The 127,785-nt window shown below is 48.0% G+C and overlaps 108 non-coding genes and 23 pseudogenes across 108 annotated transcripts; 28 read left to right on the top strand and 103 right to left on the bottom strand.

Annotated features, from left to right (window-relative positions):
* Positions 1–19,440: 19,440 nt before the first annotated feature.
* TRNAS-ACU (transfer RNA serine (anticodon ACU)) lies at positions 19,441–19,514 on the bottom strand. Its single transcript has one exon. It is a non-coding gene; the product is annotated as a tRNA-Ser (tRNA).
* A 1,751-nt stretch (positions 19,515–21,265) lies between these two features.
* On the bottom strand, positions 21,266–21,429 carry LOC134970547 (U1 spliceosomal RNA). The gene has a single exon (XR_010189849.1). It is a non-coding gene; the product is annotated as a U1 spliceosomal RNA (small nuclear RNA).
* Positions 21,430–22,121: 692 nt separating this feature from the next.
* Positions 22,122–22,263, bottom strand: LOC134970990 (U1 spliceosomal RNA; annotated as a pseudogene).
* A 152-nt stretch (positions 22,264–22,415) lies between these two features.
* Positions 22,416–22,579, bottom strand: LOC134970526 (U1 spliceosomal RNA). Its single transcript, XR_010189832.1, has one exon. It is a non-coding gene; the product is annotated as a U1 spliceosomal RNA (small nuclear RNA).
* Positions 22,580–23,271: 692 nt separating this feature from the next.
* LOC134970998 (U1 spliceosomal RNA) lies at positions 23,272–23,413 on the bottom strand (annotated as a pseudogene).
* Positions 23,414–23,565: 152 nt separating this feature from the next.
* On the bottom strand, positions 23,566–23,729 carry LOC134970527 (U1 spliceosomal RNA). The gene has a single exon (XR_010189833.1). It is a non-coding gene; the product is annotated as a U1 spliceosomal RNA (small nuclear RNA).
* A 671-nt stretch (positions 23,730–24,400) lies between these two features.
* On the bottom strand, positions 24,401–24,563 carry LOC134970791 (U1 spliceosomal RNA). Its single transcript, XR_010190050.1, has one exon. It is a non-coding gene; the product is annotated as a U1 spliceosomal RNA (small nuclear RNA).
* Positions 24,564–24,715: 152 nt separating this feature from the next.
* LOC134970675 (U1 spliceosomal RNA) lies at positions 24,716–24,879 on the bottom strand. The gene has a single exon (XR_010189956.1). It is a non-coding gene; the product is annotated as a U1 spliceosomal RNA (small nuclear RNA).
* A 671-nt stretch (positions 24,880–25,550) lies between these two features.
* Positions 25,551–25,713, bottom strand: LOC134970978 (U1 spliceosomal RNA). Its single transcript, XR_010190162.1, has one exon. It is a non-coding gene; the product is annotated as a U1 spliceosomal RNA (small nuclear RNA).
* Positions 25,714–25,865: 152 nt separating this feature from the next.
* On the bottom strand, positions 25,866–26,029 carry LOC134970643 (U1 spliceosomal RNA). Its single transcript, XR_010189929.1, has one exon. It is a non-coding gene; the product is annotated as a U1 spliceosomal RNA (small nuclear RNA).
* A 671-nt stretch (positions 26,030–26,700) lies between these two features.
* On the bottom strand, positions 26,701–26,863 carry LOC134970823 (U1 spliceosomal RNA). Its single transcript, XR_010190074.1, has one exon. It is a non-coding gene; the product is annotated as a U1 spliceosomal RNA (small nuclear RNA).
* A 152-nt stretch (positions 26,864–27,015) lies between these two features.
* On the bottom strand, positions 27,016–27,179 carry LOC134970621 (U1 spliceosomal RNA). The gene has a single exon (XR_010189910.1). It is a non-coding gene; the product is annotated as a U1 spliceosomal RNA (small nuclear RNA).
* A 671-nt stretch (positions 27,180–27,850) lies between these two features.
* Positions 27,851–28,013, bottom strand: LOC134970986 (U1 spliceosomal RNA). The gene has a single exon (XR_010190169.1). It is a non-coding gene; the product is annotated as a U1 spliceosomal RNA (small nuclear RNA).
* Positions 28,014–28,165: 152 nt separating this feature from the next.
* On the bottom strand, positions 28,166–28,329 carry LOC134970622 (U1 spliceosomal RNA). The gene has a single exon (XR_010189911.1). It is a non-coding gene; the product is annotated as a U1 spliceosomal RNA (small nuclear RNA).
* Positions 28,330–28,976: 647 nt separating this feature from the next.
* LOC134970925 (U1 spliceosomal RNA) lies at positions 28,977–29,139 on the bottom strand. The gene has a single exon (XR_010190144.1). It is a non-coding gene; the product is annotated as a U1 spliceosomal RNA (small nuclear RNA).
* A 152-nt stretch (positions 29,140–29,291) lies between these two features.
* On the bottom strand, positions 29,292–29,455 carry LOC134970624 (U1 spliceosomal RNA). Its single transcript, XR_010189912.1, has one exon. It is a non-coding gene; the product is annotated as a U1 spliceosomal RNA (small nuclear RNA).
* A 698-nt stretch (positions 29,456–30,153) lies between these two features.
* On the bottom strand, positions 30,154–30,289 carry LOC134970854 (U1 spliceosomal RNA; annotated as a pseudogene).
* Positions 30,290–30,441: 152 nt separating this feature from the next.
* Positions 30,442–30,605, bottom strand: LOC134970641 (U1 spliceosomal RNA). Its single transcript, XR_010189927.1, has one exon. It is a non-coding gene; the product is annotated as a U1 spliceosomal RNA (small nuclear RNA).
* Positions 30,606–31,276: 671 nt separating this feature from the next.
* Positions 31,277–31,439, bottom strand: LOC134970760 (U1 spliceosomal RNA). The gene has a single exon (XR_010190024.1). It is a non-coding gene; the product is annotated as a U1 spliceosomal RNA (small nuclear RNA).
* Positions 31,440–31,591: 152 nt separating this feature from the next.
* On the bottom strand, positions 31,592–31,755 carry LOC134970633 (U1 spliceosomal RNA). Its single transcript, XR_010189920.1, has one exon. It is a non-coding gene; the product is annotated as a U1 spliceosomal RNA (small nuclear RNA).
* A 671-nt stretch (positions 31,756–32,426) lies between these two features.
* LOC134970886 (U1 spliceosomal RNA) lies at positions 32,427–32,589 on the bottom strand. The gene has a single exon (XR_010190114.1). It is a non-coding gene; the product is annotated as a U1 spliceosomal RNA (small nuclear RNA).
* A 152-nt stretch (positions 32,590–32,741) lies between these two features.
* Positions 32,742–32,905, bottom strand: LOC134970673 (U1 spliceosomal RNA). The gene has a single exon (XR_010189954.1). It is a non-coding gene; the product is annotated as a U1 spliceosomal RNA (small nuclear RNA).
* A 665-nt stretch (positions 32,906–33,570) lies between these two features.
* On the bottom strand, positions 33,571–33,733 carry LOC134970869 (U1 spliceosomal RNA). Its single transcript, XR_010190101.1, has one exon. It is a non-coding gene; the product is annotated as a U1 spliceosomal RNA (small nuclear RNA).
* A 152-nt stretch (positions 33,734–33,885) lies between these two features.
* On the bottom strand, positions 33,886–34,049 carry LOC134970628 (U1 spliceosomal RNA). The gene has a single exon (XR_010189916.1). It is a non-coding gene; the product is annotated as a U1 spliceosomal RNA (small nuclear RNA).
* Positions 34,050–34,720: 671 nt separating this feature from the next.
* Positions 34,721–34,883, bottom strand: LOC134970888 (U1 spliceosomal RNA). The gene has a single exon (XR_010190116.1). It is a non-coding gene; the product is annotated as a U1 spliceosomal RNA (small nuclear RNA).
* Positions 34,884–35,035: 152 nt separating this feature from the next.
* LOC134970674 (U1 spliceosomal RNA) lies at positions 35,036–35,199 on the bottom strand. The gene has a single exon (XR_010189955.1). It is a non-coding gene; the product is annotated as a U1 spliceosomal RNA (small nuclear RNA).
* A 665-nt stretch (positions 35,200–35,864) lies between these two features.
* LOC134970870 (U1 spliceosomal RNA) lies at positions 35,865–36,027 on the bottom strand. Its single transcript, XR_010190102.1, has one exon. It is a non-coding gene; the product is annotated as a U1 spliceosomal RNA (small nuclear RNA).
* A 152-nt stretch (positions 36,028–36,179) lies between these two features.
* Positions 36,180–36,343, bottom strand: LOC134970528 (U1 spliceosomal RNA). Its single transcript, XR_010189834.1, has one exon. It is a non-coding gene; the product is annotated as a U1 spliceosomal RNA (small nuclear RNA).
* A 671-nt stretch (positions 36,344–37,014) lies between these two features.
* On the bottom strand, positions 37,015–37,177 carry LOC134970981 (U1 spliceosomal RNA). The gene has a single exon (XR_010190165.1). It is a non-coding gene; the product is annotated as a U1 spliceosomal RNA (small nuclear RNA).
* A 152-nt stretch (positions 37,178–37,329) lies between these two features.
* LOC134970649 (U1 spliceosomal RNA) lies at positions 37,330–37,493 on the bottom strand. The gene has a single exon (XR_010189933.1). It is a non-coding gene; the product is annotated as a U1 spliceosomal RNA (small nuclear RNA).
* Positions 37,494–38,139: 646 nt separating this feature from the next.
* On the bottom strand, positions 38,140–38,302 carry LOC134970846 (U1 spliceosomal RNA). Its single transcript, XR_010190093.1, has one exon. It is a non-coding gene; the product is annotated as a U1 spliceosomal RNA (small nuclear RNA).
* A 152-nt stretch (positions 38,303–38,454) lies between these two features.
* On the bottom strand, positions 38,455–38,618 carry LOC134970486 (U1 spliceosomal RNA). Its single transcript, XR_010189799.1, has one exon. It is a non-coding gene; the product is annotated as a U1 spliceosomal RNA (small nuclear RNA).
* A 671-nt stretch (positions 38,619–39,289) lies between these two features.
* Positions 39,290–39,452, bottom strand: LOC134970992 (U1 spliceosomal RNA). The gene has a single exon (XR_010190172.1). It is a non-coding gene; the product is annotated as a U1 spliceosomal RNA (small nuclear RNA).
* Positions 39,453–39,604: 152 nt separating this feature from the next.
* On the bottom strand, positions 39,605–39,780 carry LOC134970796 (U1 spliceosomal RNA; annotated as a pseudogene).
* A 683-nt stretch (positions 39,781–40,463) lies between these two features.
* LOC134970969 (U1 spliceosomal RNA) lies at positions 40,464–40,605 on the bottom strand (annotated as a pseudogene).
* Positions 40,606–40,757: 152 nt separating this feature from the next.
* LOC134970730 (U1 spliceosomal RNA) lies at positions 40,758–40,921 on the bottom strand. Its single transcript, XR_010190000.1, has one exon. It is a non-coding gene; the product is annotated as a U1 spliceosomal RNA (small nuclear RNA).
* Positions 40,922–41,592: 671 nt separating this feature from the next.
* On the bottom strand, positions 41,593–41,755 carry LOC134970824 (U1 spliceosomal RNA). Its single transcript, XR_010190075.1, has one exon. It is a non-coding gene; the product is annotated as a U1 spliceosomal RNA (small nuclear RNA).
* Positions 41,756–41,907: 152 nt separating this feature from the next.
* On the bottom strand, positions 41,908–42,071 carry LOC134970529 (U1 spliceosomal RNA). Its single transcript, XR_010189835.1, has one exon. It is a non-coding gene; the product is annotated as a U1 spliceosomal RNA (small nuclear RNA).
* A 672-nt stretch (positions 42,072–42,743) lies between these two features.
* Positions 42,744–42,904, bottom strand: LOC134970834 (U1 spliceosomal RNA). The gene has a single exon (XR_010190083.1). It is a non-coding gene; the product is annotated as a U1 spliceosomal RNA (small nuclear RNA).
* A 152-nt stretch (positions 42,905–43,056) lies between these two features.
* LOC134970625 (U1 spliceosomal RNA) lies at positions 43,057–43,220 on the bottom strand. The gene has a single exon (XR_010189913.1). It is a non-coding gene; the product is annotated as a U1 spliceosomal RNA (small nuclear RNA).
* Positions 43,221–43,891: 671 nt separating this feature from the next.
* On the bottom strand, positions 43,892–44,054 carry LOC134970935 (U1 spliceosomal RNA). Its single transcript, XR_010190151.1, has one exon. It is a non-coding gene; the product is annotated as a U1 spliceosomal RNA (small nuclear RNA).
* A 646-nt stretch (positions 44,055–44,700) lies between these two features.
* Positions 44,701–44,863, bottom strand: LOC134970926 (U1 spliceosomal RNA). The gene has a single exon (XR_010190145.1). It is a non-coding gene; the product is annotated as a U1 spliceosomal RNA (small nuclear RNA).
* A 152-nt stretch (positions 44,864–45,015) lies between these two features.
* On the bottom strand, positions 45,016–45,179 carry LOC134970725 (U1 spliceosomal RNA). Its single transcript, XR_010189995.1, has one exon. It is a non-coding gene; the product is annotated as a U1 spliceosomal RNA (small nuclear RNA).
* Positions 45,180–45,825: 646 nt separating this feature from the next.
* On the bottom strand, positions 45,826–45,988 carry LOC134970864 (U1 spliceosomal RNA). The gene has a single exon (XR_010190098.1). It is a non-coding gene; the product is annotated as a U1 spliceosomal RNA (small nuclear RNA).
* A 152-nt stretch (positions 45,989–46,140) lies between these two features.
* LOC134970530 (U1 spliceosomal RNA) lies at positions 46,141–46,304 on the bottom strand. The gene has a single exon (XR_010189836.1). It is a non-coding gene; the product is annotated as a U1 spliceosomal RNA (small nuclear RNA).
* A 698-nt stretch (positions 46,305–47,002) lies between these two features.
* Positions 47,003–47,138, bottom strand: LOC134970849 (U1 spliceosomal RNA; annotated as a pseudogene).
* A 152-nt stretch (positions 47,139–47,290) lies between these two features.
* On the bottom strand, positions 47,291–47,454 carry LOC134970701 (U1 spliceosomal RNA). The gene has a single exon (XR_010189976.1). It is a non-coding gene; the product is annotated as a U1 spliceosomal RNA (small nuclear RNA).
* A 646-nt stretch (positions 47,455–48,100) lies between these two features.
* On the bottom strand, positions 48,101–48,263 carry LOC134970991 (U1 spliceosomal RNA). The gene has a single exon (XR_010190171.1). It is a non-coding gene; the product is annotated as a U1 spliceosomal RNA (small nuclear RNA).
* Positions 48,264–48,909: 646 nt separating this feature from the next.
* Positions 48,910–49,072, bottom strand: LOC134970928 (U1 spliceosomal RNA). The gene has a single exon (XR_010190146.1). It is a non-coding gene; the product is annotated as a U1 spliceosomal RNA (small nuclear RNA).
* A 152-nt stretch (positions 49,073–49,224) lies between these two features.
* Positions 49,225–49,388, bottom strand: LOC134970702 (U1 spliceosomal RNA). Its single transcript, XR_010189977.1, has one exon. It is a non-coding gene; the product is annotated as a U1 spliceosomal RNA (small nuclear RNA).
* A 646-nt stretch (positions 49,389–50,034) lies between these two features.
* On the bottom strand, positions 50,035–50,197 carry LOC134970867 (U1 spliceosomal RNA). Its single transcript, XR_010190099.1, has one exon. It is a non-coding gene; the product is annotated as a U1 spliceosomal RNA (small nuclear RNA).
* A 152-nt stretch (positions 50,198–50,349) lies between these two features.
* Positions 50,350–50,513, bottom strand: LOC134970538 (U1 spliceosomal RNA). The gene has a single exon (XR_010189842.1). It is a non-coding gene; the product is annotated as a U1 spliceosomal RNA (small nuclear RNA).
* Positions 50,514–51,211: 698 nt separating this feature from the next.
* On the bottom strand, positions 51,212–51,347 carry LOC134970856 (U1 spliceosomal RNA; annotated as a pseudogene).
* A 152-nt stretch (positions 51,348–51,499) lies between these two features.
* Positions 51,500–51,663, bottom strand: LOC134970741 (U1 spliceosomal RNA). Its single transcript, XR_010190009.1, has one exon. It is a non-coding gene; the product is annotated as a U1 spliceosomal RNA (small nuclear RNA).
* Positions 51,664–52,309: 646 nt separating this feature from the next.
* LOC134970868 (U1 spliceosomal RNA) lies at positions 52,310–52,472 on the bottom strand. The gene has a single exon (XR_010190100.1). It is a non-coding gene; the product is annotated as a U1 spliceosomal RNA (small nuclear RNA).
* Positions 52,473–52,624: 152 nt separating this feature from the next.
* On the bottom strand, positions 52,625–52,788 carry LOC134970531 (U1 spliceosomal RNA). The gene has a single exon (XR_010189837.1). It is a non-coding gene; the product is annotated as a U1 spliceosomal RNA (small nuclear RNA).
* A 698-nt stretch (positions 52,789–53,486) lies between these two features.
* Positions 53,487–53,622, bottom strand: LOC134970857 (U1 spliceosomal RNA; annotated as a pseudogene).
* Positions 53,623–53,774: 152 nt separating this feature from the next.
* On the bottom strand, positions 53,775–53,938 carry LOC134970550 (U1 spliceosomal RNA). The gene has a single exon (XR_010189852.1). It is a non-coding gene; the product is annotated as a U1 spliceosomal RNA (small nuclear RNA).
* A 710-nt stretch (positions 53,939–54,648) lies between these two features.
* LOC134970884 (U1 spliceosomal RNA) lies at positions 54,649–54,790 on the bottom strand (annotated as a pseudogene).
* Positions 54,791–54,942: 152 nt separating this feature from the next.
* On the bottom strand, positions 54,943–55,106 carry LOC134970729 (U1 spliceosomal RNA). Its single transcript, XR_010189999.1, has one exon. It is a non-coding gene; the product is annotated as a U1 spliceosomal RNA (small nuclear RNA).
* A 698-nt stretch (positions 55,107–55,804) lies between these two features.
* Positions 55,805–55,940, bottom strand: LOC134970958 (U1 spliceosomal RNA; annotated as a pseudogene).
* A 152-nt stretch (positions 55,941–56,092) lies between these two features.
* Positions 56,093–56,256, bottom strand: LOC134970708 (U1 spliceosomal RNA). The gene has a single exon (XR_010189982.1). It is a non-coding gene; the product is annotated as a U1 spliceosomal RNA (small nuclear RNA).
* A 671-nt stretch (positions 56,257–56,927) lies between these two features.
* On the bottom strand, positions 56,928–57,090 carry LOC134970929 (U1 spliceosomal RNA). Its single transcript, XR_010190147.1, has one exon. It is a non-coding gene; the product is annotated as a U1 spliceosomal RNA (small nuclear RNA).
* Positions 57,091–57,242: 152 nt separating this feature from the next.
* LOC134970685 (U1 spliceosomal RNA) lies at positions 57,243–57,406 on the bottom strand. The gene has a single exon (XR_010189964.1). It is a non-coding gene; the product is annotated as a U1 spliceosomal RNA (small nuclear RNA).
* Positions 57,407–58,104: 698 nt separating this feature from the next.
* Positions 58,105–58,240, bottom strand: LOC134970858 (U1 spliceosomal RNA; annotated as a pseudogene).
* Positions 58,241–58,392: 152 nt separating this feature from the next.
* LOC134970703 (U1 spliceosomal RNA) lies at positions 58,393–58,556 on the bottom strand. The gene has a single exon (XR_010189978.1). It is a non-coding gene; the product is annotated as a U1 spliceosomal RNA (small nuclear RNA).
* A 710-nt stretch (positions 58,557–59,266) lies between these two features.
* On the bottom strand, positions 59,267–59,408 carry LOC134970956 (U1 spliceosomal RNA; annotated as a pseudogene).
* Positions 59,409–59,560: 152 nt separating this feature from the next.
* Positions 59,561–59,724, bottom strand: LOC134970739 (U1 spliceosomal RNA). Its single transcript, XR_010190007.1, has one exon. It is a non-coding gene; the product is annotated as a U1 spliceosomal RNA (small nuclear RNA).
* Positions 59,725–60,421: 697 nt separating this feature from the next.
* LOC134970859 (U1 spliceosomal RNA) lies at positions 60,422–60,557 on the bottom strand (annotated as a pseudogene).
* A 152-nt stretch (positions 60,558–60,709) lies between these two features.
* On the bottom strand, positions 60,710–60,873 carry LOC134970672 (U1 spliceosomal RNA). Its single transcript, XR_010189953.1, has one exon. It is a non-coding gene; the product is annotated as a U1 spliceosomal RNA (small nuclear RNA).
* A 689-nt stretch (positions 60,874–61,562) lies between these two features.
* LOC134970777 (U1 spliceosomal RNA) lies at positions 61,563–61,725 on the bottom strand. The gene has a single exon (XR_010190039.1). It is a non-coding gene; the product is annotated as a U1 spliceosomal RNA (small nuclear RNA).
* Positions 61,726–61,877: 152 nt separating this feature from the next.
* On the bottom strand, positions 61,878–62,041 carry LOC134970581 (U1 spliceosomal RNA). The gene has a single exon (XR_010189877.1). It is a non-coding gene; the product is annotated as a U1 spliceosomal RNA (small nuclear RNA).
* A 665-nt stretch (positions 62,042–62,706) lies between these two features.
* Positions 62,707–62,869, bottom strand: LOC134970779 (U1 spliceosomal RNA). The gene has a single exon (XR_010190040.1). It is a non-coding gene; the product is annotated as a U1 spliceosomal RNA (small nuclear RNA).
* Positions 62,870–63,021: 152 nt separating this feature from the next.
* On the bottom strand, positions 63,022–63,185 carry LOC134970737 (U1 spliceosomal RNA). The gene has a single exon (XR_010190005.1). It is a non-coding gene; the product is annotated as a U1 spliceosomal RNA (small nuclear RNA).
* Positions 63,186–63,883: 698 nt separating this feature from the next.
* LOC134970860 (U1 spliceosomal RNA) lies at positions 63,884–64,019 on the bottom strand (annotated as a pseudogene).
* A 152-nt stretch (positions 64,020–64,171) lies between these two features.
* On the bottom strand, positions 64,172–64,335 carry LOC134970542 (U1 spliceosomal RNA). The gene has a single exon (XR_010189846.1). It is a non-coding gene; the product is annotated as a U1 spliceosomal RNA (small nuclear RNA).
* Positions 64,336–65,045: 710 nt separating this feature from the next.
* LOC134970970 (U1 spliceosomal RNA) lies at positions 65,046–65,187 on the bottom strand (annotated as a pseudogene).
* Positions 65,188–65,339: 152 nt separating this feature from the next.
* LOC134970532 (U1 spliceosomal RNA) lies at positions 65,340–65,503 on the bottom strand. The gene has a single exon (XR_010189838.1). It is a non-coding gene; the product is annotated as a U1 spliceosomal RNA (small nuclear RNA).
* Positions 65,504–66,200: 697 nt separating this feature from the next.
* Positions 66,201–66,336, bottom strand: LOC134970959 (U1 spliceosomal RNA; annotated as a pseudogene).
* A 152-nt stretch (positions 66,337–66,488) lies between these two features.
* Positions 66,489–66,652, bottom strand: LOC134970646 (U1 spliceosomal RNA). The gene has a single exon (XR_010189930.1). It is a non-coding gene; the product is annotated as a U1 spliceosomal RNA (small nuclear RNA).
* A 671-nt stretch (positions 66,653–67,323) lies between these two features.
* Positions 67,324–67,486, bottom strand: LOC134970930 (U1 spliceosomal RNA). The gene has a single exon (XR_010190148.1). It is a non-coding gene; the product is annotated as a U1 spliceosomal RNA (small nuclear RNA).
* Positions 67,487–67,638: 152 nt separating this feature from the next.
* LOC134970686 (U1 spliceosomal RNA) lies at positions 67,639–67,802 on the bottom strand. The gene has a single exon (XR_010189965.1). It is a non-coding gene; the product is annotated as a U1 spliceosomal RNA (small nuclear RNA).
* A 698-nt stretch (positions 67,803–68,500) lies between these two features.
* LOC134970861 (U1 spliceosomal RNA) lies at positions 68,501–68,636 on the bottom strand (annotated as a pseudogene).
* A 152-nt stretch (positions 68,637–68,788) lies between these two features.
* LOC134970704 (U1 spliceosomal RNA) lies at positions 68,789–68,952 on the bottom strand. The gene has a single exon (XR_010189979.1). It is a non-coding gene; the product is annotated as a U1 spliceosomal RNA (small nuclear RNA).
* A 710-nt stretch (positions 68,953–69,662) lies between these two features.
* On the bottom strand, positions 69,663–69,804 carry LOC134970984 (U1 spliceosomal RNA; annotated as a pseudogene).
* Positions 69,805–69,956: 152 nt separating this feature from the next.
* LOC134970480 (U1 spliceosomal RNA) lies at positions 69,957–70,120 on the bottom strand. Its single transcript, XR_010189794.1, has one exon. It is a non-coding gene; the product is annotated as a U1 spliceosomal RNA (small nuclear RNA).
* A 671-nt stretch (positions 70,121–70,791) lies between these two features.
* LOC134970951 (U1 spliceosomal RNA) lies at positions 70,792–70,954 on the bottom strand. The gene has a single exon (XR_010190154.1). It is a non-coding gene; the product is annotated as a U1 spliceosomal RNA (small nuclear RNA).
* A 152-nt stretch (positions 70,955–71,106) lies between these two features.
* Positions 71,107–71,270, bottom strand: LOC134970626 (U1 spliceosomal RNA). The gene has a single exon (XR_010189914.1). It is a non-coding gene; the product is annotated as a U1 spliceosomal RNA (small nuclear RNA).
* Positions 71,271–71,941: 671 nt separating this feature from the next.
* LOC134970793 (U1 spliceosomal RNA) lies at positions 71,942–72,104 on the bottom strand. Its single transcript, XR_010190051.1, has one exon. It is a non-coding gene; the product is annotated as a U1 spliceosomal RNA (small nuclear RNA).
* A 152-nt stretch (positions 72,105–72,256) lies between these two features.
* On the bottom strand, positions 72,257–72,420 carry LOC134970481 (U1 spliceosomal RNA). Its single transcript, XR_010189795.1, has one exon. It is a non-coding gene; the product is annotated as a U1 spliceosomal RNA (small nuclear RNA).
* A 671-nt stretch (positions 72,421–73,091) lies between these two features.
* On the bottom strand, positions 73,092–73,254 carry LOC134970907 (U1 spliceosomal RNA). The gene has a single exon (XR_010190129.1). It is a non-coding gene; the product is annotated as a U1 spliceosomal RNA (small nuclear RNA).
* Positions 73,255–73,406: 152 nt separating this feature from the next.
* On the bottom strand, positions 73,407–73,570 carry LOC134970712 (U1 spliceosomal RNA). The gene has a single exon (XR_010189985.1). It is a non-coding gene; the product is annotated as a U1 spliceosomal RNA (small nuclear RNA).
* Positions 73,571–74,240: 670 nt separating this feature from the next.
* LOC134971002 (U1 spliceosomal RNA) lies at positions 74,241–74,403 on the bottom strand. Its single transcript, XR_010190176.1, has one exon. It is a non-coding gene; the product is annotated as a U1 spliceosomal RNA (small nuclear RNA).
* Positions 74,404–74,555: 152 nt separating this feature from the next.
* Positions 74,556–74,719, bottom strand: LOC134970671 (U1 spliceosomal RNA). The gene has a single exon (XR_010189952.1). It is a non-coding gene; the product is annotated as a U1 spliceosomal RNA (small nuclear RNA).
* A 671-nt stretch (positions 74,720–75,390) lies between these two features.
* Positions 75,391–75,553, bottom strand: LOC134970971 (U1 spliceosomal RNA). The gene has a single exon (XR_010190158.1). It is a non-coding gene; the product is annotated as a U1 spliceosomal RNA (small nuclear RNA).
* A 152-nt stretch (positions 75,554–75,705) lies between these two features.
* Positions 75,706–75,869, bottom strand: LOC134970709 (U1 spliceosomal RNA). Its single transcript, XR_010189983.1, has one exon. It is a non-coding gene; the product is annotated as a U1 spliceosomal RNA (small nuclear RNA).
* Positions 75,870–76,539: 670 nt separating this feature from the next.
* Positions 76,540–76,702, bottom strand: LOC134970932 (U1 spliceosomal RNA). The gene has a single exon (XR_010190150.1). It is a non-coding gene; the product is annotated as a U1 spliceosomal RNA (small nuclear RNA).
* Positions 76,703–76,854: 152 nt separating this feature from the next.
* On the bottom strand, positions 76,855–77,018 carry LOC134970588 (U1 spliceosomal RNA). The gene has a single exon (XR_010189883.1). It is a non-coding gene; the product is annotated as a U1 spliceosomal RNA (small nuclear RNA).
* Positions 77,019–77,716: 698 nt separating this feature from the next.
* Positions 77,717–77,852, bottom strand: LOC134970950 (U1 spliceosomal RNA; annotated as a pseudogene).
* Positions 77,853–78,004: 152 nt separating this feature from the next.
* LOC134970662 (U1 spliceosomal RNA) lies at positions 78,005–78,168 on the bottom strand. Its single transcript, XR_010189945.1, has one exon. It is a non-coding gene; the product is annotated as a U1 spliceosomal RNA (small nuclear RNA).
* A 671-nt stretch (positions 78,169–78,839) lies between these two features.
* Positions 78,840–79,002, bottom strand: LOC134970825 (U1 spliceosomal RNA). The gene has a single exon (XR_010190076.1). It is a non-coding gene; the product is annotated as a U1 spliceosomal RNA (small nuclear RNA).
* Positions 79,003–79,154: 152 nt separating this feature from the next.
* On the bottom strand, positions 79,155–79,318 carry LOC134970751 (U1 spliceosomal RNA). Its single transcript, XR_010190017.1, has one exon. It is a non-coding gene; the product is annotated as a U1 spliceosomal RNA (small nuclear RNA).
* A 694-nt stretch (positions 79,319–80,012) lies between these two features.
* On the bottom strand, positions 80,013–80,177 carry LOC134970474 (U1 spliceosomal RNA). Its single transcript, XR_010189789.1, has one exon. It is a non-coding gene; the product is annotated as a U1 spliceosomal RNA (small nuclear RNA).
* A 2,889-nt stretch (positions 80,178–83,066) lies between these two features.
* Positions 83,067–83,230, top strand: LOC134970543 (U1 spliceosomal RNA). The gene has a single exon (XR_010189847.1). It is a non-coding gene; the product is annotated as a U1 spliceosomal RNA (small nuclear RNA).
* Positions 83,231–83,382: 152 nt separating this feature from the next.
* On the top strand, positions 83,383–83,545 carry LOC134970972 (U1 spliceosomal RNA). The gene has a single exon (XR_010190159.1). It is a non-coding gene; the product is annotated as a U1 spliceosomal RNA (small nuclear RNA).
* Positions 83,546–84,216: 671 nt separating this feature from the next.
* Positions 84,217–84,380, top strand: LOC134970631 (U1 spliceosomal RNA). The gene has a single exon (XR_010189919.1). It is a non-coding gene; the product is annotated as a U1 spliceosomal RNA (small nuclear RNA).
* Positions 84,381–84,532: 152 nt separating this feature from the next.
* Positions 84,533–84,695, top strand: LOC134971014 (U1 spliceosomal RNA). The gene has a single exon (XR_010190184.1). It is a non-coding gene; the product is annotated as a U1 spliceosomal RNA (small nuclear RNA).
* Positions 84,696–85,367: 672 nt separating this feature from the next.
* LOC134970648 (U1 spliceosomal RNA) lies at positions 85,368–85,531 on the top strand. The gene has a single exon (XR_010189932.1). It is a non-coding gene; the product is annotated as a U1 spliceosomal RNA (small nuclear RNA).
* Positions 85,532–85,683: 152 nt separating this feature from the next.
* Positions 85,684–85,825, top strand: LOC134971017 (U1 spliceosomal RNA; annotated as a pseudogene).
* A 696-nt stretch (positions 85,826–86,521) lies between these two features.
* Positions 86,522–86,685, top strand: LOC134970665 (U1 spliceosomal RNA). The gene has a single exon (XR_010189948.1). It is a non-coding gene; the product is annotated as a U1 spliceosomal RNA (small nuclear RNA).
* A 152-nt stretch (positions 86,686–86,837) lies between these two features.
* On the top strand, positions 86,838–87,000 carry LOC134970758 (U1 spliceosomal RNA). Its single transcript, XR_010190022.1, has one exon. It is a non-coding gene; the product is annotated as a U1 spliceosomal RNA (small nuclear RNA).
* Positions 87,001–87,671: 671 nt separating this feature from the next.
* Positions 87,672–87,835, top strand: LOC134970537 (U1 spliceosomal RNA). Its single transcript, XR_010189841.1, has one exon. It is a non-coding gene; the product is annotated as a U1 spliceosomal RNA (small nuclear RNA).
* Positions 87,836–87,987: 152 nt separating this feature from the next.
* Positions 87,988–88,133, top strand: LOC134970973 (U1 spliceosomal RNA; annotated as a pseudogene).
* A 689-nt stretch (positions 88,134–88,822) lies between these two features.
* LOC134970560 (U1 spliceosomal RNA) lies at positions 88,823–88,986 on the top strand. The gene has a single exon (XR_010189859.1). It is a non-coding gene; the product is annotated as a U1 spliceosomal RNA (small nuclear RNA).
* Positions 88,987–89,138: 152 nt separating this feature from the next.
* Positions 89,139–89,301, top strand: LOC134970899 (U1 spliceosomal RNA). Its single transcript, XR_010190124.1, has one exon. It is a non-coding gene; the product is annotated as a U1 spliceosomal RNA (small nuclear RNA).
* A 671-nt stretch (positions 89,302–89,972) lies between these two features.
* Positions 89,973–90,136, top strand: LOC134970705 (U1 spliceosomal RNA). Its single transcript, XR_010189980.1, has one exon. It is a non-coding gene; the product is annotated as a U1 spliceosomal RNA (small nuclear RNA).
* A 152-nt stretch (positions 90,137–90,288) lies between these two features.
* LOC134970949 (U1 spliceosomal RNA) lies at positions 90,289–90,430 on the top strand (annotated as a pseudogene).
* A 692-nt stretch (positions 90,431–91,122) lies between these two features.
* On the top strand, positions 91,123–91,286 carry LOC134970535 (U1 spliceosomal RNA). The gene has a single exon (XR_010189839.1). It is a non-coding gene; the product is annotated as a U1 spliceosomal RNA (small nuclear RNA).
* A 152-nt stretch (positions 91,287–91,438) lies between these two features.
* On the top strand, positions 91,439–91,601 carry LOC134970774 (U1 spliceosomal RNA). The gene has a single exon (XR_010190036.1). It is a non-coding gene; the product is annotated as a U1 spliceosomal RNA (small nuclear RNA).
* Positions 91,602–92,272: 671 nt separating this feature from the next.
* On the top strand, positions 92,273–92,436 carry LOC134970748 (U1 spliceosomal RNA). Its single transcript, XR_010190014.1, has one exon. It is a non-coding gene; the product is annotated as a U1 spliceosomal RNA (small nuclear RNA).
* A 152-nt stretch (positions 92,437–92,588) lies between these two features.
* LOC134971003 (U1 spliceosomal RNA) lies at positions 92,589–92,751 on the top strand. The gene has a single exon (XR_010190177.1). It is a non-coding gene; the product is annotated as a U1 spliceosomal RNA (small nuclear RNA).
* Positions 92,752–93,422: 671 nt separating this feature from the next.
* Positions 93,423–93,586, top strand: LOC134970582 (U1 spliceosomal RNA). Its single transcript, XR_010189878.1, has one exon. It is a non-coding gene; the product is annotated as a U1 spliceosomal RNA (small nuclear RNA).
* Positions 93,587–93,738: 152 nt separating this feature from the next.
* LOC134970895 (U1 spliceosomal RNA) lies at positions 93,739–93,874 on the top strand (annotated as a pseudogene).
* Positions 93,875–94,572: 698 nt separating this feature from the next.
* On the top strand, positions 94,573–94,736 carry LOC134970589 (U1 spliceosomal RNA). Its single transcript, XR_010189884.1, has one exon. It is a non-coding gene; the product is annotated as a U1 spliceosomal RNA (small nuclear RNA).
* Positions 94,737–94,888: 152 nt separating this feature from the next.
* On the top strand, positions 94,889–95,051 carry LOC134970775 (U1 spliceosomal RNA). The gene has a single exon (XR_010190037.1). It is a non-coding gene; the product is annotated as a U1 spliceosomal RNA (small nuclear RNA).
* A 671-nt stretch (positions 95,052–95,722) lies between these two features.
* Positions 95,723–95,886, top strand: LOC134970747 (U1 spliceosomal RNA). Its single transcript, XR_010190013.1, has one exon. It is a non-coding gene; the product is annotated as a U1 spliceosomal RNA (small nuclear RNA).
* A 152-nt stretch (positions 95,887–96,038) lies between these two features.
* LOC134970974 (U1 spliceosomal RNA) lies at positions 96,039–96,201 on the top strand. Its single transcript, XR_010190160.1, has one exon. It is a non-coding gene; the product is annotated as a U1 spliceosomal RNA (small nuclear RNA).
* A 671-nt stretch (positions 96,202–96,872) lies between these two features.
* Positions 96,873–97,036, top strand: LOC134970714 (U1 spliceosomal RNA). The gene has a single exon (XR_010189987.1). It is a non-coding gene; the product is annotated as a U1 spliceosomal RNA (small nuclear RNA).
* A 152-nt stretch (positions 97,037–97,188) lies between these two features.
* Positions 97,189–97,351, top strand: LOC134970794 (U1 spliceosomal RNA). The gene has a single exon (XR_010190052.1). It is a non-coding gene; the product is annotated as a U1 spliceosomal RNA (small nuclear RNA).
* Positions 97,352–98,022: 671 nt separating this feature from the next.
* LOC134970487 (U1 spliceosomal RNA) lies at positions 98,023–98,186 on the top strand. The gene has a single exon (XR_010189800.1). It is a non-coding gene; the product is annotated as a U1 spliceosomal RNA (small nuclear RNA).
* Positions 98,187–98,338: 152 nt separating this feature from the next.
* Positions 98,339–98,501, top strand: LOC134970882 (U1 spliceosomal RNA). The gene has a single exon (XR_010190112.1). It is a non-coding gene; the product is annotated as a U1 spliceosomal RNA (small nuclear RNA).
* The last annotated feature ends 29,284 nt before the right edge of the window (positions 98,502–127,785 follow it).

The raw sequence follows: 127,785 nt of genomic DNA on the forward strand, positions 1-127,785 counted from the left end.
TGGAAAAAGCATTAACACGCTTATCCAAGAAGGTAGCCCTTCCGTCCCAGTATACGGCTACCCTCAAAGAGTCTGCTGACCGCAAACAGTAGATTACCCTGAAGTCCATTTATACACATTCAGGTACCTTACTCAGACCGGCAATTGCGTCGGCCTGGGTGTGTAGTGCTGTAGCGGCATGGACGGATACCTTATCTGAGGGGATGGATACCCTAGATAAGGATACTATTTTATTGACCCTGGGGCATATAAGAGATGCTGTCCTATATATGTGTGTATGCAAACTACAGGTGGTGCTGCAGGGCTCACACCCTTTTACTTGTCTTGTAGAGCAACTCTGGAGCTGTTTCTGGGTCCAGCTGCTGCAAGAAATCAGCTTGAATGCTTCAGGGGCTGGTGCATGGCCAACATGAGCCCACACTGATGGGGGGTGGGGGTGTATAAAGCGATTTAGGGGTCATCCAAGCGCAACCCCACAAAGGCCGCCATGCCCTGCGTGACCCTTTTCTCTTTTCATATGCAGACGAGGGTTGCAGCCAACTATGCCCACTGCTTGGATGACATCACTATATGCAAATCCATCTGCTGCAGGCCTTCCCCCAGGAATGCTTGCAGTAGTTGTTGCATTTGGTTTGTTGTTTGGGGGTGCTTGAGTATTAGGCAGCCTTCTGCCCTCCCACATTCGTCTGAAAATGTGTTCTCCCTGCAGTTGTTGTTCCCAGATGAGAGTTCCCTTGGGCTTCCTCAGTTGAATCTCCTTAACTTGACAGGAGTGTGCCCGAGCAGCCGCCCTCCACAGCCCTATCCCAACACATACTTATCTTGCGTATGAGATCTCTTGATCATGAAGATAGTTCTCACAGGGTGAGGTTCATCCATTACATTTTAAAGTAGGAAGGTACAAATTACATATTCAAATTACATATATGTGCTGGATTCAAATGTTTTTCCCCCTTCCTTTCTCAATTGTGCCCATCAGCAGCTATTCTAATGTTGCTGCCAATGGGTGTGACGCATTCATTTCTTCTGTGGGGTACACTGGACTCCACAAGGATTCACATTGTATATGTACACCAGAGTAGGATCTTGATCTGAGGCACCAACAGGCTCAAAGCTTTTGACTGTTCCCAAGATGCTCAGCGCCCCCTCCTCTATAACCTCGCTTCCATGAACAGGGAGCTCAGTTTGTAGTTGGTGCCTTCAGTAGCAGGCCACTTAACAGGGGGCTGCCTCAGGCAGCCTATTCTTAGCTATTAATTTTGGCAAGAAAAGAAGAACTTTTTTTATAAGAATCTACAAGGGCTGCAGCAGGCTAGGTCTAATAGACCTCTTTACTGCAGCTCCATCACTCCCAGTGGCAGTATACTCCCGTGCCCCGGTTGCTGGGTCACTGCAGCGGAGGCTCCGGTTTCTTCCTAAGGTCAGTCACACACACACCGCCCTCCGGGATCACGAGGCCGCTGATGGGGGCGGGCCGTGTGCGCACTGGCGTGGACACTGATTACTGGGCAGCCGCTCCACTAGCCACCAGGGACAGTTAAGGAGCACAGCTCTGGGGTTTTTTCTCCTATATTAACCCCATTTTGTACTACCCGCAGTGCATTGTGATAGGTAATGGGGCCTGATTCAGGTTGGATCGCAATCCAACTGCAAAAACTGCTAAGAGCATACGCATCCGCCTGCATTTTCTGCGGCACCCCGCAGATAATGCGATCACCTCTGCCTGTGAATCGGTGAAGGGGGGGGGGGGGAGGGGGGGTCAACAACACTCCATTTCCAAGTTGGAGATGGAGCGGTGCGGGGGCACGGTTTCAAAATGGGGTCGGCAACGGAGAAACAGGAGGCGTGGTCAGAGCAGCTACATGACATCACATGGGCCGGACTCTGCTAGTGGAGCCCCAGCGTCATGAGGTAGATTTTGTAGAGGCCGGGTAGGACTTCTGTTCCTGGGAACTAGCTGTGTTGTGCAGCTTTATTCCTCTGCCCCTACCTCTGGCAAGAAAGGACGCACCTCGCACTTTCTTGTTTCTTTGTGACCGAAAGGACTGCATTTGATAATGCGGAGCTTTCTTATGCTGTGAGGGAACATAAGGTAAAAAATTTGATTTTCCAACTGTAGCTGTGCGTGTTAATGCTTTGTCCATCCTACGTAACCTATCCGTTGATGGAAAAGGATACGCCATAAGAATCCTTTTGGAAATCTGCAGTCTTTTATCTGGAGATTCACAAGCTTTTTCACATAACTCGTTCAGCTCGTGTGACCCCCTCAAAGGTTACCTCAGGCTTCTTTCCCTTGTACATATGTACCCTCTTGTCAGGGACAGGGGGTTCCTCTGTGATGTGCAAAACATCTTTTATTGCCATAATCATATATCGAATGGATTTTGCCAATTTTGGCTGTAACTTTGCATCATCGTAATCGACACTGGAGTCAGAATCCGTGTCGGTATCTGTGTCAACAATCTGGGATAGTTGGCGCTTATGAGACCCTGACAGTCCCTGCAACATAGGATCAGGCATGGGTTGAGTCCCTGACTGTCCCAAAGCTTCAGCCTTGTCTAATCTTTTGTACAATAAGTTTACACTAGCATTTAAAACATTCCACATATCCATCCAATCAGGTGTCAGCGGAGACACCACATTCATTTGCTCCCACTCCTCTCTAATATAGCCTTCTTCCTCAGACATGTCGACACACGTGTACCGACACACCACACACACAGGGAATACTTTTTCTGAAGACAGTTTCCCCACAAGGCCCTTTGGAGAGACAGAGAGAGAGTATGCCAGCACACTCCCCAGCGCTATTTAACCCAGGAATAACACAGTAACTTAATGTTTGTCCAGTAGCGCTGCTGTATGTAATTTGCGCCGAATTATGTGCCCCCCCCCTCTCTTTTCAACCCTCTTCTCTACCGTGGTATAAGCAGGGGAGAGTCCGGGGAGCTTCCTCTCAGCGGTGCTGTGGAGAAAAAATGGCGCTGGTGAGTGCTGAGGGAGAAGCCCCGCCCCCTCGGCGGCGGGCTTCTGTCCCGCTTAAACTGTAAAATTGGCGGGGGCTCATACATATATACAGTGCCCAGCTGTATATATGTTATATTTTTGCCAAAAAGAGGTTTATATTGCTGCCCAGGGCGCCCCCCCTGCGCCCTGCACCCTTACAGTGACCGGAGTATGTGAGGTGTATGGGAGCAATGGCGCACAGCTGCAGTGCTGTGCGCTACCTCAGTGAAGATCATGAACTCTGTGGAGCCCGTCTATCCCCATGGTCCTTACGGAGTCCCCAGCATCCTCTAGGACGTTAGAGAAACTAGGATTTTAATACCTACCGGTAAATCCTTTTCTCTTAGTCTGTTGAGGATGCTGGGCACCCGTCCCAGTGTGTACTGTGTCTGCAGTTATTAAATGGCCCTTATCTCCAGAACATTTATGTGGAGACAACTTTCCTGACTTGACCATCTTCCTTGGACGTTTTCCCCCTGTGTGACTGCTCCCCAGCCTCGGAGGGTTGCATCTGTGGTCCCTAGGATCCAGTCCTGGATCCCGAACCATCGACCCTCTAGGAGGTGAGAACTGTGCAGCCACCAATGGAGTGAGATTCTGGTCTTGGAAGACAGGATTATCCTCCGGTGCATGTGTAGGTGGGATCCGGACCACTTGTCCAACAGGTCCCACTGGAACACTCTGGCATGGAACCTGCCAAACTGAATGGCCTCGTAGGCCACAACCATCTTCCCCAGCAACTGAATGCATTGATGGATTAACACTCTTGCTGGTTTCAGAATTTGTTTGACCAGACTCTGGATCTCCATAGCCTTTCCACTGGAAGAAAACCTCTTCTGTGTCCAGTATGTGTTATGATTCCAGCACTCTGGTCAGAGAAGATCTTATGGCAAGGACCGGAGCACTGGAACGGAATGCTGGGGAAGGGAGCAGGACAGGAAAATAGCCCCTGGCGCCCTAACTCTGTTGTCTCACCCGTGTTGTCAGAAATCCCCTGCGAGACTATGGTTTCTTGAGCCCTTGGCAGCCGCGTTTGAAGGGTGGATTATGTCTGCCCAACTTCGATGCCCCCCGGTCTTAATGAGAGACAAAGGGAAACCCGAGACAGGGTGATAACAAGAGGCCCTCTAACTAAACAACCAGGCCAGGGGCTAAGCAAACTCAAAACTATAATATGTGCGGAGAAACCGCCAGGAAAAAGGACAACCAAAATATCCACTTGTCCAATTCTCCTACCCGGCACCGCCGAGTACCAGAGAGGACTTGTGGAAGCGGAACCCTCCGCAAATGCTCCAAACACAAAATATAAAAGGTAAAGCGGCTGAGCCGCAACACACGGCTGAGCCGCAACTCACGAACACCACTGGATATAAAACGGTGATCAGTCAGGACTCCAGGGAACCAAACGACCTCTTGGGATGAGATGACAACTCCCGAATACCGGACTTCTGCGGACTGGAATGACCGGATACAGCAGGACTGGAAACAGACTCTCAGCAAACAAAGGCAGCATGCAGGAAGCTATTACCGGCGTCTGTGAGAAGCCCTGGGAGTGTATTTAACAAGGAGTCCTCCAATCAGCTGCTAATGGCTGATTAGAATAAATGCCGTGCAGCTGCCTTGCTGCACGGCCAGAGAGCAGGTGAATATCTTAATTTCCTAAAGCCTAGCAACGGGGAACGCGGTCCGCCAGTGGCGTCCCCGTTGCTAGGGTCCGTGCGGCTCAGCGCGCCCGGCGTCTAGCGTTGCTAGGGAGCCGGCGGCTGTACGTGCACGGCATCTCTAGTTGCTAGGCGCCGGGCCGCGCAGACCATCAAGCGGACCCCGGCGCCTAACAGTTCCCCCCCCCTTGAGGAGGGGTCAAGGAACCCCTAAAGCCAGGTTTCTGAGGAAATTCCCGAAAAAATGCCCTCTTGAGCCTCGGGGCATGAAGATCCTTATCCAGGACCCAAGACCTTTCCTCCGGACCATAGCCTTTCCAGTGAACCAGAAAATACAGCCGATCCCGGGACAATTTGGAATCGAGAACCTTCTCTACCAAGAACTCCTGTTGTCCCTGTACATCCACTGGAGATCTACCCTGAGAGATCTTCCGAGAAAATCTACTGGAAGAAACGTATTGTTTCAACAGGGAACAATGAAACGTATTTCCAATCCTGAGAGATCTTGGTAAACGTAACCGAAAGGCAACTGGGTTGACTCTTTTAATAATAAGAAATGGCCCAATAAATTTGGGTCCCAGTCTAGCCGAGGATTGTCGAAGCCTGATGTTGCGAGTCGACAACCACACCCTATCTCCCACCTGAAAAGTGCAAGGACGTCGGAGCCTGTCAGAAAATTTCTTCTCTCGAAAGGCCGCTTTTCTGAGAGCAAGGTGCACCTTTTTCCAAATGGCTCTGAGATGGGAGGTTAAGGTAAGCGAGGAGACTGAGGAATGATGAAAAAAAGAATTAGCTCTGGGGTGAAAACCAAATACTGAAAAGAATGGAGACTCTTTAGTGGAGGAATGACAAGAATTATTGTAAGCAAATTCAGCCAACGGAAGAAACTCGGACCAATCATTCTGGAGTTTGGCTGAATACAAGCGCAAATATTGTTTCAATGATTGGTTAACTCGTTCGGTTTGCCCGTTGGATTGTGGGTGGTAACCGGATGTTAACGACAATTTCATCTTCAATGAGGCACAAAAACATTTCCAGAATTGTGCGATGAATTGTGGACCCCGATCAGAAACAATATCAGTAGGCAACCCATGAAGCCTGAATACATGGCGGAGAAACAAAACTGCCAACCCTTGGGCAGAAGGCAATCGGGGAAGAGCAATAAAATGAGCCATTTTACTAAAACGGTCCACTACCACCCATATGACTCGGAATCCGGCTGAAAGGGGAAGGTCAACCACAAAATCCATGGAAATATGAGACCACGGCCTGAGAGGAACATTTAAGGGCATAAGTTGCCCGATGGGCAAGGAACGGGGAACCTTATGCTGTGCACAAACCTGACATGAATAAACAAATTCCTTGACGTCTTTAGAAAGACCAGGCCACCATACTGAGCGAGAGACTAACTCCAATGTCTTAGAGACTCCTGGATGCCCTGAAACTTTGTTATCATGGAATTCCGTTAAAACAGTAACTCTCAAAAACTCAGGGACGTAAAGACGACCAGCAGGAGTAATTCTAGGAGCTTGGTGTTGAAGCTGTTTTAACTGGGTAAATAAATCTTGTGTGAGGCCTGCCCAGATGACCGAAGATGGAAGTATGGGGGTAACAGGATTGTTATTGTGAACCGGAAGAAAGCTATGTGACAGGGCATCAGCCTTAGTATTCTTGGAACCAGGCCTGAAAGTGATTATAAATTTGAAACGCGTAAAAAATAATGCCCAACGTGCCTGCCGGGCATTAAGCCACTTAGCCGATTCAATGTATTGCAGGTTCTTATGGTCAGTCAATACCGAAATAGTATGTTTTGCTCCCTCCAGCCAATGCCTCCACTCCTCGAAAGCCCACTTTACCGCCAGTAACTCCCGATTACCAACGTCATAGTTGGATTCAGCGGAGGAGAATTTCCTGGACATAAAGGCACAAGGATGTAACTCCAGAGACTCCGGATCCTTTTGAGAAAGGATAGCCCCCACTCCAACCTCCGAGGCATCAACCTCCACCACAAAGGGCAATTCCGGATTAGGATGTCTGAGGACTGGAGCCGAGACAAAGGCTTGTTTCAAGGCCCGGAAGGACAACTCAGCTTCACGCGACCAGTTGGTAGGATCCGCTCCTTTCTTTGTCAGAGCTACAATGGGAGCAACCAGGTCAGAAAAAGAATGAATGAACCTCCTATAATAATTTGCAAACCCTAAAAAACGCTGAATTGCTTTTAAATTGGTGGGTTGCGCCCAACTAAGGATGGCCTGGAGTTTCTTTGGTTCCATGGAAAATCCCTGAGGGGAAATTATGTACCCTAAAAAAGATACTTCCGTGACATGAAACTCACACTTCTCCAGCTTGGCATATAAATGATTCTCACATAACTTTTGAAGAACCAGACGCACCTGGGTAACATGTTGTTCCATTGATTTAGAAAAAATCAGGATGTCGTCTAAGTAAACGACCACGAATTTCCCTAGGAAGTCACGGAGCACATCGTTAATGAGGTCTTGAAAAACTGCCGGAGCATTGGACAGGCCGAACGGCATCACCAGGTATTCGTAGTTACCCGACTGAGTACTGAAGGCCGTTTTCCACTCATCTCCAGATTTAATTCGGATGAGGTTGTACGCTCCTCTAAGGTCAATTTTAGAAAAAATCACAGCAGAACGTAACTGATCAAAGAGTACAGAAATCAACGGCAAAGGATAGGTGTTTTTAACTGAGACCTTATTCAGGGCTCTAAAATCAATGCAAGGTCTAAGCGAGCCATCCTTTTTCTCCACAAAGAAGAAGCCTGCACTTAAAGGAGATTTTGATGGTCTAATAAATCCTTTCTCAAGGCTCTCCTTTACATAATCATTCATAGCCGCAGTTTCTGGCCCGGATAATGCATATAATCTTCCCTTTGGCAATGCGGCACCAGGAATTAACTCAATAGCACAATCATAAGGCCGATGGGGAGGCAGAATGCCTTTGGAGAAAACATCAGCAAACTCCTGGTATTCCACCGGAATGAGTTCTGGAATGATAGCTGCTACTCTGACTGGAAACGTGATACATTCCTTATCACAAAAAGTACCCCAATGTGAAATCTCCCCCGACCGCCAATCAATGGTGGGATTATGAAAGGCCAGCCAAGGGTGACCCAGAACAACTGGAACTGCTGGGCAATGTGTAAGAAAGAACTCGATTTTCTCGGAATGTAGAGCTCCTACTGTAAGTAGTACAGGGGGTGTACGGAGAGAAATAATCCCATTAGACAGCGGACTCCCATCTAAGCCATGCATGGTGACACACCTACCCAAAGGTAACTGAGGAATGCCTAAGGCCTTAGCCCAAGTTAAATCCATAAAGTTTCCTGCAGCTCCACTGTCAACAAAAGCCGACACCGAAGAACTGAGGCTGCCAAAGGAAACTTTAACTGGGACTAAAAGGGAGTTATTCGAGGAGATAAGCTGCAGACCTAGGTGAACCCCCTCACAATTCACCTGGTCAAAGCGTTTCCCGACTTGTTCGGACAATTCCGAGCAAAATGTCCCTTACCCCCACAGTACAGACAAAGACCAGAATTTTGCCTTCTGGCTCTTTCCTCAGGAGACAGCCGGGAGAGACCCATCTGCATGGTCTCCTCTACGTCTTCAGGAATGGAATATACACACGGACTTGACCTTACAGGTGCTCCTTTTTCAGCCCTCCGCTCTCTGAGATGACGATCAATCTTAATAGAAAGCTCCATGAGTTTATCGAGAGTCTCAGGAGCGGGGTACTGAAGGAGACTGTCTTTTATAGACTCTGATAAGCCGAGGCGAAACTTACTGCGCAGGGCTGGGTCATTCCAGCCACAGTCGTTCGACCAACGGCGAAACTCCGTACAATAAGCCTCTGCAGGATTTCTACCCTGTCTGAGAGCGCGCAACTGACTTTCAGCGGACGCCTCTCTATCAGGGTCATCATACAAGAGCCCTAAAGACTCAAAAAAAGCGTCAACTGACAAAAATGCCGGATCATCTGCTCTTAAACCAAATGCCCAGGTCTGAGGATCCCCCTGGAGCAAAGAAATTATAAACCCGACCCGCTGAGATTCAGTACCCGAGGAAGTCGGTCTTACACGAAAATAAAGTTTACAGGATTCTTTAAAATTAAAAAACTCTTTTCTATCACCAGAAAAACGGTCAGGCAAATGCATCTTTGGTTCAGGGACTACCCTTGGGGAAGCTCGCAAAAGATCTTCCTGCGACTTCACCCGAAGAGAAAGATCCTGAACCATCTGATTAAGTTCTTGAATCTGGCTGACTAAGAGCTGACCAGGATTTGGCCCTAAACCTGTTGGATTCATGAGGCCGATAAACTCTCACAAAACTGAATGAGAAAAAATTAAACCCCGTTTAATTTTAAGTTTTGGTATGGCCGGTAATAATGTTATGATTCCAGCACTCTGGTCAGAGAAGATCTTATGGCAAGGACCGGAGCACTGGAACGGAATGCTGGGGAAGGGAGTAGGACAGGAAAATAGCCCCATGCGCCCTAACTCTGTTGTCTCACCCGTGTTGTCAGAAATCCCCTGCGAGACTATGGTTTCTTGAGCCCTTGGCAGCCGCGTTTGAAGGGCGGATTATGTCTGCCCAACTTCGATGCCCCCCGGTCTTAATGAGAGACAAAGGGAAACCCGAGACAGGGTGATAACAAGAGGCCCTCTAACTAAACAACCAGGCCAGGGGCTAAGCAAACTCAAAACTATAATATGTGCGGAGAAACCGCCAGGAAAAAGGACAACCAAAATATCCACTTGTCCAATTCTCCTACCCGGCACCGCCGAGTACCAGAGAGGACTTGTGGAAGCGGAACCCTCCGCAAATGCTCCAAACACAAAATATAAAAGGTAAAGCGGCTGAGCCGCAACACACGGCAGAGCCGCAACTCACGAACACCACTGGATATAAAACGGTGATCAGTCAGGACTCCAGGGAACCAAACGACCTCTTGGGATGAGATGACAACTCCCGAATACCGGACTTCTGCGGACTGGAATGACCGGATACAGCAGGACTGGAAACAGACTCTCAGCAAACAAAGGCAGCATGCAGGAAGCTATTACCGGCGTCTGTGAGAAGCCCTGGGAGTGTATTTAACAAGGAGTCCTCCAATCAGCTGCTAAAGGCTGATTAGAATAAATGCCGTGCAGCTGCCTTGCTGCACGGCCAGAGAGCAGGTGAATATCTTAATTTCCTAAAGCCTAGCAACGGGGAACGCGGTCCGCCAGTGGCGTCCCCGTTGCTAGGGTCCGTGCGGCTCAGCGCGCCCAGCGTCTAGCGTTGCTAGGGAGCCGGCGGCTATACGTGCACGGCGTCTCTAGTTGCTAGGCGCCGGGCCGCGCAGACCATCAAGCGGACCCCGGCGCCTAACAGTATGACTCCCAAAAACAACAACCGCGTCATTGGGACCAACTGCGATTTTGGCAAGTTTAGGAGCCAACCATGTTGTTGAAGAACTGTCAGGGAGAGTGCAATGTTTTGCACCAACTGGTCCCTGGATCTCGCCTTTATCAGGAGATCATCCAAGTACGGGATAATTGTGACTCCTTGCTTGCGAAGGAGAACCATAATTTCCGCCATCACCCTGGTGAAAATCCTCGGAGCCGTGGACAGACCAAACGGCAATGTCTGAAATTGGTAATGACAAACCTGAATTGCAAACCTTAGGTAGCTTGATGCAGTGGCTAAATGGGAACATGTAAGTAGGCATCCTTTATGTCTACCAAAACCATGAAATCTCCGTCCTCCGGACTGGAGATCACTGCCCTGAGAGATTCCATCTTGAAATTGAATTTCTTTAGGAAGAAATTGAGGGATTTCAGATTTAAGATTGGTCTGACTGAGCCGTCCGGCTTCGGGACCACGAAGAGGATTGAATAAAAACCTTCTCCCTGCTGACTAAGGCCAATTTGAACAATCGGTGAGGGGGAACGTCTTGAAACCCCAGTTTGTACCCTTGGGACACTATTTGTAAAACCCACGAGTCCAGGTCCGAATGAATCCAGAACTGAAGAGTTTTAGACGTGCCCCCCCTGGTGTGGGCTCCTGCAAGAAAGCCCCAGCGTCATGCAGTGGATTTGGCAGAAGCAGAGGACAATCTCTGCTCCTGCGATCTTGAAGAGGCTACAGACCTCTTCCTTCTCCTTCCTCTACCTGCAAAGAAAGGGGAATCTTAACTTCTTGCATATCTATTGGGCCAAAATGACTGCGGTAGATAATGATGCGTCTTCATCCGTTGAGAGGGAACATAGGGCAAGAAGGTTGACTTACCTGCGAGAGCTGCCGAGATCAAATTAACTAGGCCGTCGCCAAACAAGGCTTCACCTTCATAGGGAAGAGACTCCCTTTCTTCTTGGAGTCAGCATCAGCATTCCCTTGGTGAATCCACAATGCCCTCCTATCCGAGACTGCCATGAAATTGGCCCGTGAACTCAAGAGTCCTATATCCGTTGCAGTCGTAAGTATGCTGCAGTGTCAACAGGCCAACTAAACCCTCCCCCCTCCTTTTAACCCATTACTTTGTCCAGTACCTGTGGTCCATACTGTATTGCCATTATTATGCATGTTGCTGTGCTGGCCCTTTTCTGAATGTCCCTGCCACCGCCACCGAAGAGCTGGAAAGCCCAGTATGAAAACCACCTGCCGGCCTCACTGACGGTCCGAGTCAAAGGCTCAATTTTTTTTTTAAAGATCCCTCTACCAAGTTAAGGGGGGGGGTTAAGGGGGCCCCAGAGATATCAGTGTACTGGGGCCCAAGATTTCTGTTGCTGGCCCTGACCCTCAGGGGCGTATCTACCCCTTTGCCAGGATGTCACTTGCCAGGGGCACCATCCAGGTTTCAGTTGGGGGATTAGAGTTCATACAGTAATTAAATGTTTTCATATTGAGAACTACATCTCCCAGCATATACAGTGTGCTGGGGATGCTAACAAGCTTTATTTAAAAGTTTAAAAAACATTGCTTTTATAATTGCAATGGTTAAAAAGGGAGAGCTATAAATCAATTTATCAGTGAATGATCGCAGTTTGAGCCGTTACATTTTACTGAACGACCTATCCCTCCACACTCACTACCTGTCCTCAGGATACATTTACCATCCCGGCAGACGGTATACCGGCGGTCATTTGACCGATGATGGAATCCTGACACCACTTGGGAGACTGGTGCCGGCACACAGACAGCCAACATCCCGAAGGCGAGTATTGGAGGGAGGGTTAGGAGTTGGACCAGGTGAGGTGGTGTAAGGGAAGGCACTAGGAGGGGGGGTAGCCCTAGCTGCCACCCCCTGAGGGTTAGCCCTATCCGCCACCCCCCCAGATGGTTAGTATTAGGATTGGGGATCATGTGACCGCTGGAATCCCGAGCGCCGGATGCCATACCCAACCCCCTTAACTTTTTCAGGCATTTCTATCTCTCCTCTCTCTATGGTGTTCCAATTGCCCACTTTCCCTTGTGCTTTACTCTCTCTCTCTCTCCTTTGTTTAGAGCATCAGTTTCTGTAGTCCATTTATACCCTTATTTTTTCCAGTGTTTCACTATCTCTCTGATGTAATGAGGATGTATGGTCTAGAGGGATCAGTAATGCATTATACTGTATAGAGGCGTCAGGGATGTAGCGTAGGGAATAGAGGCGTCAGGGATGTAGCGTAGGGAATAGAGGTGTCAGGGATGTGGCGTAGGGAATAGAGGCATCAGGGATGTGGTGTAGGGAATAGAGGCGTCAGGGATGTGGCGTAGAGAATAGAGGCGTCAGGGATGTGGCGTAGGGAATAGAGGCGTCAGGGATGTGGCGTAGGGAATAGAGGCGTCAGGGATGTGGCGTAGGGAATAGAGGCGTCAGGGATGTGGCATAGGGAATAGAGGCATAAGGGATGTGGCGTAGGGAATAGAGGTGTCAGGGATGTAGCGTAGGGAATATAGGCATCAGGGATGTACTAGCAGGTATATAGAGGTCAGTGTACTGTAAAGAGGGGTCAGTAATGCAGTGATGGTTATAGAAAGGTCAGTGATGTAGTGTAGGGTATAGAGGGGTCAGTTATGTAGTGTGGGGTAAAGAGGGGTCAGTAAAGATACTAAGCTGAAGTACTTAGAACACTTCTTGAATTAAGACACAACCTGCAAGAAAAAGTATGCAATATGGGTGAAAAGGCAAATGTCAGAGGTCTGATACAAGTAACCAGCTCCATACCTTGCACCACATAGCGTTATGTTAAACTGGGATATGTTCTTTTTTGGTGTGTGTGTGTGTGTGTGTGTGTGTGTGTGTGTGTGTGTGTGTGTGGGTGCCAAAGGCTGCCTGCCTGATTGCTCCTCCCCCATCCGGCTCCCAAGCACCTCTGCTGCCCAGTGATCCAGGAGCCTGCTGCTAGGAAGAAGTGGCCGAGCTTCAGCAAGCGAGTCTGGAAACTGGCGGAGGAAGTCATGATAACCAGATAATGGGGAGTGGAGAGCCAGTTCCAAGGTAATACTTTATACAGCTGGTTGAGATCCTGGTCGGTGGATATGGATTTCAAGAAAACCCTGGAGGTGCTTCCTTTCAAGGGAGACACTCTCTTTGGAGAAGACCTCAATAAGATTGTAGCTGATCTGGCTACTGCTAAAACAACTTGCCTACCTAGTATAACTCCTACCACGCAGAAGGCTAAAAGTACTTTCCCTTGGCCCTTTCATCCTCCAGGTAAAGCGTACCCATGGTCAGGCATACCCAAAGCAAGCTCATGCTTCCAGACCTGCCAAGCCCAGACTGAAGCAAGCCTGGGCTGCCCGTCAGCCTGCTTCCAAAATGGACAAGCCTGCCGCATGATGGGGCGGGCCTCCCTCTGGGGGATCCCAGGGTGGGGGGCCCGACTTCTAGGTTTGGCATAGAAAGGTATAATTCTAAGATAGAGAATTCTATTTGGAGCTCACCTTGTACTTTGTGAAGAAATAATCAGCATTGTGGCTGAGCAGATACATGTAGTGTGTGGCTGCAAACTGCATGGATCTGCTGCGTTGCAATGCTGATACTTTTTTTTTTCAAAGTACCAATAGCTTCATATAATGTTCACAATTTTTATGCAGGATCAAATAGCTCAATGGGTAGGGTGTTTGATTAAAATTCAACAGGTTATAGGTTTGAATCCTGGGTATTGTAGTTTGAGATGTGTTATTTAATAAAGCATGTTATTCTGACTGCCGGCATCCTATCACCTGGGATATCATACTAAATAAATGGAGTTGATCAATTTTTTTTTATTTTTTATTAAACTAGGGACAATTTCCAGATACTTTTCTTTATAACTGAGATTGCCCCCTGGAACTTCACATCAGTTGACAACTATGCATGAGTGGGCAGTGCTTGCCCTGGATCTGCCCACCCATTTGTGTGCCATCATAAAAGAAAGCATAACTGACAGTTATCCTGGGCGTACACTACACAATTATCTGTCAGGCTATCTATCCAGTCTGGATGGATGGAATAAAAATCTGGTAATGTATAGGAGCAAATGTCAATTAACCATTTGCTCCCAAACACTAGAACAGTGGTCAAAAATGGTCATTACACAAATTGGTTAAACCCCAAATTTAACCAATTTGTTTAGGGGACCATTTTTGTCCATTTTCTAGTGTTTGAGAGTAAATCGTTGATGGTCATTTGCTCACATAGATAACCGGATTTCTATGCCAACCAGCCAGTGTTGGAGAGATGGTCTGCCAGATTACATAATGCATACCAGAGCCATAACTAGACTTTTTGGTGCCCTGTGACAGAGAATTATATGCCCCCCCCCACACTATTTTTGCAATATGGACAAAAGGCGCATGCCTCGTGGGGAAGGGGCATAACAAGATTGGTCTCAGAGAAAGCACATGAGATATGATGATATATCTAGTATACTTGACACTCAATGGTTTGTGGTATTGCCGGGGTGCCCTCCTTAAATGCATATACAGTCACACATGGCTTGCTTGTGCAAATGGCATATCAGCAGTCAGCACTAACTGGTGACATGCCATTTGTGAAAACGCAAAACTTATCCTGCACCAGACTTAATATAATTAATTAACTAAATACTGATAACCAACTAGAAAAAAAGGAGATTTTGGCCCCCATGGGCAACTATTCTAACGTTGGAGGTGCTCCTCGGAATAATGTACCAAATACATATAAATTTGGTGGATGTGGAAGAACCCACAACTCACCAAAAGAAAAGAAATTCCTTTGTTAGGAGCACTCTTTTGAAAAATATATGTGAATTTTTGAAAAATGTGTTCGTATTAAAACTTAACTTTTATTAATCCTTACTTGACTAAAAAATTATAAAGGGGGTATGCTATAATTGATGAGTCCCCTTTTTAAACAGTGGTAAAAATCTGTGAGTAAGGACAATTACAATCGTTTATTATATAATGATGTAATTGTCCACAAATTGAAGAATACAGTGATAGTAATCTATCAAAATAATCAGGTAAGCAGCAGTGGTGATATTACTTACTCTCATATGCTCAAAAAATTTAATACCTCTTGGGTATTTAATATCACAAAATAGATTTTTCAGACCAGTTGTATGTGTCTGGATTCGATCAAGCGGTATAGATAGTACTCGAAAATTTATTTAGATCAGATAAATAAATTTTCGAGTACTATCTATACCGCTTGATCGAATCCAGACACATACAACTGGTCTGAAAAATCTATTTTGTGATATTAAATACCCAAGAGGTATTACATTTTTTGAGCATATGAGAGTAAGTAATATCACCACTGCTGCTTACCTGATTATTTTGATAGATTACTATCACTGTATTCTTCAATTTGTGGACAATTACATCATTATATAATAAACGATTGTAATTGTCCTTACTCACAGATTTTTACCACTGTTTAAAAAGGGGACTCATCAATTATAGCATACCCCCTTTATAATTTTTTAGTCAAGTAAGGATTAATAAAAGTTAAGTTTTAATACGAACACATTTTTCAAAAATTCACATATATTTTTCAAAAGAGTGCTCCTAACAAAGGAATTTCTTTTCTTTTGGTGAGTTGTGCGTTCTTCCACATCCACCAAATTTATATGGACATGCCATTTGTACAAGTAAGCCATGTGTGACTAATATATAAACACACTTTATTAAATAACACCTCAAACTACCATACCCAGGATTCAAACCTATAACCTGTTGAATTCTAATCAAACACCCTACCCATTGAGCTACTTGATCCTGCATAAAAATTGTGAAGCACAGGGGTCAGCATACCCAGAATGCAATTCTCTGCAAGTCTCTGATTAACCTTTTGGTTAATAGCCGAACACACTAACCGATTGCGCCACAGAGACACTTTGCAAAAAGTACATACTGACAAAGGCTAATAAGCATTCATCTAGAACGTTTCCTAGAAAAACTTTAAAAAGTCAATAATCTGGAGAGTTTTTGTAAGATGTTTCTTAAATCAACCAACGAAAAAACACATTGGTACTTTCCCATGATGAGTGAGTGCTTCAGGATCTCTTGCACTTACATGTGCAGCAGAGTACTGCAATGGAAGCATGCTGGGCCCATAACCCAGAGGTAGGCAGATTGAAACTATCCTCTGCTATATGCATTTTTTTTTTGTTAATTAAAGTAATCCAAAACTGGGATTGATATTTTAGCTCTTTTATTTTTACTTAAAGTACAATAACTTTTACCATTTTAATTTGTTTTAATAGTATATTGACAGTATTGTTTTCTTTCAAAAATCCACTTAATTTTCTTTACCCTATTATTAAAATGGTAATTGACAAAAACAAACTACATTGTCACCAGAAGAGCAATACAAAATGTACAAGTGATGTATTAAAATCATCTTTCCAGCTTGAATTTCAATGATGCATTGGGGCAACGATTTTGTGAGAAACATCTTCACCCTTAAATATTTTCTTAATTCCTTACCTGTGTGCTAATTAGATATCACCTTATTTTCACATTAAACAGACTTCCACATGAGAAAGCAGCAAGGATGCAGTGGCGTTAATGTTTCCTGGTGTCAACCATTATTATTTCAGTAGACATTGAAATGAGGATGCATCTTGCTGCCTTTCCAATTAAGCAAGTTTAATTTAGTAATAGGTGAAAAACCATCCCTACAAAGGTGTTAATCAGAGACTTGGCTTTGTGGACACTTTTCAGAGAACAAATTTGTTAGCATAAAAATAAAGCCAGAAAATGAAGAGCTGTTTAATCACTCAATTGGATTTTTCTGCCAGCATTTTTCTTTTTCTCTGCAACCCACTGCTAAATTGTACTTCCTATCTGCTTTTTTATAAGATCACTTAATCAAATCTAACTCTGATTACATCAGAGAAGGCCAGGTACCCTACACCATAAGAGGGGGTTTGAAACTTTGACTTGTCTACTTAAAGATCACCAAAATCTGATAACAAGGTCAATTACGTCCCTGGGTGGGATTGAACCACCAACCTTTTGGTTAATAGCCGAACACACTAACCGATTGCGCCACAGAGACACTTTGCAAAAAGCACATACTGACAAAGGCTAATAAGCATTCATCTAGAACGTTTCCTAGAAAAACTTTAAAAAGTCAATAATCTGGAGAGTTTTTGTAAGATGTTTCTTAAATCAACCAACGAAGAAACATATTGGTACTTTCCCATGATGAGTGAGTGCTTCAGGATCTCTTGCACTTACATGTGCAGCAGAGTACTGCAATGGAAGCATGCTGGGCCTATAACCCAGAGGTAGGCAGATTGAAACTATCCTCTGCTATATGCATTTTTTTTGTTAATTAAAGTAATCCAAAACTGGGATTGATATTTTAGCTCTTTTATTTTTACTTAAAGTACAATAACTTTTACCATTTTAATTTGTTTTAATAGTATATTGACAGTATTGTTTTCTTTCAAAAACCCACCTAATTTTCTTTACCCTATTATTAAAATGGTAATTGACAAAAACAAACTACATTGTCACCAGGAGAGCAATACAAAATGTACAAGTGATATATTAAAATCATCTTTCCAGCTTGAATTTCAATGATGCATTGGGGCAACGATTTTGTGAGAAACATCTTCACCCTTAAATATTTTCTTAATTCCTTACCTGTGTGCTAATTAGATATCACCTTGTTTTCACATTAAACAGACTTCCACATGAGAAAGCAGCAAGGATGCAGTGGCGTTAATGTTTCCTGGTGTCAACCTGTATTATTTCAGTAGACATTGAAATGAGGATGCATCTTGCTGCCTTTCCAATGAAGCAAGTTTAATTTAGTAATAGGTGAAAAACCATCCCTACAAAGGTGTTAATCAGAGACTTGGCTTTGTGGACACTTTTCAGAGAACAAATTTGTTAGCATAAAAATAAAGCCAGAAAATGAAGAGCTGTTTAATCACTCAATAGGATTTTTCTGCCAGCATTTTTCTTTTTCTCTGCAACCCACTGCTAAATTGTACTTCCTATCTGTTTTTTTATAAAATCACTTAATCAAATCTAACTCTGATTACATCAGAGAAGGCCAGGTACCCTACACCATAAGAGGGGGTTTGAAATTTTGACTTGTCTACTTAAAGATCACCAAAATCTGATAACAAGGTCAATTACGTCCCTGGGTGGGATTAAACCACCAACCTTTTGGTTAATAGCCGAACACACTAACCGATTGCGCCACAGAGACACTTTGCAAAAAGTACATACTGACAAAGGCTAATAAGCATTCATCTAAAACGTTTCCTAGAAAAACTTTAAAAAGTCAATAATCTGGAGAGTTTTTGTAAGAATTTTCTTAAATCAACCAACGAAGAAACACATTGGTACTTTCCCATGATGAGTGAGTGCTTTAGGATCTCTAGCACTTACATGTGCAGCAGAGTACTGCAATGGAAGCATGCTGGGCCCATAACCCAGAGGTAGGCAGATTGAAACTATCCTCTGCTATATGCATTTTTTTTGTTAATTAAAGTAATCCAAAATTGGGATTGATATTTTAGCTCTTTTATTTTTACTTAAAGTACAATAACTTTTACCATTTTAATTTGTTTTAATAGTATATTGACAGTATTGTTTTCTTTCAAAAATCCACTTAATTTTCTTTACCCTATTATTAAAATGGTAATTGACAAAAACAAACTACATTGTCACCAGAAGAGCAATACAAAATGTACAAGTGATATATTAAAATCATCTTTCCAGCTTGAATTTCAATGATGCATTGGGGCAACGATTTTGTGAGAAACATCTTCACCCTTAAATAAAGATTTTCTTAATTCCTTACCTGTGTGCTAATTAGATATCACCTTGTTTTCACATTAAACAGACTTCCACATGAGAAAGCAGCAAGGATGCATTGGCGTTAATGTTTCCTGGTGTCAACCCGTATTATTTCAGTAGACATTGAAATGAGGATGCATCTTGCTGCCTTTCCAATGAAGCAAGTTTAATTTAGTAATAGGTGAAAAACCATCCCTACAAAGGTGTTAATCAGAGACTTGGCTTTGTGGACACTCTTCAGAGAACAAATTTGTTAGCATAAAAATAAAGCCAGAAAATGAAGAGCTGTTTAATCACTCAATTGGATTTTTCTGCCAGCATATTTTTTTTTCTCTGCAACCCACTGCTAAATTGTGCTTCCTAGCTGTTTTTTATAAAACCACTTAATCAAATCTAACTCTGATTACATCAGAGAAGGCCAGGTAACCTACATCATAAGAGGGAGGTTGAAATTTTGACTTGTCTACTTAAAGATCACCAAAACCTGATCACAAGGTCAATTACGTCCCTGGGTGGGATTGAACCACCAACCTTTTGGTTAGTAGCCAAACACACTAACTGATTGCGCCACAGAGACACTTTGCAAAAATGCATACTGACAAAGGCTAATAAGCATTCATCTAGAACGTTTCCTAGAAAAACTTTAAAAAGTCAATAATCTGGAGAGTTTTTGTAAGATGTTTCTTAGATCAACCAACGAAGAAACACCTTGGTACTTTCCCATGATGAGTGAGTGCTTCAGGATCTCTTGCACTTACATGTGCAGCAGAGTACTGCAATGGAAGCATGCTGGGCCCATAACCCAGAGGTAGGCAGATTGCAACTATCCTCTGCTATATGCATTTTTTTTTTAATTAAAGTAATCCAAAACTGGGATTGATATTTTAGCTCTTTTATTTTTACTTAAAGTACAATAACTTTTACCATTTTAATTTGTTTTAATAGTATATTGACAGTATTGTTTTCTTTCAAAAATCCACTTAATTTTCTTTACCCTATTATTAAAATGGTAATTGACAAAAACAAACTACATTGTCACCAGGAGAGCAATACAACATGTACAAGTGATATATTAAAATCATCTTTCCAGCTTGAATTTCAATGATGCATTGGGGCAACGATTTTGTGAGAAACATCTTCACCCTTAAATATTTTCTTAATTCCTTACCTGTGTGCTAATTAGATATCACCTTGTTTTCACATTAAACAGACTTCCACATGAGAAAGCAGCAAGGATGCAGTGGCGTTAATGTTTCCTGGTGTCAACCTGTATTATTTCAGTAGACATTGAAATGAGGATGCATCTTGCTGCCTTTCCAATGAAGCAAGTTTAATTTAGTAATAGGTGAAAAACCATCCCTACAAAGGTGTTAATCAGAGACTTGGCTTTGTGGACCCTTTTCAGAGAACAAATTTGTTAGCATAAAAATAAAGCCAGAAAATGAAGAGCTGTTTATTCACTCAATTGGATTTTTCTGCCAGCATTTTTCTTTTTCTCTGCAACCCACTGCTAAATTGTACTTCCTATCTGTTTTTTTATAAAATCACTTAATCAAATCTAACTCTGATTACATCAGAGAAGGCCAGGTACCCTACACCATAAGAGGGGGTTTGAAATTTTGACTTGTCTACTTAAAGATCACCAAAATCTGATAACAAGGTCAATTACGTCCCTGCTTGGGATTGAACCACCAACCTTTTGGTTAATAGCCGAACACACTAACCGATTGCGCCACAGAGACACTTTGCAAAATGTACATACTGACAAAGGCTAATAAGCATTCATCTAGAATGTTTCCTAGAAAAACTTTAAAAAGTCAATAATCTGGAGAGTTTTTGTAAGAATTTTCTTAAATCAACCAATGAAGAAACACATTGGTACTTTCCCATGATGAGTGAGTGCTTCAGGATCTCTTGCACTTACATGTGCAGCAGAGTACTGCAATGGAAGCATGCTGGGCCTATAACCCAGAGGTAGGCAGATTGAAACTATCCTCTGCTATATGCATTTTTTTTGTTAATTAAAGTAATCCAAAACTGGGATTGATATTTTAGCTCTTTTATTTTTACTTAAAGTACAATAACTTTTACCATTTTAATTTGTTTTAATAGTATATTGACAGTATTGTTTTCTTTCAAAAATCCACTTAATAGTATCTCACCTGGCAGGTAAGTAGGAGTTGGGCTAGAGCTGGGGAGGGTCGCTGCTCGGGCACCCCCTGTCAAGTGAAGGAGATCCAACTGAGGCAGCACAAAGGAACTCTTGAAAGAAGAACAAGGCTAGAGGAAGATCTGAGACAAAGAAATCTGACTTTTACCAGAGCTGACCAGAGGAAAGCACAAACACAGTCCCCCACTACCACAAATAATGCAGTCGAGTTTCCCACATTTGGGGAAATCACAGGGGTCAGCATACCCAGAATGCAATGAATGAACCTCACCCTGGGAGAACAATCTTCATGACCATGGTATCTCCTGTGCAAAATAAGTATGATTTGGGATAGGGCTGGGGAGGGCCGCTGCTGAGGCACATCTCTGTCAAGTAAAGGAGATTCAACTGAGGCAGCACAAGGGAACTCTCATCTGGGGACAACAACTGCAGGGAGAACACATATTTTCAGATGAACATGGGAGGGCAGAAGGCTGCCTAATACTGAAGCACCCCCAAACAACAAACCAAATGCAACAACTAGTGCAAGCATTCCTGGGGGAAGGCCTACAGCAGATGGATTTGCATATGGTGATGTCATCCAAGCAGTGGGTCAAAGTTGGCTTCAACCCTCGTCTGCATATGAAAAGAGAAAAGGGGCGTGCAGGGCATGGCGGCCTTTTGCGGCGCTTGGATGACCCCTAGTTCGCATTAAACACCTCCACCCTCCTTCGGTGTGGGGCTCATGTTGGCTATGCCCCAGCCCCTGAAGCATTCAAGCTGATTTCTTGCAGCAGTTGGGCACTGTAACAGCTCCAGAGCTGCTCTGAAAGGCAAGTAAAAAGGTGTGGGCCCTGCAGCACTACCTGTAGTTTGCATTGTGCGTTGGAAGGCACAAAGTAAGCAGACGGGAGAAGTCAGGATAGTGCGCAAGGGCATAGAAGGGAGCGGCTCAAGAAAAGAGAAGTGGAAACAGACAGCAAACTAGGCTGGAGATAGACCTGAGACAAAGAGATCTCAATTATACGAGAGCCGACCAGGGGAAACACAAATTATGCAGTCAAGTTTCCCACATTTGGGGAAATCGCAGGAGCAGCACACCCAGAGTGCAATGGGTGAGCCTTGCCCTGGGAGAAGCACCTTCCTGATCATAGTATATCACCTGGCAGGTAAGCAGGACTTGGGCTAGAGCTGGGGAGGGTCGCTGCTCGGGCACCCACCTGTCAAGTGAAGGAGATCCAACTGAGGCAGCACAAGGGAACTCTCGAAAGAAGAACAAGGCTAGAGGAAGATCTGAGACAAAGAAATCTGACTTTTACCAGAGCTGACCAGAGGAAAGCACAAACACAGTCCCCCACTACCACAAATAATGCAGTCGAGTTTCCCACATTTGGGGAAATCACAGGGGTCAGCATACCCAGAATGCAATGAATGAACCTCACCCTGGGAGAACAATCTTCATGACCATGGTATCTCCTATGCAAAATAAGTATGATTTGGGATAGGGCTGGGGAGGGCCGCTGCTCAGGCACATCTCTGTCAAGTAAAGGAGATTCAACTGAGGCAGCACAAGGGAACTCTCATCTGGGGACAACAACTGCAGGGAGAACACATATTTTCAGATGAACATGGGAGGGCAGAAGGCTGCCTAATACTGAAGCACCCCCAAACAACAAACCAAATGCAACAACTAGTACAAGCATTCCTGGGGGAAGGTCTGCAGAAGACGGATTTGCATACGGTGATGTCATCCAAGCAGTGGGCCAAAGTTGGCTGGAACCCTCGTCTGCATATGAAAAGAGAAAAGGGGTATGCAGGGCATGGCGGCCATTTGCGGCGCTTGGATGACCCCTAGTTCGCATTAAACACCTCCACCCTCCTTCGGTGTGGGGCTCATGTTGGCTATGCCCCAGCCCCTGAAGCATTCAAGCTGATTTCTTGCAGCAGCTTGGCACTGTAACAGCTCCAGAGCTGCTCTGTAAGGCAAGTAAAAGGGTGTGGGCCCTGCAGCACTACCTGTAGTTCGCATTGTGCGTTGCAAGGCACAAATTAAGCATACGGGAGAAGTCAGGATAGTGCGCAAGGGCATAGAAGGGAGCGGCTCAAGAAAAGAGAAGTGGAAACAGACAGCAAACTAGGCTGGAGAGAGACCTGAGACAAAGAGATCTCAATTATACGAGAGCCGACCAGGGGAAACACAAATTATGCAGTCAAGTTTCCCACATTTGGGGAAATCGCAGGAGCAGCACACCCAGAGTGCAATGGGTGAGCCTTGCCCTGGGAGAAGCAACTTCATGATCATAGTATCTCACCTGGCATTTAAGTAGGAGTTGGGCTAGAGCTGGGGAGGGTCGCTGCTCGGGCACCCCCCTGTCAAGTGAAGGAGATCCAACTGAGGCAGCACAAGGGAACTCTCGAAAGAAGAACAAGGCTAGAGGAAAATCTGAGACAAAGAAATCTGACTTTTACCAGAGCTGACCAGAGGAAAGCACAAACACAGTCCCCCACTACCACAAATAATGCAGTCGAGTTTCCCACATTTGGGGAAATCACAGGGGTCAGCATACCCAGAATGCAATGAATGAACCTCACCCTGGGAGAACAATCTTCATGACCATGGTATCTCCTATGCAAAATAAGTATGATTTGGGATAGGGCTGGGGAGGGCCGCTGCTCAGGCACATCTCTGTCAAGTAAAGGAGATTCAACTGAGGCAACACAAGGGAACTCTCATCTGGGGACAACAACTCCAGGGAGAACACATATTTTCAGATGAACATGGGAGGGCAGAAGGCTGCCTAATACTGAAGCACCCCCAAACAACAAACCAAATGCAACAACTAGTGCAAGCATTCCTGGGGGAAGGCCTGCAACAGATGGATTTGCATATTGTGATGTCATCCAAGCAGTGGGTCAAAGTTGGCTTCAACCCTCGTCTGCATATGAAAAGAGTAAAGGGGCGTGCAGGGCATGGCGGCCTTTTGTGGCGCTTGGATGACCCCTAGTTCGCATTAAACACCTCCACCCTCCTTCGGTGTGGGGCTCATGTTGGCTATGCCCCAGCCCCTGAAGCATTCAAGCTGATTTATTGCAGCAGCTGGGCACTGTAACAGCTCCAGAGCTGCTCTGTAAGGCGAGTAAAAGGGTGTGGGCCCTGCAGCACTACCTGTAGTTCGCATTGTGCGTTGGAAGGCACAAATTAAGCAGACGGGAGAAGTCAGGATAGTGCGCAAGGGCATAGAAGGGAGCGGCTCAAGAAAAGAGAAGTGGAAACAGACAGCAAACTAGTCTGGAGAGAGACCTGAGACAAAGAGATCTGAATTATACGAGAGCCGACCAGGGGAAACACAAATTATGCAGTCAAGTTTCCCACATTTGGGGAAATCGCAGGAGCAGCACACCCAGAGTGCAATGGGTGAGCCTTGCCCTGGGAGAAGCACCTTCATGATCATAGTATCTCACCTGGCAGGTAAGTAGGAGTTGGGCTAGAGCTGGGGAGGGTCGCTGCTTCGGCATCCCCCTGTCAAGTGAAGGAGATCCAACTGAGGCTGCACAAGAGAACTCTCGAAAGAAGAACAAGGCTAGAGGAAGATCTGAGACAAAGAAATCTGGCTTTTACCAGAGCTGACCAGAGGAAAGCACAAACACAGTCCCCCACTACCACAAATAATGCAGTCGAGTTTCCCACATTTGGGGAAATCACAGGGGTCAGCATTCCCAGAATGCAATGAATGAACCTCACCCTGGGAGAGCAATCTTCATGACCATGGTATCTCCTATGCAAAATAAGTATGTTTTTGGATAGGGCTGGGGAGGGCCGCTGCTCAGGCACATATCAGTCAAGTAAAGGAGATTCAATTGAGGCAGCACAAGGGAACTCTCATCTGGGGACAACAACTGCAGGGAGAACACATATTTTCAGATGAACATGGGAGGGCAGAAGGCTGCCTAATACTGAAGCACCCCCAAACAACAAACCAAAAGCAACAACTAGTACAAGCATTCCTGGGGGAAGGTCTGCAGAAGACGGATTTGCATACGGTGATGTCATCCAAGCAGTGGGCCAAAATTGGCTGGAACCCTCATCTGCATATGAAAAGAGAAAAGGGGTATGCAGGGCATGGCGGCCTTTTGCGGCGCTTGGATGATCCCTAGTTCGCATTAAACACCTCCACCCTCCTTCGGTGTGGGGCTCATGTTGGCTATGCCCCAGCCCCTGAAGCATTCAAGCTGATTTCTTGCAGCAGCTGGGCACTGTAACAGCTCCAGAGCTGCTCTGTAAGGCAAGTAAAAGGGTGTGGGCCCTGCAGCACTACCTGTAGTTTGCATTGTGCGTTGGAAGGCACAAATTAAGCAGACGGGAGAAGTCAGGATAGTGCGCAAGGGCATAGAAGGGAGCGGCTCAAGAAAAGAGAAGTGGAAACAGACAGCAAACTAGGCTGGAGAGAGACCTGAGACAAAGAGATCTGAATTATACGAGAGCCGACCAGGGGAAACACAAATTATGCAGTCAAGTTTCCCACATTTGGGGAAATCGCAGGAGCAGCACACCCAGAGTGAAATGGGTGAGCCTTGCCCTGGGAGAAGCACCTTCATGATCATAGTATCTCACCTAGCAGGTAAGTAGGAGTTGGGCTAGAGCTGGGGAGGGTCGCTGCTCGGGCACATCCCTGTCAAGTGAAGGAGATACAACTGAGGCAGCACAAGGAAACTCTCGAAAGAAGAACAAGGCTAGAGGAAGATCTGAGACAAATAAATCTGACTTTTACCAGAGCTGACCAGAGGAAAGAACAAACACAGTCCCCCACTACCACAAATAATGCAGTCGAGTTTCCCACATTTGGGGAAATCATAGGGGTCAGCATACCCAGAATGCAATGAATGAACCTCACCCTGGGAGAACAATCTTCATGACCATGGTATCTCCTATGCAAAATAAGTATGATTTGGGATAGGGCTGGGGAGGGCCGCTGCTCAGGCACATCTCTGTCAAGTAAAGGAGATTCAACTGAGGCAGCACAAGGGAACTCTCATCTGGGGACAACAACTGCAGGGAGAACACATATTTTCAGATGAACATGGGAGGGCAGAAGGCTGCCTAATACTGAAGCACCCCCAAACAACAAACCAAATGCAACAACTAGTGCAAGCATTCCTGGGGGAAGGCCTGCAGCAGATGGATTTGCATATGGTGATGTCATCCAAGCAGTGGGTCAAAGTTGGCTTAAACCCTCGTCTGCATATGAAAAGAGAAAAGGGGCGTGCAGGGCATGGCGGCCTTTTGCGGTGCTTGGATGACCCCTAGTTCACATTAAACACCTCCACCTTCCTTCGGTGTGGGGCTCATGTTGGCTATGCCCCAGCCCCTGAAGCATTCAAGCTGATTTCTTGCAGAAGCTGGGCTCTGTAACAGCTCCAGAGCTGCTCTGTAAGGCAAATAAAAGGTTGTGGGACCTGCAGCACTACCTGTAGTTCGCATTGTGCGTTGCAAGGCACAAAGTAAGCAGACGGGAGAAGTCAGGATAGTGCGCAAGGGCATAGAAGGGAGCTGCTCAAGAAAAGAGAAGTGGAAACAGACAGCAAACTAGGCTGGAGAGAGACATGAGACAAAGAGATCTGAATTATACGAGAGCCGACCAGAGGAAACACAAATTATGCAGTCAAGTGTCCCACATTTGGGGAAATCGCAGGAGCAGCACACCCAGAGTGCAATGGGTGAGCCTTGCCCTGGGAGAAGCACCTTCCTGATCATAGTATCTCACCTGGCAGGTAAGTAGGAGTTGGGCTAGAGCTGGGGAGGGTCGCTGCTCGGGCACCCCCCTGTCAAGTGAAGGAGATCCAACTGAGGCAGCACAAGGGAACTCTCGAAAGAAGAACAAGGCTAGAGGAAGATCTGAGACAAAGAAATCTGACTTTTACCAGAGTTGACCAGAAGAAAGCACAAACACAGTCCCCCACTACCACAAATAATGCAGTCGAGTTTCCCACATTTGGGGAAATCACAGGGGTCAGCATACCCAGAATGCAATGAATGAACCTCACCCTGGGAGAACAATCTTCATGACCATGGTATCTCCTATGCAAAATAAGTATGATTTGGGATAGGGCTGGGGAGGGCCGCTGCTCAGGCACATCTCTGTCAAGTAAAGGAGATTCAACTGAGGCAGCACAAGGGAACTCTCATCTGGGGACAACAACTGCAGGGAGAACACATATTTTCAGATGAACATGGGAGGGCAGAAGGCTGCCTAATACTGAAGCACCCCCAAACAACAAACCAAATTCAACAACTAGTGCAAGCATTCCTGGGGGAAGGCCTGCAGCAGATGGATTTGCATATGGTGATGTCATCCAAGCAGTGGGTCAAAGTTGGCTTCAACCCTCGTTTGCATATGAAAAGAAAAAAGGGATGTGCAGGGCATGGCGTCCTTTTGTGGCGCTTGGATTACCCTTAATTCGCATTAAACATCTCCACCCTCCTTCGGTGTGGGGCTCATGTTGGCTATGCCCCAGCCCCTGAAGCATTCAAGATGATTTCTTGCAGCAGCTGGGCACTGTAACAGCTCCAGAGCTGCTCTGTGAGGCAAGTAAAAGGGTGTGGGCCCTGCAGCACTACCTGTAGTTTGCATTGTGTGTTGGAAGGCACAAAGTAAGCAGACGGGAGAAGTCAGGATAGTGCGCAAGGGCATAGAAGGGAGCGGCTCAAGAAAAGAGAAGTGGAAACAGACAGCGAACTAGGCTGGAGAGAGACCTGAGACAAAGAGATCTGAATTATACGAGAGACGACCAGAGGAAACACAAATTATGCAGTCAAGTGTCCCACATTTGGGGAAATCACAGGGGCAGCACACCCAGAGTGCAATGGGTGAGCCTTGCCCTGGGAGAAGCACCTACACGATCATAGTATCTCACCTGGCAGGTAAGTAGGAGTTGGGCTAGAGCTGGGGAGGGTCGCTGCTCGGGTACCCCCCTGTCAAGTGAAGGAGATCCAACTGAGGCAGCACAAGGGAACTCTCGAAAGAGGAACATGGCTAGAGGAAGATCTGAGACAAAGAAATCTGATTTTTACCAGAGTTGACCAGAAGAAAGCACAAACACAGTCCCCCACTACCACAAATAATGCAGTCGAGTTTCCCACATTTGGGGAAATCACAGGGGTCAGCATACCCAGAATGCAATGAATGAACCTCACCCTGGGAGAACAATCTTCATGACCATGGTATCTCCTATGCAAAATAAGTATGATTTGGGATAGGGCTGGGGAGGGCCGCTGCTCAGGCACATCTCTGTCAAGTAAAGGAGATTCAAATGAGGCAGCACAAGGGAACTCTCATCTGGGGACAAACAACTGCAGGGAGAACACATATTTTCAGATGAACATGGGAGGGCAGAAGGCTGCCTAATACTGAAGCACCCCCAAACAACAAACCAAATGCAACAACTAGTGCAAGCATTCCTGGGGGAAGGCCTGCAGCAGATGGATTTGCATATGGTGATGTGATCCAAGCAGTGGGTCAAAGTTGGCTTCAACCCTCGTCTGCATATGAAAAGAAAAAAGGGATGTGCAGGGCATGGCGTCCTTTTGTGGCGCTTGGATGAACCCTCCTTCGGTGTGGGGCTCATGTTGGCTATGCCCAAGCCCCTGAAGCATTCAAGATGATTTCTTGCAGCAGCTGGGCACTGTAACAGCTCCAGAGTTGCTCTGTAAAGCATGTAAAAGGGTGTGGGCCCTGCAGCACTACCTGTAGTATGCATTGTGCGTTGGAAGGCACAAAGTAAGCAGACGGGAGAGGTCAGGATAGTGCGCAAGGGCATAGAAGGGAGCGGCTCAAGAAAAGAGAAGTGGAAACAGATAGCAAACTAGGCTGGAGAAAGACCTGAGACAAAGAGATCTGAATTATACGAGAGACGACCAGGGGAAACACAAATTATGCAGTCAAGTTTCCCACATTTGGGGAAATCACAGGGGCAGCACACCCAGAGTGCAATGGGTGAGCCTTGCCCTGGGAGAAGCACCTACATGATCATAGTATCTCACCTGGCAGGTAAGTAGGAGTTGGGCTAGAGCTGGGGAGGGTCGCTGCTCGGGTACCCCCCTGTCAAGTGAAGGAGATCCAACTGAGGCAGCACAAGGGAACTCTCGAAAGAGGAACAAGGCTAGAGGAAGATCTGAGACAAAGAAATCTGATTTTTACCAGAGTTGACCAGAAGAAAGCACAAACACAGTCCCCCACTACCACAAATAATGCAGTCGAGTTTCCCACATTTGGGGAAATCACAGGGGTCAGCATACCCAGAATGCAATGAATGAACCTCACCCTGGGAGAACAATCTTCATGACCATGGTATCTCCTATGCAAAATAAGTATGATTTGGGATAGGGCTGGGGAGGGCCGCTGCTCAGGCACATCTCTGTCAAGTAAAGGAGATTCAACTAAGGCAGCACAAGGGAACTCTCATCTGGGGACAACAACTGCAGGGAGAACACATATTTTCAGATGAACATGGGAGGGCAGAAGGCTGCCTAATACTGAAGCACCCCCAAACAACAAACCAAATGCAACAACTAGTGCAAGCATTCCTGGGGGAAGGCCTGCAGCAGATGGATTTGCATATGGTGATGTGATCCAAGCAGTGGGTCAAAGTTGGCTTCAACCCTCGTCTGCATATGAAAAGAAAAAAGGGATGTGCAGGGCATGGCGTCCTTTTGTGGCGCTTGGATGACCCCTAATTCGCATTAAACACCTCCACCCTCCTTCGGTGTGGGGCTCATGTTGGCTATGCCCCAGCCCCTGAAGCATTCAAGCTGATTTCTTGCAGCAGCTGGGCACTGTAACAGCTCCAGAGCTGCTCTGTAAGGCAAGTAAAAGGGTGTGGGCCCTGCAGCACTACCTGTAGTTTGCATTGTGCATTGGAAGGCACAAAGTAAGCAGACGGAAGAAGTCAGGATAGTGCGCAAGGGCATAGAAGGGAGCGGCTCAAGAAAAGAGAAGTGGAAACAGACAGCAAACTAGGCTGGAGAGAGACCTGAGACAAAGAGATCTGAATTATACGAGAGCCGACAAGGGGAAACACAAATTATGCAGTCAAGTGTCCCACATTTGGGGAAATTGCAGGAGCAGCACACCCAGAGTGCAATGGGTGAGCCTTGCCCTGGGAGAAGCACCTTCATGATCATAGTATCTCACCTGGCAGGTAAGTAGGAGTTGGGCTAGAGCTGGGGAGGGTCGCTGCTCGGGCACCCCCCTGTCAAGTGAAGGAGATCCAACTGAGGCAGCACAAGGGAACTCTCGAAAGAGGAACAAGGCTAGAGGAAGATCTGAGACAAAGAAATCTGACTTTTACCATAGCTGACCAGAGGAAAGCACAAACACAGTCCCCCTCTACCACAAATAATGCAGTCGAGTTTCCCACATTTGGGGAAATCACAGGGGTCAGCATACCCAGAATGCATTGAATGAACCTCACCCTGGGAGAACAATCTTCATGACCATGGTATCTCCTATGCAAAATAAGTATGATTTGGGATAGGGCTGGGGAGGGCCGCTGCTCAGGCACATCTCTGTCAAGTAAAGGAGATTCAACTGAGGCAGCACAAGGGAACTCTCATCTGGGGACAACAACTGCAGGGAGAACACATATTTTCAAATGAACATGGGAGGGCAGAAGGCTGCCTAATACTGAAGCACCCCCAAACAACAAACCAAATGCAACAACTAGTACAAGCATTCCTGGGGGAAGGTCTGCAGAAGACGGATTTGCATACAGTGATGTCATCCAAGCAGTGGGCCAAGGTTGGCTGGAACCCTCATCTGCATATGAAAAGAGAAAAGGGGTATGCAGGGCATGGCGGCCTTTTGCGGCGCTTGGATGACCCTTAGTTCGCATTAAACACCCCCACACTCCTTCGGTGTGGGGCTCATGTTTGCAATGCCCCAGCCCCTGAAGCATTCCAGCTGATTTCTTGCAGCAGCTGGGCACTGTAACAGCTCCAGAGCTGCTCTGTAAGGCAACTAAAAGGGTGTGGGCCCTGCAGCACTACCTGTAGTTCGCATTGTGCGTTGGAAGGCACAAAGTAAGCAGACGGGAGAAGTCAGGATAGTGCGCAAGGGCATAGAAGGGAGCGGCTCAAGAAAAGAGAAGTGGAAACAGACAGCAAACTAGGCTGGAGAGAGACCTGAGACAAAGAGATCTGAATTATACGAGAGCCGATCAGAGGAAACACAAATTATGCAGTCAAGTGTCCCACATTTGGGGAAATCGCAGGAGCAGCACACCCAGAGTGCAATGGGTGAGCCTTGCCCTGGGAGAAGCACCTTCATGATCATAGTATCTCACCTGGCAGGTAAGTAGGAGTTGGGCTAGAGCTGGGGAGGGTCGCTGCTCTGGCACCCCCCTGTCAAGTGAAGGATATCCAACTGAGGCAGCACAAGGGAACTCTCGAAACAAGAACAAGGCTAGAGGAAGATCTGAGACAAAGAAATCTGACTATTACCAGAGCTGACCAGAGGAAAGCACAAACACAGTCCCCCACTACCACAAATAATGCAGTCGATTTTCCCACATATGGGGAAATCACAGGGGTCAGCATACCCAGAATGCAATGAATGAACCTCACCCTGGGAGAACAATCTTCATGACCATGGTATCTCCTATGCAAAATAAGTATGATTTGAGATAGGGCTGGGGAGGGCCGCTGCTCAGGCACATCTCTGTCAAGTAAAGGAGATTCAACTGAGGCAACACAAGGGAACTCTCATCTGGGGACAACAACTGCAGGGAGAACACATATTTTCAGATGAACATGGGAGGGCAGAAGGCTGCCTAATACTGAAGCACCCCCAAACAACAAACCAAATGCAACAACTAGTGCAAGCATTCCTGGGGGAAGGCCTGCAGCAGATGGATTTGCATATGGTGTTGTCATCCAAGCAGTGGGTCAAAGTTGGCTTCAACCCTCGTCTGCATATGAAAAGAGAAAAGGGGCGTGCAGGGCATGGCGGCCTTTTGCGGCGCTTGGATGACCCCTAGTTCGCATTAAACACCTCCACCCTCCTTCGGTGTGGGGCTCATGTTGGCTATGCCCCAGCCCCTGAAGTATTCAAGCTGATTTCTTGCAGCAGCTGGGCACTGTAACAGCTCCAGAGCTGCTCTGTAAGGCAAGTAAAAGGGTGTGGGCCCTGCAGCACTACCTGTAGTTCGCATTGTGCGTTGGAAGGCACAAAGTAAGCAGACGGGAGAAGTCAGGATAGTGCGCAAGGGCATAGAAGGGAGCGGCTCAAAAAAAGAGAAGTGGAAACAGACAGCAAACTAGGCTGGAGAGAGACCTGAGACAAAGAGATCTGAATTATACGAGAGACGATCAGAGGAAACACAAATTATGCAGTCAAGTGTCCCACATTTGGGGAAATCGCAGGAGCAGCACACCCAGAGTCCAATGGGTGAGCCTTGCCCTGGGAGAAGCACCTTCCTGATCATAGTATCTCACCTGGCAGGTAAGTAGGAGTTGGGCTAGAGCTGGGGAGGGTCGCTGCTCGGGCACCCCCCTGTCAAGTGAAGGAAATCCAACTGAGGCAGCACAAGGGAACTCTCAAAAGAAGAACAAGGCTAGAGGAAGATCTGAGACAAAGAAATCTGACTTTTACCAGAGCTGACCAGAGGAAAGCACAAACACAGTCCCCCACTACCACAAATAATGCAGTCGAGTTTCCCACATTTGGGGAAATCACAGGGGTCAGCATACCCAGAATGCAATGAATGAACCTCACCCTGGGAGAACAATCTTCATGACCATGGTATCTCCTATGTAAAATAAGTATGATTTGGGATAGGGCTGGGGAGGGCCGCTGCTCAGGCATATCTCTGTCAAGTAAAGGAGATTCAACTGAGGCAGCACAAGGGAACTCTCATCTGGGGACAACAACTGCAGGGAGAACACATATTTTCAAATGAACATGGGAGGGCAGAAGGCTGCCTAATACTGAAGCACCCCCAAACAACAAACCAAATGCAACAACTAGTACAAGCATTCCTGGGGGAAGGTCTGCAGAAGACGGATTTGCATACAGTGATGTCATCCAAGCAGTGGGCCAAAGTTGGCTGGAACCCTCATCTGCATATGAAAAGAGAAAAGGGGTATGCAGGGCATGGCGGCCTTTTGCGGCGCTTGGATGACCCTTAGTTCGCATTAAACACCCCCACCCTCCTTCGGTGTGGGGCTCATGTTGGCAATGCCCCAGCATTCAAGCTGATTTCTTGCAGCAGCTTGGCACTGTAACAGCTCCAGAGCTGCTCTGTAAGGCAAGTAAAAGGTTGTGGGCCCTGCAGCACTACCTGTAGTTTGCATTGTGCATTGGAAGGCACAAAGTAAGCAGACAGGAGGAGAAGTCAGGATAGTGCACAAGGGTATAGAAGGGAGGGGCTCAAAAAAAAAGAAGTGGAAACAGACAGCAAACTAGGCTGGAGAGAGACCTTAGACAAAGAGATCTGAATTATATGAAAGCCGACCAGTGGAAACACAAATTATGCAGTCAAATTTCCCACATTTGGGGAAATCACAGGGGCAGCACACCCAGAGTGCAATGGGTGAGCCTTGCCCTGGGAGAAGCACCTTCATGATCATAGTATCTCACCTGGCAGGTAAGTAGGAGTTGGGCTAGAGCTGGGGAGGGTCGCTGCTCTGGCACCCCCCTGTCAAGTGAAGAAGATCCAACTGAGGCAGCACAAGGGAACTCTCGAAAGAAGAACAAGGCTAGAGGAAGATCTGAGACAAAGAAATCTGACTTTTACCAGAGCTGACCAGAGGAAAGCACAAACACAGTCCCCCACTACCACAAGTAATGCAGTCGAGTTTCCCACATTTGGGGAAATCACAGGGGTCAGCATACCCAGAATGCAATGAATGAACCTCACCCTGGGAGAACAATCTTCATGACCATGGTATCTCCTATGCAAAATAAGTATGATTTGAGATAGGGCTGGGGAGGGCCGCTGCTCAGGCACATCTCTGTCAAGTAAAGGAGATTCAACTGAGGCAGCACAAGGGAACTCTCATCTGGGGACAACAACTGCAGGGAGAACACATATTTTCAGATGAACATGGGAGGGCAGAAGGCTGCCTAATACTGAAGCACCCCCAAACAACAAATCAAATGCAACAACTAGTGCAAACATTCCTGGGGGAAGGCCTGCAGCAGATGGATTTGCATATGGTGATGTCATCCAAGCAGTGGGTCAAAGTTGGCTTCAACCCTCGTCTGCATATGAAAAGAGAAAAGGGGCGTGCAGGGCATGGCGGCCTTTTGCGGCGCTTGGATGACCCCTAGTTCGCATTAAACACCTCCACCCTCCTTCGGTGTGGGGCTCATGTTGGCTATGCCCCAGCCCCTGAAGCATTCAAGCTGATTTCTTGCAGCAGCTGGGCACTGTAACAGCTCCAGAGCTGCTCTGTAAGGCAAGTAAAAGGGTGTGGGCCCTGCAGCACTACCTGTAGTTCGCATTGTGCGTTGGAAGGCACAAAGTAAGCAGACGGGAGAAGTCAGGATAGTGCGCAAGGGCATAGAAGGGAGCGGCTCAAAAAAAGAGAAGTGGAAACAGACAGCAAACTAGGCTGGAGAGAGACCTGAGACAAAGAGATCTGAATTATACGAGAGCCGACCAGAGGAAACACAAATTATGCAGTCAAGTGTCCCACATTTGGGGAAATCGCAGGAGCAGCACACCCAGAGTCCAATGGGTGAGCCTTGCCCTGGGAGAAGCACCTTCCTGATCATAGTATCTCACCTGGCAGGTAAGTAGGAGTTGGGCTAGAGCTGGGGAGGGTCGCTGCTCGGGCACCCCCCTGTCAAGTGAAGGAAATCCAACTGAGGCAGCACAAGGGAACTCTCGAAAGAAGAACAAGGCTAGAGGAAGATCTGAGACAAAGAAATCTGACTTTTACCAGAGCTGACCAGAGGAAAGCACAAACACAGTCCCCCACTACCACAAATAATGCAGTCGAGTTTCCCACATTTGGGGAAATCACAGGGGTCAGCATACCCAGAATGCAATGAATGAACCTCACCCTGGGAGAACAATCTTCATGACCATGGTATCTCCTATGTAAAATAAGTATGATTTGGGATAGGGCTGGGGAGGGCCGCTGCTCAGGCATATCTCTGTCAAGTAAAGGAGATTCAACTGAGGCAGCACAAGGGAACTCTCATCTGGGGACAACAACTGCAGGGAGAACACATATTTTCAAATGAACATGGGAGGGCAGAAGGCTGCCTAATACTGAAGCACCCCCAAACAACAAACCAAATGCAACAACTAGTACAAGCATTCCTGGGGGAAGGTCTGCAGAAGACGGATTTGCATACAGTGATGTCATCCAAGCAGTGGGCCAAAGTTGGCTGGAACCCTCATCTGCATATGAAAAGAGAAAAGGGGTATGCAGGGCATGGCGGCCTTTTGCGGCGCTTGGATGACCCTTAGTTCGCATTAAACACCCCCACCCTCCTTCGGTGTGGGGCTCATGTTGGCAATGCCCCAGCATTCAAGCTGATTTCTTGCAGCAGCTTGGCACTGTAACAGCTCCAGAGCTGCTCTGTAAGGCAAGTAAAAGGTTGTGGGCCCTGCAGCACTACCTGTAGTTTGCATTGTGCATTGGAAGGCACAAAGTAAGCAGACAGGAGGAGAAGTCAGGATAGTGCACAAGGGTATAGAAGGGAGGGGCTCAAAAAAAAAGAAGTGGAAACAGACAGCAAACTAGGCTGGAGAGCGACCTTAGACAAAGAGATCTGAATTATATGAAAGCCGACCAGTGGAAACACAAATTATGCAGTCAAATTTCCCACATTTGGGGAAATCACAGGGGCAGCACACCCAGAGTGCAATGGGTGAGCCTTGCCCTGGGAGAAGCACCTTCATGATCATAGTATCTCACCTGGCAGGTAAGTAGGAGTTGGGCTAGAGCTGGGGAGGGTCGCTGCTCTGGCACCCCCCTGTCAAGTGAAGAAGATCCAACTGAGGCAGCACAAGGGAACTCTCGAAAGAAGAACAAGGCTAGAGGAAGATCTGAGACAAAGAAATCTGACTTTTACCAGAGCTGACCAGAGGAAAGCACAAACACAGTCCCCCACTACCACAAATAATGCAGTCGAGTTTCCCACATTTGGGGAAATCACAGGGGTCAGCATACCCAGAATGCAATGAATGAACCTCACCCTGGGAGAACAATCTTCATGACCATGGTATCTCCTATGCAAAATAAGTATGATTTGAGATAGGGCTGGGGAGGGCCGCTGCTCAGGCACATCTCTGTCAAGTAAAGGAGATTCAACTGAGGCAGCACAAGGGAACTCTCATCTGGGGACAACAACTGCAGGGAGAACACATATTTTCAGATGAACATGGGAGGGCAGAAGGCTGCCTAATACTGAAGCACCCCCAAACAACAAACCAAATGCAACAACTAGTGCAAGCATTCCTGGGGGAAGGCCTGCAGCAGATGGATTTGCATATGGTGATGTCATCCAAGCAGTTGGTCAAAGTTGGCTTCAACCCTCGTCTGCATATGAAAAGAGAAAAGGGGTGTGCAGGGCATGGCGGCCTTTTGCGGTGCTTGGATGACCCCTAGTTCGCATTAAACACCTCCACCCTCCTTCGGTGTGGGGCTCATGTTGGCTATGCCCCAGCCCCTGAAGCATTCAAGCTGATTTCTTGCAGCAGCTGGGCACTGTAACACCTCCAGAGCTGCTCTGTAAGGCAAGTAAAAGGGTGTGGGCCCTGAAGCACTACCTGTAGTTCGCATTGTGCGTTGGAAGGCACAAAGTAAGCAGACGGGAGAAGTCAGGATAGTGCGCAAGGGCATAGAAGGGAGCGGCTCAAGAAAAGAGAAGTGGAAACAGACAGCAAACTAGGCTGGAGAGAGACCTGAGACAAAGAGATCTGAATTATACGAGAGCCGACCAGAGGAAACACAAATTATGCAGTCAAGTGTCCCACATTTGGGGAATTCGCAGGAGCAGCACACCCAGAGTCCAATGGGTGAGCCTTGCCCTGGGAGAAGCACCTTCCTGATCATAGTATCTCACCTGGCAGGTAAGTAGGAGTTGGGCTAGAGCTGGGGAGGGTCGCTGCTCGGGCACCCCCCTGTCAAGTGAAGGAGATCCAACTGAGGCAGCACAAGGGAACTCTCGAAAGAAGAACAAGGCTAGAGGAAGATCTGAGACAAAGAAATCTGACTTTTACCAGAGCTGACCAGAGGAAAGCACAAACACAGTCCTGCACTACCACAAATAATGCAGTCGAGTTTCCCACATTTGGGGAAATCACAGGGGTCAGCATACCCAGAATGCAATGAATGAACCTCACCCTGGGAGAACAATCTTCATGACCATGGTATCTCCTATGCAAAATAAGTATGATTTGAGATAGGGCTGGGGAGGGCCGCTGCTCAGGCACATCTCTGTCAAGTAAAGGAGATTCAACTGAGGCAGCACAAGGGAACTCTCATCTGGGGACAACAACTGCAGGGAGAACACATATTTTCAGATGAACATGGGAGGGCAGAAGGCTGCCTAATACTGAAGCACCCCCAAACAACAAACCAAATGCAACAACTAGTGCAAGCATTCCTGGGGGAAGGCCTGCAGCAGATGGATTTGCATATGGTGATGTGATCCAAGCAGTGGGTCAAAGTTGGCTTCAACCCTCATCTGCATATGAAAAGAAAAAAGGGATGTGCAGGGCATGGCGTCCTTTTGTGGCGCTTGGATGAACCCTCATTCGGTGTGGGGCTCATGTTTGCTATGCCACAGCCCCTGAAGCATTCAAGATGATTTCTTGCAGCAGCTGGGCACTGTAACAGCTCCAGAGTTGCTCTGTAAAGCATGTAAAAGGGTGTGGGCCCTGCAGCACTACCTGTAGTATGCATTGTGCGTTGGAAGGCACAAAGTAAGCAGACGGGAGAGGTCAGGATAGTGCGCAAGGGCATAGAAGGGAGCGGCTCAAGAAAAGAGAAGTGGAAACAGGCAGCAAACTAGGCTGGAGAAAGACCTGAGACAAAGAGATCTGAATTATATGAGAGCCGACCAGAGGAAACACAAATTATGCAGTCAAGTGTCCCACATTTGGGGAAATCGCAGGAGCAGCACACCCAGAGTGCAATGGGTGAGCCTTGCCCTGGGAGAAGCACCTTCCTGATCATAGTATCTCACCTGGCAGGTAAGTAGGAGTTGGGCTAGAGCTGGGGAGGGTCGCTGCTCGTGCACCCCCCTGTCAAGTGAAGGAGATCCAACTGAGGCAGCACAAGGGAACTCTCGAAAGAAGAACAAGGCTAGAGGAAGATCTGAGACAAAGAAATCTGACTTTTACCAGAGCTGACCAGAGGAAAGCACAAACACAGTCCTCCACTACCACAAATAATGCAGTCGAGTTTCCCACATTTGGGGAAATCACAGGGGTCAGCATACCCAGAATGCAATGAATGAACCTCACCCTGGGAGAACAATCTTCATGACCATGGTATCTCCTATGCAAAATAAGTATGATTTGAGATAGGGCTGGGGAGGGCCGCTGCTCAGGCACATCTCTGTCAAGTAAAGGAGATTCAACTGAGGCAGCACAAGGGAACTCTCATCTGGGGACAACAACTGCAGGGAGAACACATATTTTCAGATGAACATGGGAGGGCAGAAGGCTGCCTAATACTGAAGCACCCCCAAACAACAAACCAAATGCAACAACTAGTGCAAGCATTCCTGGGGGAAGGCCTGCAGCAGATGGATTTGCATATGGTGATGTCATCCAAGCAGTGGGTCAAAGTTGGCTTCAACCCTCGTCTGCATATGAAAAGAAAAAAGGGATGTGCAGGGCATGGCGTCCTTTTGTGGCGCTTGGATGACCACTAATTCGCATTAAACATCTCCACCCTCCTTCGGTGTGGGGCTCATGTTGGCTATGCCCCAGCCCCTGTAGCATTCAAGATGATTTCTTGCAGCAGCTGGGCACTGTAACAGCTCCAGAGCTGCTCTGTAAAGCATGTAAAAGGGTGTGGGCCCTGCAGCACTACCTGTAGTATGCATTGTGCGTTGGAAGGCACAAAGTAAGCAGACGGGAGAGGTCAGGATAGTGCGCAAGGGCATAGAAGGGAGCGGCTCAAGAAAAGAGAAGTGGAAACAGACAGCAAACTAGGCTGGAGAAAGACCTGAGACAAAGAGATCTGAATTATATGAGAGCCGACCAGAGGAAACACAAATTATGCAGTCAAGTGTCCCACATTTGGGGAAATCGCAGGAGCAGCACACCCAGAGTGCAATGGGTGAGCCTTGCCCTGGGAGAAGCAATTTCCTGATCATAGTATCTCACCTGGCAGGTAAATAGGAGTTGGGCTAGAGCTGGGGAGGGTCGCTGCTCGTGCACCCCCCTGTCAAGTGAAGGAGATCCAACTGAGGCAGCACAAGGGAACTCTCGAAAGAAGAACAAGGCTAGAGGAAGATCTGAGACAAAGAAATCTGACTTTTACCAGAGCTGACCAGAGGAAAGCACAAACACAGTCCCCCACTACCACAAATAATGCAGTTGAGTTTCCCACATTTGGGGAAATCACATTTGGGGAAATCACATTTGGCATACCCAGAATGCAATGAATGAACCTCACCCTGGGAGAACAATCTTCATGACCATGGTATCTCCTATGCAAAATAAGTATGATTTGGGATAGGGCTGGGGAGGGCCGCTGCTCAGGCACATCTCTGTCAAGTAAAGGAGATTCAACTGAGGCAGCACAAGGGAACTCTCATCTGGGGACAACAACTGCAGGGAGAATACATATTTTCAGATGAACATGGGAGGGCAGAAGGCTGCCTAATACTGAAGCACCCCCAAACAACAAACCAAATGCAACAACTAGTGCAAGCATTCCTGGGGGAAGGCCTGCAGCAGATTGATTTGCATATGGTAATGCCATCCAAGCAGTGGGTCAAAGTTGGCTTCAACCCTCGTCTGCATATGAAAAGAGAAAAGGGGCGTGGCAGCCTTTTGCGGCGCTTGGATGACCCCTAGTTCGCATTAAACACCTCCACCCTCCTTCGGTGTGGGGCTCATGTTGGCTATGCCCCAGCCCCTGAAGCATTCAAGCTGATTTCTTGCAGCAGCTGGGCACTGTAACAGCTCCAGAGCTGCTCTGTAAGGCAAGTAAAAGGGTGTGGGCCCTGCAGCACTACCTATAGTTTGCATTGTGCATTGGAAGGCACAAAGTAAGCAGACGGGAGAAGTCAGGATAGTGCGCAAGGGCATAGAAGGGAGCGGCTCAAGAAAAGAGAAGTGGAAACAGACAGCAAACTAGGCTGGAGAGAGACCTGAGACAAAGAGATCTGAATTATATGAGAGCCGACCAGGGGAAACACAAATTATGCAGTCAAGTTTCCCACATTTGGGGAAATCAAAGGGGCAGCACACCCAGAGTGCAATGGGTGAGCCTTGCCCTGGGAGAAGCACCTACATGATCATAGTATCTCACCTGGCAGGTAAGTAGGAGTTGGGCTAGAGCTGGGGAGGGTCGCTGCTCGGGCACCCCCCTGTCAAGTGAAGGAGATCCAACTGAGGCAGCACAAGGGAACTCTCGAAAGAAGAACAAGGCTAGAGGAAGATCTGAGACAAAGAAATCTGACTTTTACCAGAGCTGACCAGAGGAAAGCACAAACACAGTCCCCCACTACCACAAATAATGCAGTCGAGTTTCCCACATTTGGGGAAATCACAGGGGTCATCATACCCAGAATGCAATGAATGAACCTCACCCTGGGAGAGCAATCTTCATGACCATGATATCTCCTATGCAAAATAAGTATGATTTGGGATAGGGCTGGGGAGGGCCGCTGCTCAGGCACATCTCTGTCAAGTAAAGGCGATTCAACTAAGGCAGCACAAGGGAACTCTCATCTGGGGACAACAACTGCAGGGAGAACACATATTTTCAGATGAACATGGGAGGGCAGAAGGCTGCCTAATACTGAAGCACCCCCAAACAACAAACCAAATGCAACAACTAGTGCAAGCATTCCTGGGGGAAGGCCTGCAGCAGATGGATTTGCATATGGTGATGTCATCCAAGCAGTGGGTCAAAGTTGGCTTAAACCCTCGTCTGCATATGAAAAGAAAAAAGGGATGTGCAGGGCATGGCGGCCTTTTGCGGCGCTTGCATGACCCCTAATTCGCATTAAACACCTCCACCCTCCTTCGGTGTGGGGCTCATGTTGGCTATGCCCCAGCACCTGAAGCATTCAAGCTGATTTCTTGCAGCAGCTGGGCACTGTAACAGCTCCAGAGCTGCTCTGTAAGGCAACTAAAAGGGTGTGGGCCCTGCAGCACTACCTGTAGTTCGCATTGTGCGTTGGAAGGCACAAAGTAAGCAGACGGGAGAAGTCAGGATAGTGCGCAAGGGCATAGAAGGGAGCGGCTCAAGAAAAGAGAAGTGGAAACAGACAGCAAACTAGGCTGGAGAGAGACCTGAGACAAAGAGATCTGAATTATACGAGAGCCGACCAGAGGAAACACAAATTATGCAGTCAAGTGTCCCACATTTGGGGAAATCGCAGGAGCAGCACACCCAGAGTGCAATGGGTGAGCCTTGCCCTGGGAGAAGCACCTTCCTGATCATAGTATCTCACCTGGCAGGTAAGTAGGAGTTGGGCTAGAGCTGGGGAGGGTCGCTGCTCGGGCACCCCCCTGTCAAGTGAAGAAGATTAAACTGAGGCAGCACAAGGGAACTCTCGAAAGAAGAACAAGGCTAGAGGAAGATCTGAGACAAAGAAATCTGACTTTTACCAGAGCTGACCAGAGGAAAGCACAAACACAGTCCCCCACTACCACAAATAATGCAGTCGAGTTTCCCACATTTGGGGAAATCACAGGGGTCAGCATACCCAGAATGCAATGAATGAACCTCACCCTGGGAGAACAATCTTCATGACCATGGTATCTCCTATGCAAAATAAGTATGATTTGGGATAGGGCTGGGGAGGGCCGCTGCTCAGGCACATCTCTGTCAAGTTAAGGAGATTCAACTGAGGCAGCACAAGGGAACTCTCATCTGGGGACAACAACTGCAGGGAGAACACATATTTTCAGATGAACATGGGAGGGCAGAAGGCTGCCTAATACTGAAGCACCCCCAAACAACAAACCAAATGCAACAACTAGTGCAAGCATTCCTGGGGGAAGGCCTGCAGCAGATGGATTTGCATATGGTGATGTCATCCAAGCAGTGGGTCAAAGTTGGCTTCAACCCTCGTCTGCATATGAAAAGAAAAAAGGGATGTGCAGGGCATGGCGGCCTTTTGCGGCGCTTGCATGACCCCTAATTCGCATTAAACACCTCCACCCTCCTTAGGTGTGGGGCTCATGTTGGCTATGCCCCAGCACCTGAAGCATTCAAGCTGATTTCTTGCAGCAGCTGGGCACTGTAACAGCTCCAGAGCTGCTCTGTAAGGCAAATAAAAGGGTGTGGGCCCTGCAGCACTACCTGTAGTTCGCATTGTGCGTTGGAAGGCACAAAGTAAGCAGACGGGAGAAGTCAGGATAGTGCGCAAGGGCATAGAAGGGAGCGGCTCAAGAAAAGAGAAGTGGAAACAGACAGCAAACTAGGCTGGAGAGAGACCTGAGACAAAGAGATCTGAATTATACGAGAGACGACCAGAGAAACACAAATTATGCAGTCAAGTGTCCCACATTTGGGGAAATCGCAGGAGCAGCACACCCAGAGTGCAATGGGTGAGCCTTGCCCTGGGAGAAGCACCTTCCTGATCATAGTATCTCACCTGGCAGGTAAGTAGGAGTTGGGCTAGAGCTGGGGAGGGTCGCTGCTCGGGCACCCCCCTGTCAAGTGAAGGAGATCCAACTGAGGCAGCACAAGGGAACTCTCGAAAGAAGAACAAGGCTAGAGGAAGATCTGAGACAAAGAAATCTGACTTTTACCAGAGTTGACCAGAAGAAAGCACAAACACAGTCCCCCACTACCACAAATAATGCAGTCGAGTTTCCCACATTTGGGGAAATCACAGGGGTCAGCATACCCAGAATGCAATGAATGAACCTCACCCTGGGAGAACAATCTTCATGACCATGGTATCTCCTATGCAAAATAAGTATGATTTGGGATAGGGCTGGGGAGGTCCGCTGCTCAGGCACATCTCTGTCAAGTAAAGGAGATTCAACTGAGGCAGCACAAGGGAACTCTCATCTGGGGACAACAACTGCAGGGAGAACACATATTTTCAGATGAACATGGGAGGGCAGAAGGCTGCCTAATACTGAAGCACCCCCAAACAACAAACCAAATGCAACAACTAGTGCAAGCATTCCTGGGGGAAGGCCTGCAGCAGATGGATTTGCATATGGTGATGTCATCCAAGCAGTGGGTCAAAGTTGGCTTCAACCCTCGTCTGCATATGAAAAGAAAAAAGGGATGTGCAGGGCATGGCGTCCTTTTGTGGCGCTTGGATGACCCTTAATTCGCATTAAACATCTCCACCCTCCTTCGGTGTGGGGCTCATGTTGGCTATGCCCCAGCCCCTGAAGCATTTAAGATGATTTCTTGCAGCAGCTGGGCACTGTAACAGCTCCAGAGCTGCTCTGTGAGGCAAGTAAAAGGGTGTGGGCCCTGCAGCACTACCTGTAGTTTGCATTGTGTGTTGGAAGGCACAAAGTAAGCAGACGGGAGAAGTCAGGATAGTGCGCAAGGGCATAGAAGGGAGCGGCTCAAGAAAAGAGAAGTGGAAACAGACAGCAAACTAGGCTGGAGAGAGACCTGAGACAAAGAGATCTGAATTATACGAGAGACGACCAGGGGAAACACAAATTATGCAGTCAAGTTTCCCACATTTGGGGAAATCACAGGGGCAGCACACCCAGAGTGCAATGGGTGAGCCTTGCCCTGGGAGAAAAATCTTCATGACCATGGTATCTCCTATGCAAAATAAGTATGATTTGGGATAGGGCTGGGGAGGGCCGCTGCTCAGGCACATCTCTGTCAAGTAAAGGAGATTCAACTGAGGCAGCACAAGGGAACTCTCATCTGGGGACAACAACTGCAGGGAGAACACATATTTTCAGATGAACATGGGAGGGCAGAAGGCTGCCTAATACTGAAGCACCCCCAAACAACAAACCAAATGCAACAACTAGTGCAAGCATTCCTGGGGGAAGGCCTGCAGCAGATGGATTTGCATATGGTGATATGATCCAAGCAGTGGGTCAAAGTTGGCTTCAACCCTCGTCTGCATATGAAAAGAAAAAAGGGATGTGCAGGGCATGGCGTCCTTTTGTGGCGCTTGGATGAACCCTCCTTCGGTGTGGGGCTCATGTTGGCTATGCCCCAGCCCCTGAAGCATTCAAGATGATTTCTTGCAGCAGCTTGGCACTGTAACAGCTCCAGAGTTGCTCTGTAAAGCATGTAAAAGGGTGTGGGCCCTGCAGCACTACCTGTAGTATGCATTGTGCGTTGGAAGGCACAAAGTAAGCAGACGGGAGAGGTCAGGATAGTGCGCAAGGGCATAGAAGGGAGCGGCTCAAGAAAAGAGAAGTGGAAACAGACAGCAAACTAGGCTGGAGAAAGACCTGAGACAAAGAGATCTGAATTATACGAGAGACGACCAGGGGAAACACAAATTATGCAGTCAAGTTTCCCACATTTGGGGAAATCACAGGGGCAGCACACCCAGAGTGCAATGGGTGAGCCTTGCCCTGGGAGAAGCACCTACATGATCATAGTATCTCACCTGGCAGGTAAGTAGGAGTTGGGCTAGAGCTTGGGAGGGTCGCTGCTCGGGTACCCCCCTGTCAAGTGAAGGAGATCCAACTGAGGCAGCACAAGGGAACTCTCGAAAGAGGAACAAGGCTAGAGGAAGATCTGAGACAAAGAAATCTGATTTTTACCAGAGTTGACCAGAAGAAAGCACAAACACAGTCCCCCACTACCACAAATAATGCAGTCGAGTTTCCCACATTTGGGGAAATCATAGGGGTCAGCATACCCAGAATGCAATGAATGAACGTCACCCTGGGAGAACAATCTTCATGACCATGGTATCTCCTATGCAAAATAAGTATGATTTGGGATAGGGCTGGGGAGGGTCGCTGCTCAGGCACATCTCTGTCAAGTAAAGGAGATTCAACTGAGGCAGCACAAGGGAACTCTCATCTGGGGACAACAACTGCAGGGAGAACACATATTTTCAGATGAACATGGGAGGGCAGAAGGCTGCCTAATACTGAAGCACCCCCAAACAACAAACCAAATGCAACAACTAGTGCAAGCATTCCTGGGGGAAGGCCTGCAGCAGATGGATTTGCATATGGTGATGTGATCCAAGCAGTGGGTCAAAGTTGGCTTCAACCCTCGTCTGCATATGAAAAGAAAAAAGGGATGTGCAGGGCATGGCGTCCTTTTGTGGTGCTTGGATGAACCCTCCTTCGGTGTGGGGCTCATGTTGGCTATGCCCCAGCCCCTGAAGCATTCAAGATGATTTCTTGCAGCAGCTGGGCACTGTAACAGCTCCAGAGTTGCTCTGTAAAGCATGTAAAAGGGTGTGGGCCCTGCAGCACTACCTGTAGTATGCATTGTGCGTTGGAAGGCACAAAGTAAGCAGACGGGAGAGATCAGGATAGTGCGCAAGGGCATAGAAGGGAGCGGCTCAAGAAAAGAGAAGTGGAAACAGACAGCAAACTAGGCTGGAGAAAGACCTGAGACAAAGAGATCTGAATTATATGAGAGCCGACCAGAGGAAACACAAATTATGCAGTCAAGTGTCCCACATTTGGGGAAATCGCAGGAGCAGCACACCCAGAGTGCAATGGGTGAGCCTTGCCCTGGGAGAAGCACCTTCCTGATCATATTATCTCACCTGGCAGGTAAATAGGAGTTGGGCTAGAGCTGGGGAGGGTCGCTGCTCGTGCACCCCCCTGTCAAGTGAAGGAGATCCAACTGAGGCAGCACAAGGGAACTCTCGAAAGAAGAACAAGGCTAGAGGAAGATCTGAGACAAAGAAATCTGACTTTTACCAGAGCTGACCAGAGGAAAGCACAAACACAGTCCCCCACTACCACAAATAATGCAGTCGAGTTTCCCACATTTGGGGAAATCACAGGGGTCAGCATACCCAGAATGCAATGAATGAACCTCACCCTGGGAGAACAATCTTCATGACCATGGTATCTCCTATGCAAAATAAGTATGATTTGGGATAGGGCTGGGGAGGGCCGCTGCTCAGGCACATCTCTGTCAAGTAAAGGAGATTCAACTGAGGCAGCACAAGGGAACTCTCATCTGGGGACAACAACTGCAGGGAGAACACATATTTTCAGATGAACATGGGAGGGCAGAAGGCTGCCTAATACTGAAGCACCCCCAAACAACAAACCAAATGCAACAACTAGTGCAAGCATTCCTGGGGGAAGGCCTGCAGCAGATTGATTTGCATATGGTAATGCCATCCAAGCAGTGGGTCAAAGTTGGCTTCAACCCTCGTCTGCATATGAAAAGAGAAAAGGGGCGTGCAGGGCATGGCGGCCTTTTGCGGCGCTTGGATGACCCCTAGTTCGCATTAAACACCTCCACCCTCCTTCGGTGTGGGGCTCATGTTGGCTATGCCCCAGCCCCTGAAGCATTCAAGCTGATTTCTTGCAGCAGCTGGGCACTGTAACAGCTCCAGAGCTGCTCTGTAAGGCAAGTAAAAGGGTGTGGGCCCTGCAGCACTACCTGTAGTTTGCATTGTGCATTGGAAGGCACAAAGTAAGCAGACGGGAGAAGTCAGGATAGTGCGCAAGGGCATAGAAGGGAGCGGCTCAAGAAAAGAGAAGTGGAAACAGACAGCAAACTAGGCTGGAGAGAGACCTGAGACAAAGAGATCTGAATTATACGAGACCCGACAAGGGGAAACACAAATTATGCAGTCAAGTGTCCCACATTTGGGGAAATTGCAGGAGCAGCACACCCAGAGTGCAATGGGTGAGCCTTGCCCTGGGAGAAGCACCTTCATGATCATAGTATCTCACCTGGCAGGTAAGTAGGAGTTGGGCTAGAGCTGGGGAGGGTCGCTGCTCGGGCACCCCCCTGTCAAGTGAAGGAGATCCAACTGAGGTAGCACAAGGGAACTCTCGAAAGAGGATCAAGGCTAGAGGAAGATCTGAGACAAAGAAATCTGATTTTTACCAGAGTTGACCAGAAGAAAGCACAAACACAGTCCCCCACTACCACAAATAATGCAGTCGAGTTTCCCACATTTGGGGAAATCACAGGGGTCAGCATACCCAGAATGCAATGAATGAACGTCACCCTGGGAGAACAATCTTCATGACCATGGTATCTCCTATGCAAAATAAGTATGATTTGGGATAGGGCTGGGGAGGGTCGCTGCTCAGGCACATCTCTGTCAAGTAAAGGAGATTCAACTGAGGCAGCACAAGGGAACTCTCATCTGGGGACAACAACTGCAGGGAGAACACATATTTTCAGATGAACATGGGAGGGCAGAAGGCTGCCTAATACTGAAGCACCCCCAAACAACAAACCAAATGCAACAACTAGTGCAAGCATTCCTGGGGGAAGGCCTGCAGCAGATGGATTTGCATATGGTGATGTGATCCAAGCAGTGGGTCAAAGTTGGCTTCAACCCTCGTCTGCATATGAAAAGAAAAAAGGGATGTGCAGGGCATGGCGTCCTTTTGTGGTGCTTGGATGAACCCTCCTTCGGTGTGGGGCTCATGTTGGCTATGCCCCAGCCCCTGAAGCATTCAAGATGATTTCTTGCAGCAGCTGGGCACTGTAACAGCTCCAGAGCTGCTCTGTGAGGCAAGTAAAAGGGTGTGGGCCCTGCAGCACTACCTGTAGTTTGCATTGTGTGTTGGAAGGCACAAAGTAAGCAGACGGGAGAAGTCAGGATAGTGCGCAAGGGCATAGAAGGGAGCGGCTCAAGAAAAGAGAAGTGGAAACAGACAGCAAACTAGGCTGGAGAGAGACCTGAGACAAAGAGATCTGAATTATACGAGAGACGACCAGGGAAAACACAAATTATGCAGTCAAGTTTCCCACATTTGGGGAAATCACAGGGGCAGCACACTCAGAGTGCAATGGGTGAGCCTTGCCCTGGGAGAAAAATCTTCATGACCATGGTATCTCCTATGCAAAATAAGTATGATTTGGGATAGGGCTGGGGAGGGCCGCTGCTCAGGCACATCTCTGTCAAGTAAAGGAGATTCAACTGAGGCAGCACAAGGGAACTCTCATCTGGGGACAACAACTGCAGGGAGAACACATATTTTCAGATGAACATGGGAGGGCAGAAGGCTGCCTAATACTGAAGCACCCCCAAACAACAAACCAAATGCAACAACTAGTGCAAGCATTCCTGGGGGAAGGCCTGCAGCAGATGGATTTGCATATGGTGATGTGATCCAAGCAGTGGGTCAAAGTTGGCTTCAACCCTCGTCTGCATATGAAAAGAAAAAAGGGATGTGCAGGGCATGGCGTCCTTTTGTGGCGCTTGGATGAACCCTCCTTCGGTGTGGGGCTCATGTTGGCTATGCCCCAGCCCCTGAAGCATTCAAGATGATTTCTTGCAGCAGCTTGGCACTGTAACAGCTCCAGAGTTGCTCTGTAAAGCATGTAAAAGGGTGTGGGCCCTGCAGCACTACCTGTAGTATGCATTGTGCGTTGGAAGGCACAAAGTAAGCAGACGGGAGAGGTCAGGATAGTGCGCAAGGGCATAGAAGGGAGCGGCTCAAGAAAAGAGAAGTGGAAACAGACAGCAAACTAGGCTGGAGAAAGACCTGAGACAAAGAGATCTGAATTATACGAGAGACGACCAGGGGAAACACAAATTATGCAGTCAAGTTTCCCACATTTGGGGAAATCACAGGGGCAGCACACCCAGAGTGCAATGGGTGAGCCTTGCCCTGGGAGAAGCACCTACATGATCATAGTATCTCACCTGGCAGGTAAGTAGGAGTTGGGCTAGAGCTTGGGAGGGTCGCTGCTCGGGTACCCCCCTGTCAAGTGAAGGAGATCCAACTGAGGCAGCACAAGGGAACTCTCGAAAGAGGAACAAGGCTAGAGGAAGATCTGAGACAAAGAAATCTGTTTTTTACCAGAGTTGACCAGAAGAAAGCACAAACACAGTCCCCCACTACCACAAATAATGCAGTCGAGTTTCCCACATTTGGGGAAATCACAGGGGTCAGCATACCCAGAATGCAATGAATGAACGTCACCCTGGGAGAACAATCTTCATGACCATGGTATCTCCTATGCAAAATAAGTATGATTTGGGATAGGGCTGGGGAGGGTCGCTGCTCAGGCACATCTCTGTCAAGTAAAGGAGATTCAACTGAGGCAGCACAAGGGAACTCTCATCTGGGGACAACAACTGCAGGGAGAACACATATTTTCAGATGAACATGGGAGGGCAGAAGGCTGCCTAATACTGAAGCACCCCCAAACAACAAACCAAATGCAACAACTAGTGCAAGCATTCCTGGGGGAAGGCCTGCAGCAGATGGATTTGCATATGGTGATGTGATCCAAGCAGTGGGTCAAAGTTGGCTTCAACCCTCGTCTGCATATGAAAAGAAAAAAGGGATGTGCAGGGCATGGCGTCCTTTTGTGGTGCTTGGATGAACCCTCCTTCGGTGTGGGGCTCATGTTGGCTATGCCCCAGCCCCTGAAGCATTCAAGATGATTTCTTGCAGCAGCTGGGCACTGTAACAGCTCCAGAGTTGCTCTGTAAAGCATGTAAAAGGGTGTGGGCCCTGCAGCACTACCTGTAGTATGCATTGTGCGTTGGAAGGCACAAAGTAAGCAGACGGGAGAGATCAGGATAGTGCGCAAGGGCATAGAAGGGAGCGGCTCAAGAAAAGAGAAGTGGAAACAGACAGCAAACTAGGCTGGAGAAAGACCTGAGACAAAGAGATCTGAATTATATGAGAGCCGACCAGAGGAAACACAAATTATGCAGTCAAGTGTCCCACATTTGGGGAAATCGCAGGAGCAGCACACCCAGAGTGCAATGGGTGAGCCTTGCCCTGGGAGAAGCACCTTCCTGATCATATTATCTCACCTGGCAGGTAAATAGGAGTTGGGCTAGAGCTGGGGAGGGTCGCTGCTCGTGCACCCCCCTGTCAAGTGAAGGAGATCCAACTGAGGCAGCACAAGGGAACTCTCGAAAGAAGAACAAGGCTAGAGGAAGATCTGAGACAAAGAAATCTGACTTTTACCAGAGCTGACCAGAGGAAAGCACAAACACAGTCCCCCACTACCACAAATAATGCAGTCGAGTTTCCCACATTTGGGGAAATCACAGGGGTCAGCAAACCCAGAATGCAATGAATGAACCTCACCCTGGGAGAACAATCTTCATGACCATGGTATCTCCTATGCAAAATAAGTATGATTTGGGATAGGGCTGGGGAGGGCCGCTGCTCAGGCACATCTCTGTCAAGTAAAGGAGATTCAACTGAGGCAGCACAAGGGAACTCTCATCTGGGGACAACAACTGCAGGGAGAACACATATTTTCAGATGAACATGGGAGGGCAGAAGGCTGCCTAATACTGAAGCACCCCCAAACAACAAACCAAATGCAACAACTAGTGCAAGCATTCCTGGGGGAAGGCCTGCAGCAGATTGATTTGCATATGGTAATGCCATCCAAGCAGTGGGTCAAAGTTGGCTTCAACCCTCGTCTGCATATGAAAAGAGAAAAGGGGCGTGCAGGGCATGGCGGCCTTTTGCGGCGCTTGGATGACCCCTAGTTCGCATTAAACACCTCCACCCTCCTTCGGTGTGGGGCTCATGTTGGCTATGCCCCAGCCCCTGAAGCATTCAAGCTGATTTCTTGCAGCAGCTGGGCACTGTAACAGCTCCAGAGCTGCTCTGTAAGGCAAGTAAAAGGGTGTGGGCCCTGCAGCACTACCTGTAGTTTGCATTGTGCATTGGAAGGCACAAAGTAAGCAGACGGGAGAAGTCAGGATAGTGCGCAAGGGCATAGAAGGGAGCGGCTCAAGAAAAGAGAAGTGGAAACAGACAGCAAACTAGGCTGGAGAGAGACCTGAGACAAAGAGATCTGAATTATACGAGAGCCGACAAGGGGAAACACAAATTATGCAGTCAAGTGTCCCACATTTGGGGAAATTGCAGGAGCAGCACACCCAGAGTGCAATGGGTGAGCCTTGCCCTGGGAGAAGCACCTTCATGATCATAGTATCTCACCTGGCAGGTAAGTAGGAGTTGGGCTAGAGCTGGGGAGGGTCGCTGCTCGGGCACCCCCCTGTCAAGTGAAGGAGATCCAACTGAGGTAGCACAAGGGAACTCTCGAAAGAGGAACAAGGCTAGAGGAAGATCTGAGACAAAGAAATCTGATTTTTACCAGAGTTGACCAGAAGAAAGCACAAACACAGTCCCCCACTACCACAAATAATGCAGTCGAGTTTCCCACATTTGGCGAAATCACAGGGGTCAGCATACCCAGAATGCAATGAATGAACGTCACCCTGGGAGAACAATCTTCATGACCATGGTATCTCCTATGCAAAATAAGTATGATTTGGGATAGGGCTGGGGAGGGTCGCTGCTCAGGCACATCTCTGTCAAGTAAAGGAGATTCAACTGAGGCAGCACAAGGGAACTCTCATCTGGGGACAACAACTGCAGGGAGAACACATATTTTCAGATGAACATGGGAGGGCAGAAGGCTGCCTAATACTGAAGCACCCCCAAACAACAAACCAAATGCAACAACTAGTGCAAGCATTCCTGGGGGAAGGCCTGCAGCAGATGGATTTGCATATGGTGATGTGATCCAAGCAGTGGGTCAAAGTTGGCTTCAACCCTCGTCTGCATATGAAAAGAAAAAAGGGATGTGCAGGGCATGGCGTCCTTTTGTGGTGCTTGGATGAACCCTCCTTCGGTGTGGGGCTCATGTTGGCTATGCCCCAGCCCCTGAAGCATTCAAGATGATTTCTTGCAGCAGCTGGGCACTGTAACAGCTCCAGAGTTGCTCTGTAAAGCATGTAAAAGGGTGTGGGCCCTGCAGCACTACCTGTAGTATGCATTGTGCGTTGGAAGGCACAAAGTAAGCAGACAGGAGAGGTCAGGATAGTGCGCAAGGGCATAGAAGGGAGCGGCTCAAGAAAAGAGAAGTGGAAACAGACAGCAAACTAGGCTGGAGAAAGACCTGAGACAAAGAGATCTGAATTATATGAGAGCCGACCAGAGGAAACACAAATTATGCAGTCAAGTGTCCCACATTTGGGGAAATCGCAGGAGCAGCACACCCAGAGTGCAATGGGTGAGCCTTGCCCTGGGAGAAGCACCTTCCTGATCATATTATCTCACCTGGCAGGTAAATAGGAGTTGGGCTAGAGCTGGGGAGGGTTGCTGCTCGTGCACCCCCCTGTCAAGTGAAGGAGATCCAACTGAGGCAGCACAAGGGAACTCTCGAAAGAAGAACAAGGCTAGAGGAAGATCTGAGACAAAGAAATCTGACTTTTACCAGAGCTGACCAGAGGAAAGCACAAACACAGTCCCCCACTACCACAAATAATGCAGTCGAGTTTCCCACATTTGGGGAAATCACAGGGGTCAGCATACCCAGAATGCAATGAATGAACCTCACCCTGGGAGAACAATCTTCATGACCATGGTATCTCCTATGCAAAATAAGTATGATTTGGGATAGGGCTGGGGAGGGCCGCTGCTCAGGCACATCTCTGTCAAGTAAAGGAGATTCAACTGAGGCAGCACAAGGGAACTCTCATCTGGGGACAACAACTGCAGGGAGAACACATATTTTCAGATGAACATGGGAGGGCAGAAGGCTGCCTAATACTGAAGCACCCCCAAACAACAAACCAAATGCAACAACTAGTGCAAGCATTCCTGGGGGAAGGCCTGCAGCAGATTGATTTGCATATGGTAATGCCATCCAAGCAGTGGGTCAAAGTTGGCTTCAACCCTCGTCTGCATATGAAAAGAGAAAAGGGGCGTGCAGGGCATGGCGGCCTTTTGCGGCGCTTGGATGACCCCTAGTTCGCATTAAACACCTCCACCCTCCTTCGGTGTGGGGCTCATGTTGGCTATGCCCCAGCCCCTGAAGCATTCAAGCTGATTTCTTGCAGCAGCTGGGCACTGTAACAGCTCCAGAGCTGCTCTGTAAGGCAAGTAAAAGGGTGTGGGCCCTGCAGCACTACCTGTAGTTTGCATTGTGCATTGGAAGGCACAAAGTAAGCAGACGGGAGAAGTCAGGATAGTGCGCAATGGCATAGAAGGGAGCGGCTCAAGAAAAGAGAAGTGGAAACAGACAGCAAACTAGGCTGGAGAGAGACCTGAGACAAAGAGATCTGAATTATACGAGAGCCGACAAGGGGAAACACAAATTATGCAGTCAAGTGTCCCACATTTGGGGAAATTGCAGGAGCAGCACACCCAGAGTGCAATGGGTGAGCCTTGCCCTGGGAGAAGCACCTTCATGATCATAGTATCTCACCTGGCAGGTAAGTAGGAGTTGGGCTAGAGCTGGGGAGGGTCGCTGCTCGGGCACCCCCCTGTCAAGTGAAGAAGATCCAACTGAGGCAGCACAAGGGAACTCTCGAAAGAGGAACAAGGCTAGAGGAAAATCTGAGACAAAGAAATCTGACTTTTACGAGAGCTGACCAGAGGAAAGCACAAACACAGTCCCCCTCTACCACAAATAATGCAGTCGAGTTTCCCACATTTGGGGAAATCACAGGGGTCAGCATACCCAGAATGCAATGAATGAACTTCACCCTGGGAGAACAATCTTCATGACCATGGTATCTCCTATGCAAAATAAGTATGATTTGGGATAGGGCTGGGGAGGGCCGCTGCTCAGGCACATCTCTGTCAAGTAAAGGAGATTCAACTGAGGCAGCACAAGGGAACTCTCATCTGGGGACAACAACTGCAGGGAGAACAACAAATGCAGTGAGAACACATATTTTCAGATGAACATGGGAGGGCAGAAGGCTGCCTAATACTGAAGCACCCCCAAACAACAAACCAAATGCAACTACTAGTACAAGCATTCCTGGGGGAAGGCCTGCAGCAGATGGATTTGCATATGGTGATGTCATCCAAGCAGTGGGTCAAAGTTGGCTTCAACCCTCATCTGCATATGAAAAGAGAAAAGGGGCGTGCAGGGCATGGCGGCCTTTTGCGGCGCTTGGATGACCCCTAGTTCGCATTAAACACCTCCACCCTCCTTCGGTGTGGGGCTCATGTTGGCTATGCCCCAGCCCCTGAAGCATTCAAGCTGATTTCTTGCAGCAGCTGGGCACTGTAACAGCTCCAGAGCTGCTCTGTAAGGCAAGTAAAAGGGTGTGGGCCCTGCAGCACTACCTGTAGTTCGCATTGTGCGTTGGAAGGCACAAAGTAAGCAGATGGGAGAAGTCAGGATAGTGCGCAAGGGCATAGAAGGGAGCGGCTCAAGAAAAGAGAAGTGGAAACAGACAGCAAACTAGGCTGAAGAGAGACCTGAGACAAAGAGATCTGAATTATATGAGAGCCGACCAGGGGAAACACAAATTATGCAGTCAAGTTTCCCACATTTGGGGAAATCAAAGGGGCAGCACACCCAGAGTGCAATGGGTGAGCCTCGCCCTGGGAGAAGCACCTACATGATCATAGTATCTCACCTGGCAGGTAAGTAGGAGTTGGGCTAGAGCTGGGGAGGGTCGCTGCTCGGGCAGCCCCCTGTCAAGTGAAGGAGATCCAACTGAGGCAGCACAAGGGAACTCTCGAAAGAAGAACAAGGCTAGAGGAAGATCTGAGACAAAGAAATCTGACTTTTACCAGAGCTGACCAGAGGAAAGCACAAACACAGTACCCCACTACCACAAATAATGCAGTCGAGTTTCCCACATTTGGGGAAATCACAGGGGTCATCATACCCAGAATGCAATGAATGAACCTCACCCTGGGAGAACAATCTTCATGACCATGATATCTCCTATGCAAAATAAGTATGATTTGGGATAGGGCTGGGGAGGGCCGCTGCTCAGGCACATCTCTGTCAAGTAAAGGCGATTCAACTGAGGCAGCACAAGGGACCTCTCATCTGGGGACAACAACTGCAGGGAGAACACATATTTTCAGATGAACATGGGAGGGCAGAAGGCTGCCTAATACTGAAGCACCCCCAAACAACAAACCAAATGCAACAACTAGTGCAAGCATTCCTGGGGGAAGGCCTGCAGCAGATGGATTTGCATATGGTGATGTCATCCAAGCAGTGGGTCAAAGTTGGCTTCAACCCTCGTCTGCATATGAAAAGAAAAAAGGGATGTGCAGGGCATGGCGGCCTTTTGCGGCGCTTGGATGACCCCTAATTCGCATTAAACACCTCCACCCTCCTTCGGTGTGGGGCTCATGTTGGCTATGCCCCAGCACCTGAAGCATTCAAGCTGATTTCTTGCAGCAGCTGGGCACTGTAACAGCTCCAGAGCTGCTCTGTAAGGCAAGTAAAAGGGTATGGGCCCTGCAGCACTACCTGTAGTTCGCATTGTGCGTTGGAAGGCACAAAGTAAGCAGACAAGAGAAGTCAGGATAGTGCGCAAGGGCATAGAAGGGAGCGGCTCAAGAAAAGAGAAGTGGAAACAGACAGCAAACTAGGCTGGAGAGAGACCTGAGACAAAGAGATCTGAATTATACGAGAGCTGACAAGGGGAAACACAAATTATGCAGTCAAGTGTCCCACATTTGGGGAAATTGCAGGAGCAGCAAACCCAGAGTGCAATGGGTGAGCCTTGCCCTGGGAGAAGCACCTTCATGATCATAGTATCTCACCTGGCAGGTAAGTAGGAGTTGGGCTTGAGCTGGGGAGGGTCGCTGCTCGGGCACCCCCCTGTCAAGTGAAGGAGATCCAACTGAGGCAGCACAAGGGAACTCTCGAAAGAGGAACAAGGCTAGAGGAAGATCTGAGACAAAGAAATCTGACTTTTACCAGAGCTGACCAGAGGAAAGCACAAACACAGTCCCCCACTACCACAAATAATGCAGTCGAGTTTCCCACATTTGGGGAAATCACGGGGGTCAGCATACCCAGAATGCAATGAATGAACGTCACCCTGGGAGAACAATCTTCATGACCATGGTATCTCCTATGCAAAATAAGTATGATTTGGGATAGGGCTGGGGAGGGTCGCTGCTCAGGCACATCTCTGTCAAGTAAAGGAGATTCAACTGAGGCAGCACAAGGGAACTCTCATCTGGGGACAACAACTGCAGGGAGAACACATATTTTCAGATGAACATGGGAGGGCAGAAGGCTGCCTAATACTGAAGCACCCCCAAACAACAAACCAAATGCAACAACTAGTGCAAGCATTCCTGGGGGAAGGCCTGCAGCAGATGGATTTGCATATGGTGATGTGATCCAAGCAGTGGGTCAAAGTTGGCTTCAACCCTCGTCTGCATATGAAAAGAAAAAAGGGATGTGCAGGGCATGGCGTCCTTTTGTGGCGCTTGGATGACCCCTAATTCGCATTAAACACCTCCACCCTCCTTCGGTGTGGGGCTCATGTTGGCTATGCCCCAGCCCCTGAAGCATTCAAGATGATTTCTTGCAGCAGCTGGGCACTGTAACAGCTCCAGAGTTGCTCTGTAAAGCATGTAAAAGTGTGTGGGCCCTGCAGCACTACCTGTAGTATGCATTGTGCGTTGGAAGGCACAAAGTAAGCAGACGGGAGAGGTCAGGATAGTGCGCAAGGGCATAGAAGGGAGCGGCTCAAGAAAAGAGAAGTGGAAACAGACAGCAAACTAGGCTGGAGAAAGACCTGAGACAAAGAGATCTGAATTATACGAGAGACGACCAGGGGAAACACAAATTATGCAGTCAAGTTTCCCACATTTGGGGAAATCACAGGGGCAGCACACCCAGAGTGCAATGGGTGAGCCTTGCCCTGGGAGAAGCACCTACATGATCATAGTATCTCACCTGGCAGGTAAGTAGGAGTTGGGCTAGAGCTGGGGAGGGTCGCTGCTCGTGCACCCCCCTGTCAAGTGAAGGAGATCCAACTGAGGCAGCACAAGGGAACTCTCGAAAGAAGAACAAGGCTAGAGGAAGATCTGAGACAAAGAAATCTGACTTTTACCAGAGCTGACCAGAGGAAAGCACAAACACAGTCCCCCACTACCACAAATAATGCAGTCTAGTTTCCCACATTTGGGGAAATCACAGGGGTCAGCATACCCAGAATGCAATGAATGAACCTCACCCTGGGAGAACAATCTTCATGACCATGGTATCTCCTATGCAAAATAAGTATGATTTGGGATAGGGCTGGGGAGGGCCGCTGCTCAGGCACATCTCTGTCAAGTAAAGGAGATTCAACTGAGGCAGCACAAGGGAACTCTCATCTGGGGACAACAACTGCAGGGAGAACACATATTTTCAGATGAACATGGGAGGGCAGAAGGCTGCCTAATACTGAAGCACCCCCAAACAACAAACCAAATGCAACAACTAGTGCAAGCATTCCTGGGGGAAGGCCTGCAGCAGATTGATTTGCATATGGTAATGCCATCCAAGCAGTGGGTCAAAGTTGGCTTCAACCCTCGTCTGCATATGAAAAGAGAAAAGGGGCGTGCAGGGCATGGCGGCCTTTTGCGGCGCTTGGATGACCCCTAGTTCGCATTAAACACCTCCACCCTCCTTCGGTGTGGGGCTCATGTTGGCTATGCCCCAGCCCCTGAAGCATTCAAGCTGATTTCTTGCAGCAGCTGGGCACTGTAACAGCTCCAGAGCTGCTCTGTAAGGCAAGTAAAAGGGTGTGGGCCCTGCAGCACTACCTGTAGTTTGCATTGTGCATTGGAAGGCACAGAGTAAGCAGACGGGAGAAGTCAGGATAGTGCGCAAGGGCATAGAAGGGAGCGGCTCAAGAAAAGAGAAGTGGAAACAGACAGCAAACTAGGCTGGAGAGAGACCAGAGACAAAGAGATCTGAATTATACGAGAGCCGACAAGGGGAAACACAAATTATGCAGTCAAGTGTCCCACATTTGGGGAAATTGCAGGAGCAGCACACCCAGAGTGCAATGGGTGAGCCTTGCCCTGGGAGAAGCACCTTCATGATCATAGTATCTCACCTGGCAGGTAAGTAGGAGTTGGGCTAGAGCTGGGGAGGGTCGCTGCTTGGGCACCCCCCTGTCAAGTGAAGGAGATCCAACTGAGGCAGCACAAGGGAACTCTCGAAAAAGGAACAAGGCTAGAGGAAGATCTGAGACAAAGAAATCTGACTTTTACCAGAGCTGACCAGAGGAAAGCACAAACACAGTCCCTCTCTACCACAAATAATGCAGTCTAGTTTCCCACATTTGGGGAAATCACAGGGGTCAGCATACCCAGAATGCAATGAATGAACCTCACCCTGGGAGAACAATCTTCATGACCATGGTATCTCCTATGCAAAATAAGTATGATTTGGGATAGGGCTGGGGAGGGCCGCTGCTCAGGCACATCTCTGTCAAGTAAAGGAGATTCAATTGAGGCAGCACAAGGGAACTCTCATCTGGGGACAACAACTGCAGGGAGAACAACAAATGCAGGGAGAACACATATTTTCAGATGAACATGGGAGGGCAGAAGGCTGCCTAATACTGAAGCACCCCCAAACAACAAACCAAATGCAACTACTAGTACAAGCATTCCTGGGGGAAGGCCTGCAGCAGATGGATTTGCATATGGTGATGTCATCCAAGCAGTGGGTCAAAGTTGGCTTCAACCCTCATCTGCATATGAAAAGAGAAAAGGGGCGTGCAGGGCATGGCGGCCTTTTGCGGCGCTTGGATGACCCCTAGTTCGCATTAAACACCTCCACCCTCCTTCGGTGTGGGGCTCATGTTGGCTATGCCCCAGCCCCTGAAGCATTCAAGCTGATTTCTTGCAGCAGCTGGGCAATGTAACAGCTCCAGAGCTGCTCTGTAAGGCAAGTAAAAGGGTGTGGGCCCTGCAGCACTACCTGTAGTTCGCATTGTGCGTTGGAAGGCACAAAGTAAGCAGATGGGAGAAGTCAGGATAGTGCGCAAGGGCATAGAAGGGAGCGGCTCAAGAAAAGAGAAGTGGAAACAGACAGCAAACTAGGCTGAAGAGAGACCTGAGACAAAGAGATCTGAATTATATGAGAGCCGACCAGGGGAAACACAAATTATGCAGTCAAGTTTCCCACATTTGGGGAAATCAAAGGGGCAGCACACCCAGAGTGCAATGGGTGAGCCTTGCCCTGGGAGAAGCACCTACATGATCATAGTTTCTCACCTGGCAGGTAAGTAGGAGTTGGGCTAGAGCTGGGGAGGGTCGCTGCTCGGGCAGCCCCCTGTCAAGTGAAGGAGATCCAACTGAGGCAGCACAAGGGAACTCTCGAAAGAAGAACAAGGCTAGAGGAAGATCTGAGACAAAGAAATCTGACTTTTACCAGAGCTGACCAGAGGAAAGCACAAACACAATCCCCCACTACCACAAATAATGCAGTCGAGTTTCCCACATATGGGGAAGTCACAGGGGTCATCATATCCAGAATGCAATGAATGAACCTCACCCTGGGAGAACAATCTTCATGACCATGATATCTCCTATGCAAAATAAGTATGATTTGGGATAGGGCTGGGGAGGGCCGCTGCTCAGGCACATCTCTGTCAAGTAAAGGCGATTCAACTGAGGCAGCACAAGGGAACTCTCATCTGGGGACAACAACTGCAGGGAGAACACATATTTTCAGATGAACATGGGAGAGCAGAAGGCTGCCTAATACTGAAGCACCCCAAACAACAAACCAAATGCAACAACTAGTGCAAGCATTCCTGGGGGAAGGCCTGCAGCAGATGGATTTGCATATGGTGATGTCATCCAAGCAGTGGGTCAAAGTTGGCTTCAACCCTCGTCTGCATATGAAAAGAAAAAAGGGATGTGCAGGGCATGGCGGCCTTTTGCGGCGCTTGGATGACCCAAAATTCGCATTAAACACCTCCACCCTCCTTCGGTGTGGGGCTCATGTTGGCTATGCCCCAGCACCTGAAGCATTCAAGCTGATTTCTTGCAGCAGCTGGGCACTGTAACAGCTCCAGAGCTGCTCTGTAAGGCAAGTAAAAGGGTGTGGGCCCTGCAGCACTACCTGTAGTTCGCATTGTGCGTTGGAAGGCACAAAGTAAGCAGACAGGAGAAGTCAGGATAGTGCGCAAGGGCATAGAAGGGAGCGGCTCAAGAAAAGAGAAGTGGAAACAGACAGCAAACTAGGCTGGAGAGAGACCTGAGACAAAGAGATCTGAATTATACGAGAGCCGACAAGGGGAAACACAAATTATGCAGTCAAGTGTCCCACATTTGGGGAAATTGCAGGAGCAGCACACCCAGAGTGCAATGGGTGAGCCTTGCCCTGGGAGAAGCACCTTCATGATCATAGTATCTCACCTGGCAGGTAAGTAGGAGTTGGGCTAGAGCTGGGGAGGGTCGCTGCTCGGGCACCCCCCTGTCAAGTGAAGGAGATCCAACTGAGGCAGCACAAGGGAACTCTCGAAAGAGGAACAAGGCTAGAGGAAGATCTGAGACAAAGAAATCTGACTTTTACCAGAGCTGACCAGAGGAAAGCACAAACACAGTCCCCCTCTACCACAAATAATGCAGTCGAGTTTCCAACATTTGGGGAAATCACAGGGGTCAGCATACCCAGAATGCAATGAATGAACCTCACCCTGGGAGAACAATCTTCATGACCATGGTATCTCCTATGCAAAATAAGTATGATTTGGGATAGGGCTGGGGAGGGCCGCTGCTCAGGCACATCTCTGTCAAGTAAAGGAGATTCAACTGAGGCAGCACAAGGGAACTCTCATCTGGGGACAACAACTGCAGGGAGAACAACAACTGCAGGGAGAACACATATTTTCAGATGAACATGGGAGGGCAGAAGGCTGCCTAATACTGAAGCACCCCCAAATAACAAACCAAATGCAACTACTAGTACAAGCATTCCTGGGGGAAGGTCTGCAGAAGACGGATTTGCATACAGTGATGTCATCCAAGCAGTGGGCCAAAGTTGGCTGGAACCCTCATCTGCATATGAAAAGAGAAAAGGGGTATGCAGGGCATGGCGGCCTTTTGCGGCGCTTGGATGACCCTTAGTTCGCATTAAACACCCCCACCCTCCTTCGGTGTGGGGCTCATGTTGGCAATGCCCCAGCCCCTGAAGCATTCCAGCTGATTTCTTGCAGCAGCTGGGCACTGTAACAGCTCCAGAGCTGCTCTGTAAGGCAACTAAAAGGGTGTGGGCCCTGCAGCACTACCTGTAGTTCGCATTGTGCGTTGGAAGGCACAAAGTAAGCAGACGGGAGAAGTCAGGATAGTGCGCAAGGGCATAGAAGGGAGCGGCTCAAGAAAAGAGAAGTGGAAACAGACAGCAAACTAGGCTGGAGAGAGACCTGAGACAAAGAGATCTGAATTATACGAGAGCCGACCAGAGAAAACACAAATTATGCAGTCAAGTGTCCCACATTTGGGGAAATCGCAGGAGCAGCACACCCAGAGTGCAATGGGTGAGCCTTGCCCTGGGAGAAGCACCTTCCTGATCATAGTATCTCACCTGGCAGGTAAGTAGGAGTTGGGCTAGAGCTGGGGAAGGTCGCTGCTCGGGCACCCCCCTGTCAAGTGAAGGAGATCCAACTGAGGCAGCACAAGGGAACTCTCGAAAGAAGAACAAGGCTAGAGGAAGATCTGAGACAAAGAAATCTGACTTTTACCAGAGCTGACCAGAGGAAAGCACAAACACAGTCCCCCACTACCACAAATAATGCAGTCGAGTTTCCCACATTTGGGGAAATCACAGGGGTCAGCATACCCAGAATGCAATGAATGAACCTCACCCTGGGAGAACAATCTTCATGACCATGGTAACTCCTATGCAAAATAAGTATGATTTGGGATAGGGCTGGGGAGGGCCGCTGCTCAGGCATATCTCTGTCAAGTAAAGGAGATTCAACTGAGGCAGCACAAGGGAACTCTCATCTGGGGACAACAACTGCAGGGAGAACACATATTTTGAAATCAACATGGGAGGGCAGAAGGCTGCCTAATACTGAAGCACCCCCAAACAACAAACCAAATGCAACAACTAGTACAAGCATTCCTGGGGGAAGGTCTGCAGAAGACGGATTTGCATACAGTGATGTCATCCAAGCAGTGGGCCAAAGTTGGCTGGAACCCTCATCTGCATATGAAAAGAGAAAAGGGGTATGCAGGGCATGGCGGCCTTTTGCGGCGCTTGGATGACCCTTAGTTCGCATTAAACACCCCCACCCTCCTTCGGTGTGGGGCTCATGTTGGCAATGCCCCAGCATTCAAGCTGATTTCTTGCAGCAGCTTGGCACTGTAACAGCTCCAGAGCTGCTCTGTAAGGCAAGTAAAAGGTTGTGGGCCCTGCAGCACTACCTGTAGTTTGCATTGTGCATTGGAAGGCACAAAGTAAGCAGACAGGAGGAGAAGTCAGGATAGTGTTCAAGGGTATAGAAGGGAGGGGCTCAAAAAAAAAGAAGTGGAAACAGACAGCAAACTAGGCTGGAGAGAGACCTGAGACAAAGAGATCTGAATTATACGAGAGCCGACCAGAGAAAACACAAATTATGCAGTCAAGTGTCCCACATTTGGGGAAATCGCAGGAGCAGCACACCCAGAGTGCAATGGGTGAGCCTTGCCCTGGGAGAAGCACCTTCCTGATCATAGTATCTCACCTGGCAGGTAAGTAGGAGTTGGGCTAGAGCTGGGGAGGGTCGCTGCTCGGGCACCCCCCTGTCAAGTGAAGGAGATCCAACTGAGGCAGCACAAGGGAACTCTCGAAAGAAGAACAAGGCTAGAGGAAGATCTGAGACAAAGAAATCTGACTTTTACCAGAGCTGACCAGAGGAAAGCACAAACACAGTCCCCCACTACCACAAATAATGCAGTCGAGTTTCCCACATATGGGGAAGTCACAGGGGTCATCATATCCAGAATGCAATGAATGAACCTCACCCTGGGAGAACAATCTTCATGACCATGATATCTCCTATGCAAAATAAGTATGATTTGGGATAGGGCTGGGGAGGGCCGCTGCTCAGGCACATCTCTGTCAAGTAAAGGCGATTCAACTGAGGCAGCACAAGGGAACTCTCATCTGGGGACAACAACTGCAGGGAGAACACATATTTTCAGATGAACATGGGAGGGCAGAAGGCTGCCTAATACTGAAGCACCCCCAAACAACAAACCAAATGCAACAACTAGTGCAAGCATTCCTGGGGGAAGGCCTGCAGCAGATGGATTTGCATATGGTGATGTCATCCAAGCAGTGGGTCAAAGTTGGCTTAAACCCTCGTCTGCATATGAAAAGAGAAAAGGGGCGTGCAGGGCATGGCGGCCTTTTGCGGCGCTTGGATGACCCCTAGTTCGCATTAAACACCTCCACCCTCCTTCGGTGTGGGGCTCATGTTGGCTATGCCCCAGCCCCTGAAGCATTCAAGCTGATTTCTTGCAGCAGCTGGGCACTGTAACAGCTCCAGAGCTGCTCTGTAAGGCAAGTAAAAGGGTGTGGGCCCTGCAGCACTACCTGTAGTTTGCATTGTGCATTGGAAGGCACAAAGTAAGCAGACGGGAGAAGTCAGGATAGTGCGCAAGGGCATAGAAGGGAGCGGCTCAAGAAAAGAGAAGTGGAAACAGACAGCAAACTAGGCTGGAGAGAGACCTGAGACAAAGAGATCTGAATTATACGAGAGCCGACAAGGGGAAACACAAATTATGCAGTCAAGTGTCCCACATTTGGGGAAATTGCAGGAGCAGCACACCCAGAGTGCAATGGGTGAGCCTTGCCCTGGGAGAAGCACCTTCATGATCATAGTATCTCACCTGGCAGGTAAGTAGGAGTTGGGCTAGAGCTGGGGAGGGTCGCTGCTCGGGCACCCCCCTGTCAAGTGAAGGAGATCCAACTGAGGCAGCACAAGGGAACTCTCGAAAGAGGAACAAGGCTAGAGGAAAATCTGAGACAAAGAAATCTGACTTTTACCAGAGCTGACCAGAGGAAAGCACAAACACAGTCCCCCTCTACCACAAATAATGCAGTCGAGTTTCCCACATTTGGGGAAATCACAGGGGTCAGCATACCCAGAATGCAATGAATGAACCTCACCCTGGGAGAACAATCTTCATGACCATGGTATCTCCTATGCAAAATAAGTATGATTTGGGATAGGGCTGGGGAGGGCCGCTGCTCAGGCACATCTCTGTCAAGTAAAGGAGATTCAACTGAGGCAGCACAAGGGAACTCTCATCTGGGGACAACAACTGCAGGGAGAACAACAAATGCAGTGAGAACACATATTTTCAGATGAACATGGGAGGGCAGAAGGCTGCCTAATACTGAAGCACCCCCAAACAACAAACCAAATGCAACTACTAGTACAAGCATTCCTGGGGGAAGGCCTGCAGCAGATGGATTTGCATATGGTGATGTCATCCAAGCAGTGGGTCAAAGTTGGCTTCAACCCTCATCTGCATATGAAAAGAGAAAAGGGGCGTGCAGGGCATGGCGGCCTTTTGCGGCGCTTGGATGACCCCTAGTTCGCATTAAACACCTCCACCCTCCTTCGGTGTGGGGCTCATGTTGGCTATGCCCCAGCCCCTGAAGCATTCAAGCTGATTTCTTGCAGCAGCTGGGCACTGTAACAGCTCCAGAGCTGCTCTGTAAGGCAAGTAAAAGGGTGTGGGCCCTGCAGCACTACCTGTAGTTCGCATTGTGCGTTGGAAGGCACAAAGTAAGCAGATGGGAGAAGTCAGGATATTGCGCAAGGGCATAGAAGGGAGCGGCTCAAGAAAAGAGAAGTGGAAACAGACAGCAAACTAGGCTGAAGAGAGACCTGAGACAAAGAGATCTGAATTATATGAGAGCCGACCAGGGGAAACACAAATTATGCAGTCAAGTTTCCCACATTTGGGGAAATCAAAGGGGCAGCACACCCAGAGTGCAATGGGTGAGCCTTGCCCTGGGAGAAGCACCTACATGATCATAGTATCTCACCTGGCAGGTAAGTAGGAGTTGGGCTAGAGCTGGGGAGGGTCGCTGCTCGGGCAGCCCCCTGTCAAGTGAAGGAGATCCAACTGAGGCAGCACAAGGGAACTCTCGAAAGAAGAACAAGGCTAGAGGAAGATCTGAGACAAAGAAATCTGACTTTTACCAGAGCTGACCAGAGGAAAGCACAAACACAGTCCCCCACTACCACAAATAATGCAGTCGAGTTTCCCACATTTGGGGAAATCACAGGGGTCAGCATACCCAGAATGCAATGAATGAACCTCACCCTGGGAGAACAATCTTCATGACCATGGTATCTCCTATGCAAAATAAGTATGATTTGGGATAGGGCTGGGGAGGGCCGCTGCTCAGGCACATCTCTGTCAAGTAAAGGAGATTCAACTGAGGCAGCACAAGGGAACTCTCATCTGGGGACAACAACTGCAGGGAGAACACATATTTTCAGATGAACATGGGAGGGCAGAAGGCTGCCTAATACTGAAGCACCCCCAAACAACAAACCAAATGCAACAACTAGTGCAAGCATTCCTGGGGAAGGCCTGCAGCAGATGGATTTGCATATGGTGATGTCATCCAAGCAGTGGGTCAAAGTTGGCTTCAACCCTCGTCTGCATATGAAAAGAAAAAAGGGATGTGCAGGGCATGGCGGCCTTTTGCGGCGCTTGGATGACCCCTAATTCGCATTAAACACCTCCACCCTCCTTCGGTGTGGGGCTCATGTTGGCTATGCCCCAGCACCTGAAGCATTCAAGCTGATTTCTTGCAGCAGCTGGGCACTGTAACAGCTCCAGAGCTGCTCTGTAAGGCAAGTAAAAGGGTATGGGCCCTGCAGCACTACCTGTAGTTCGCATTGTGCGTTGGAAGGCACAAAGTAAGCAAACAAGAGAAGTCAGGATAGTGCGCAAGGGCATAGAAGGGAGCGGCTCAAGAAAAGAGAAGTGGAAACAGACAGCAAACTAGGCTGGAGAGAGACCTGAGACAAAGAGATCTGAATTATACGAGAGCCGACAAGGGGAAACACAAATTATGCAGTCAAGTGTCCCACATTTGGGGAAATTGCAGGAGCAGCAAACCCAGAGTGCAATGGGTGAGCCTTGCCCTGGGAGAAGCACCTTCATGATCATAGTATCTCACCTGGCAGGTAAGTAGGAGTTGGGCTAGAGCTGGGGAGGGTCGCTGCTCGGGCACCCCCCTGTCAAATGAAGGAGATCCAACTGAGGCAGCACAAGGGAACTCTCGAAAGAGGAACAAGGCTAGAGGAAGATCTGAGACAAAGAAATCTGACTTTTACCAGAGCTGACCAGAGGAAAGCACAAACACAGTCCCCCACTACCACAAATAATGCAGTCGAGTTTCCCACATTTGGGGAAATCACAGGGGTCAGCATACCCAGAATGCAATGAATGAACGTCACCCTGGGAGAACAATCTTCATGACCATGGTATCTCCTATGCAAAATAAGTATGATTTGGGATAGGGCTGGGGAGGGTCGCTGCTCAGGCACATCTCTGTCAAGTAAAGGAGATTCAACTGAGGCAGCACAAGGGAACTCTCATCTGGGGACAACAACTGCAGGGAGAACACATATTTTCAGATGAACATGGGAGGGCAGAAGGCTGCCTAATACTGAAGCACCCCCAAACAACAAACCAAATGCAACAACTAGTGCAAGCATTCCTGGGGGAAGGCCTGCAGCAGATGGATTTGCATATGGTGATGTGATCCAAGCAGTGGGTCAAAGTTGGCTTCAACCCTCGTCTGCATATGAAAAGAAAAAAGGGATGTGCAGGGCATGGCGTCCTTTTGTGGCGCTTGGATGACCCCTAATTCGCATTAAACACCTCCACCCTCCTTCGGTGTGGGGCTCATGTTGGCTATGCCCCAGCCCCTGAAGCATTCAAGATGATTTCTTGCAGCAGCTGGGCACTGTAACAGCTCCAGAGTTGCTCTGTAAAGCATGTAAAAGGGTGTGGGCCCTGCAGCACTACCTGTAGTATGCATTGTGCGTTGGAAGGCACAAAGTAAGCAGACGGGAGAGGTCAGGATAGTGCGCAAGGGCATAGAAGGGAGCGGCTCAAGAAAAGAGAAGTGGAAACAGACAGCAAACTAGGCTGGAGAAAGACCTGAGACAAAGAGATCTGAATTATACGAGAGACGACCAGGGGAAACACAAATTATGCAGTCAAGTTTCCCACATTTGGGGAAATCACAGGGGCAGCACACCCAGAGTGCAATGGGTGAGCCTTGCCCTGGGAGAAGCACCTACATGATCATAGTATCTCACCTGGCAGGTAAGTAGGAGTTGGGCTAGAGCTGGGGAGGGTCGCTGCTCGTGCACCCCCCTGCCAAGTGAAGGAGATCCAACTGAGGCAGCACAAGGGAACTCTCGAAAGAAGAACAAGGCTAGAGGAAGATCTGAGACAAAGAAATCTGACTTTTACCAGAGCTGACCAGAGGAAAGCACAAACACAGTCCCCCACTACCACAAATAATGCAGTCTAGTTTCCCACATTTGGGGAAATCACAGGGGTCAGCATACCCAGAATGCAATGAATGAACCTCACCCTGGGAGAACAATCTTCATGACCATGGTATCTCCTATGCAAAATAAGTATGATTTGGGATAGGGCTGGGGAGGGCCGCTGCTCAGGCACATCTCTGTCAAGTAAAGGAGATTCAACTGAGGCAGCACAAGGGAACTCTCATCTGGGGACAACAACTGCAGGGAGAACACATATTTTCAGATGAACATGGGAGGGCAGAAGGCTGCCTAATACTGAAGCACCCCCAAACAACAAACCAAATGCAACAACTAGTGCAAGCATTCCTGGGGGAAGGCCTGCAGCAGATTGATTTGCATATGGTAATGCCATCCAAGCAGTGGGTCAAAGTTGGCTTCAACCCTCGTCTGCATATGAAAAGAGAAAAGGGGCGTGCAGGGCATGGCGGCCTTTTGCGGCGCTTGGATGACCCCTAGTTCGCATTAAACACCTCCACCCTCCTTCGGTGTGGGGCTCATGTTGGCTATGCCCCAGCCCCTGAAGCATTCAAGCTGATTTCTTGCAGCAGCTGGGCACTGTAACAGCTCCAGAGCTGCTCTGTAAGGCAAGTAAAAGGGTGTGGGCCCTGCAGCACTACCTGTAGTTTGCATTGTGCATTGGAAGGCACAGAGTAAGCAGACGGGAGAAGTCAGGATAGTGCGCAAGGGCATAGAAGGGAGCGGCTCAAGAAAAGAGAAGTGGAAACAGACAGCAAACTAGGCTGGAGAGAGACCAGAGACAAAGAGATCTGAATTATACGAGAGCCGACAAGGGGAAACACAAATTATGCAGTCAAGTGTCCCACATTTGGGGAAATTGCAGGAGCAGCACACCCAGAGTGCAATGGGTGAGCCTTGCCCTGGGAGAAGCACCTTCATGATCATAGTATCTCACCTGGCAGGTAAGTAGGAGTTGGGCTAGAGCTGGGGAGGGTCGCTGCTTGGGCACCCCCCTGCCAAGTGAAGGAGATCCAACTGAGGCAGCACAAGGGAACTCTCGAAAAAGGAACAAGGCTAGAGGAAGATCTGAGACAAAGAAATCTGACTTTTACCAGAGCTGACCAGAGGAAAGCACAAACACAGTCCCTCTCTACCACAAATAATGCAGTCTAGTTTCCCACATTTGGGGAAATCACAGGGGTCAGCATACCCAGAATGCAATGAATGAACCTCACCCTGGGAGAACAATCTTCATGACCATGGTATCTCCTATGCAAAATAAGTATGATTTGGGATAGGGCTGGGGAGGGCCGTTGCTCAGGCACATCTCTGTCAAGTAAAGGAGATTCAATTGAGGCAGCACAAGGGAACTCTCATCTGGGGACAACAACTGCAGAGAGAACAACAAATGCAGGGAGAACACATATTTTCAGATGAACATGGGAGGGCAGAAGGCTGCCTAATACTGAAGCACCCCCAAACAACAAACCAAATGCAACTACTAGTACAAGCATTCCTGGGGGAAGGCCTGCAGCAGATGGATTTGCATATGGTGATGTCATCCAAGCAGTTGGTCAAAGTTGGCTTCAACCCTCATCTGCATATGAAAAGAGAAAAGGGGCGTGCAGGGCATGGCGGCCTTTTGCGGCGCTTGGATGACCCCTAGTTCGCATTAAACACCTCCACCCTCCTTCGGTGTGGGGCTCATGTTGGCTATGCCCCAGCCCCTGAAGCATTCAAGCTGATTTCTTGCAGCAGCTGGGCACTGTAACAGCTCCAGAGCTGCTCTGTAAGGCAAGTAAAAGGGTGTGGGCCCTGCAGCACTACCTGTAGTTCGCATTGTGCGTTGGAAGGCACAAAGTAAGCAGATGGGAGAAGTCAGGATAGTGCGCAAGGGCATAGAAGGGAGCGGCTCAAGAAAAGAGAAGTGGAAACAGACAGCAAACTAGGCTGAAGAGAGACCTGAGACAAAGAGATCTGAATTATATGAGAGCCGACCAGGGGAAACACAAATTATGCAGTCAAGTTTCCTACATTTGGGGAAATCACAGGGGCAGCACACCCAGAGTGCAATGGGTGAGCCTTGCCCTGGGAGAAGCACCTTCATGATCATAGTATCTCACCTGGCAGGTAAGTAGGAGTTGGACTAGAGCTGGGGAGGGTCGCTGCTCTGGCACCCCCCTGTCAAGTGAAGGAGATCCAACTGAGGCAGCACAAGGGAACTCTCGAAAGAAGAACAAGGCTAGAGGAAGATCTGAGACAAAGAAATCTGACTTTTACCAGAGCTGACCAGAGGAAAGCACAAACACAGTCCCCCACTACCACAAATTATGCAGTCGAGTTTCCCACATTTGGGGAAATCATAGGGGTCAGCATACCCAGAATGCAATGAATGAACCTCACCCTGGGAGAACAATCTTCATGACCATGGTATCTCCTATGCAAAATAAGTATGATTTGGGATAGAGCTGGGGAGGGCCGCTGCTCAGGCACATCTCTGTCAAGTAAAGGAGATTCAACTGAGGCAGCACAAGGGAACTCTCATCTGGGGACAACAACTGCAGGGAGAACACATATTTTCAGATGAACATGGGAGGGCAGAAGGCTGCCTAATACTGAAGCACCCCCAAACAACAAACCAAATGCAACAACCAGTGCAAGCCTTCCTTGGGGAAGGCCTGCAGCAGATGGATTTGCATATGGTGATGTCATCCAAGCAGTGGGTCAAAGTTGGCTTCAACCCTCGTCTGCATATGAAAAGAGAAAAGGGGCGTGCAGGGCATGGCGGCCTTTTGCGGCGCTTGGATGACCCCTAGTTCGCATTAAACACCTCCACCCTCCTTCGGTGTGGGGCTCATGTTGGCTATGCCCCAGCCCCTTAAGCATTCAAGCTGATTTCTTTCAGCAGCTGGGCACTGTAACAGCTCCAGAGCTGCTCTGCAAGGCAAGTAAAAGGGTGTGGGCCCTGCAGCACTACCTGTAGTTCGCATTGTGCGTTGGAAAGCACAAAGTAAGCAGACGGGAGAAGTCAGGATAGTGCGCAAGGGCATAGAAGGGAGCGGCTCAAGAAAAGAGAAGTGGAAACAGACAGCAAACTAGGCTGGAGAGAGACCTGAGACAAAGAGATCTGAATTATACGAGAGCCGACCAGGGGAAACACAAATTATGCAGTCAAGTTTTCCACATTTGGGGAAATCACAGGGGCAGCACACCCAGAGTGCAATGGGTGAGCCTTGCCCTGGGAGAAGCACCAACATGATCATAGTATCTCACCTGGCAGGTAAGTAGGAGTTGGGCTAGAGCTGGGGAGGGTCGCTGCTCGGGTACCCCCCTGTCAAGTGAAGGAGATCCAACTGAGGCAGCACAAGTGAACTCTCGAAAGAGGAACAAGGCTAGAGGAAGATCTGAGACAAAGAAATCTGACTTTTACCAGAGTTGACCAGAAGAAAGCACAAACACAGTCCCCCACTACCACAAATAATGCAGTCGAGTTTCCCACATTTGGGGAAATCACAGGGGTCAGCATACCCAGAATGCAATGAATGAACCTCACCCTGGGAGAACAATCTTCATGACCATGGTATCTCCTATGCAAAATAAGTATGATTTGGGATAGGGCTGGGGAGGGCCGCTGCTCAGGCACATCTCTGTCAAGTAAAGGAGATTCAACTGAGGCAGCACAAGGGAACTCTCATCTGGGGACAACAACTGCAGGGAGAACACATATTTTCAGATGAACATGGGAGGGCAGAAGGCTGCCTAATACTGAAGCACCCCCAAACAACAAACCAAATGCAACAACTAGTGCAAGCATTCCTGGGGGAAGGCCTGCAGCAGATTGATTTGCATATGGTAATGCCATCCAAGCAGTGGGTCAAAGTTGGCTTCAACCCTCGTCTGCATATGAAAAGAGAAAAGGGGCGTGCAGGGCATGGCGGCCTTTTGCGGCGCTTGGATGACCCCTAGTTCGCATTAAACACCTCCACCCTCCTTCGGTGTGGGGCTCATGTTGGCTATGCCCCAGCCCATGAAGCATTCAAGCTGATTTCTTGCAGCAGCTGGGCACTGTAACAGCCCCAGAGCTGCTCTGTAAGGCAAGTAAAAGGGTGTGGGCCCTGCAGTACTACCTGTAGTTCGCATTGTGCTTTGGAAAGCACAAAGTAAGCAGACGGGAGAAGTCAGGATAGTGCGCAAGGGCATAGAAGGGAGCGGCTCAAGAAAAGAGAAGTGGAAACAGACAGCAAACTAGGCTGGAGAGAGACCTGAGACAAAGAGATCTGAATTATACGAGAGCCGACCAGGGGAAACACAAATTATGCAGTCAAGTTTCCCACATTTGGGGAAATCGCAGGAGCAGCACACCCAGAGTGCAATGGGTGAGCCTTGCCCTGGGAGAAGCACCTTCATGATCATAGTATCTCACCTGGCAGGTAAGTAGGAGTTGGGCTAGAGCTGGGGAGGGTTGCTGCTCGGGTACCCCCCTGTCAAGTGAAGGAGATCCAACTGAGGCAGCGCAAGGGTACTCTAGAAAAAAGAACAAGGCTAGAGGAAGATCTGAGACAAAGAAATCTGACTTTTACCAGAGCTGACCAGAGGAAAGCACAAACACAGTCCCCCACTACCACAAATTATGCAGTCGAGTTTCCCACATTTGGGGAAATCATAGGGGTCAGCATACCCAGAATGCAATGAATGAACCTCACCCTGGGAGAACAATCTTCATGACCATGGTATCTCCTATGCAAAATAAGTATGATTTGGGATAGAGCTGGGGAGGGCCGCTGCTCAGGCACATCTCTGTCAAGTAAAGGAGATTCAACTGAGGCAGCACAAGGGAACTCTCATCTGGGGACAACAACTGCAGGGAGAACACATATTTTCAGATGAACATGGGAGGGCAGAAGGCTGCCTAATACTGAAGCACCCCCAAACAACAAACCAAATGCAACAACCAGTGCAAGCATTCCTGGGGGAAGGCCTGCAGCAGATGGATTTGCATATGGTGATGTCATCCAAGCAGTGGGTCAAAGTTGGCTTCAACCCTCGTCTGCATATGAAAAGAGAAAAGGGGCGTGCAGGGCATGGCGGCCTTTTGCGGCGCTTGGATGACCCCTAGTTCGCATTAAGCACCTCCACCCTCCTTCGGTGTGGGGCTCATGTTGGCTATGCCCCAGCCCCTTAAGCATTCAAGCTGATTTCTTGCAGTAGCTGGGCACTGTAACAGCTCCAGAGCTGCTCTGTAAGGCAAGTAAAAGGGTGTGGGCCCTGCAGCACTACCTGTAGTTCGCATTGTGCGTTGGAAGGCACAAAGTAAGCAGACGGGAGAAGTCAGGATAGTGCGCAAGGGCATAGAAGGGAGCGGCTCAAGAAAAGAGAAGTGGAAACAGACAGCAAACTAGGCTGGAGAGAGACCTGAGACAAAGAGATCTGAATTATACGAGAGCCGACCAGGGGAAACACAAATTATGCAGTCAAATTTTCCACATTTGGGGAAATCACAGGGGCAGCACACCCAGAGTGCAATGGGTGAGCCTTGCCCTGGGAGAAGCACCTACATGATCATAGTATCTCACCTGGCAGGTAAGTAGGAGTTGGGCTAGAGCTGGGGAGGGTCGCTGCTCGGGTACCCCCCTGTCAAGTGAAGGAGATCCAACTGAGGCAGCACAAGTGAACTCTCGAAAGAGGAACAAAGCTAGAGGAAGATCTGAGACAAAGAAATCTGACTTTTACCAGAGTTGACCAGAAGAAAGCACAAACAGAGTCCCCCACTACCACAAATAATGCAGTCGAGTTTCCCACATTTGGGGAAATCACAGGGGTCAGCATACCCAGAATGCAATGAATGAACCTCACCCTGGGAGAACAATCTTCATGACCATGGTATCTCCTATGCAAAATAAGTATGATTTGGGATAGGGCTGGGGAGGGCCGCTGCTCAGGCACATCTCTGTCAAGTAAAGGAGATTCAACTGAGGCAGCACAAGGGAACTCTCATCTGGGGACAACAACTGCAGGGAGAACACATATTTTCAGATGAACATGGGAGGGCAGAAGGCTGCCTAATACTGAAGCACCCCCAAACAACAAACCAAATGCAACAACTAGTGCAAGCATTCCTGGGGGAAGGCCTGCAGCAGATTGATTTGCATATGGTAATGCCATCCAAGCAGTGGGTCAAAGTTGGCTTCAACCCTCGTCTGCATATGAAAAGAGAAAAGGGGCGTGCAGGGCATGGCGGCCTTTTGCGGCGCTTGGGTGACCCCTAGTTCGCATTAAACACCTCCACCCTCCTTTGGTGTGGGCTCATGTTGGCTATGCCCCAGCCCCTGAAGCATTCAAGCTGATTTCTTGCAGCAGCTGGGCACTGTAACAGCTCCAGAGCTGCTCTGTAAGACAAGTAAAAGGGTGTGGGCCCTGCAGCACTACCTGTAGTTTGCATTGTGCATTGGAAGGCACAAAGTAAGCAGACGGGAGAAGTCAGGATAGTGCGCAAGGGCATAGAAGGGAGCGGCTCAAGAAAAGAGAAGTGGAAACAGACAGCAAATTAGGCTGGAGAGAGACCTGAGACAAAGAGATCTGAATTATACGAGAGCCGACCAGGGGAACCACAAATTATGCAGTCAAGTGTCCCACATTTGGGGAAATCACAGGGGCAGCACACCCAGAGTGCAATGGGTGAGCCTTGCCCTGGGAGAAGCACCTACATGATCAGAGTATCTCACCTGGCAGGTAAGTAGGAGTTGGGCTAGAGCTGGGGAGGGTCGCTGCTCGGGCACCCCCCTGTCAAGTGAAGGAGATCCAACTGAGGCAGCACAAGGGAACTCTCAAAAGAGGAACAATGCTAGAGGAAGATCTGAGACAAAGAAATCTGACTTTTACCAAAGCTGACCAGAGGAAAGCACAAACACAGTCCCCCTCTACCACAAATAATGCAGTCGAGTTTCCCACATTTGGGGAAATCACAGGGGTCAGCATACCCAGAATGCAATGAATGAACCTCACTCTGGGAGAACAATCTTCATGACCATGGTATCTCCTATGCAAAATAAGTATGATTTGGGATAGGGCTGGGGAGGGCCGCTGCTCAGGCACATCTCTGTCAAGTAAAGGAGATTCAACTGAGGCAGCACAAGGGAACTCTCATCTGGGGACAACAACTGCAGGGAGAACACATATTTTCAGATGAACATGGGAGGGCAGAAGGCTGCCTAATACTGAAGCACCCCCAAACAACAAACCAAATGCAACAACCAGTGCAAGCATTCCTGGGGGAAGGCCTGCAGCAGATGGATTTGCATATGGTGATGTCATCCAAGCAGTGGGTCAAAGTTGGCTTCAACCCTCGTCTGCATATGAAAAGAGAAAAGGGGCGTGCAGGGCATGGCGGCCTTTTGCGGCGCTTGGATGACCCCTAGTTCGCATTAAACACCTCCACCCTCCTTCGGTGTGGGGCTCATGTTGGCTATGCCCCAGCCCCTTAAGCATTCAAGCTGATTTGTTCCAGCAGCTGGGCACTGTAACAGCTCCAGAGCTGCTCTGTAAGGCAAGTAAAAGGGTGTGGGCCCTGCAGCACTACCTGTAGTTCGCATTGTGCGTTGGAAGGCACAAAGTAAGCAGACGGGAGAAGTCAGGATAGTGCGCAAGGGCATAGAAGGGAGCGGCTCAAGAAAGGAGAAGTGGAAACAGACAGCAAACTAGGCTGGAGAGAGACCTGAGACAAAGAGATCTGAATTATACGAGAGCCGACCAGGGGAAACACAAATTATGCAGTCAAATTTTCCACATTTGGGTAAATCACAGGGGCAGCACACCCAGAGTGCAATGGGTGAGCCTTGCCCTGGGAAAAGCACCTACATGATCATAGTATCTCACCTGGCAGGTAAGTAGGAGTTGGGCTAGAGCTGGGGAGGGTCGCTGCTCGGGTACCCCCCTGTCAAGTGAAGGAGATCCAACTGAGGCAGCACAAGTGAACTCTCGAAAGAGGAACAAGGCTAGAGGAAGATCTGAGACAAAGAAATCTGACTTTTACCAGAGTTGACCAGAAGAAAGCACAAACAGAGTCCCCCACTACCACAAATAATGCAGTCGAGTTTTCCACATTTGGGGAAATCACAGGGGTCAGCATACCCAGAATGCAATGAATGAACCTCACCCTGGGAGAACAATCTTCATGACCATGGTATCTCCTATGCAAAATAAGTATGATTTGGGATAGGGCTGGGGAGGGCCGCTGCTCAGGCACATCTCTGTCAAGTAAAGGAGATTCAACTGAGGCAGCACAAGGGAACTCTCATCTGGGGACAACAACTGCAGGGAGAACACATATTTTCAGATGAACATGGGAGGGCAGAAGGCTGCCTAATACTGAAGCACCCCCAAACAACAAACCAAATGCAACAACTAGTGCAAGCATTCCTGGGGGAAGGCCTGCAGCAGATTGATTTGCATATGGTAATGCCATCCAAGCAGTGGGTCAAAGTTGGCTTCAACCCTCGTCTGCATATGAAAAGAGAAAAGGGGCGTGCAGGGCATGGCGGCCTTTTGCGGCGCTTGGGTGACCCCTAGTTCGCATTAAACACCTCCACCCTCCTTTGGTGTGGGCTCATGTTGGCTATGCCCCAGCCCCTGAAGCATTCAAGCTGATTTCTTGCAGCAGCTGGGCACTGTAACAGCTCCAGAGCTGCTCTGTAAGACAAGTAAAAGGGTGTGGGCCCTGCAGCACTACCTGTAGTTTGCATTGTGCATTGGAAGGCACAAAGTAAGCAGACGGGAGAAGTCAGGATAGTGCGCAAGGGCATAGAAGGGAGCGGCTCAAGAAAAGAGAAGTGGAAACAGACAGCAAACTAGGCTGGAGAGAGACCTGAGACAAAGAGATCTGAATTATACGAGAGCCGACCAGGGGAACCACAAATTATGCAGTCAAGTGTCCCACATTTGGGGAAATCACAGGGGCAGCACACCCAGAGTGCAATGGGTGAGCCTTGCCCTGGGAGAAGCACCTACATGATCATAGTATCTCACCTGGCAGGTAAGTAGGAGTTGGGCTAGAGCTGGGGAGGGTCGCTGCTCGGGCACCCCCCTGTCAAGTGAAGGAGATCCAACTGAGGCAGCACAAGGGAACTCTCAAAAGAGGAACAATGCTAGAGGAAGATCTGAGACAAAGAAATCTGACTTTTACCAAAGCTGACCAGAGGAAAGCACAAACACAGTCCCCCTCTACCACAAATAATGCAGTCGAGTTTCCCACATTTGGGGAAACCACAGGGGTCAGCATACCCAGAATGCAATGAATGAACCTCACCCTGGGAGAACAATCTTCATGACCATGGTATCTCCTATGCAAAATAAGTATGATTTGGGATAGGGCTGGGGAGGGCCGCTGCTCAGGCACATCTCTGTCAAGTAAAGGAGATTCAACTGAGGCAGCACAAGGGAACTCTCATCTGGGGACAACAACTGCAGGGAGAACACATATTTTCAGATGAACATGGGAGGGCAGAAGGCTGCCTAATACTGAAGCACCCCCAAACAACAAACCAAATGCAACAACTAGTGCAAGCATTCCTGGGGGAAGGCCTACAGCAGATGGATTTGCATATGGTGATGTCATCCAAGCAGTGGGTCAAAGTTGGCGTCAACCCTCGTCTGCATATGAAAAGAAAAAAGGGATGTGCAGGGCATGGCGGCCTTTTGTGGCACTTGGATGACCCCTAATTCGCATTAAACATCTCCACCCTCCTTCGGTGTGGGGCTCATGTTGGCTATGCCCCAGCCCCTGAAGCATTCAAGCTGATTTCTTGCAGCAGCTGGGCACTGTAACAGCTCCAGAGCTGCTCTGTAAGGCAAGTAAAAGGGTGTTGGCCCTGCAGCACTACCTGTAGTTCGCATTGTGCGTTGGAAGGCACAAAGTAAGCAGACGGGAGAAGTCAGGATAGTGCGCAAGGGCATAGAAGGGAGCGGCTCAAGAAAAGAGAAGTGGAAACAGACAGCAAACTAGGCTGGAGAGAGACCTGAGACAAAGAGATCTGAATTATACGAGAGCCGACGAGGGGAAACACAAATTATGCAGTCAAGTTTCCCACATTTGGGGAAATCACAGGGGCAGCACACCCAGAGTGCAATGGGTGAGCCTTGCCCTGGGAGAAGCACCTACATGATCATAGTATCTCACCTGGCAGGTAAGTAGGAGTTGGGCTAGAGCTGGGGAGGGTCGCTGCTCGGGCACCCCCCTGTCAAGTGAAGGAGATCCAACTGAGGCAGCACAAGGGAACTCTCGAAAGAGGAACAAGGCTAGAGGAAGATCTGAGACAAAGAAATCTGACTTTTACCAGAGCTGACCAGAGAAAAGCACAAACACAGTCCCCCACTACCACAAATAATGCAGTCGAGTTTCCCACATTTGGGGAAATCACAGGGGTCAACATACCCAGAATGCAATGAATGAACCTCACCCTGGGAGAACAATCTTCATGACCATGGTATCTCCTATGCAAAATAAGTATGATTTGGGATAGGGCTGGGGAGGGCCGCTGCTCAGGCACATCTCTGTCAAGTAAAGGAGATTCAACTGAGGCAGCACAAGGGAACTCTCATCTGGGGACAACAACTGCAGGGAGAACACATATTTTCAGATGAACATGGGAGGGCAGAAGGCTGCCTAATACTGAAGCACCCCCAAACAACAAACCAAATGCAACAACTAGTGCAAGCATTCCTGGGGGAAGGCCTACAGCAGATGGATTTGCATATGGTGATGTCATCCAAGCAGTGGGTCAAAGTTGGCTTCAACCCTCGTCTGCATATGAAAAGAAAAAAGGGATGTGCAGGGCATGGCGGCCTTTTGTGGCGCTTGGATGACCCCTAATTCGCATTAAACATTTCCACCCTCCTTCGGTGTGGGGCTCATGTTGGCTATGCCCCAGCCCCTGAAGCATTCAAGCTGATTTCTTGCAGCAGCTGGGCACTGTAACAGCTCCAGAGCTGCTCTGTGAGGCAAGTAAAAGGGTGTGGGCCCTGCAGCACTACCTGTAGTTTGCATTGTGCGTTGGAAGGCACAAAGTAAGCAGACGGGAGAAGTCAGGATAGTGCGCAAGGGCATAGAAGGGAGCGGCTCAAGAAAAGAGAAGTGGAAACAGACAGCAAACTAGGCTGGAGAAAGACCTGAGACAAAGAGATCTGAATTATACGAGAGCCGACCAGAGGAAACACAAATTATGCAGTCAAGTGTCCCACATTTGGGGAAATCGCAGGAGCAGCACACCCAGAGTGCAATGGGTGAGCCTTGCCCTGGGAGAAGCACCTTCCTGATCATAGTATCTCACCTGGCAGGTAAGTAGGAGTGGGGCTAGAGCTGGGGAGGGTCGCTGCTCGGGCACCCCCCTGTCAAGTGAAGGAGATCCAACTGAGGAAGCACAAGGGAACTCTCGAAAGAAGCACAAGGCTAGAGGAAGATCTGAGACAAATAAATCTGACTTATACCAGAGCTGACCAGAAGAAAGCACAAACACAGTCCCCCACTACCACAAATAATGCTGTCGAGTTTCCCACATTTGGGGAAATCACAGGCGTCAGCATACCGAGAATGCAATGAATGAACCTCACCCTGGGAGAACAATCTTCATGACCATGGTATCTCCTATGCAAAATAAGTATGATTTGGGATAGGGCTGGGGAGGGCCGCTGCTCAGGCACATCTCTGTCAAGTAAAGGAGATTCAACTGAGGCAGCACAAGGGAACTCTCATCTGGGGACAACAACTGCAGGGAGAACACATATTTTCAGATGAACATGGGAGGGCAGAAGGCTGCCTAATACTGAAGCACCCCCAAACAACAAACCAAATGCAACAACTAGTGCAAGCATTCCTGGGGGAAGGCCTGCAGCAGATGGATTTGCATATGATAATGCCATCCAAGCAGTGGGTCAAAGTTGGCTTCAACCCTCGTCTGCATATGAAAAGAGAAAAGGGGCGTGCAGGGCATGGCGGCCTTTTGCGGCGCTTGGATGACCCCTAGTTCGCATTAAACACCTCCACCCTCCTTCGGTGTGGGGCTCATGTTGGCTATGCCCCAGCCCCTGAAGCATTCAAGCTGATTTCTTGCAGCAGCTGGGCACTGTAACAGCTCCAGAGCTGCTCTGTAAGGCAAGTAAAAGGGTGTGGGCCCTGCAGCACTACCTGTAGTTTGCATTGTGCATTGGAAGGCACAAAGTAAGCAGACAGGAGAAGTCAGGATAGTGTGCAAGGGCATAGAAGGGAGCGGCTCAAGAAAAGAGAAGTGGAAACAGACAGCAAACTAGGCTGGAGAGAGACCTGAGACAAAGAGATCTGTATTATACCAGAGCCAACCAGGGGAAAGCACAAATGCAGTCCCCCCCCTACCACAAATTATGCAGTCGAGTTTCCCACATTTGGGGAAATCACAGAGGTCAGCATACCCAGAATGCAATGAATGAACCTCACCCTGGGAAAACAATCTTCATGACCATGGTATCACCTATGCAAAATAAGTATGATTTGAGATAGGGCTGGGGAGGGCCGCTGCTCAGGCACACCTCCGTCAAGTAAAGGAGATTCAACTGAGGCAGCACAAGGGAACTCTCATCTGGGGACAACAACTGCAGGGAGAACACATTTTCAGACGAATGTGGGAGGGCAGAAGGCTGCCTAATACTGAAGCACCCCCCAAACAACAAACCAAATGCAACAACTAGTGCAAGCATTCCTGGGGGAAGGCCTGCAGCAGATGGATTCGCATATGGTGATGTCATCCAAGCAATGGGCATAGTTGGCTGCAACCCTCGTCTGCATATGAAAAGAGAAAATGGTCACGCAGGGCATGGCGGCCTTTGTGGGGTTGCGCTTGGATGACCCCTAGATCACTTTATACACCCCCATCAGTGTGGGGCTCATGTTGGCCATGCCCAAGCCCCTGAAGCATTCAAGCTGATTTCTTGCAGCAGCTGGACCCAGTAACAGCTCCAGAGTTGCTCTACAAGACAAGTAAAAGGGTGTGAGCCCTGCAGCACCACCTGTAGTTTGCATACACACATATATAGGACAGCATCTCTTATATGCCCCAGGGGCAATAAAATAGTAGCCTTATCTAGGGTATCCGTCCATGCCGCTACAGCACTACACACCCAGGCCGACGCAATTGCCGGTCTGAGTAAGGTACCTGAATGTGTATAAATGGACTTCAGGGTAATCTCCAGTTTGCGGTCAGCAGACTCTTTGAGGGAAGCCGTATCCTGGGACGGGAGGGCTACCTTCTTGGATAAGCGTGTTAATGCTTTGTCCACCCAAGGGGAGGATTCCCATCGTAACCTATCCGTTGATGGGAAAGGATACGCCATAAGAATCCTTTTGGAAATCTGCAGGGGATTCCCAAGCTTTTTCACATAACTCGTTCAGCTCGTGTGAGGGGGGAAAGGTTACCTCAGGCTTCTTTACCTTGTACATATGTACCCTCTTGTCAGGGATAGGGGGCTCCTCTGTGATGTGCAAAACATTTTTTATTGCCATAATCATATATCAAATGTATTTTGCCAATTTTGGCTGTAACTTTGCATCATCGTAATCGACACTGGAGTCAGAATCCGTGTCGGTATCTGTGTCAACAATCTGGATAGTGGGCGCTTATGAGACCCTGACAGTCCCTGCGACATAGGATCAGGCATGGGTTGAGACCCTGACTGTCGCAAAGCTTCAGCCTTGTCTAATCTTTTGTGCAATGAGTTTACACTAGCATTTAAAACATTCCACATATCCATCCAATCAGGTGTCGGCGGAGACACCACGTTCATTTGCTCCCGCTCCTCTCTAATATAGCCTTCTTCCTCAGACATGTCGACACACGCGTACCGACACACCACACACACAGGGAATACTTTTACTGAAGACATTTCCCCCACAAGGCCCTTTGGAGAGACAGAGAGAGAGTATGCCAGCACATACCCCAGCGCTATATAACCCAGGAATAGCACAGTAACTTAATGTTTGCACAGTAGCGCTGCTGTATGTAATTTGCGCCGAATTATGTGCCCCCCCCCCCTCTCTTTTCAACCCTCTTGTCTACCGTGGTATAAGCAGGGGAGAGTCCGGGGAGCTTCCTCTCAGCGGTGCTGTGGAGAAAAAATGGCGCTGGTGAGTGCTGAGGGAGAAGCCCCGCCCCTTCGGCGGCGGGCTTCTGTCCCGTTTAAACTGTACAATTGGTGGGGGCTCATACATATATACAGTGCCCAGCTGTATATATGTTATATTTTTGCCAAAAAGAGGTTTATATTGCAGCCCAGGGCGCCCCCCCTGCGCCCTGCACCCTTACATTGACCGGAGTATGTGAGGTGTATGGGAGCAATGGCGCACAGCTGCAGTGCTGTGCGTTACCTCAATGAAGATCATGAAGTCCTCTACCGCCTCTGAAGTCTTCTTTTCTTCTCATACTCACCGGGCTTCTATCTTCCGGCTCTGCGAGGGGGACGGACGGCGAGGGTGAGATCCTGCGTACCAATCCCTTTGGAGCTAATCCCTTTGGAGCTAATGGTGTCCAGTAGCTTAAGAAGCAGGACCTTGCAACTCGGAGAGTAGGGCTGCTTCTCCCCCCTCAGTCCCTCGATGCAGGGAGTCTGTTGCCAGCAGTGCTCCCTGAAAATTATAAACCTAACAAAATACTTTCTGTCAGAAAGCTCAGGAGAGCTCCTGAAAAGCACCCAGTCTCCACTGGGCACAGTATCAAACTGAGGTATGGAGGAGGGGCATAGAGGGAGGAGCCAGTGCACACCCAGAACTAAAGTCTTTCTTAAAGTGCCCATGTCTCCTGCGGAGCCCGTCTATCCCCATGGTCCTTACGGAGTCCCCAGCATCCTCTAGGACGTTAGAGAAAATAGGATTTTAATACCTACCGGTAAATCCTTTTCTCTTAGTCCGTAGAGGATGCTGGGCACCCGTCCCAGTGCGTACTGTGTCTGCAGTTATTAAATGGCCCTTAACTCCAGAACATTTATGTGGAGACAACTTTCCCGACTTGACCATCTTCCTTGGACGTTTTCCCCCTGTGTGACTGCTCCCCAGCCTCGGAGGGTTGCATCCATGGTCCCTAGGATCCAGTCCTGGATCCCGAACCTTCGCCCCTCTAGGAGGTGAGAACTGTGCAGCCGCCAATGGAGTGAGATTCTGGTCTTGGAAGACAGGATTATCCTCCGGTGCGTGTGTAGGTGGGATCCGGACCACTTGTCCAACAGGTCCCACTGGAACAGTAAAGCCACGCCCATCCCAACGAAGCCACACACCCTATTTTGCGGCGCGCGCACATTTATCCCTTTAATAGTGCCAATTGTGGGGAGCGCCAAAGAATTTTTTGGCTTGGGGGAGAAAAATTTCTAGTTACGCCACTGATCCCAAATCATACTTAATTTGCATAGGAGATACCATGGTCATGAAGATTGTTCTCCCAGGGTGAGGTTCATTCATTGCATTCTGGGTATGCTGACCCCTGTGATTTCCCCAAATGTGGGAAACTCGACTGCATTATTTGTGGTAGTGGGGGACTGTGTTTGTGCTTTCCTCTGGTCAGCTCTGGTAAAAGTCAGATTTCTTTGTCTCAGATTTTCCTCTAGCCTTGTTCTTCTTTCGAGAGTTCCTTTGTGCTGCCTCAGTTGGATTTCCTTCACTTGACAGGGGGGTGCCCGAGCAGCGACCCTCCCCAGCTCTAGCCCAACTCCTACTTACCTGCCAGGTGAGATACTATGATCATGAAGTTGCTTCTCCCAGGGCAAGGCTCACCCATTGCACTCTGGGTGTGCTGCTCCTGTGATTTCCCAAAATGTGGGACACTTGACTGCATAATTTGTGTTTCCTCTGGTCGGCTCTCGTATAATTCAGATCTCTTTGCATCAGGTCTCTCTCCAGCCTAGTTTGCTGTCTGTTTCCACTTCTCTTTTCTTGAGCCGTTCCCTTTTATGCCCTTGCGCACAATCCTGACTTCTCCCGTCTGCTTACTTTGTGCCTTCCAACGCACAATGCGAACTACAGGTAGTGCTGCAGGTCCCACAACCTTTTATTTGCCTTACAGAGCAGCTCTGGAGCTGTTACAGAGCCCAGCTTCTGCAAGAAATCAGCTTGAATGCTTCAGGGGCTGGGGCATAGCCAACATGAGCCCCACACCGAAGGAGGGTGGAGGTGTTTAATGTGAACTAGGGGTCATCCAAGCGCCGCAAAAGGCCGCCATGCCCTGCACGCCCCTTTTCTCTTTTCATATGCAGACGAGGGTTTAAGCCAACTTTGACCCACTGCTTGGATGACATCACCATATGCAAATCCATCTGCTGCAGGCCTTCCCCCAGGAATGCTTGCACTAGTTGTTGCATTTGGTTTGTTGTTTGGGGGTGCTTCAGTATTAGGCAGCCTTCTGCCCTCCCATGTTCATCTGAAAATATGTGTTCTCCCTGCAGTTGTTGTCCCCAGATGAGAGTTCCCTTGTGCTGCCTCAGTTGAATCTCCTTTACTTGACAGAGATGTGCCTGAGCAGCGGCCCTCCCCAGCCCTATCCCAAATCATACTTATTTTGCATAGGAGATACCATGGTCATGAAGATTGTTCTCCCAGGGTGAGGTTCATTCATTGCATTCTGGGTATGCTAACCCCTGTGATTTCCCCAAATGTGGGAAACTCGACTGCATTATTTGTGGTAGTGGGGGACTGTGTTTGTTCTTTCCTCTGGTCAGCTCTGGTAAAAGTCAGATTTCTTTGTCTCAGATCTTCCTCTAGCCTTGTTCTTCTTTCGAGAGTTTCCTTGTGCTGCCTCAGTTGTATCTCCTTCACTTGACAGGGGGGTGCCCGAGCAGCGACCCTCCCCAGCTCTAGCCCAACTCCTACTTACCTGCTAGGTGAGATACTATGATCATGAAGGTGCTTCTCCCAGAGCAAGGCTCACCCATTTCACTCTGGGTGTGCTGCTCCTGCGATTTCTCCAAATGTGGGAAACTTGACTGCATAATTTGTGTTTCCCCTGGTCGGCTCTCGTATAATTCAGATCTCTTTGACTCAGGTCTCTCTCCAGCCTAGTTTGCTGTCTGTTTCCACTTCTCTTTTCCTGAGCTGCTCCCTTCTATGCCCTTGCGCACTATCATGACTTCTCCCGTCTGCTTAATTTGTGCCTTCCAACGCACAATGCAAACTACAGGTAGTGCTGCAGGGCCCACACCCTTTTATTTGCCTTACAGAGCAGCTCTGGAGCTGTTACAGTGCCCAGCTGCTGCAAGAAATCAGCTTGAATGCTTCAGGGGCTGGGGCATAGCAAACATGAGCCCCACACCGAAGGAGGGTGGAGGTGTTTAATGCGAACTAGGGGTCATCCAAGCGCCGCAAAAGGCCGCCATGCCCTGCACGCCCCCTTTTCTCTTTTCATATGCAGACGAGGGTTGAAGCCAACTTTGACTCACTGCTTGGATGACATCACCATATGCAAATCCATCTGCTGCAGGCCTTCCCCCAGGAATGCTTGCACTAGTTGTTGCATTTGGTTTGTTGTTTGGGGGTGCTTCAGTATTAGGCAGCCTTCTGCCCTCCCATGTTCATCTGAAAATATGTGTTCTCCCTGCAGTTGTTGTCCCCAGATGAGAGTTCCCTTGTGCTGCCTCAGTTGAATCTCCTTTACTTGACAGAGATGTGCCTGAGCATCGGCCCTCCCCAGCCCTATCCCAAATCATACTTATTTTGCATAGGAGATACCATGGTCATGAAGATTGATCTCCCAGGGTGAGGTTCATTCATTGCATTCTGGGTATGCTGACCCCTATGATTTCCCCAAATGTGGGAAACTCGACTGCATTATTTGTGGTAGTGGAGGACTGTGTTTGTGCTTTCCTCTGGTCAGCTCTGGTAAAAGTCAGATTTCTTTGTCTCAGATCTTCCTCTAGCCTTGTTCTTCTTTCGAGAGTTCCCTTGTGCTTCCTCAGTTGGATTTCCTTCACTTGACAGGGGGGTGCCCGAGCAGCGACCCTCCCCAGCTCTAGCCCAACTCCTACTTACCTGCCAGGTGAGATACTATGATCATGAAGTTGCTTCTCCCAGGGCAAGGCTCACCCATTGCACTCTTGGTGTGCTGCTCCTGCGATTTCCGCAAATGTGGGAAACTTGACTGCATAATTTGTGTTTCCCCTGGTCGGCTCTCATATAATTCAGATCTCTTTGTCTCAGGTCTCTCTCCAGCCTAGTTTGCTGTCTGTTTCCACTTCTTTTTTCTTGAGCCCCTCCCTTCTATACCCTTGTGCACTATCCTGACTTCTCCTCCCGTCTGCTTACTTTGTGCCTTCCAATGCACAATGCAAACTACAGGTAGTGCTGCAGGGCCCACACCTTTTTACTTGCCTTACAGAGCAGCTCTGGAGCTGTTACAGTGCCCAGCTGCTGCAAGAAATCAGCTTGAATGCTTCAGGGGCTGGGGCATGGCCAACATGAGCCCCACACCGATGTAGGGTGGGGGTGTTTAATGCGAACTAGGGGTCATCCAAGCGCCGCAAAAGGCCGCCATGCCCTGCATACCCCTTTTCTCTTTTCATATGTAGATGAGGGTTCCAGCCAATTTTTGGCCAACTGCTTGGATGACATCACCGTATGCAAATCCGTCTTCTGCAGACCTTCCCCCAGGAATGCTTGTACTAGTTGTTGCATTTGGTTTGTTGTTTGGGGGTGCTTCAATATTAGGCAGCCTTCTGCCCTCCCATGTTCATCTGAAAATATGTGTTCTCCCTGCAGTTGTTGTCCCCAGATGAGAGTTCCCTTGTGCTGCCTCAGTTGAATCTCCTTTACTTGACAGAGATGTGCCTGAGCAGCGGCCCTCCCCAGCCCTATCCCAAATCATACTTATTTTGCATAGGAGATACCATGGTCATGAAGATTGATCTCCCAGGGTGAGGTTCATTCATTGCATTCTGGGTATGCTGACCCCTATGATTTCCCCAAATGTGGGAAATTCGACTGCATTATTTGTGGTAGTGGAGGACTGTGTTTGTGCTTTCCTCTGGTCAGCTCTGGTAAAAGTCAGATTTCTTTGTCTCAGATCTTCCTCTAGCCTTGTTCTTCTTTCGAGAGTTCCCTTGTGCTGCCTCAGTTGGATCTCCTTCACTTGACAGGGGGGTGCCCGAGCAGCGACCCTCCCCAGCTCTAGCCCATCTCATACTTACCTGCCAGGTGAGATACTATGATCAGGAAGGTGCTTCTCCCAGGGCAAGGCTCACCCATTGCACTCTGGGTGTGCTGCTCCTGCGATTTCCCCAAATGTGGGACACTTGACTGCATAATTTGTGTTTCCTCTGGTCGGCTCTCGTATAATTCAGATCTCTTTGTCTCAGGTCTCTCTCCAGCCTAGTTTGCTGTCTGTTTCCACTTCTCTTTTCTTGAGCCGCTCCCTTCTATGCCCTTGCGCACTATCCTGACTTCTCCCGTCTGCTTACTTTGTGCCTTCCAACGCACAATGCGAACTACAGGTAGTGCTGCAGGGCCCACACCCTTTTAGTTGCCTTACAGAGCAGCTCTGGAGCTGTTACAGTGCCCAGCTGCTGCAAGAAATCAGCTTGAATGCTTCAGGGGCTGGGGCATAGCCAACATGAGCCCCACACCGAAGGAGGGTGGGGGTGTTTAATGCGAACTAAGGGTCATCCAAGCGCCGCAAAAGGCCGCCATGCCCTGCATACCCCTTTTCTCTTTTCATATGCAGATGAGGGTTCCAGCCAACTTTGGCCCACTGCTTGGATGACATCACTGTATGCAAATCCGTCTTCTGCAGACCTTCCCCCAGGAATGCTTGTACTAGTTGTTGCATTTGGTTTGTTGTTTGGGGGTGCTTCAGTATTAGGCAGCCTTCTGCCCTCCCATGTTCATTTGAAAATATGTGTTCTCCCTGCAGTTGTTGTCCCCAGATGAGAGTTCCCTTGTGCTGCCTCAGTTGAATCTCCTTTACTTGACAGAGATATGCCTGAGCAGCGGCCCTCCCCAGCCCTATCCCAAATCATACTTATTTTGCATAGGAGTTACCATGGTCATGAAGATTGTTCTCCCAGGGTGAGGTTCATTCATTGCATTCTGGGTATGCTGACCCCTGTGATTTCCCCAAATGTGGGAAACTCAACTGCATTATTTGTGGTAGTGGGGGACTGTGTTTGTGCTTTCCTCTGGTCAGCTCTGGTAAAAGTCAGATTTCTTTGTCTCAGATCTTCCTCTAGCCTTGTTCTTCTTTTGAGAGTTCCCTTGTGCTGCCTCAGTTGGATCTCCTTCACTTGACAGGGGGGTGCCCGAGCAGCGACCCTCCCCAGCTCTAGCCCAACTCCTACTTACCTGCCAGGTGAGATATTATGATCATGTAGGTGCTTTTCCCAGGGCAAGGCTCACCCATTGCACTCTGGGTGTGCTGCCCCTTTGATTTCCCCAAATGTGGGAAACTTGACTGCATAATTTGTGTTTCGCCTGGTCGGCTCTCATATAATTCAGATCTCTTTGTCTCAAGTCTCTCTCCAGCCTAGTTTGCTGTCTGTTTCCACTTCTCTTTTCTTGAGCCGCTCCCTTCTATGCCCTTGCGCACTATCCTGACTTCTCCCGTCTGCTTACTTTGTGCCTTCCAATGCACAATGCAAACTACAGGTAGTGCTGCAGGGCCCACACCCTTTTACTTGCCTTACAGAGCAGCTCTGGAGCTGTTACAGTGCCCAGCTGCTGCAAGAAATCAGCTTGAATGCTTCAGGGGCTGGGGCATAGCCAACATGAGCCCCACACCGAAGGAGGGTGGAGGTGTTTAATGCGAACTAGGGGTCATCCAAGCGCCGCAAAAGGCCGCCATGCCCTGCCACGCCCCTTTTCTCTTTTCATATGCAGACGAGGGTTGAAGCCAACTTTGACCCACTGCTTGGATGGCATTACCATATGCAAATCAATCTGCTGCAGGCCTTCCCCCAGGAATGCTTGTACTAGTTGTTGCATTTGGTTTGTTGTTTGGGGGTGCTTCAGTATTAGGCAGCCTTCTGCCCTCCCATGTTCATCTGAAAATATGTGTTCTCCCTGCAGTTGTTGTCCCCAGATGAGAGTTCCCTTGTGCTGCCTCAGTTGAATCTCCTTTACTTGACAGAGATGTGCCTGAGCAGCGGCCCTCCCCAGCCCTATCCCAAATCATACTTATTTTGCATAGGAGATACCATGGTCATGAAGATTGTTCTCCCAGGGTGAGGTTCATTCATTGCATTCTGGGTATGCTGACCCCTGTGATTTCCCCAAATGTGGGAAACTCAACTGCATTATTTGTGGTAGTGGGGGACTGTGTTTGTGCTTTCTTCTGGTCAACTCTGGTAAAAATCAGATTTCTTTGTCTCAGATCTTCCTCTAGCCTTTTTCCTCTTTTGAGAGTTCCCTTCTGCTGCCTCAGTTGGATCTCCTTCACTTGACAGGGGGGTACCCGAGCAGCGACCCTTCGCAGCTCTAGCCCAACTCCTACTTACCTGCCAGGTGAGATACTATGATCATGTAGGTGCTTCTCCCAGGGCAAGGCTCACCCATTGCACTCTGGGTGTGCTGCCCCTGTGATTTCCCCAAATGTGGGAAACTTGACTGCATAATTTGTGTTTCCCCTGGTCGGCTCTCGTATAATTCAGATCTCTTTGTCTCAGGTCTCTCTCCAGCCTAGTTTGCTGTCTGTTTCCACTTCTCTTTTCTTGAGCCGCTCCCTTCTATGCCCTTGCGCACTATCCTGACTTCTCCCGTCTGCTTACTTTGTGCCTTCCAACACACAATGCAAACTACAGGTAGTGCTGCAGGGCCCACACCCTTTTACTTGCCTCACAGAGCAGCTCTGGAGCTGTTACAGTGCCCAGCTGCTGCAAGAAATCAGCTTGAATGCTTCAGGGGCTGGGGCATTGCCAACATGAGCCCCACACCGAAGGAGGGTGGGGGTGTTTAATGCGAACTAAGGGTCACCCAAGCGCCGCAAAAGGCCGCCATGCCCTGCACGCCCCTTTTCTCTTTTCATATGCAGACGAGGGTTGAAGCCAACTTTGACCCACTGCTTGGATGGCATTACCATATGCAAATTAATCTGCTGCAGGCCTTCCCCCAGGAATGCTGGCACTAGTTGTTGCATTTGGTTTGTTGTTTGGGGGTGCTTCAGTATTAGGCAGCCTTCTGCCCTCCCATGTTCATCTGAAAATATGTGTTCTCCCTGCAGTTGTTGTCCCCAGATGAGAGTTCCCTTGTGCTGCCTCAGTTGAATCTCCTTTACTTGACAGAGATGTGCCTGAGCAGCGGCCCTCCCCAGCCCTATCCCAAATCATACTTATTTTGCATAGGAGATACCATGGTCATGAAGATTGTTCTCCCAGGGTGAGGTTCATTCATTGCTTTCTGGGTATGCTGACCCCTGTGATTTCCCTAAATGTGGGAAACTCAACTGCATTATTTGTGGTAGTGGGGGACTGTGTTTGTGCTTTCTTCTGGTCAACTCTGGTAAAAATCAGATTTCTTTGTCTCAGATCTTCCTCTAGCCTTTTTCCTCTTTCGAGAGTTCCCTTGTGCGGCCTCAGTTGGATCTCCTTCACTTGACAGGGGGGTACCCGAGCAGCGACCCTTCGCAGCTCTAGCCCAACTCCTACTTACCTGCCAGGTGAGATACTATGATCATGTAGGTGCTTCTCCCAGGGCAAGGCTCACCCATTGCACTCTGGGTGTGCTGCCCCTGTGATTTCCCCAAATGTGGGAAACTTGACTGCATAATTTGTGTTTCCCCTGGTCGGCTCTCATATAATTAAGATCTCTTTGTCTCAGGTCTCTCTCCAGCCTAGTTTGCTGTCTGTTTCCACTTCTCTTTTCTTGAGCCGCTCCCTTCTATGCCCTTGCGCACTATCCTGACTTCTCCCGTCTGCTTAATTTGTGCCTTCCAACACACAATGCAAACTACAGGTAGTGCTGCAGGGCCCACACCCTTTTACTTGCCTCACAGAGCAGCTCTGGAGCTGTTACAGTGCCCAGCTGCTGCAAGAAATCAGCTTGAATGCTTCAGGGGCTGGGGCATAGCCAACATGAGCCCCACACCGAAGGAGGGTGGGGGTGTTTAATGCGAACTAAGGGTCATCCAAGCGCCGCAAAAGGCCGCCATGCCCTGCATACCCCTTTTCTCTTTTCATATGCAGACGAGGGTTGAAGCCAACTTTGACCCACTGCTTGGATGGCATTACCATATGCAAATCAATCTGCTGCAGGCCTTCCCCCAGGAATGCTTGCACTAGTTGTTGCATTTGGTTTGTTGTTTGGGGGTGCTTCAGTATTAGGCAGCCTTCTGCCCTCCCATGTTCATCTGAAAATATGTGTTCTCCCTGCAGTTGTTGTCCCCAGATGAGAGTTCCCTTGTGCTGCCTCAGTTGAATCTCCTTTACTTGACAGAGATGTGCCTGAGCAGCGGCCCTCCCCAGCCCTATCCCAAATCATACTTATTTTGCATAGGAGATACCATGGTCATGAAGATTGTTCTCCCAGGGTGAGGTTCATTCATTGCATTCTGGGTATGCTGACCCCTGTGATTTCCCCAAATGTGGGAAACTCGACTGCATTATTTGTGGTAGTGGGGGACTGTGTTTGTGCTTTCCTCTGCTCAGCTCTGGTAAAAGTCAGATTTCTTTGTCTCAGATCTTCCTCTAGCCTTGTTCTTCTTTCGAGAGTTCCCTTGTGCTGCCTCAGTTGGATCTCCTTCACTTGACAGGGGGGTGCCCGAGCAGCGACCCTCCCCAGCTCTAGCCCAACTCCTACTTACCTGCCAGGTGAGATACTATGATCAGGAAGGTGCTTCTCCCAGGGCAAGGCTCACCCATTGCACTCTGGGTGTGCTGCTCCTGCGATTTCCCCAAATGTGGGAAACTTGACTGCATAATTTGTGTTTCCTCTGGTCGGCTCTCGTATAATTCAGATCTCTTTGTCTCAGGTCTTTCTCCAGCCTAGTTTGCTGTCTGTTTCCACTTCTCTTTTCTTGAGCCGCTCCCTTCTATGCCCTTGCGCACTATCCTGACCTCTCCCGTCTGCTTACTTTGTGCCTTCCAACGCACAATGCATACTACAGGTAGTGCTGCATGGCCCACACCCTTTTACATGCTTTACAGAGCAGCTCTGGAGCTGTTACAGTGCCCAGCTGCAGCAAGAAATCATCTTGAATGCTTCAGGGGCTGGGGCATAGCCAACATGAGCCCCACACCGAAGGAGGGTGGAGATGTTTAATGTGAATTAGGGGTCATCCAAGCGCCACAAAAGGACGCCATGCCCTGCACATCCCTTTTTTCTTTTCATATGCAGACGAGGGTTGAAGCCAACTTTGACCCACTGCTTGGATGACATCACCATATGCAAATCCATCTGCTGCAGGCCTTCCCCCAGGAATGATTGCACTAGTTGATGCATTTGGTTTGTTGTTTGGGGGTGCTTCAGTATTAGGCAGCCTTCTGCCCTCCCATGTTCATCTGAAAATATGTGTTCTCCCTGCAGTTGTTGTCCCCAGATGAGAGTTCCCTTGTGCTGCCTCAGTTGAATCGCCTTTACTTGACAGAGATGTGCCTGAGCAGCGGCCCTCCCCTGCCCTATCCCAAATCATACTTATTTTGCATAGGAGATACCATGGTCATGAAGATTGTTCTCCCAGGGTGAGGTTCATTCATTGCATTCTGGGTATGATGACCCCTGTGATTTCCCCAAATGTGGGAAACTTGACTGAATTATTTGTGGTAGCGGGGGACTGTGTTTGTGCTTTCCTCTGGTCAGCTCTGGTAAGAGTCAGATTTCTTTGTCTCAGATCTTCCTCTAGCCTTGTTCTTCTTTCGAGAGTTCCCTTGTGCTGCCTCAGTTGGATCTCCTTCACTTGACAGGGGGGTGCCCGAGCAGCGACCCTCCCCAGCTCTAGCCCAACTCCTACTTACCTGCCAGGTGAGATACTATGATCATGTAGGTGCTTCTCCCAGGGCAAGGCTCACCCATTGCATTCTGGGTGTGCTGCCCCTGTGATTTCTCCAAATGTGGGAAACTTGACTGCATAATTTGTGTTTCCCCTGGTCGGCTCTCGTATAATTCAGATCTCTTTGTCTCAGGTCTCTCTCCAGCCTAGTTTGCTGTCTGTTTCCACTTCTCTTTTCTTGAGCCGCTCCCTTCTATGCCCTTGCGCACTATCCTGACTTCTCCCGTCTGCTTACTTTGTGCCTTCCAACGCACAATGCGAACTACAGGTAGTGCTGCAGGGCCCACACCCTTTTACTTGCCTTACAGAGCAGCTCTGGAGCTGTTACAGTGCCCAGCTGCTGCAAGAAATCAGCTTGAATGCTTCAGGGGCTGGGGCATAGCCAACATGAGCCCCACACCGAAGGAGGGTGGGGGTGTTTAATGCGAACTAAAGGTCATCCAAGCGCCGCAAAAGGCCGCCATGCCCTGCATACCCCTTTTCTCTTTTCATATGCAGATGAGGGTTCCAGCCAACTTTGGCCCACTGCTTGGATGACATCACTGTATGCAAATCCGTCTTCTGCAGACCTTCCCCCAGGAATGCTTGTACTAGTTGTTGCATTTGGTTTGTTGTTTGGGGGTGCTTCAGTATTAGGCAGCCTTCTGCCCTCCCATGTTCATTTGAAAATATGTGTTCTCCCTGCAGTTGTTGTCCCCAGATGAGAGTTCCCTTGTGCTGCCTCAGTTGAATCTCCTTTACTTGACAGAGATATGCCTGAGCAGCGGCCATCCCCAGCCCTATCCCAAATCATACTTATTTTGCATAGGAGTTACCATGGTCATGAAGATTGTTCTCCCAGGGTGAGGTTCATTCATTGCATTCTGGGTATGCTGACCCCTGTGATTTCCCCAAATATGGGAAACTCAACTGCATTATTTGTGGTAGTGGGGGACTGTGTTTGTGCTTTCCTCTGGTCAGCTCTGGTAAAAGTCAGATTTCTTTGTCTCAGATCTTCCTCTAGCCTTGTTCTTCTTTTGAGAGTTCCCTTGTGCTGCCTCAGTTGGATCTCCTTCACTTGACAGGGGGGTGCCCGAGCAGCGACCCTCCCCAGCTCTAGCCCAACTCCTACTTACCTGCCAGGTGAGATATTATGATCATGTAGGTGCTTCTCCCAGGGCAAGGCTCACCCATTGCACTCTGGGTGTGCTGCTCCTGCAATTTCCCCAAATGTGGGACACTTGACTGCATAATTTGTGTTTCCCCTTGTCGGCTCTCGTATAATTCAGATCTCTTTGTCTCAGGTCTCTCTCCAGCCTAGTTTGCTGTCTGTTTCCACTTCTCTTTTCTTGAGCCGCTCCCTTCTATGCCCTTGCGCACTATCCTGACTTCTCCCGTCTGCTTACTTTGTGCCTTCCAATGCACAATGCAAACTACAGGTAGTGCTGCAGGGCCCACACCCTTTTACTTGCCTTACAGAGCAGCTCTGGAGCTGTTACAGTGCCCAGCTGCTGCAAGAAATCAGCTTGAATGCTTCAGGGGCTGGGGCATAGCCAACATGAGCCCCACACCGAAGGAGGGTGGGGGTGTTTAATGCGAACTAAGGGTCATCCAAGCGCCGCAAAAGGCCGCCATGCCCTGCATACCCCTTTTCTCTTTTCATATGCAGACGAGGGTTGAAGCCAACTTTGACCCACTGCTTGGATGGCATTACCATATGCAAATCAATCTGCTGCAGGCCTTCCCCCAGGAATGCTTGCACTAGTTGTTGCATTTGGTTTGTTGTTTGGGGGTGCTTCAGTATTAGGCAGCCTTCTGCCCTCCCATGTTCATCTGAAAATATGTGTTCTCCCTGCAGTTGTTGTCCCCAGATGAGAGTTCCCTTGTGCTGCCTCAGTTGAATCTCCTTTACTTGACAGAGATGTGCCTGAGCAGCGGCCCTCCCCAGCCCTATCCCAAATCATACTTATTTTGCATAGGAGATACCATGGTCATGAAGATTGTTCTCCCAGGGTGAGGTTCATTCATTGCATTCTGGGTATGCTGACCCCTGTGATTTCCCCAAATGTGGGAAACTCGACTGCATTATTTGTTGTAGTGGGGGACTGTGTTTGTGCTTTCCTCTGCTCAGCTCTGGTAAAAGTCAGATTTCTTTGTCTCAGATCTTCCTCTAGCCTTGTTCTTCTTTCGAGAGTTCCCTTGTGCTGCCTCAGTTGGATCTCCTTCACTTGACAGGGGGGTGACCGAGCAGCGACCCTCCCCAGCTCTAGCCCAACTCCTACTTACCTGCCAGGTGAGATACTATGATCAGGAAGGTGCTTCTCCCAGGGCAAGGCTCACCCATTGCACTCTGGGTGTGCTGCTCCTGCGATTTCCCCAAATGTGGGAAACTTGACTGCATAATTTGTGTTTCCTCTGGTCGGCTCTCGTATAATTCAGATCTCTTTGTCTCAGGTCTTTCTCCAGCCTAGTTTGCTGTCTGTTTCCACTTCTCTTTTCTTGAGCCGCTCCCTTCTATGCCCTTGCGCACTATCCTGACCTCTCCCGTCTGCTTTCTTTGTGCCTTCCAACGCACAATGCATACTACAGGTAGTGCTGCAGGGCCCACACCCTTTTACATGCTTTACAGAGCAGCTCTGGAGCTGTTACAGTGCCCAGCTGCAGCAAGAAATCATCTTGAATGCTTCAGGGGCTGGGGCATAGCCAACATGAGCCCCACACCGAAGGAGGGTGGAGATGTTTAATGTGAATTAGGGGTCATCCAAGCGCCACAAAAGGACGCCATGCCCTGCACATCCCTTTTTTCTTTTCATATGCAGACGAGGGTTGAAGCCAACTTTGACCCACTGCTTGGATGACATCACCATATGCAAATCCATCTGCTGCAGGCCTTCCCCCAGGAATGATTGCACTAGTTGATGCATTTGGTTTGTTGTTTGGGGGTGCTTCAGTATTAGGCAGCCTTCTGCCCTCCCATGTTCATCTGAAAATATGTGTTCTCCCTGCAGTTGTTGTCCCCAGATGAGAGTTCCCTTGTGCTGCCTCAGTTGAATCGCCTTTACTTGACAGAGATGTGCCTGAGCAGCGGCCCTCCCCTGCCCTATCCCAAATCATACTTATTTTGCATAGGAGATACCATGGTCATGAAGATTGTTCTCCCAGGGTGAGGTTCATTCATTGCATTCTGGGTATGATGACCCCTGTGATTTCCCCAAATGTGGGAAACTTGACTGAATTATTTGTGGTAGTGGGGGACTGTGTTTGTGCTTTCCTCTGGTCAGCTCTGGTAAGAGTCAGATTTCTTTGTCTCAGATCTTCCTCTAGCCTTGTTCTTCTTTCGAGAGTTCCCTTGTGCTGCCTCAGTTGGATCTCCTTCACTTGACAGGGGGGTGCCCGAGCAGCGACCCTCCCCAGCTCTAGCCCAACTCCTACTTACCTGCCAGGTGAGATACTATGATCATGTAGGTGCTTCTCCCAGGGCAAGGCTCACCCATTGCATTCTGGGTGTGCTGCCCCTGTGATTTCCCCAAATGTGGGAAACTTGACTGCATAATTTGTGTTTCCCCTGGTCGGCTCTCGTATAATTCAGATCTCTTTGTCTCAGGTCTCTCTCCAGCCTAGTTTGCTGTCTGTTTCCACTTCTCTTTTCTTGAGCCGCTCCCTTCTATGCCCTTGCGCACTATCCTGACTTCTCCCGTCTGCTTACTTTGTGCCTTCCAACGCACAATGCGAACTACTGGTAGTGCTGCAGGGCCCACACCCTTTTACTTGCCTTACAGAGCAGCTCTGGAGCTGTTACAGTGCCCAGCTGCTGCAAGAAATCAGCTTGAATGCTTCAGGGGCTTGGGCATAGCCAACATGAGCCCCACAGCGAAGGAGGGTGGAGGTGTTTAATGCGAACTAGGGGTCATCCAAGCGCCGCAAAAGGCCGCCATGCCCTGCACGCCCCTTTTCTCTTTTCATATGCAGATGAGGGTTGAAGCCAACTTTGACCCACTGCTTGGATGACATCACCATATGCAAATCCATCTGCTGTAGGCCTTCCCCCAGGAATGCTTGTACTAGTTGTTGCATTTTGTTTGTTGTTTGGGGGTGCTTCAGTATTAGGCAGCCTTCTGCCCTCCCATGTTCATCTGAAAATATGTGTTCTCCCAGCAGTTGTTGTCCCCAGATGAGAGTTCCCTTGTGCTGCCTCAGTTGAATCTCCTTTACTTGACAGAGATGTGCCTGAGCAGCGGCCCTCCCCAGCTCTATCCCAAATCATACTTATTTTGCATAGGAGATACCATGGTCATGAAGATTGTTCTCCCAGGGTGAGGTTCATTCATTGCATTCTGGGTATGCTGACTCCTATGATTACCCCAAATGTGGGAAACTCGACTGCATTATTTGTGGTAGTGGGGGACTGTGTTTGTGCTTTCCTCTGGTCAGCTCTGGTAAAAGTCAGATTTATTTGTCTCAGATCTTCCTCTAGCCTTGTTCTTCTTTCGAGAGTTCCCTTGTGCTGCCTCAGTTGGATCTCCTTCACTTGACAGGGGGGTGCCCGAGCAGCGACCCTCCCCAGCTCAAGCCCAACTCCTACTTACCTGCCAGGTGAGATACTATGATCATGAAGGTGCTTCTCCCAGGGCAAGGCTCACCCATTGCACTCTGGGTGTGCTGCTCCTGCGATTTCCCCAAATGTGGGAAACTTGACTGCATAATTTGTGTTTCCCCTGGTCGGCTCTCGTATAATTCAGATCTCTTTGTCTCAGGTCTCTCTCCAGCCTAGTTTGCTGTCTGTTTCAACTTCTCTTTTCTTGAGCCGCTCCCTTCTATGCCCTTGCGCACTATCTTGACTTCTCCCATCTGCTTACTTTGTGCCTTCCAACGCACAATGCGAACTACAGGTAGTGCTGCAGGGCCCACACCCTTTTACTTGCCTTACAGAGCAGCTCTGGAGCTATTACAGTGCCCAGCTGCTGCAAGTAATCAGCTTGAATGCTTCAGGGGCTGGGGCATAGCCAACATGAGCCCCACACCGAAGTAGGGTGGAGGTGTTTAATGCGAACTAGGGGTCATCCAAGCGCTGCAAAAGGCCGCCATGCCCTGCACGCCCCTTTTCTCTTTTCATATGCAGACGAGGGTTGAAGCCAACTTTGACCCACTGCTTGGATGACATCACCATATGCAAATCCATCTGCTGCAGGCCTTCCCCCAGGAATGCTTGTACTAGTTGTTGCTTTTGGTTTGTTGTTTGGGGGTGCTTCAGTATTAGGCAGCCTTCTCCCCTCCCATGTTCATCTGAAAATATGTGTTCTCCCTGCAGTTGTTGTCCCCAGATGAGAGTTCCCTTGTGCTGCCTCAGTTGAATCTCCTTTACTTGACAGAGATGTGCCTGAGCAGCGGCCCTCCCCAGCCCTATCCCAAATCATACTTATTTTGCATAGGAGATACCATGGTCATGAAGATTGTTCTCCCAGGGTGAGGTTCATTCATTGCATTCTGGGTATGCTGACCCCTGTGATTTCCCCAAATGTGGAAAACTCGACTGCATTATTTGTGGTAGTGGGGGACTGTGTTTGTGCTTTCCTCTGGTCAGCTCTGGTAAAAGCCAGATTTCTGTGTCTCAGATCTTCCTCTAGCCTTGTTCTTCTTTCGAGAGTTCTCTTGTGCTGCCTCAGTTGGATCTCCTTCACTTGACAGGGGGGTGCCCGAGCAGCGACCCTCCTCAGCTCTTGCCCAACTCCTACTTACCTGCCAGGTGAGATACTATGATCATGAAGGTGCTTCTCCCAGGGCAAGGCTCACCCATTGCACTCTGTGTGTGCTGCTCCAGCGATTTCCCCAAATGTGGGAAACTCGACTGCATAATTTGTGTTTCCCCTGGTCGGCTCTCGTATAATTCAGATCTCTTTGTCTCAGGTCTCTCTCCAGCCTAGTTTGCTGTCTGTTTCCACTTCTCTTTTCTTGAGCCGCTCCCTTCTATGCTCTTGCGCACTATCCTGACTTCTCCCGTCTGCTTACTTTGTGCCTTCCAACGCACAATGCGAACTACAGGTAGTGCTGCAGGGCCCACACCCTTTTAGTTGCCTTACAGAGCAGCTCTGGAGCTGTTACAGTGCCCAGCTGCTGCAAGAAATCAGCTTGAATGTTCTTCGTTGATTGATGGAAGAAACATCTCACAAAAACTCTCCAGATTATTGACTTTTTAAAGTTTTTCTAGGAAACGTTCTAGATGAATGCTTATTAGCGTTTGTCAGAATGTACGTTTGCAAAGTGTCTCTGTGGCGCAATCAGTTAGCGTGTTCAGTTATTATCCAAAAGGTTGGTGGTTCAATCCCACCCAGGGACGTAATTTACCTTGTTATCAGATTTTGGTGATCTTTAAGTAGACAAGTCAAAATTTCAAACCCCCTCTTGTGGTGTAGGGTACCTGGCCTTCTCTGATGTAATCAGAGTTAGATTTGATTAAGTGATTTTATAAAAAAAACAGCTAGGAAGCACAATTTAGCAGTGGGTTGCAGAGAAAAAGAAATATGCTGGCAAAAAAATCCAATTGAGTGATTAAACAGCTCTTCATTTTCTGGCTTTATTTTTATGCTAACAAATTTGTTCTCTGAAAAGTGTCCACAAAGCCAAGTATCTGATTAACACCTTTGTAGGGATGGTTTTTCACTTATTACTAAATTAAACTTGCTTCATTGGAAAGGCAGCAAGATGCATCGTCATTTCAATATCTACTGAAATAATCCAGGTTGACACCAGGAAACATTAACGCCACTGCATCCTTGCTGCTTTCTCATGTGGAAGTCTGTTTAATGTGAAAACAAGGTGATATCTAATTAGCACACAGGTAAGGAATTAAGAAAATCTTTATTTAAGGGTGAAGATGTTTCTCACAAAATCGTTGCCCCAATGCATCATTGAAATTCAAGCTGGAAAGATGATTTTAATATATCACTTGTACATTTTGTATTGCTCTTCTGGTGACAATGTAGTTTGTTTTTGTCAATTACCATTTTAATAATAGGGTAAAGAAAATGAAGTGGATTTTTGAAAGAAAACAATACTGTCAATATACTATTAAAAAAATTAAAATGGTAAAAGTTATTGTACTTTAAGTAAAATTAAAAGAGCTAAAATATCAATCCCAATTTTGGATTACTTTAATTAAAAAAAATGCATATAGCAGAGGATAGTTTCAATCTGCCTACCTCTGGGTTATCGGCCCAGCATGCTTCCATTGCAGTACTCTGCTGCACATGTAAGTGCAAGAGATCCTGAAGCACTCACTCATCATGGGAAAGTACCAATGTGTTTCTTCGTTGGTTGATGGAAGAAACATCTTACAAAAACTCTCCAGATTATTGACTTTTTAAAGTTTTTCTAGGAAACGTTTTAGATGAATGCTTATTAGCCTTTGTCAGTATTTATTTCTGCAAAGTGTCTCTGTGGCGCAATCAGTTAGTGTGTACGGCTACTAACCAAAAGGTTGGTGGTTCAATCAAACCCAGGGATGTAATTGACCTTGTTATCAGATTTTGGCGATCTTTAAGTAGACAAGTCAAAATTTCAAACCCCCTCTTATGGTGTAGGGTACCTGGCCTTCTCTGATGTAATCAGAGTTAGATTTGATTCATTGATTTTATAAAAACAGCTAGGAAGCACAATTTAGCAGTGGTTTGCAGAGAAAAAGAAATATGCTGGCAGAAAAATCCAATTGAGTGATTAAACAGCTCTTCATTTTCTGGCTTTATTTTTATGCTAACAAATTTGTTCTCTGAAAAGTGTCCACAAAGCCAAGTCTCTGATTAACACCTTTGTAAGGATGGTTTTTCACCTATTACTAAATTAAACTTGCTTCATTGGAAAGGCAGCAAGATGCATCCTCATTTCAATGTCTACTGAAATAATACAAGTTGACACCAGGAAACATTAACGCCACTGCATCCTTGCTGCTTTCTCATGTGGAAGTCTGTTTAATGCGAAAACAAGGTGATATCTAATTATCACACAGGTAAGGAATTAAGAAAATCTTTATTTAAGGGTGAAGATGTTTCTCACAAAATCGTTGCCCCAATGCATCATTGAAATTCAAGCTGGAAAGATGATTTTAATATATCACTTGTACATTTTGTATTGCTCTTCTGGTGACAATGTAGTTTGTTTTTGTCAATTACCATTTTAATAATAGGGTAAAGAAAATGAAGTGGATTTTTGAAAGAAAACAATACTGTCAATATACTATTAAAACAAATTAAAATGGTAAAAGTTATTGTACTTTAAGTAAAAATAAAAGAGCCAAAATATCAATCCCAGTTTTGGATTACTTTAATTAACAAAAAAAAAGCATATAGCAGAGGATAGTTTCAATCTGCCTACCTCTGGGTTATGGGCCCAGCATGCTTCCATTGCTGTACTCTGCTGCACATGTAAGTGCAAGAGATCCTGAAGCACTCACTCATCATGGGAAAGTACCAATGTGTTTCTTCGTTGGTTGATGGAAGAAACATCTTACAAAAACTCTCCAGATTATTGACTTTTTTAAGTTTTTCTAGGAAACGTTTTAGATGAATGCTTATTAGCCCTTGTCAGTATATACTTTTGCAATGTGTCTCTGTGGCGCAATCAGTTAGTGTGTACGGCTATTAACCAAAAGGTTGGTGGTTCAATCCCACCCAGGTACGTAATTGACCTTGTTATCAGATTTTGGTGATCTTTAAGTAGACAAGTCAAAATGTCAAACCCCCTGTTATGGTGTAGGGTACCTGGCCTTCTCTGATGTAATCAGAGTTAGATTTGATTCAGTGATTTTATAAAAACAGCTAGGAAGCACAATTTAGCAGTGGGTTGCAGAGAAAAAGAAATATGCTGGCAAAAAAATCCAATTGAGTGATTAAACAGCTCTTCATTTTCTGGCTTTATTTTTATACTAACAAATTTGTTCTCTGAAAAGTGTCCACAAAGCAAAGTCTCTGATTAACACCTTTGTAGGGATGGTTTTTCACCTATTACTAAATTAAACTTGCTTCATTGGAAAGGCAGCAAGATGCATCCTCATTTCAATGTCTACTGAAATAATACAGGTTGACACCAGGAAACATTAACGCCACTGCATCCTTGCTGCTTTCTCATGTGGAAGTCTGTTTAATGTGAAAACAAGGTGATATCTAATTAGCACACAGGTAAGGAATTAAGAAAATCTTTATTTAAGGGTGAAGATGTTTCTCACAAAATCGTTGCCCCAATGCATCATTGAAATTCAAGCTGGAAAGATGATTTTAATATATCACTTGTACATTTTGTATTGCTCTTCTGGTGACAATGTAGTTTGTTTTTGTCAATTACCATTTTAATAATAGGGTAAAGAAAATGAAGTGGATTTTTGAAAGAAAACAATACTGTCAATATACTATTAAAACAAATTAAAATGGTAAAAGTTATTGTACTTTAAGTAAAAATAAAAGAGCCAAAATATCAATCCCAGTTTTGGATTACTTTAATTAACAAAAACAAATGCATATAGCAGAGGATAGTTTCAATCTGCCTACCTCTGGGTTATGGGCCCAGCATGCTTCCATTGCTGTACTCTGCTGCACATTAAGTGCAAGAGATCCTGAAGCACTCATTCATCATGGGAAAGTACCAATGTGTTTCTTCGTTGGTTGATAGAAGAAACATCTTACAAAAACTCTCCAGATTATTGACTTTTTTAAGTTTTTCTAGGAAACGTTTTAGATGAATGCTTATTAGCATTTGTCAGTATGTACTTTTGCAAAGTGTCTCTGTGGCGCAATCAGTTAGTGTGTACGGCTATTAACCAAAAGGTTGGTGGTTCAATCCCACCCAGGGACGTAATTGACCTTGTTATCAGATTTTGGTGATCTTTAAGTAGACAAGTCAAATTTCATACCCCTTGTTATTGTGTAGGGTACCTGGCCTTCTCTGATGTAATCAGAGTTAGATTTGATTCAGTGATTTTATAAAAACAGCTAGGAAGCACAATTTAGCAGTGGGTTGCAGAGAAAAAAAATATGCTGGCAGAAAAATCCAATTGAGTGATTAAATAGCTCTTTATTTTCTGGCTTTATTTTTATGCTAACAAATTTGTTCTCTGAAAAGTGTCCACAAAGCCAAGTCTCTGATTAACACCTTTGTAGGGATGGTTTTTCACCTATTACTAAATTAAACTTGCTTCATTGGAAAGGCAGCAAGATGCATCCTCATTTCAATGTCTACTGAAATAATACAGGTTGACACCAGGAAACATTAACGCCACTGCATCCTTGCTGCTTTCTCATGTGGAAGTCTGTTTAATGTGAAAACAAGGTGATATCTAATTAGCACACAGGTAAGGAATTAAGAAAATCTTTATTTAAGGGTGAAGATGTTTCTCACAAAATCGTTGCCCCAACGCATCATTGAAATTCAAGCTGGAAAGATGATTTTAATATATCACTTGTACATTTTGTATTGCTCTTCTGGTGACAATGTAGTTTGTTTTTGTCAATTACCATTTTAATAATAGGGTAAAGAAAATTAAGTGGATTTTTGAAAGAAAACAATACTGTCAATATACTATTAAAACAAATTAAAATGGTAAAAGTTATTGTACTTTAAGTAAAAATAAAAGAGCCAAAATATCAATCCCAGTTTTGGATTACTTTAATTAACAAACAAAAAAATGCATATAGCAGAGGATAGTTTCAATCTGCCTACCTCTGGGTTATGGGCCCAGCATGCTTCTATTGCTGTACTCTGCTGCACATGTAAGTGCAAGAGATCCTGAAGCACTCACTCATCATGGGAAAGTACCAATGTGTTTCTTCGTTGGTTGATAGAAGAAACATCTTACAAAAACTCTCCAGATTATTGACTTTTTTAAGTTTTTCTAGGAAACGTTTTAGATGAATGCTTATTAGCCTTTGTCAGTATGTACTTTTGCAATGTGTCTCTGTGGCGCAATCAGTTAGTGTGTACGGCTATTAACCAAAAGGTTGGTGGTTCAATCCCACCCAGGGACGTAATTGACCTTGTTATCAGATTTTGGTGATCTTTAAGTAGACAAGTCAAATTTCATACCCACTGTTATGGTGTAGGGTACCTGGCCTTCTCTGATGTAATCAGAGTTAGATTTGATTCAGTGATTTTATAAAAACATCTAGGAAGCACAATTTAGCAGTGGGTTGCAGAGAAAAAGAAATATGCTGGCAAAAAAATCAAATTGCGTGATTAAACAGCTCTTAATTTTCTTGCTTTATTTTTATGCTAACAAATTTGTTCTCTGAAAAGTGTCCACAAAGCCAAGTCTCTGATTAACACCTTTGTAGGGATGGTTTTTCACCTATTACTAAATTAAACTTGCTTCATTGGAAAGGCAGCAAGATGCATCCTCATTTCAATGTCTACTGAAATAATACAGGTTGACACCAGGAAACATTAACGCCACTGCATCCTTGCTGCTTTCTCATGTGGAAGTCTGTTTAATGTGAAAACAAGGTGATATCTAATTAGCACACAGGTAAGGAATTACAAAAATCTTTATTTAAGGGTGAAGATGTTTCTCACAAAATTGTTGCCCCAATGCATCATTGAAATTCAAGCTGGAAAGATGATTTTAATATATCACTTGTACATTTTGTATTGCTCTTCTGGTGACAATGTAGTTTTTTTTGTCAATTACCATTTTAATAACAGGGTAAAGAAAATTAAGTGGATTTTTGAAAGAAAACAATACTGTCAATATACTATTAAAAAAAATTAAAATGGTAAAAGTTATTGTACTTTAAGTAAAAATAAAAGAGCCAAAATATCAATCCCAGTTTTGGATTACTTTAATTAACAAACAAAAAAATGCATATAGCAGAGGATAGTTTCAATCTGCCTACCTCTGGGTTATGGGCCCAGCATGCTTCCATTGCTGTACTCTGCTGCACATGTAAGTGCAAGAGATCCTGAAGCACTCACTCATCATGGGAAAGTACCAATGTGTTTCTTCGTTGGTTGATAGAAGAAACATCTTACAAAAATGCTCCAGATTATTGACTTTTTTAAGTTTTTCTAGGAAACGTTTTAGATGAATGCTTATTAGCATTTGTCAGTATGTACTTTTGCAAAATGTCTCTGTGGCGCAATCAGTTAGTGTGTACGGCTATTAACCAAAAGGTTGGTGGTTCAATCCCACCCAGGGACGTAATTGACCTTGTTATCAGATTTTGGTGATCTTTAAGTAGACAAGTCAAATTTCATACCCCCTGTTATGGTGTAGGGTACCTGGCCTTCTCTGATGTAATCAGAGTTAGATTTGATTCAGTGATTTTATAAAAACATCTAGGAAGCACAATTTAGCAGTGGGTTGCAGAGAAAAAGAAATATGCTGGCAAAAAAATCAAATTGCGTGATTAAACAGCTCTTCATTTTCTGGCTTTATTTTTATGCTAACAAATTTGTTCTCTGAAAAGTGTCCACAAAGCCAAGTCTCTGATTAACACCTTTGTAGGGATGGTTTTTCACCTATTACTAAATTAAACTTGCTTCATTGGAAAGGCAGCAAGATGTATCCTCATTTCAATGTCTACTGAAATAATACAGGTTGACACCAGGAAACATTAACGCCACTGCATCCTTGCTGCTTTCTCATGTGGAAGTCTGTTTAATGTGAAAACAAGGTGATATCTAATTAGCACACAGGTAAGGAATTAAGAAAATCTTTATTTAAGGGTGAAGATGTTTCTCACAAAATTGTTGACCCAATGCATCATTGAAATTCAAGCTGGAAAGATGATTTTAATATATCACTTGTACATTTTGTATTGCTCTTCTGGTGACAATGTAGTTTGTTTTTGTCAATTACCATTTTAATAATAGGGTAAAGAAAATGAAGTGGATTTTTTAAAGAAAACAATACTGTCAATATACTATTAAAACAAATTAAAATGGTAAAAGTTATTGTACTTTAAGTAAAAATAAAAGAGACAAAATATCAATCCCAGTTTTGGATTACTTTAATTAACAAAAAAAAATGCATATAGCAGAGGATAGTTTCAATCTGCCTACCTCTGGGTTATGGGCCCAGCATGCTTCCATTGCAGTACTCTGCTGCACATGTAAGTGTAAGAGATCCTGAAGCACTCACTCATCATGGGAAAGTACCAATGTGTTTCTTCGTTGGTTGATGGAAGAAACATCTTACAAAAACTCTCCAGATTATTGACTTTTTAAAGTTTTTCTAGGAAACGTTTTAGATGAATGCTTATTAGCCTTTGTCAGTATGGACTTTTGCAAAGTGTCTCTGTGGCGCAATCAGTTAGTAGGTACGGCTATTAACCATAAGGTTGGTGGTTCAATCCCACCCAGGGACCTAATTGACCTTGTTATCAGATTTTGGTGATCTTTAAGTAGACAAGTCAAAATTTCAAACCCCCTGTTATGGTGTAGGGTACCTGGCCTTCTCTGATGTAATCAGAGTTAGATTTGATTCAGTGATTTTATAAAAACAGCTAGAAAGCACAATTTAGCAGTGGGTTGCAGAGAAAAAAAATATGCTGGCAGAAAAATCCAATTGAGTGATTAAACAGCTCTTCATTTTCTGGCTTTATTTTTATGCTAACAAATTTGTTCTCTGAAAAGTGTCCACAAAGCCAAGTCTCTGATTAACACCTTTGTAGGGATGGTTTTTCACCTATTACTAAATTAAACTTGCTTCATTGGAAAGGCAGCAAGATGCATCCTCATTTCAATGGTAAGTCAACCTTCTTGCCCTATGTTCCCTCTCAACGGATGAAGACGCATCATTATCTACCGCAGTAATTTTGGCCCAATAGATATGCAAGAAGTTAAGATTCCCCTTTCTTTGCAGGTAGAGGAAGGAAAAGGAAGAGGTCTGTAGCCTCTTCAAGATCGCAGGACCAGAGATTGTCCTCTGCTTCTGCCAAATCCACTGCATGACACTGGGGCTTTCTTGCAGGAGCCCACACCAGTGGGGGCACGTCTAAAACTCTTCAGTCAGTTCTGGATTCATTCGGACCTGGACTTGTGAGTTTTACAAATAGTGTCCCAAGAGTACAAACTGGGGTTTCAAGACGTTCCCCCTCACCGATTGTTCAAATTGGCCTTAGTCAGCAGGGAGAAGGTTTTTATTCAAGCCTCTTCGTGGTCCCGAAGCCGGACGGCTCAGTCAGACCAATCTTAAATCTGAAATCCCTCAATTTCTTCCTAAAGAAATTCAATTTCAAGATGGAATTTCTCAGGGCAGTGATCTCCAGTCCGGAGGACGGAGATTTCATGGTTTTGGTAGACATAAAGGATGCCTACTTACATGTTCCCATTTAGCCACTGCCTCAAGCTACCTAAGGTTTGCAATTCAGGATTGTCATTACCAATTTCAGACATTGCCGTTTGGTCTGTCCACGGCTCCGAGGATTTTCACCAGGGTGATGGCGGAAATTATGGTTCTCCTTCGCAAGCAAGGAGTCACAATTATCCCGTACTTGGATGATCTCCTGATAAAGGCGAGATCCAGGGACCAGTTGGTGCAAAACATTGCACTCTCCCTGACAGTTCTTCAACAACATGGTTGGCTCCTAAACTTGCCAAAATCGCAGTTGGCCCCAATGACGCGGTTGTTGTTTTTGGGAGTCATACTGTTAGGCGCCGGGGTCCGCTTGATGGTCTGCGCGGCCCGGCGCCTAGCAACTAGAGACGCCGTGCACGTACAGCCGCCGGCTCCCTAGCAACGCTAGACGCCGGGCGCGCTGAGCCGCACGGACCCTAGCAACGGGGACGCCACTGGCGGACCGCGTTCCCCGTTGCTAGGCTTTAGGAAATTAAAATATTCACCTGCTCTCTGGCCGTGCAGCAAGGCAGCTGCACGGCATTTATTCTAATCAGCCTTTAGCAGCTGATTGGAGGACTCCTTGTTAAATACACTCCCAGGGCTTCTCACAGACGCCGGTAATAGCTTCCTGCATGCTGCCTTTGTTTGCTGAGAGTCTGTTTCCAGTGCTGCTGTATCCGGTCATTCCAGTCCGCAGAAGTCCGGTATTCGGGAGTTGTCATCTCATCCCAAGAGGTCGTTTGGTTCCCTGGAGTCCTGACTGATCACCGTTTTATATCCAGTGGTGTTCGTGAGTTGCGGCTCTGCCGTGTGTTGCGGCTCAGCCGCTTTACCTTTTATATTTTGTGTTTGGAGCATTTGCGGAGGGTTCCGCTTCCACAAGTCCTCTCTGGTACTTGGCGGTGCCGGGTAGGAGAATTGGACAAGTGGATATTTTGGTTGTCCTTTTTCCTGGCGGTTTCTCTGCACATATTATAGTTTTGAGTTTGCTTAGCCCCTGGCCTGGTTGTTTAGTTAGAGGGCCTCTTGTTATCACCCTGTCTCGGGTTTCCCTTTGTCTCTCATTAAGACCGGGGGGCATCGAAGTTGGGCAGACATAATCCGCCCTTCAAACGCGGCTGCCAAGGGCTCAAGAAACCATAGTCTCGCAGGGGATTTCTGACAACACGGGTGAGACAACAGAGTAAGGGCGCCAGGGGCTATTTTCCTGTCCTGCTCCCTTCCCCAGCATTCCGTTCCAGTGCTCCAGTCCTTGCCATAAGATCTTCTCTGACCAGAGTGCTGGAATCATAACATTATTACCGGCCATACCAAAACTTAAAATTAAACGGGGTTTAATTTTTTCTCATTCAGTTTTGTGAGAGTTTATCGGCCTCTTGAATCCAACAGGTTTAGGGCCAAATCCTGGTCAGCTCTTAGTCAGCCAGATTCAAGAACTTACTCAGATGGTTCAGGATCTTTCTCTTCGGGTGAAGTCGCAGGAAGATCTTTTGCGAGCTTCCCCAAGGGTAGTCCCTGAACCAAAGATGCATTTGCCTGACCGTTTTTCTGGTGATAGAAAAGAGTTTTTTAATTTTAAAGAATCCTGTAAACTTTATTTTTGTTTAAGACCGACTTCCTCGGGTACTGAATCTCAGCGGGTCGGGTTTATTATTTCTTTGCTCCAGGGGGATCCTCAGACCTGGGCATTTGGTTTAAGAGCAGAGGATCCGGCATTGTTGTCAGTTGACGCTTTTTTTGAGTCTTTAGGGCTCTTGTATGATGACCCTGATAGAGAGGCGTCCGCTGAAAGTCAGTTGCGCGCTCTCAGACAGGGTAGAAATCCTGCAGAGGTTTATTGTACGGAGTTTCGCCGTTGGTCGAACGACTGTGGCTGGAATGACCCAGCCCTGCGCAGTCAGTTTCTCCTCGGCTTATCAGAGTCTATAAAAGACAGTCTCCTTCAGTACCCCGCTCCTGAGACTCTCGATAAACTCATGGAGCTTTCTATTAAGATTGATCGTCGTCTCAGAGAGCGGAGGGCTGAAAAAGGAGCACCTGTAAGGTCAAGTCCGTGTGTATATTCCATTCCTGAAGACGTAGAGGAGACCATGCAGATGGGTCTCTCCCGGCTGTCTCCTGAAGAAAGAGCCAGAAGGCAAAATTCTGGTCTTTGTCTGTACTGTGGGGGTAAGGGACATTTTGCTCGTAATTGTCCGAACAAGTCGGGAAACGCTTTGACCAGGTGAATTGTGAGGGGGTTCACCTAGGTCTGCAGCTTATCTCCTCGAATAACTCCCTTTTAGTCCCAGTTAAAGTTTCCTTTGGCAGCCTCAGTTCTTCGGTGTCGGCTTTTGTTGACAGTGGAGCTGCAGGAAACTTTATGGATTTAACTTGGGCTAAGGCCTTAGGCATTCCTCAGTTACCTTTGGGTAGGTGTGTCACCATGCATGGCTTAGATGGGAGTCCGCTGTCTAATGGGATTATTTCTCTCCGTACACCCCCTGTACTACTTACAGTAGGAGCTCTACATTCCGAGAAAATCGAGTTCTTTCTTACACATTGCCCATTGCCAGTTGTTCTGGGTCACCCTTGGCTGGCCTTTCATAATCCCACCATTGATTGGCGGTCGGGGGAGATTTCACATTGGGGTACTTTTTGTGATAAGGAATGTATCACGTTTCCAGTCAGAGTAGCAGCTATCATTCCAGAACTCATTCCGGTGGAATACCAGGAGTTTGCTGATGTTTTCTCCAAAGGCAATGCGGTCATTCTGCCTCCCCATCGGCCTTATGATTGTGCTATTGAGTTAATTCCTGGTGCCGCATTGCCAAAGGGAAGATTATATGCATTATCCGGGCCAGAAACTGCGGCTATGAATGATTATGTAAAGGAGAGCCTTGAGAAAGGATTTATTAGACCATCAAAATCTCCTTTAAGTGCAGGCTTCTTCTTTGTGGAGAAAAAGGATGGCTCGCTTAGACCTTGCATTGATTTTAGAGCCCTGAATAAGATCTCAGTTAAAAACACCTATCCTTTGCCGTTGATTTCTGTACTCTTTGATCAGTTACGTTCTGCTGTGATTTTTTCTAAAATTGACCTTAGAGGAGCGTACAACCTCATCCGAATTAAATCTGGAGATGAGTGGAAAACGGCCTTCAGTACTCAGTCGGGTCACTACGAATACCTGGTGATGCCGTTCGGCCTGTCCAATGCTCCGGCAGTTTTTCAAGACCTCATTAACGATGTGCTCCGTGACTTCCTAGGGAAATTCGTGGTCGTTTACTTAGACGACATCCTGATTTTTTCTAAATCAATGGAACAACATGTTACCCAGGTGCGTCTGGTTCTTCAAAAGTTATGTGAGAATCATTTATATGCCAAGCTGGAGAAGTGTGAGTTTCATGTCACGGAAGTATCTTTTTTAGGGTACATAATTTCCCCTCAGGGATTTTCCATGGAACCAAAGAAACTCCAGGCCATCCTTAGTTGGGCGCAACCCACCAATTTAAAAGCAATTAAGCGTTTTTTAGGGTTTGCAAATTATTATAGGAGGTTCATTCATTCTTTTTCTGACCTGGTTGCTCCCATTGTAGCTCTGACAAAGAAAGGAGCGGATCCTACCAACTGGTCGCGTAAAGCTGAGTTGTCCTTCCGGGCCTTGAAACAAGCCTTTGTCTCGGCTCCAGTCCTCAGACATCCTAATCCGGAATTGCCCTTTGTGGTAGAGGTTGATGCCTCGGAGGTTGGAGTGGGGGCTATCCTTTCTCAAAAGGATCCGGAGTCTCTGGAGTTACATCCTTGTGCCTTTATGTCCAGGAAATTCTCCTCCGCTGAATCCAACTATGACGTTGGTAATCGGGAGTTACTGGCGGTAAAATGGGCTTTCGAGGAGTGGAGGCATTGGCTGGAGGGAGCAAAACATACTATTTCGGTATTGACTGACCATAAGAACCTGCAATACATTGAATCGGCTAAGCGGCTTAATGCCCGGCAGGCACGTTGAGCATTATTTTTTACGCGTTTCAAATTTATAATCACTTTCAGGCCTGGTTCCAAGAATACTAAGGCTGATGCCCTGTCACATAGCTTTCTTCCGGTTCACAATAACAATCCTGTTACCCCCATACTTCCATCTTCGGTCATCTGGGCGGGCCTCACACAAGATTTATTTACCCAGTTAAAACAGCTTCAACACCAAGCTCCCAGAATTACTCCTGCTGGTCGTCTTTACGTCCCTGAGTTTTTGAGAGTTACTGTTTTAACGGAATTCCATGATAACAAAGTTTCAGGGCATCCAGGAGTCTCTAAGACATTGGAGTTAGTCTCTCGCTCAGTATGGTGGCCTGGTCTTTCTAAAGACGTCAAGGAATTTGTTTATTCATGTCAGGTTTGTGCACAGCATAAGGTTCCCCGTTCCTTGCCCATCGGGCAACTTATGCCCTTAAATGTTCCTCTCAGGCCGTGGTCTCATATTTCCATGGATTTTGTGGTTGACCTTCCCCTTTCAGCCGGATTCCGAGTCATATGGGTGGTAGTGGACCGTTTTAGTAAAATGGCTCATTTTATTGCTCTTCCCCGAATGCCTTCTGCCCAAGGGTTGGCAGTTTTGTTTCTCCGCCATGTATTCAGGCTTCATGGGTTGCCTACTGATATTGTTTCTGATCGGGGTCCACAATTCATCGCACAATTCTGGAAATGTTTTTGTGCCTCATTGAAGATGAAATTGTCGTTAACATCCGGTTACCACCCACAATCCAACGGGCAAACCGAACGAGTTAACCAATCATTGAAACAATATTTGCGCTTGTATTCAGCCAAACTCCAGAATGATTGGTCCGAGTTTCTTCCGTTGGCTGAATTTGCTTACAATAATTCTTGTCATTCCTCCACTAAAGAGTCTCCATTCTTTTCAGTTTTTGGTTTTCACCCCAGAGCTAATTCTTTTTTTCATCATTCCTCAGTCTCCTCGCTTACCTTAACCTCCCATCTCAGAGCCATTTGGAAAAAGGTGCACCTTGCTCTCAGAAAAGCGGCCTTTCGAGAGAAGAAATTTTCTGACAGGCTCCGACGTCCTTGCACTTTTAAGGTGGGAGATAGGGTGTGGTTGTCGACTCGCAACATCAGGCTTCGACAATCCTCAGCTAGACTGGGACCCAAATTTATTGGGCCATTTCTTATTATTAAAAGAGTCAACCCAGTTGCCTTTCGGTTACGTTTACCAAGATCTCTCAGGATTGGAAATACGTTTCATTGTTCCCTGTTGAAACAATACATTTCTTCCAGTAGATTTCCTCGGAAGATCTCTCAGGGTAGATCTCCAGTGGATGTACAGGGACAACAGGAGTTCTTGGTAGAGAAGGTTCTCGATTCCAAATTGTCCCGGGATCGGCTGTATTTTCTGGTTCACTGGAAAGGCTATGGTCCGGAGGAAAGGTCTTGGGTCCTGGATAAGGATCTTCATGCCCCGAGGCTCAAGAGGGCATTTTTTCGGGAATTTCCTCAGAAACCTGGCTTTAGGGGTTCCTTGACCCCTCCTCAAGGGGGGGTACTGTTAGGCGCCGGGGTCCGCTTGATGGTCTGCGCGGCCCGGCGCCTAGCAACTAGAGATGCCATGCACGTACAGCCGCCGGCTCCCTAGCAACGCTAGACGCCGGGCGCGCTGAGCCGCACGGACCCTAGCAACGGGGACGCCACTGGCGGACCGCGTTCCCCGTTGCTAGGCTTTAGGAAATTAAGATATTCACCTGCTCTCTGGCCGTGCAGCAAGGCAGCTGCACGGCATTTATTCTAATCAGCCATTAGCAGCTGATTGGAGGACTCCTTGTTAAATACACTCCCAGGGCTTCTCACAGATGCCGGTAATAGCTTCCTGCATGCTGCCTTTGTTTGCTGAGAGTCTGTTTCCAGTCCTGCTGTATCCGGTCATTCCAGTCCGCAGAAGTCCGGTATTCGGGAGTTGTCATCTCATCCCAAGAGGTCGTTTGGTTCCCTGGAGTCCTGACTGATCACCGTTTTATATCCAGTGGTGTTTGTGAGTTGCGGCTCTGCCGTGTGTTGCGGCTCAGCCGCTTTACCTTTTATATTTTGTGTTTGGAGCATTTGCGGAGGGTTCCGCTTCCACAAGTCCTCTCTGGTACTCGGCGGTGCCGGGTAGGAGAATTGGACAAGTGGATATTTTGGTTGTCCTTTTTCCTGGCGGTTTCTCCACACATATTATAGTTTTGAGTTTGCTTATCCCCTGGCCTGGTTGTTTAGTTAGAGGGCCTCTTGTTATCACCCTGTCTCGGGTTTCCCTTTGTCTCTCATTAAGACCGGGGGGCATCGAAGTTGGGCAGACATAATCCGCCCTTCAAACGCGGCTGCCAAGGGCTCAAGAAACCATAGTCTCGCAGGGGATTTCTGACAACACGGGTGAGACAACAGAGTTAGGGCGCCATGGGCTATTTTCCTGTCCTGCTCCCTTCCCCAGCATTCCGTTCCAGTGCTCCGGTCCTTGCCATAAGATCTTCTCTGACCAGAGTGCTGGAATCATAACACATACTGGACACAGAAGAGGTTTTCTTCCAGTGGAAAGGCTATGGAGATCCAGAGTCTGGTCAAACAAATTCTGAAACCAGCAAGAGTGTTAATCCATCAATGCATTCAGTTGCTGGGGAAGATGGTTGTGGCCTACGAGGCCATTCAGTTTGGCAGGTTCCATGCCAGAGTGTTCCAGTGGGACCTGTTGGACAATTGGTCCGGATCCCACCTACACATGCACCGGAGGATAATCCTGTCTTCCAAGACCAGAATCTCACTCCATTGGTGGCTGCACAGTTCTCACCTCCTAGAGGGGCGATGGTTCGGGATCCAGGACTGGATCCTAGGGACCACAGATGCAACCCTCCGAGGCTGGGGAGCAGTCACACAGGGGGAAAACGTCCAAGGAAGATGGTCAAGTCAGGAAAGTTGTCTCCACATAAATGTTCTGGAGTTAAGGGCCATTTAATAACTGCAGACACAGTACACACTGGGACGGGTGCCCAGCATCCTCAACAGACTAAGAGAAAAGGATTTACCGGTAGGTATTAAAATCCTAGTTTCTCTAACGTCCTAGAGGATGCTGGGGACTCCGTAAGGACCATGGGGATAGACGGGCTCCACAGAGTTCATGATCTTCACTGAGGTAGCGCACAGCACTGCAGCTGTGCGCCATTGCTCCCATACACCTCACATACTCCGGTCACTGTAAGGGTGCAGGGCGCAGGGGGGGAGCCCTGGGCAGCAATATAAACCTCTTTTTGGCAAAAATATAACATATATACAGCTGGGCACTGTATATATGTATGAGCCCCCACCAATTTTACAGTTTAAGCGGGACAGAAGCCCGCCGCCGAGGGGGCGGGGCTTCTCCCTCAGCACTCACCAGCGCCATTTTTTCTCCACAGCACCACTGAGAGGAAGCTCCCCGGACTCTCCCCTGCTTATACCACGGTAGAGAAGAGGGTTGAAAAGAGAGGGGGGGCACATAATTCGGCGCAAATTACATACAGCAGCGCTACTGGACAAACATTAAGTTACTGTGTTATTCCTGGGTTATATAGCGCTGGGGAGTGTGCTGGCATACTCTCTCTCTGTCTCTCCAAAGGGCCTTGTGGGGAAACTGTCTTCAGAAAAAGTATTCCCTGTGTGTGTGGTGTGTCGGTACACGTGTGTCGACATGTCTGAGGAAGAAGGCTATATTAGAGAGGAGCAGGAGCAAATGAATGTGGTGTCTCCGCTGACACCTGATTGGATGGATATGTGGAATGTTTTAAATGCTAGTGTAAACTCATTGTACAAAAGATTAGACAAGGCTGAAGCTTTGGGACAGTCAGGGACTCAACCCATGCCTGATCCTATGTTGCAGGGACTGTCAGGGTCTCATAAGCGCCCACTATCCCAGATTGTTGACACAGATACCGACACGGATTCTGACTCCAGTGTCGATTACGATGATGCAAAGTTACAGCCAAAATTGGCAAAATCCATTCGATACATGATTATGGCAATAAAAGATGTTTTGCACATCACAGAGGAACCCCCTGTCCCTGACAAGAGGGTACATATGTACAAGGGAAAGAAGCCTGAGGTAACCTTTGAGGGGGTCACACGAGCTGAACGAGTTATGTGAAAAAGCTTGGGAATCTCCAGATAAAAGACTGCAGATTTCCAAAAGGATTCTTATGGCGTATCCTTTTCCATCAACGGATAGGTTACGATGGAAATCCTCCCGTAGGATGGACAAAGCATTAACACGCACAGCTACAGTTGGAAAATCAAATTTTTTACCTTATGTTCCCTCACAGCATAAGAAAGCTCCGCATTATCAAATGCAGTCCTTTCGGTCACAAAGAAACAAGAAAGTGCGAGGTGCGTCCTTTCTTGCCAGAGGTAGGGGCAGAGGAATAAAGCTGCACAACACAGCTAGTTCCCAGGAACAGAAGTCCTCCCCGGCCTCTACAAAATCTACCTCATGACGCTGGGGCTCCACTGGCAGAGTCCGGCCCATGTGATGTCATGCAGCTGCTCTGACCACGCCTCCTGTTTCTCCGTTGCCGACCCCATTTTGAAACCGTGCCCCCGCACCGCTCCATCTTCGACTTGGAAATGGAGTGTTGTTGACCCCCCTCCCCCAACCCTTCACCGATTCACAGGCAGAGGTGATCGCATTATCTGCGGGGTGCCGCAGAAAATGCAGGCGGATGCGTATGCTCTTAGCAGTTTTTGCAGTTGGATTGCGATCCAACCTGAATCAGGCCCCATTACCTATCACAATGCACTGCGGGTAGTACAAAATGGGGTTAATATAGGAGAAAAAACCCCAGAGCTGTGCTCCTTAACTGTCCCTGGTGGCTAGTGGAGCGGCTGCCCAGTAATCAGTGTCCACGCCAGTGCGCACACGGCCCGCCCCCATCAGCGGCCTCGTGATCCCGGAGGGCGGTGTGTGTGTGACTAACCTTAGGAAGAAACCGGAGCCTCCGCTGCAGTGACCCAGCAACCGGGGCACGGGAGTATACTGCGCCACTGGGAGTGATGGAGCTGCAGTAAAGAGGTCTATTAGACCTAGCCTGCTGCAGCCCTTGTAGATTCTTATAAAAAAAGTTCTTCTTTTCTTGCCAAAATTAATAGCTAAGAATAGGCTGCCTGAGGCAGCCCCCTGTTAAGTGGCCTGCTACTGAAGGCACCAACTACAAACTGAGCTCCCTGTTCATGGAAGCGAGGTTATAGAGGAGGGGGCGCTGAGCATCTTGGGAACAGTCAAAAGCTTTGAGCCTGTTGGTGCCTCAGATCAAGATCCTACTCTGGTGTACATATACAATGTGAATCCTTGTGGAGTCCAGTGTACCCCACAGAAGAAATGAATGCGTCACACCCATTGGCAGCAACATTAGAATAGCTGCTGATGGGCACAATTGAGAAAGGAAGGGGGGAAAACATTTGAATCCAGCACATATATGTAATTTGAATATGTAATTTGTACCTTCCTACTTTAAAATGTAATGGATGAACCTCACCCTGTGAGAACTATCTTCATGATCAAGAGATCTCATATGCAAGATAAGTATGTGTTGGGATAGGGCTGTGGAGGGCGGCTGCTCGGGCACACCCCTGTCAAGTTAAGGAGATTCAACTGAGGAAGCACAAGGGAACTCTCATCTGGGAACAACAACTGCAGGGAGAACACATTTTCAGACGAATGTGGGAGGGCAGAAGGCTGCCTAATACTGAAGCACCACCAAACAACAAACCAAATGCAACAACTACTGCAAGCATTCCTGGGGGAAGGCCTGCAGCAGATGGATTTGCATATAGTGATGTCATCCAAGCAGTGGGCATAGTTGGCTGCAACCCTCGTCTGCATATGAAAAGAGAAAAGGGTCACGCAGGGCATGGCGGCCTTTGTGGGGTTGCCTTTGGATGACCCCTAAATCGCTTTATACACCCCCACCCCCCATCAGTGTGGGCTCATGTTGGCCATGCCCCAGCCCCTGAAGCATTCAAGCTGATTTCTTGCAGCAGCTGGACCCAGAAACAGCTATAGAGTTGCTCTACAAGACAAGTAAAAGGGTGTGAGCCCTGCAGCACCACCTGTAGTTTGCATACACACATATATAGGACAGCATCTCTTATATGCCCCAGGGTCAATAAAATAGTATCCTTATCTAGGGTATCCATCCCCTCAGATAAGGTATCCGTCCATGCCGCTACACACACCCAGGCCGACGCAATTGCCGGTCTGAGTAAGGTACCTGAATGTGTATAAATGGACTTCAGGGTAATCTCCTGTTTGCGGTCAGCAGACTCTTTGAGGGTAGCCGTATACTGGGACGGGAGGGCTACCTTCTTGGATAAGCGTGTTAATGCTTTATCCACCCTAGGGGAGGATTCCCATCGTAACCTATCCATTGATGGGAAAGGATACGCCATAAGAATCCTTTTGGAAATCTGCAGTCTTTTATCTGGAGATTCCCAAGCTTTTTCACATAACTCGTTCAGCTCGTGTGACCCCCTCAAAGGTTACCTCAGGCTTTTTCACCTTGTACATATGTACCCTCTTGTCAGGGACAGGGGGTTCCTCTCTGATGTGCAAAACATCTTTTATTGCCATAATCATATATCGAATGGATTTTGCCAATTTTGGCTGTAACTTTGCATCATCGTAATCGACACTGGAGTCAGAATCCGTGTCTGTATCTGTGTCAACAATCTGGGATAGTGGGCGCTTATGAGACCCTGACAGTCCCTGCAACATAGGATCAGGCATGGGTTGAGACCCTGACTGTCCCAAAGCTTCAGCCTTGTCTAATCTTTTGTGCAATGAGTTTACACTAGCATTTAAAACATTCCACATATCCATCCAATCAGCTGTCGGCGGAGACACCACATTCATTTGCTCCTGCTCCTCTCTAATATAGCCTTCTTCCTCAGACATGTTGACACACGTGTACCGACACACCACACACACAGGGAATGCTTTTTCTGAAGACAGTTTCCCCACAAGGCCCTTTGGAGAGACAGAGAGAGAGTATGCCAGCACACACCCCAGCGCTATATAACCCAGGAATACACAGTAACTTAATGTTTGCCCAGTAGTACTGCTGTATGTAATTTGCGCCAAATTATGTGCCCCCCCCCCCCCCTCTCTTCAACTCTCTTGTCTACCGTGGTATAAGCAGGGGAAAGTCCGGGGAGCTTCCTCTCAGCGGTGCTGTGAAGAAAAAATGGCGCTGGTGAGTGCTGAGGGAGAAGCCCCGCACCCTCGGCGGCAGGCTTCTGTCCCGCTTAAACTGTAAAATTGGCGGGGGCTCATACATATATACAGTGCCCCGCTGTATATTAGAGATGAGCGGGTTCGGTTTCTCTGAATCCGAACCCGCCAGAACTTCATGTTTTTTTTCACGGGTCCGAGCGACTCGGATCTTCCCGCCTTGCTCGGTTAACCCGAGCGCGCCCGAACGTCATCATGACGCTGTCGGATTCTCGCGAGGCTCGGATTCTATCGCGAGACTCGGATTCTATATAAGGAGCCGCGCGTCGCCGCCATTTTCACACGTGCATTGAGATTGATAGGGAGAGGACGTGGCTGGCGTCCTCTCCATTTAGATTATAAGAGACTGAGAGAGATTTACTGGAGCTGACTAGGAGGAGTACTGTTACTGTAGAAGTGTAGAGACTGAGTGGAGAGAGTTTACTAGTGAGGACAGTGCAGTTTACTTTATAATCCGTTCTCTGCCTGAAAAAAGCGATACACAGCACACAGTGACTCAGTCACATACCATATCTGTGTGCACTGCTCAGGCTCAGGCCAGTGTGCTGCATCATCTATTATCTATATATAATATTATATATATCTGTCTGACTGCTCAGCTCACACAGCTTATAATTGTGGGGGAGACTGGGGAGCACTACTGCAGTGCCAGTTATAGGTTATAGCAGGAGCCAGGAGTACATAATATATTATATAGTGAGTGACCACCAGACACACAGTGCAGTTTATTTAATATATCCGTTCTCTGCCTGAAAAAAGCGATACACACAGTGACTCAGTCAGTCACATACCATATCTGTGTGCACTGCTCAGGCTCAGGCCAGTGTGCTGCATCATCTATTATCTATATATAATATTATATATATCTGTCTGACTGCTCAGCTCACACAGCTTATAATTGTGGGGGAGACTGGGGAGCACTACTGCAGTGCCAGTTATAGGTTATAGCAGGAGCCAGGAGTACATAATATATTATATAGTGAGTGACCACCAGACACACAGTGCAGTTTATTTAATATATCCGTTCTCTGCCTGAAAAAAGCGATACACACAGTGACTCAGTCAGTCACATACCATATCTGTGTGCACTGCTCAGGCTCAGGCCAGTGTGCTGCATCATCTATTATCTATATATAATATTATATATATCTGTCTGACTGCTCAGCTCACACAGCTTATAATTGTGGGGGAGACTGGGGAGCACTACTGCAGTGCCAGTTATAGGTTATAGCAGGAGCCAGGAGTACATAATATATTATATAGTGAGTGACCACCAGACACACAGTGCAGTTTATTTAATATATCCGTTCTCTGCCTGAAAAAAGCGATACACACAGTGACTCAGTCAGTCACATACCATATCTGTGTGCACTGCTCAGGCTCAGGCCAGTGTGCTGCATCATCTATATATATTATATATCTGTCTGACTGCTCAGCTCACACAGCTTATAATTGTGGGGGAGACTGGGGAGCACTACTGCAGTGCCAGTTATAGGTTATAGCAGGAGCCAGGAGTACATATTATATTAAAATTAAACAGTGCACACTTTTGCTGCAGGAGTGCCACTGCCAGTGTGACTGACCAGTGACCTGACCACACTGACCACCAGTATAGTTAGTAGTATACTTATATTGTGATTGCCTGAAAAAGTTAAACACTCGTCGTGTGACTTCACTTGTGTGTTTTTTTTTTTTTTTTATTCTATAAAAATAAAACTCATTCTGCTGACAGACAGTGTCCAGCAGGTCCGTCATTATATAATATATAATATATACCTGTCCGGCTGCAGTAGTGATATATATATATTTTTTATATCATTTATCATCCAGTCGCAGCAGACACAGTACGGTAGTTCACGGCTGTGGCTACCTCTGTGTCTCTGCACTCGGCAGGCAGTCCGTCCATAATTGTAATACCACCTAACCGTGGATTTTTTTCATTCTTCTTTATACATACATAGTTACATAGACATCTTCTCTTTATCAACCAGTCTATATTAGCTGCAGACACAGTACAGTACGGTAGTTCACGGCTGTGGCTACCTCTGTGTCTGCACTCGGCAGGCAGTCCGTCCATAATTGTATACCACCTAACCGTGGTTTTTTTTCATTCTTCTTTATACATACATAGTTACATAGACATCTTCTCTTTATCAACCAGTCTATATTAGCTGCAGACACAGTACAGTACGGTAGTTCACGGCTGTGGCTACCTCTGTGTCTGCACTCGGCAGGCAGTCCGTCCATAATTGTATACCACCTAACCGTGGATTTTTTTCAGTCTTCTTTATACATACATAGTTACATAGACATCTTCTCTTTATCAACCAGTCTATATTAGCTGCAGACACAGTACAGTACGGTAGTTCACGGCTGTGGCTACCTCTGTGTCTGCAGTCGGCAGGCAGTCCATAATTGTATACTAGTATCCATCTCCATTGTTTACCTGAGGTGCCTTTTAGTTGTGCCTATTAAAATATGGAGAACAAAAATGTTGAGGTTCCAAAATTAGGGAAAGATCAAGATCCACTTCCACCTCGTGCTGAAGCTGCTGCCACTAGTCATGGCCGAGACGATGAAATGCCAGCAACGTCGTCTGCCAAGGCCGATGCCCAATGTCATAGTACAGAGCATGTCAAATCCAAAACACCAAATATCAGAAAAAAAAGGACTCCAAAACCTAAAATAAAATTGTCGGAGGAGAAGCGTAAACTTGCCAATATGCCATTTACCACACGGAGTGGCAAGGAACGGCTGAGGCCCTGGCCTATGTTCATGGCTAGTGGTTCAGCTTCACATGAGGATGGAAGCACTCAGCCTCTCGCTAGAAAAATGAAAAGACTCAAGCTGGCAAAAGCAGCACAGCAAAGAACTGTGCATTCTTCGAAATCCCAAATCCACAAGGAGAGTCCAATTGTGTCGGTTGCGATGCCTGACCTTCCCAACACTGGACGTGAAGAGCATGCGCCTTCCACCATTTGCACGCCCCCTGCAAGTGCTGGAAGGAGCACCCGCAGTCCAGTTCCTGATAGTCAGATTGAAGATGTCAGTGTTGAAGTACACCAGGATGAGGAGGATATGGGTGTTGCTGGCGCTGGGGAGGAAATTGACCAGGAGGATTCTGATGGTGAGGTGGTTTGTTTAAGTCAGGCACCCGGGGAGACACCTGTTGTCCGTGGGAGGAATATGGCCGTTGACATGCCAGGTGAAAATACCAAAAAAATCAGCTCTTCGGTGTGGAGGTATTTCACCAGAAATGCGGACAACAGGTGTCAAGCCGTGTGTTCCCTTTGTCAAGCTGTAATAAGTAGGGGTAAGGACGTTAACCACCTCGGAACATCCTCCCTTATACGTCACCTGCAGCGCATTCATAATAAGTCAGTGACAAGTTCAAAAACTTTGGGTGACAGCGGAAGCAGTCCACTGACCAGTAAATCCCTTCCTCTTGTAACCAAGCTCACGCAAACCACCCCACCAACTCCCTCAGTGTCAATTTCCTCCTTCCCCAGGAATGCCAATAGTCCTGCAGGCCATGTCACTGGCAATTCTGACGAGTCCTCTCCTGCCTGGGATTCCTCCGATGCATCCTTGCGTGTAACGCCTACTGCTGCTGGCGCTGCTGTTGTTGCCGCTGGGAGTCGATGGTCATCCCAGAGGGGAAGTCGTAAGCCCACTTGTACTACTTCCAGTAAGCAATTGACTGTTCAACAGTCCTTTGCGAGGAAGATGAAATATCACAGCAGTCATCCTACTGCAAAGCGGATAACTGAGGCCTTGGCATCCTGGGTGGTGAGAAACGTGGTTCCGGTATCCATCATTACTGCAGAGCCAACTAGAGACTTGTTGGAGGTACTGTGTCCCCGGTACCAAATACCATCTAGGTTCCATTTCTCTAGGCAGGCGATACCGAAAATGTACACAGACCTCAGAAAAAGAGTCACCAGTGTCCTAAAAAATGCAGCTGTACCCAATGTCCACTTAACCACAGACATGTGGACAAGTGGAGCAGGGCAGGGTCAGGACTATATGACTGTGACAGCCCACTGGGTAGATGTATGGACTCCCGCCGCAAGAACAGCAGCGGCGGCACCAGTAGCAGCATCTCGCAAACGCCAACTCTTTCCTAGGCAGGCTACGCTTTGTATCACCGGTTTCCAGAATACGCACACAGCTGAAAACCTCTTACGGCAACTGAGGAAGATCATCGCGGAATGGCTTACCCCAATTGGACTCTCCTGTGGATTTGTGGCATCGGACAACGCCAGCAATATTGTGTGTGCATTAAATATGGGCAAATTCCAGCACGTCCCATGTTTTGCACATACCTTGAATTTGGTGGTGCAGAATTTTTTAAAAAACGACAGGGGCGTGCAAGAGATGCTGTCGGTGGCCAGAAAAATTGCGGGACACTTTCGGCGTACAGGCACCACGTACAGAAGACTGGAGCACCACCAAAAACTACTGAACCTGCCCTGCCATCATCTGAAGCAAGAAGTGGTAACGAGGTGGAATTCAACCCTCTATATGCTTCAGAGGTTGGAGGAGCAGCAAAAGGCCATTCAAGCCTATACAATTGAGCACGATATAGGAGGTGGAATGCACCTGTCTCAAGTGCAGTGGAGAATGATTTCAACGTTGTGCAAGGTTCTGATGCCCTTTGAACTTGCCACACGTGAAGTCAGTTCAGACACTGCCAGCCTGAGTCAGGTCATTCCCCTCATCAGGCTTTTGCAGAAGAAGCTGGAGGCATTGAAGAAGGAGCTAAAAGGGAGCGATTCCGCTAGGCATGTGGGACTTGTGGATGCTGCCCTTAATTCGCTTAACAAGGATTCACGGGTGGTCAATCTGTTGAAATCAGAGCACTACATTTTGGCCACCGTGCTCGATCCTAGATTTAAAGCCTACCTTGGATCTCTCTTTCCGGCAGACACAAGTCTGCTGGGGTTGAAAGACCTGCTGGTGACAAAACTGTCAAGTCAAGCGGAACGCGACCTGTCAACATCTCCTCCTTCACATTCTCCCGCAACTGGGGGTGCGAGGAAAAGGCTCAGAATTCCGAGCCCACCCGCTGGCGGTGATGCAGGGCAGTCTGGAGCGACTGCTGATGCTGACATCTGGTCCGGACTGAAGGACCTGACAACGATTACGGACATGTCGTCTACTGTCACTGCATATGATTCTCTCAACATTGATAGAATGGTGGAGGATTATATGAGTGACCGCATCCAAGTAGGCACGTCACACAGTCCGTACTTATACTGGCAGGAAAAAGAGGCAATTTGGAGGCCCTTGCACAAACTGGCTTTATTCTACCTAAGTTGCCCTCCCACAAGTGTGTACTCCGAAAGAGTGTTTAGTGCCGCCGCTCACCTTGTCAGCAATCGGCGTACGAGGTTACATCCAGAAAATGTGGAGAAGATGATGTTCATTAAAATGAATTATAATCAATTCCTCCGCGGAGACATTGACCAGCAGCAATTGCCTCCACAAAGTACACAGGGAGCTGAGATGGTGGATTCCAGTGGGGACGAATTGATAATCTGTGAGGAGGGGGATGTACACGGTGATATATCGGAGGGTGAAGATGAGGTGGACATCTTGCCTCTGTAGAGCCAGTTTGTGCACGGAGAGATTAATTGCTTCTTTTTTGGGGGGGGTCCAAACCAACCCGTCATATCAGTCACAGTCGTGTGGCAGACCCTGTCACTGAAATGATGGGTTGGTTAAAGTGTGCATGTCCTGTTTTGTTTATACAACATAAGGGTGGGTGGGAGGGCCCAAGGACAATTCCATCTTGCACCTCTTTTTTCTTTTCTTTTTCTTTGCATCATGTGCTGAATGGGGAGGGTTTTTTGGAAGGGACATCCTGCGTGACACTGCAGTGCCACTCCTAGATGGGCCCGGTGTTTGTGTCGGCCACTAGGGTCGCTAATCTTACTCACACAGTCAGCTACCTCATTGCGCCTCTTTTTTTCTTTGCGTCATGTGCTGTTTGGGGAGGGTTTTTTGGAAGGGACATCCTGCGTGACACTGCAGTGCCACTCCTAGATGGGCCCGGTGTTTGTGTCGGCCACTAGGGTCGCTAATCTTACTCACACAGCTACCTCATTGCGCCTCTTTTTTTCTTTGCATCATGTGCTGTTTGGGGAGGGTTTTTTGGAAGGGCCATCCTGCGTGACACTGCAGTGCCACTCCTAGATGGGCCCGGTGTTTGTGTCGGCCACTAGGGTCGCTAATCTTACTCACACAGCTACCTCATTGCGCCTCTTTTTTTCTTTGCGTCATGTGCTGTTTGGGGAGGGTTTTTTGGAAGGGACATCCTGCGTGACACTGCAGTGCCACTCCTAGATGGGCCCGGTGTTTGTGTCGGCCACTAGGGTCGCTTATCTTACTCACACAGCGACCTCGGTGCAAATTTTAGGACTAAAAATAATATTGTGAGGTGTGAGGTATTCAGAATAGACTGAAAACGAGTGTAAATTATGGTTTTTGAGGTTAATAATACTTTGGGATCAAAATGACCCCCAAATTCTATGATTTAAGCTGTTTTTTAGTGTTTTTTGAAAAAAACACCCGAATCCAAAACACACCCGAATCCGACAAAAAAAATTCGGTGAGGTTTTGCCAAAACGCGTTCGAACCCAAAACACGGCCGCGGAACCGAACCCAAAACCAAAACACAAAACCCGAAAAATTTCAGGCGCTCATCTCTACTGTATATGTGTTATATTTTTGCCAAAAAGAGGTTTATATTGCTGCCCAGGGTGCCCTCCCCCCCCCTGCGCCCTGCACCCTTACAGTGACCGGAGTGTGTGAGGTGTATGGGAGCAATGGCGCACAGCTGCAGTGCTGTGCGTTACTTCAGTGAAGATCATGAAGTCTTCTGCCGCCTCTGAAGTCTTCTTTTCTTCTCATACTCACCCGGCTTCTATCTTCCGGCTCTGCAAGGGGGACGGAGGCGCGGCTCTGGGACGGACGGCGAGGGTGAGATCCTGCGTACCAATCCCTCTGGAGCTAATGGTGTCCAGTAGCCTAAGAAGCAGGACCTTGCAACTCAGAGAGTAGGGCTGCTTCTCTCCCCTCAGTCCCTCGATGAGGGAGTCTGTTGCCAGCAGTGCTCCCTGAAAATTAAAAACCTAACAAAATACTTTCTGTCAGAAAGCTCAGGAGAGCTCCTGAAAAGCACCCAGTCTCCACTGGGCACAGTATCAAACTGAGGTCTGGAGGAGGGGCATAGAGGGAGGAGCCAGTGCACACCCAGAACTAAAGTCTTTCTTAAAGTACCCATGTCTCCTGCGGAGCCTATCTATCCCCATGGTCCTTACGGAGTCCCCAGCATCCTCTAGGACGTTAGAGAAAATAGGATTTTAATACCTACCGGTAAATCCTTTTCTCTTAGTCCGTAGAGGATGCTGGGCACCCGTCCCAGTGCTTACTGTGTCTGCAGTTATTAAATGGCCCTTAACTCCAGAACATTTATGTGGAGAAAACTTTCCTGACTTGACCATCTTCCTTGGATGTTTTCCCCCTGTGTGACTGCTCCCCAGCCTCGGAGGGTTGCATCCATGGTCCCTAGGATCCAGTCCTGGATCCCGAACCATCGCCCCTCTAGGAGGTGAGAACTGTGCAGCCACCAATGGAGTAAGATTCTGGTCTTGGAAGACAGGATTATCCTCCGGTGCATGTGTAGGTGGGATCCGGACCACTTGTCCAACAGGTCCCACTGGAACACTCTGGCATGGAACCTGCCAAACTGAATGGCCTCGTAGGCCGCAACCATCTTCCCCAGCAACAGAATGCATTGATGGATTAACACTCTTGCTGGTTTCAGAATTTGTTTGACCAGACTCTGGAACTCCATAGCCTTTCCACTGGAAGAAAGCCTCTTCTGTGTCCAGTATGACTCCCAGAATCAACAACCGCGTCATTGGGACCAACTGCGATTTTGGCAAGTTTAGGAGCCAACCATGTTGTTGAAGAACTGTCAGGGAGAGTAGATGTTTTGCACCAACTGGTCCCTGGATCTCGCCTTTATCAGGAGATCATCCAAGTACGGCATAATTGTGACTCCTTGCTTGCGAAGGAGAACCATCATTTCCACCATCACCCTGGTGAAAATCCTCGGAGCCGTGGACAGACCAAACGGCAACGTCTGAAATTGGTAATGACAATCCTGAATTGCAAACCTCAGGTAGCTTGATGCAGTGGCTAAACGGGAACATGTAATTAGGCATCCTTATGTCTACCAAAACCATGAAATCTCCTTCCTCCGGACTGGAGATCCCTACCCTGAGAGATTCCATCTTGAAATTGAATTTCTTTAGGTAGAAATTGAGGGATTTCAGATTTAAGATTGGTCTGACTGAGCCGTCCGGCTTCGGGAGCACGAAGAGGCTTGAATAAAAACCTTCTCCCTGCTGACTAAGGCCGATTTGAACAATCGGTGAGGGGGAACGTCTTGAAACCCCAGTTTGTACCCTTGTGACACTATTTGTAAAACCCACGAGTCCAGGTCCAAATTAATCCAGAACTGACTGAAGTGTTTTAGACGTGCCCCCACTGGTGTGGGCTCCTGCAAGAGAGCCCCAGCGTCATGCAGTGGATTTGGCAGAAGCAGAGGACGATCTCTGCTCCTGCGATCTTGAAGAGGCTACAGACCTCTTCCCTCTTCTCCTTCCTCTACCTGCAAAGAAAGGGGAATCTTAACTTCTTGCATATCTATTGGGACAAAATGACTGCGTTAGACAATGATGCGTCTTCATCCGTTGAGAGGGAACATAGGGCAAGAAGGTTGACTTACCTGCGGGAGCTGCCGAGATCAAATTAACTAGGCCGTTGCCAAACAAGGCTTCACCTTCATAGGGAAGAGACTCCCTTTCTTCTTGGAGTCAGCATCAGCATTCCCTTGGTGAATCCACAATGCCCTCCTATCCGAGACTGCCATGAAATTGGCCCGTGAACTCAAGAGTCCTATATCCCTTGCAGTCGTAAGTATGCTGCAGTGTCCTTGATATGATCCAACGTAAGGAGTATCCCATCTCTCCAAGATATCTATATCGGAAGACAAGGTATTCGACCAATTCTTGAATACTACTACTCACCCATGCGCATGTAATGGCAGGTCTAAGTAATGTACCCGTGGTTACATAACTAGAAATAATGTAGCTTCCTGCATACGATCCGCTGGATTTGTGACAGGGCCCCGTGCAGAACAGGGGGTGACTCCCACTTTATTCTGTCCGCAGCAGGAAATGAATAAACAATCGGAAATCTTTTGGGGATTTGAAACCATCTTGTCGAGCTGGCCCAGACTTTCTCAAACAGAGATGGAGGAACGTTACATCAGCTTTCATTATATATCTATATATACATACATATAGACCCCTTTGTCAGGAACAGCAGGGTCCTCAGTGATGTTAATATGTCCTTAATATCCACAATCATGTACTGAATGCTCCTTGCCAATATTGGATCTAATCAGGAAATATTATGGTCGACATAGGAATCAGTATCCGAGTCAGTATCAGTGTGTAGTAACATTTTTGCGGGCCTGAGGGAAAAGAAGCATAGCCATGAACATCACATC

This window comes from Pseudophryne corroboree, chromosome 11 (assembly GCF_028390025.1).
Source record: "Pseudophryne corroboree isolate aPseCor3 chromosome 11, aPseCor3.hap2, whole genome shotgun sequence".
Taxonomy (NCBI): domain Eukaryota; kingdom Metazoa; phylum Chordata; class Amphibia; order Anura; family Myobatrachidae; genus Pseudophryne; species Pseudophryne corroboree.